General features: G+C 42.5%; 1 protein-coding gene across 10 annotated transcripts; it reads left to right on the forward strand.

Annotated features, from left to right (window-relative positions):
* The first annotated feature begins 2,937 nt into the window (after window positions 1–2,937).
* Window positions 2,938–63,237, forward strand: C17H2orf42 (chromosome 17 C2orf42 homolog). 10 transcript variants are annotated; one of them, XM_049857528.1, is made up of 12 exons: window positions 9,680–11,089; window positions 24,739–24,944; window positions 26,812–26,969; window positions 27,817–28,078; window positions 28,611–29,445; window positions 30,187–30,297; window positions 32,433–32,537; window positions 34,679–34,783; window positions 42,083–42,190; window positions 43,398–43,498; window positions 45,435–45,597; window positions 62,172–63,237. In XM_049857528.1, exons 5-12 carry the CDS (start codon window positions 28,623–28,625, stop codon window positions 62,378–62,380), a joined length of 1,725 nt encoding a protein of 574 aa, XP_049713485.1. In that variant the 5' UTR covers window positions 9,680–11,089; window positions 24,739–24,944; window positions 26,812–26,969; window positions 27,817–28,078; window positions 28,611–28,622; the 3' UTR covers window positions 62,381–63,237. The 10 variants fall into 10 exon arrangements, with proteins under 10 accessions (XP_049713487.1, XP_049713490.1, XP_049713486.1 ...); XM_049857534.1 differs by having other exon boundaries at window positions 24,739–24,936; XM_049857530.1 differs by lacking the exons at window positions 9,680–11,089; window positions 26,812–26,969 and adding an exon at window positions 2,938–3,004 and having other exon boundaries at window positions 24,739–24,936.
* The last annotated feature ends 51,399 nt before the right edge of the window (window positions 63,238–114,636 follow it).

The raw sequence follows: 114,636 nt of genomic DNA on the forward strand, positions 1-114,636 counted from the left end.
TTACAAAGCTAAACTTAAGTTCACACAAAAACCTCCACAAGAATGTTTATAGCAGCTTTATTCATAATTGCTAAAAACTGGAAGGACTAAGATGTCCTTCAGTGGATGAATGGATAAACAAAATGTGGTACATCCATACAATGGAATATTATTCACCAATAAAAAAAAAGAGCTATTAACCCATGAAAATACTTAGTGGAACCTTATGTACATACTGCTAAGAAACCAGTCTGAAAAGGCTACATACTGTATAATTCCAACTGTATGACATTCTAGAAAAAGCAAAATTATAGAGACAGTAAAAAGTGGTTCATCTCTTTTACTTTATCATTTCTTCCTTTCGCTTTAGCTACTCAACGTTCAAGAGCAAGTTTCAGAATCATTTCTGACATCATTTTGGTCTTTTCTTTCCTGTTTTTTTAATGACCTCTTCCTTTCTTCATGTATGATGTCCCTGACGTCATTCCACAACTCATCTGGTCTTCGATCATTAGCATTCAATGCGTCCAGTCTATTCTTGAGATGGTCTCTAAATTCAGGTGGGATATGCTCAAGGTTGTACTTTGGCTCTCGTGGACTTGTTCTAATTTTCTTGTTTCAACTTGAACTTGCATATGAGCAATTGATGAAGAAATGATGAAGTAAAAGAGCTGAACAGAAGATTTCAAAGGGCAGCTCAAGAAGACAAAGTAAAGTATTATAATGACATCCGCAAAGCTCTGGAGTTAGAAAACCAAAAGGGAAGAACGCGCTCAGTTATTTCCCAAGCTGAAAAAACTGAAGAAAAAATTCAAGCCTCAAGTTGCAATAGTGAAAAATTCTATGTGGAAAATATCAAACGATGCAGGAAGCATTAAAAGAAGATGGAACGAATATACAGAGCCACCACACCAAAAATAATTGGTCAACATTCAACCATTACAGGGGGTAACATATGATCAGGAACCAATGGTACTAAAGGAAGAAGTCCAAGCTGCACTGAAGGCACTGGCAAAAAACAAGACTCCAGGAATTGACAGAATACCAGTTGAGATGTTTCAACAAACAGATGCCGCACTGGAAGTGCTCACTCATCTATGCCAGGAAATTTGGAAGACAGCTACCTGGCAAACCAACTGGAAGAGATCTGTATTTTGCCTGTTCCAAAGAAAGATGATCCAACCAAATGTGACAATTATCCAACGATATCATTAATATCAGACACAAGTAAAATTTTGCTGAAGATCATTCAAAAGCAGCTGCAGCAGTATAGCAGCAGGCAACTGCCAGAAATTCAAGCCGGATTCAGAGGAGGATGCGGAACCAGGGATATCATCGCTGATGTCAGATGGATCCTGGCTGAAAGCAGAGAATACCAGAAAGATGTTTACCTGTGTTTTATTAACTATGCAATGGCATTCAACTGTGTGGATCATAAAAATTATGGATAACATTTCAAAGAATGAGAATTCCAGACACTTAATCATGGTCATGAGGAACCTGTACATAGACCAAGAGACAGTCATTTGAAGAGAACAAGGGGATGCTGTGTGGTTTAAAGTCAGGAAAGGTGTGTATCAGGGTTGTATCCTTTCACCATACCTATTCAGTTTGTATGCTGAGCAAATAATCCAAGAAGCTGGACTATATGAAGAAGAACAGGGCATCAGGATTGGAGAAAGACTCATTAACAACCTGCATTATACAGATGACACAACCTTGCTTGCTGAAAGTGAAGGGGACTTAAAATACTTATTGATGAAGATCAAAGACTACAGCCTCCAGTATGGATTCCACATCAACATAAATAAAACAAAAATCCTCACATTGGGACCAACAGGCAACATCATGATAAATGAAGATAAGATTGAAGTTGTCAAGGATTTCATTTTACTTGGATCCATAATCAACACCTATAGAAGCAGCAATCATGAAATCAAAAGACACATTGCATTGGGCAAATCTGCTGCAAAAGACCTCTTTAAAGTTTTGAAAAGCAAAGATGTCACCTTGAAGACTAAGGTATGCCTCACTCAAGCCATAGTATTTTCAGTCACTTTTTTTTTTTCATATGCATGTGAAACCTGGACAACGAATAAAGAAGGCCGAAGAAAAATTGATGCCTTTGAATTGTGGTGTCAGCAAAGAATATTGAAACCATGGACTGCCAAAAGAATGAACAAATCTGTCCTGGAGGAAGTACAACCAGAATGCTACTTAGAAGCAAGGACAGTGAGGCTACATCTCACACAGTTTGGACATGTGATCAGGAGGGGTCAGTCCCTGGAGAAGGGACATCATGCTTGGTAAGGTAGAGGGCCAGCAAAAAAGAGGAAGACCCTCAACAAGATGGATTGACACAGTGGCTGCAACAATGGGCTCAAGCATAACAACAATCATGAGGATGGCGCAGGACCAGGCATTGTTTTGTTCTGTTGAACATAGGGTAGCTATGAGTCAGAACTGACTGTACAGCACTTAACAACAACAAATAGTCGTTGCCAGGTGTGATCATTTAGGTTGTGTGTCAACTTGGCTGGGCCAAGATTCTCAGTGGTTTGGCAGTTATAATGCAGTTTGTCAGTCTTATAGTGATGTAATTGCCTTTGTGATGAGATCTACTATAATATGATCACTTCTATGATCTGCTGTGTGTAGACAATCAGGTGAAATGAAGTCTCCCTTGGGGTGTGGCTGCATTCAATATAGGTAGACTTTCTTGCAAGGCTCAGGGACTTTTGCTTGTTCTGGATTCTCCAGTTGGCTCCTGTTTACCTGAACTCCAGTTCTTAGGACTTGAGCCAGCAGCTTACCTGCTAACCTTGGGATTCATCAGCCTGTGCAGTCTGTGAGCCAGCAGCCTGCCAGGTTACCTGCCGATCTTGGGATTTGTCGGCCTCTGCAGCCTGTGAGCCAGAGGACTGTCGTTTGACCTGCCAATCTGGGTTCGCCAGCCCCTGCAGCTACATGAGTCAGAAGCCTCCAGCCTGACCGACGGATTTGGGACCTTCCAGCCTCTACAACCGTGTGAGTCATTTCCTTGATATAAATCTCTCTCTCTTTATTTTATATATATATATATATAGATAGATAGATAGATGTTTCACTAGTTTTGCTTCTCTAGAGAATCCAGCCTAAGACATCAGGGGTGAGGGAGGTGGGGCAAGGATGAATAGGTAGAGCCTAGGGGACCTTAGGGCAATGAAACTATTGTGTATGTTACTTTAATGGTGGACACATGACACTATGTATTTGTCAAAGCCCGTTAAGACTTACAACACAAATTATGAACCCTAATGTAAGCTATGGATTTTAACTATTAATAATGTATCACTAAAAAAAAAAAAAAAAAACCCAGTGCTGTCGAGTAGATTCTGCCTCATAGTGACCCCATAGGACAGAGTAGAACTGCCCCATAGAGTTTCCAAGGAGCACCTGGCGGATTCAAACTGCCCACCCTTTGCTTAGCAGCTGTAGCACTTAACCACTATGCCATCTGGGTTTCCAATGTATCACTATTGGTCATCAATTGTAATAAATGTATCACAACAATGCAAGATGTTAAAAATAGGAAAAAAATAGTGTGTAGGGGGGAAGGAGTATATGGGAATTCTCTGTACTTTCTAATTTTTCTGTAAAACTAAAACGGCTCTAAAAAATAGTCTATTACAAGAAGAATGTAGACGGAAGGACATAATAAAAGAATAAAAATGCAATTGAAAACAATACAATTGACTAGCTCAAACAAGCTAAAAAGTTTGTTCTTTTGAAGAGATTAATAAAATTCATAACATCATGGTGAAAAGGATCGAGGAAAACAGAGAAAGGAAATAAAAAGAGGGGTTTTACTGTAACTACAGCCAAGATTTAAAAAGGTAATAAAAATATCAAGGACAACTTTATGCCAATAACTTGAAAACTTAAACAGACAATTTACTAAGGTGGTAAATAACTAAAAAACTGCCTCAAGAGGAGGCAGAAGATCTGACTAGTTTAATAACCATTAAAGAATTCAAAGCAATAGTTAAAAATCTACACAGCAAAAACATCACCACTATCCCTCTGCCCCCCCCCAAAAAAAAGGTCGACACAAAGTCTTTTAGGTGAGCACTATCAAATATTCTACCAAAAAAATGTAAATATTATGAACTCTTCTTGAGATAGGAGGGAATACCCTTACACTCATTTCATGAAGACTGAAAGCCTTAAAACCAAAACCAGTCAGGAGAAGTAGGAGAAAGGAAAAATAACAAGCCAATTTCACTAATGAATAACATGATGGCACCTTTTGGGAGTCTGACTTAGAGAAATCTGAGCATCTCATACAAATTGGGACAGATTATCCATTGAGATAGACTATCCATTGTAGAAAGATTTTATTTCTCCAGCCTGATAAACTTAGGCACGGCTATTATGAACTGCTTTGGCCAATAAAATATGACCTGGGGTACTTCTGGCAAAATCACCTCCGGTTGAGAACCGCTGCTTTAGATTATCACTTGGCACCCATATGATCATGAACACAAACCAGGCATTGAAATCCCACAGTACTGTTAACAGGGGATCATACAGATGACCCAGGATATGCTGACGATCTTATTTATTTATAATTGAAACAAAAAGACAAAATTGAAAAAAATCTTCTAAAAAATTGTGACCTTCTCAGCCCCTCTCCCCTGCTGGAGAAATGGAGAAACATTTCAAATCTTAGTCCTGCAAAGGACCATTTCTCTTATTAATAATTGAGAAAACTAAGTTTTCTTTATGGTAAAGCAACCTGTCCCCAGCACTACTACTAGTAAGGAGCAGGACCAGGGCCAAAGGTGCAGGAAATTTCATACCAGGGGTTTTCAGCAGACACGCAGGCTTCACCCTAAACACCTGGCACCCAGGAGCTACTTTCAGTAAGGAACAAAGAGCATTTAGATTTATTCTGTGATTCCAAGGACCCGAACTAGGCCACCGAAGCTGATTTCAGTTCATTATAAGTGAAATATGTCAAGTAATACGTCAAATTGTAGTTATGGGAAAAAAAGATAACTTGGCATAAACACATAAATGACAGAAATAGGGAAAACTTTGGTGGACAAGAGCTCTCTTGACAAACCGCTAAATCACAGCGGACAACTGCTAATAAATGTAGAAAATCTCAGGCGATTTTTGCAGCAATTACCCATGAAACTCTACTCAGAAATAAGACTCTGAAGTAGTCATGAGCTGGAGCTGTATCCGTCCCTTCTGTACCAGCAGGGTCGGCCAGAAGCACTTCAACCTCAGTGAAGGACACGAGCCGTACAGCGGCCAGGTAAGCGCAGGTTCTACCACGCGCTTTCCCCAGCAATTCTCGGCGGTCTTTGAGAGAAGGAAACTACAACTCCCATCAGACAACGCGGGATAAAGGGGCGGACACTAGCAGCGCGTGGGCTGCTCTGACCAATAACGACTGTCGTTACAGAGGACAGTTTGGCCGCGTTTGTAAAAGGCCGCGGCAGGCGAAGAGACAGGAGGTGAGGGCGGTCACCAGCGTGGGGCACTGGGACCCGAGGGGGGGCACAGGGCAGGTAAGAGGGACATGTTGCGAGAGGACAGGGGGCGGAGGTGGAACAGGGATGTAGAGTAGGGGCTCCCGACGGAGACCGAGCCCCAGGAGCAGGGTGTTGGCAGGGTGACGCTTTTGCTTGGGCCTACCTAGGACCGGAAGTGAGCGGCCGCGCGCGGAGAATGCCGGGAAGCAAGTCCTGAGCGTGGTGTGCCCGGGGGCGGGCCAGGTCTCGCAAACGGGGTGGGGTTCTGTGGCCGGGGGACGGGACGCTGTACCTGTCGGGCTCCAGCGGCCTTTCTCCGTTTCGTCAAGGGGCGCGGGGCTAACGGAAACACTTTGTACCAGAAGTCAGGAGTCCTGGCTTCTAGTCCTTCACTGCCTCTCACTTGTGGTTAGAACATGTTGGCTCGTGTTAGATACCTGCTGGCCGTGTGACTTTGGTCAAGTCACTGCTTTCAGCCAGTTTTCTCATCTATAAAATGGGTAAAATAGTTCCTACTTCACAGGATCGTGGCGAGAAACAAATGAGTAAATCCGTGGAAAGGGACTTAGCACAGAATGTGCTCAGTAAACAGCAAATTTTCTTACCGCGATTATTTGTTTTCTTCACTTACTGTGCGTCACAAGCATTAAGCAGCGTCTACCAAACTATATAGCTGTACAGCCAAATAGTACCTAGATGAAAACCCGCCATTCCCAAGGAGCTTTCGTGGATTAACTCCTCCAGCGCCAGTCCCTTTAAACCCTCATGCTGAGGAGGCTGTTTGTAAACATGCCAAGAAGAGACAGTTCTACAGATGACGTTTTCATAAAACCCGTTGCCGTTGAGTCCATTCGTACTCAGAGCGGCCCTACAGGGCAGAGTAGAACTGCCCCATGGTTTCTAAGGAGCTCCTGGTGAATGTAAGCTGCCGACCTTAAGGTTAGCAGCTGTAGCAACCACTAGCCACCGGGGTTTGGGACCTTTTTTTTCATAGGCGGGTTTAAAATACAGGTTCCTTACAAGTCGTATTACTTTTTTGTATATGCCTTCAGTATAGAAACTGTAATAAGTGATACCAGTACATGTTCAAAATTAAAATACTACAAAATAGTGAAATGTAATTCTTCCCTCCACCTGTTTTCCAAGTTCCGAGTCACTTCTGAGGCAATAGATTCTATGAGTGTATCTCCCTCCTGCCTTTTTCCTTTTTTAAAATGAAGAGTAGAATATTAACATGCCTTTTTTCACTCCACGATATATTTTGATCTTCACTCCTTAATACATACATGTCTGATTCTTTTTTTCTTTGAATGAGAATTTTATTCAGTAATTTTAAAAAATACTGTATTTTTGGTGACTTAGTAGTTGAGTGCTACAGCTGCTAACCAACGGGTCGGCAGTTCAAATCTGCCAGGCGCTCCTTGGAAACTCTATGGGGCAGTTCTACTCTGTCCTATAGGGTCGCTATGAGTCAGAATAGACTCGACAGCACTGGGTTTGGTTTTTTTTGGTTTATTTTTGGTGAAAGTATATACAGCAACATAGGTTCTCATTCAACAGTTTCTACACATAATGTTCAGTGACTGTTACTGATTGAGTTGCTTCCCCCAAAAATGTGTGTAAACTGGGCTAGGCCACAATTCCCAGTATTGTATGATTGACCACCATTTTGTCATCTAATGTGGTTTACCCACATGTTGTAAATCCTAACTCTGTGATGTTAAATGAGGTGGGATTAGCTGCAGTTATGTTAATGAGGCAGGACTCAATCTACAAGAGTAGGTTGTGTTTTAAAGCCAATCTCTTTTGAGATATAAAAGAGAGAAGTGAGCAGAGAGACATGGGGACCTCATACCACCAAGAAGGCAGCACTGGGAGCAGAGCGTGTCCTTTGGACCTGGGGTTTCTGAGCAGAGAAGCTCCCAGACCAGGGGAAGATTGATGACAAGGACCTTCCCCCAGAACCAACAGAGAGAGAAAGCCTGGAGCTGACACCCCTCGAGCTGGCACCCTGAATTTGTACTTCTAGCCTCCTAGACTGTGAGAGAATAAATTTCTCTTTGTTAAAGCCATCCACTTGTGGTATTTCTGTTAAAGCAGCCCTAGATAACTAAGACAGTGACATTGGTTATATTCTCCAGTTTGTGCCAACAACTGTCTATGTAACCAGACTGTTCCAGGTCTGCTCGGTGTGGCCACAGAGACACGAAATGGGTGAAAGCAAAAGAAGAAGCTTTATTTGTTTGGCCAAGCAAAGGAGTACACTGGGACTTTCATTGCCAAGATGGCTCCCTGAACAATGGCCAAAACAATATTAGGGGAAGGATCCTGGGGAAAGGAGCAAGGTCATTGATTGGTCTGGTCCAAAAAAGACGTTCTGGGACCGTTCTGTAGTCTGTGCTTACTTATTCCAAAGCAGGTGGGGAGGTCTCTCAAACCAGATCTTAGGCTCAGACCCTTCACTTCTGAAAGTCTTCCCCCAATCTTAGGTGACTAAAGTTTGGTTCTGTCCGGCAGGAGAAATGTTCTGGGGTCACCCAGAGGACGGGGTTGATGGTTCTGCACGTGTCAGGCAGGCCAGATTTGGTCTTAATGGTTCTGTGGTCTGCAGACCCCATCCTCTTGTCTTTCTTATCTTGGGCAGGAAGCTAGAAACCAGTTAGAAGGGGAGGTGGTTCATGATACTCTACTGACAAGTTGAGGGTTCATAATGGTGCCCGGAGGCTGGGGTCTCATTCCCTCCTTCTCTTTTCAGGATTTGGGTGTTCAGTCCAAATCCTGACTCTCAATGAGGAGTAGGGACGAAGGCCATACTTCTGTAACTGCTTCAACTGGACAGGGGTGCTGGCATAGAACTGAAGTCTGGCTCGTACAGGTTCGGGGGGGATGGGTCTGTAACCTTGAAGAATATACAGGCCTGAGGTCCTTAACTTTTTTCTGTAAATTGCATAAGTACTTGTAAGAGGCAGGGTCCAAAAAGGCAAATGGCAAAAATAATTAATACAGGGGTTATTGGCCAAACCCATTTGAGCAAAGTGGGTGCCCAACTACTTGCTGTTTCAGGGTTGAAATGAGGAGACAAGAGGTTTTGCTTGAGCTTATGTAGCCAAGTTGCTTGTTTGAAAATTTCTTGGACCTTGGTTTCAGCTAGGCCTGAAGTGTTAACATACATGCAGCAAAAAGTATTTTGGAGGGGGCATATGCCGCCTTGTTCAGCTTCTATGACTTTTGTTAGGTTTCTTAAGATGAACTCATGTTGGACTAACCCAATCCAAGGAATAGTGATACTGAATGCTTTAGAAGTTCATTCTACTACTTGTTCAAAAACACCTCTTCTGGCGGGAGGGACTTGTCTCCAGAACAATCACATTTGCACTGGGAGTTTGGGGAGGAGGGAGTACAATTGTACCTTTGGCTGGGGGCCAGTGGTGCTAGCCGAAAATGTACAGTTCCAGTTGTTTGAAATGTATTACATTGTTGCTGGTTTTTGGCCCAATACAACACATCGATAAACAGCACTCCCTTACACTCTCCTAATAGGAAGTACTGCGGGACTGCCTTTAATTTTACAGGGAACATGGGAGTGAGCCAAGTATTGCTGAACGTGGCATTAGGCACAGAACTGAAGTTATTTATGGTGATAGCAACTGAAAGACTTGAATCTTTAGTTCGTGGGTGGTGATGACACACCCAGCAGTTTGTTAGTTGTCTTCCCTGGGCTGGAGCCTGAACTAGCTTAAAATAAGGGACAAACTAACAAGTTAAGACCCACATTTTCTTACTTAGAGCAAGGAGCTCCAGCAGCATAAGTTTAGTCCGTTGGGAAGTAGCTTAAGGTTTCAAGAGTCTATCAAGAGCAGGAAAAGTGATTAAATCCCCACAGCAGTAGGCACAGTAAGGACAAAAGGTAAAAGATTAGAACAGAGCAAGCAAGATAACACTTATGCACCACAGATCATCCATCAGTACCTGTCACTTATCTGGAGTGTCTTTCTTTTTCTTGAATAGCCACCGCAAGGCCGTTACTGGTTCAGCCTCCCCGTTGCTGTTGTTCTGTGAGGTCTGTTGTTCAAGGTCAGGTGTAGGAGCCAGTTTGATTCTGGTGTGGTGAATCTTGGTGCTCTCCCCGCTGACCTTCACAGCTGTGGGTATGGACATCAGCATTTCATAGGGACTATTCCAGTTCTCAGCCAAGGCCTTGGCGCCCCAGGCTTTGACAAATATCCAGCTTCCAGGCTTGGTAGTGGAATAGTCTGCCAGGTGAGACTGGCATACCTGTGGAGAGACACAAAAGTTTTCCCTGCGAGACACAGGTACTGTTTTACAAACAGTTTACCTTGTTTATGAATACTGTCGTCCTCTAAGTCTCTAGTCACAGTGTTATAGTCTAAATCAGAGGCATTATAGTTATGGAGCAAGGGACACCCATAAATAAGCCCAAATGGACTCACCTTTAACTTAGTTCTAGGAGCAACTCTTACCCTGAACAGAACCATAGAGAGGACTTTAGGTCAACTTGGTCATTTGACACGATTTAGCTAGATGTGTTTTAATGGTCCAGTTGATCCTTTCAACTTTTCTACTGGATTGAGGCCTCCAGGCACTATGGAACTGCTGCTCCATCCCAAGGTGTGTAACGACTAACTGAGTCACCTGGGCAGTGAAATGGGGCCCTTTGTCGATTTCAGTGACTGGGGCAAGCTGAAACGTGAGCTGGTGTATATGTTCGACCTTTTTGCCTTTGTCGGTCTCAGAGCCTGTATCATGGCGAACAGCTTAGCCTTCTGAGCTACCACTGGGGAGAGCGTTTGCCCCTAGAATCGCAGTAGGGCCAACGATTGCATAGCCCACCTTGTGTTGTGTTCTTTCCATGAAGTGGCTCCCATTGTTGAAGAGCTTGAGATCAGCAGTAGTCAAAGGCTGGTCCTATAAATCGGGGTAGCTAGCATATACAAGATCAACAGTTTGAACACAGTCATGAGGTATGGGGTCATTAAGGGGCGGAGTAGGGAGGAGGATAGCTGGGTTCAAAGTTGTGGTGGGTTGTATCTGGATGTTAGGATTGTCCACGAGGGCAGCTTGGTACTGGGTCATTCAACTCTGGGATAGCCAGTGACTGCCCCATTGTTCTAGCACGGCTAAAACCCAGTGTGCCATGTGTACTCACACCAGTGGTCCCAGAGTAAGCTTTTTGCTGTCTTTAATATGTGGACCATTGTCGCAACCGCCTTTAAGCAAGCTGGCCATCTGGTCATTGAGTCCAAGGTTTTGGAAAAATAAGCCACTGGATGCCTCCATGACATTAAATGCTGGGTGAGTACCCCTGCCACTATACCTTGGCGTTCATGAATGAATAAATCAAAGGGCTTATGCAAGTCAGGCAGACCTAGGCTAGGGCCTCCATTAAGGCCTTTTTAACTTGTTCACATGCTGCCTGTTCTCGGCCAGTCTATACAAATGGATCTGTTTTTTCTTTCAGAAGAGCATAGAGGGATTTGGTCAATAGTCCAAAATTAGGGATCCAAATCTTGCAAAACCCCACCATTTCCAGGAACCTGCGGAGTTGTTGGCGGTTCCCGAGTAGGGTAAGTCGGTAGATAGCCTGTTTTTTCTAGGGCTGCAGCACTTGCTGCCCTCCACTGATGATGAATCGGAAATAAGTAATGTTTTGTTGTATAATATGAGCCATTTCCTTGGATACTCAGTGTCCAGCCACCTGCCAAAAAGTTTAAAACGGTCAATGTGTTAATACTGCAGTGAAATTCGTTATTACTTGCAATAAGAAGGTCATCCACGTGCCTTAGGACCCTGTTAGTCAGTACTAGCCTCTGAAGTTCTCTGGCCAAGGTGCCCCCAAAGTTGGGGAGTTTTTAAACGCTTCTTATGAACGGTCTGGCAGTATTGCTGTTTTGTCTGGAATTTGGATTCTCCCACTCAGATGCAAATATCTCCTGGCTTTTTGAGTCCAGGGAAATGCAGAAAAATGCATCCTTTAGATCTAAAACCAAGAACCAAGTCCAAGTGGGTGACAGGGCTGAAAGCAAAGTATAGTGGTTATCTACCACCAGATGTACGGTGACCATTCCCTGGTCAGTGGCTCGCAGGTCCTGGGCAAAACCATATGTTCCATCCTTCTTCTTGACTGGCAAAATAGGGTGTTAAAAGCTAAATGGCAGGTTCTCAAAAGTCCAAAATCCAGGCACTTACCGATGAGCTGATGAATGGCCACCTGGGCTTCTCGGTTTAGTGGGTACTGCCTGACCCGTGGTGGTGTGATGTTGGATGGCAGCTGGACCTTGACCAGTACTGCACTGTGGGCGTGTCCTGGCTACTGAGTGGCCCAAACAATAGGATTATTTTCCTTTCTAGGCATTGGTTTGGGAAGAGCACCTCCCCCTGACAGGGAGGCTCTGTCTCTCGCCAGAACAGGAGGTGGGCCTTCCAACCATGTTCAGTGGGAACATCAACATGCTCAAAATAGATTTCAGCCTGTAGTTTACTAAATAGGTCCCTCCCCAACAGCAGGGCAGGGCATTCAGGCATGTATAAGAAGGAGTGGGTCAGGGTCTTTGCCTTTCCCAGCAGAGAGCAGGTTAAAGGCTGGAGAAAAGGTCAGGTATCTTATTTCCCTAAGACTCTCACCACAATCTTTTTCTTAGGGGCCAGACCCACTAGGTGGGTTAAAACCGAGTTGGGTGGCACTAGTATCCACCAAAAACTTAGTTTTCCCTCCACATTCGTTATAACCAGAGGTTCAGGTGGAGGGCCTGCCTGTGGTCCCCTCTAATCACAGTCTGCCTCTAAACTTAGGGCTGGCAGCTGAGTGGTCCCTGTGTTTGACCTCAAAAGCTTTGGGCACTCTTTCTTCCAGTGGCCTTCTTCCTTGCAGTAAGCCCACTGGTCTTTGCCCAAGGGAACTTTGTTACGAGCTCCCCCTACTGGAGGCCCTCCTTTTCTTTTCTTTTTAATTTTTATTGTGCTTTGAGTCAAAGTTTACAAATCAAGTTGGACTCTCATACAAAAATTTATAAACACCTTGCTATATACTCCTAGTTGCGGTCCCCTTAATGAGACAGCACACTCCTTCCCTCCACTCTCTTGGTGTCCATTCGGCCAGCTTCTGATCCTCTCTACCCTCTAATCTCCCCTTCAGACAGGAAATGCCAACATATTCTCATGTGTCTACTTGATCCAAAAAGCTCTTTCTTCACCAGTATCATTGTCTGCCCCATAGTCCAGTCCAATCCCTGTCTGAAGAGTTAGCTTTAGGAGTGGTTCCTGTCTTGGGCTAACAGAACGTCTGGGGACCATGACCTCCGGGGTCATTCTAGTCTCAGTCAGACCATTAAGTCTGGGCTTTTTATGAGAACTTGGGGTCTGCATCCCACTGCTCTCCTGCTCCTCAAGGGTGGAGGCCCTCCTTTTCTTTGTCTTTTTGGGGGTTCCCTGTAGGGCTGCCACCCCCAAGGCTGCCTGTCTTTTGGCCCTTCGATCTTCTTTGGCATCTTGTGCCTTCTCTTTCTCCTTTTCTCTATTGTTACAAGCTCGAAGGGCCAATTCGATTAGGTGCCCGGTATTCATAGTAATGCTTCCTTCTGTTTTCTGACGTTTCTTCCTAACATCTGGGGCACTTTGTCCAACAAAGACAGCATTAACCATCCTGGTATTTTCAAGCTGTTCAGGGTCTAAGTCAGTATACCATCTGAAGGTGAAGGAGATTTGTAGAAGGCAAAGAGGTCCTCATCTGATTTCTGTTTGACTTCATAAACTCTATTTAAACTCTTCTGCTTTGGGACCCCATTCGTAAGCCCCACGAGCAAACAGTCCCGATACTGAGTGAGCCTACCATACTCGTCAGCATTGTTTGACTTCCAATGAGGGTCCTGGAGAGGGACGGCCTTATCCAGCATCAGGTTATCTGGCTGGGCGTCATGTTGGTGCCGGGCGTCTTCCCTGGCTTTTTCAACAACCATTTGTCTTCCTCAGGAGTCAGTATTTAAAAGAGACTGATAGTCTGCCCAAGCAGGGTCAAAAGAAAATCGTGGTAACCAGTTCATATATTTTAAGTGGATCTTTCTATATCCCTGAGTGTAATTTTTCCAGTTACATAAGTCAGAGGTAGTGAAAGGCACACATATTCATGCCGTTTCCCTCTGGAGTCTGCTTAGAAGAGAATATTGTCCTGAGGTCCCCTAAACATGGCTCTGATCAGGCAAGGGCTCTTCTCAGGTTGAATTGGGAACTTGATAGAGCATCCCTTGTCTCGTGTGGAGTGGGGAGAGAAGATACTCCCCTTCCCCGGGAGCTCCAACAGCCACCGCATTACCTAGTTCCGGGTCTGGGCCAGGGGAAGGCTGGGGTGGGTGTGGTGGCGGTGGCTGTGGAAGTCTCGATGGATCATACAGATCCTCTCCTGTTAATACTGGGGCTGAAGGCTTTTTCTTAGTTTCCTTTTGAACAAGGATTTTACAAGATTGTTGAGTTTCTTCATCATGGGGTCACAGCCAAACTTATCCCATTGTTTTAAAATACACACTAAGGGGGAATGTTCAGGGATACTCCCAGTATTTCCCATTTTCTTCTACCTAAAACAAAATGACTAGTCAAACCAAAATACCTAGCGACTGACTGGTTAAACAACCTAGCGCTTATTGCCTCCCTTTTTCTGCTCTAATACTGGACCCCAAAGGAGCCCACAACGCAGGTCCAAATAGCACAGCTATAGGTTGAATTACAAACCAAGTCCCAAACAGATCATTTACCCAAATTCTCAAGATTCTTCTCCCGCTTTCTGAGGGGCTCCATTTGGTCTGAGACAGGGGCACCTCCGGGGCCTGGGGAAGTCCTTCTGGAGAAGCCTCTGGTGCACACTGGGTGTTCTTCTCTGGTCCTGGGCGGGCCCCTCCGGACGCGTAGCAACGCCCTCCTGGCTGGGTCGCCAAGAATGTAACCAGACTGTTCCAGGTCTGCTCCGTGGGGCCATAGAGACATGAGACGGGTGAAAGCGAAAGAAGAAGCTTTATTTGGTTGGCCGAGCAAAGGAGTATGCCAGGACTTGAGTCGACAAGATGGCTCCGTGAACAATGGCCGAAACAGTATTAGGGGAGGAGGGCTCTGGGGAAAGGAGCAAGGTAGTTGATTGGTCTGGCCAGAAAAAGATACTCCTCAGGTGGTTCTGTAGTCTGCACTTGCTCAGTCCAAAGGGGCGAGGGGAGTCTCTCAAACAGGATCGTAGGCTCAGACCCCTCACTTCTCAAAGTCTTCCCCCAATCTTGGGCTGCTAAAGTTTGGTTCCCTCCGGTGGGAGAAAGGTTCCGGGGTCACCCAGAGGATGGGGTTTGATGATTCTGTGCATGTCAGGCAGGCCAGATTCGGGCTTAATGGTTCTGTGGTCTGCAGACCCTAGCCTCATGTTTTTCTCATCTTGGGCAGGAAGTTAGCCCTAAAAAACATCTGGAGAAACCAGTTAGAAGGGGAGGTGGCTCTTGTTACTCTGCTTACAAGTTGGGGGTTGATAATGGTGCCTGGAGGCTGGGGTCTCATCTAGTTTTCCACTTTCGTTAATTTAGTCTCATTGCCCATCGAACTTTTCATCAGTACTCTAGGGTGACTGTCGTCCATTTGGTCTCAGATGGATAATATTTAAAAGAGCACAGTTATTAGGGGTGAAATTATTTACTTTTTGAGCTAGACTGCTATTTAGTTAAAAGGTGATTTTAGGGGATATTTTCTGTTTAGGGTTTAAAGAGCATCTATGGACAATAGCCTTGGGTATTCCTTTAGTCTCAAGCAGTCCACTAAGCCTGAATTCTTTTAGAATTTGAAGCTCTGTTCCACATTTTTTTCTCCATTTATCCATCTATTGTGACCCTGATCAGAAAGTTTGGTAATTGTCTGATTCTTTTTAATGGTTATGTTGCTGTTAGGTGCTCTCGAGTCAGTTCCGACTCATAGTGACCCTGTGTATAACAGAACAAAACACTGCCTGGTCCTGCACCATCCCTACAATCCTTATGCTTGAGACCTTTGTTGCAGCCACTGTGTCAGCCTGTCTCGTTGAGGGCCTTTTTCTTTTCTACTGACCATGTACTTTACCAAGCATGATGTCCCTCTCCAGGGACTGATCCCTCCTGACAACATGTCCAAAGTATGTAAGATGCAGCCTTGCCATCCTTGCTTCTAAGGAGCATCCTGGCTGTACTTCCAAGACAGATTTGTTCCTTCTTCTCACAGTCCATGGTATATTCAATATTGTTCTCCAACGCCACATCTCACAGTCCATGGTATATTCAATATTGTTCTCCAACGCCACAATACAAAGGCATCAATTCTTCTTCAGTCTTCCTTATTCATTGTCCACCTTTCACATGCATAGGAGGTGATTGAAAACACCATGGCTTGAGTCAGGTGCACCCTAGTCCTTAAAGTGGTATCTTTGCTTTTTAACCCTTTAAAGAAGTCTTTTGCAGCAGATTTGCCCAATGCAATGTGTCTTTTGATTTCTTGATTGCTGCTTCCATGGGTGTTGATTGGGAATCCAAGTAAAATGAAACCCTTGACAACTTCAATCTTTTCTCCATTTATCATGATGTTGCTTATTAGTCCAGTTGTGAGGATTTTTGTTTTCTTAATGTTGAAATGTAATCCATACTGAAGGCCGTGGTCTTTGTTCTTCATCAGTAAGTGCTTCAAGTCCTCTTCACTTGCAGCAAGCAAGGTGTGTCATCTACATAATGCAGGTCTTTAATGAATCTTTCTCCAATTCTGATGCTACATTCTTCTTCATGTAGTCCAGTTTCTCAAACTATTTTCTCAGCATACAGATTGAATAAGTATGGTGAAAGAATACAACCCTGACACACCTTTCCTGACTTTAAACCATGTGGTATCCCTTTGTTCTGTTCGAATGACAGCCTCTTGATCTATGTACAGGTTCCTCATAAGCACAATTAAGTATTCTGGAATTCCTGTTCTTCACAATGTTATCCATAATTTGTAATGATCCACACAGTCAAATGCCTTTGCATAGTCAGTAAAACAGGTAGACGTCTTTCTGGTATTCTTTACTTTCAGCCAGGATCCATCTGACATCAACAATGATATATATCCCTGTTTCCACGTCCCCTTCTGAGTCTGGCCTGAATTTCTGGCAGTTCCCTGTTGATATATTGCTGCAGCGGCTTTTGAATGTTCTTCAGCAAAATTTTAGTTGTGTGTGATATTAATGATATTGTTTAATAATTTCCACATTTGGTTAGATTACCTTTTTTTTTGGCATAGGCATAAATCCAGTCAGTTGACCAGGTAGGTGTCTTCCAAATTTTTTGGCATAGACAAGTGAGCACTTCCAGTGCTGCATCCATTTGTTCAAACATCTCAGTTTGTATTCCATCAGTTCCTGGAGCCTTGTTTTTCACCAGTGCCTTCAGTGCGGCTTAGACCTGGTTCCTGATCATATGCTACCTCCTGAAATGACTGAAAGTTGACCAGTTCTTTTTGGCATAGTGACTCTGTGTATTCCTTCCGTCTTCTTTTGATGCTTCGTACATTGTTTAATATTTTCCCCATAGAATCTTTCCGTATTGCAAGTCCAGGCTTGATTTTTTTCCTCAGATCTTTCAGCTTGAGAAATGCGGAGTATGTTCCTCCCTTTTGGTTTTCTAACTCCAGATCTTTGCACATGTCATTCTAATACTTACTTTCGCTTCTTGAGCCAACCTTTGAAATCTTCTGTTTGGCTCTTTTACTTCATCATTTCTTCCGTTTGCTTTAGCCACCTTATGTTCAAGAGCAAGTTTCAGAGTCACTTCTGACATCCCTTTTGGTTTTTTCTTTCTTTCATGTTTTTTTAATGACCTCTTGCTTTCTTCATGTATGATGTCATTCCACAACTCATCTGGTCTTTGGTCATTAGTGTTCCATGTGTCAAATCTGTTGTTGAGATGGTCTCTAAATTCAGGTGGGATATGCTCAAGGTCATACCTTGGCTCTCATGGACTTGTTCTAATTTTCTTCGGTTTCAACTTGAACCTGTATATGAGCAGTTGATGGTCTATCTCGCAGTTGGCCCCTGGCCTTATTCCTACTGATGATATTGAGCTTTTCCATCGTCTGTCTCCACAGATGTAGTTAATTTGATTCCTGTATATTCCATCCAGCAAGGTCCATGTGTACAGCCACCATTTATGTTGTTGAAAAATGGTATTTGCAATGAAAAAATCACTGATCTTTCTAAGTTTTATCATGGATCTCTGGAATTATTTATATCACCAAAGCCATATTTTCCTACTACTGATCCTTCTTGTTTCCAACTTTTACATTTCAGTCACCAGTAATTATCAGTGCATCCTGATTGCAGGTTCGATCAATTTCAGGCTGCAGAAGTTGGTAAAAAAATCTTCAGTTTCTTCATCTTTGGCATTAGCGGTTGGTGCATAAATTTGAATAATAACGTATTAACTAGGCTTCCTTGTTCTTGTTAGGTGCCGTCGAGTCTGTTCCAACTCATAGCGACCCTAGACACAGCAGAGCGAAACACCCCCCAGTCCTGTGCCATCCTTAAAATTGTTGCTATGCATCTGTCAGTTTGTTGTCCTGTGGGGCCTCGTGTGTTGCTGTGATGCTAGAAGCTGTGCCACTGGTATTCAAATATCAGCAGGGTCACCCATGGCAGATAAGTTTTACCTTAGCTTCCAGACTAAGACAGCCTAGGAAGAAGGATCTGGCGGTCTACTTCTGAAAAGATTTAGCCAGTGAAAATCTTATGAATAACAGCAGAACATTGTCTTTCTTATAGGCGTATGGGTATTATCTGACAGGATAGATTTTGAAGTGTTCCTTTTGACTGTAAATGCAATGCCATTCCTCTTCAAATTGTCATTTCTGACATCAGAGACCATATGATTGTCCGATTCAGAATAGCCAATACTAGTCCTTTTCAGCTCACTAACGCCTAGGATATCGATGTTTATGCGTTCCATTTCATTTTTTATGATTTCCAATTTTCCTAGATTCATACTTTGTACATTCCATATTCTGATTATTAATGAATGTTTGCAGCTGTTTCTTCTGTTTTGAGTTGTGCTCCATAGTTGTTTATTGTGTGGTCACGCCATAATTTACCCAGTTCTCTACCGATGAGCTCTAAACTGATTTTGTTCTTGTGCAGTTGTAGACAGCCTTGCAGTGAGTATCCCTATACATCTTTCTTTGTGTACATGTGAGACTATAACTGGTAAAATCTTAGAAATGGAATTGCTAAATCAAAGTGTAAGTTTTACATTTATTATATTTGCATCCCTTTAAAGAGGATTCTGCGTCTATACTTTCACCAACAATGCAGTGCAGAGTGCCTGTTTCTCCATATTCTCTTGAACACAGTAATTGCATTAGTCTTTTTGTCACTTTGCCGAAGTATTATCTTGTTTTAATTTGCTTCTCATTTATTGTAAGGTTGAATATCTTTTCATATCTTTAAAAAGTTTTTCCTTTTTCTTTTTCATAAACTGTCTTTTCATGTCTTTGCCCATTTTTCTGGTGGGTTCATCATTGATTTCTAAAAACTTTTATTTTAGAAAGGAGCCCCTGGGTGATGCAAATGGTTAATGCAGTCAGCTACTAACCAAAAGTTAGAGGTTCAAGTCCACCCAGAGATACCTCAGAAGGAAGGCCTGGAGATCTACTTCTGGAAAAATCAACCATTGAAAAATCCAATAGAGCACACACAGTTCTGTGATACACATGGGGTCACTGTGAGTCGGAATCAACTCAGTGGCAGCTGGTGGTAGTGGCTTATTTTAGGAAATTCATTTGCATTTCAAATATTTTTGCTCTTTTTTTAAGTAACAGCTTACTGAGATATACTCTGTATACCATAAAATTCAGCCTTTTAAAGTATACAATTCAGTGGGTTTTAGTGTACAATAGTCCCCCTTTCTCCCAGGAGCATGTGTTCCAAGACTCTGCCTGAAACCCAGGATAGTACTGAACCCTATATATACTATGTTTTGTCCTATATGTACCTAACTATGGTAAAGTTTAATTTATAAATTAGGCACAGTAAGAGATTAACAACAATAACTAGTAATAAAAAGAACAGTTATAACAATATACTGTAATAAAAGTTGCATGAATGCAGTCTTAGGGCGGGATGGAGCAGGATGATGCGAGATTTTATCACACTACTCATTTAACATCTTTGGACCACAGTTGACCTCAGGTAACTGAAACCACAGAAAACAAAACCTAGGATAAGGGGGAGACTATTGTATTTACAGAGCCTGTGGCGCAGTGGTTAAGTGTTTTCTGCTGCAAACCAAAAGGTCAGCAGTTCAAATCCACCAGCCACTCCTTGGAAACCCTGCGGCAGTTTTCCTCTGTCCTGTGTGGTCTCTGGAAACCCTGGTGGTGTAGTGGTTGAGACTACGGCTGCTAACTGAAAGGTCAGCAGTTCGAATCCACCAACCGCTCCTTGGAAACTCAATGGGATAGTTCTACTCTGTCCTATAGGATCGCTGTGAGTCGAAATCGACTCGACAGCAATGGGTTTGATTTTTTTTTTTTAATGCAATTTCTATAAGTTGGAATCAACCCAATGGCAACGGGTTTTTTTTTTTTTTTTCAGCTGATAGAGTTGTGTAAGCTTTCATCACTCCAAAAAGAAATCTTGTAGTCATTCCCCATTCTTCCTGTCCCTGGCACCTGACAACCATTAATCTGTTTCTATACATTTGCCTATTCTCAATGTTTCATACAAACGGAATTATACAATATGTGGTCTTTTTCCCTGGCTTCTGTCACTTAGCATAATATTGCAAGGTTCCCCCATATTGTAGCATGTATTTGTACTTTCTTTTTTATGGCCAAATAATATTCTGTTATATATATATGTACGTATATATATCACATTTTGTGTATCCGTTCATCAGTTGATGCACATTTGGGTGGTTTCCACTTTCTGGTTATTATATATAATGCTGCTATGAACATTTGTGTACAAGTTTTTGTGTGGACATATGTTTTTGAATCTCTTGGTTATATATTTTCTTGGGAGTCATATGATGACTCTGTGTTTAACACTTTGAGGAACTGTCTGTCCCATTTTACAGTCCCACCAATAATGTATGAGGATTCCAGTTTCCCCACATCCTCACCAACACTTGTTATTGGCACATTTTTAGTTATCTCGGTGGATATGAAGTGCCATCTCCTTGTAGTTTTGATTTGCGTTTCCCTAGTGACTAATGTTGAATATCTTTTCGTGGGCTTATTGGCCATTTGTTTATCTTCTTTGTGGAGAAATGCCTATCCCACTCCTTTGCCCATTAAAAAATATATATATATATATATTTGTTTTAAAATTTTTTTAGACTTTATTTCTTAGAGCAGTTTTAGTTTTACAGAAAAATTGTGCAGAAATTACAAAGTTCTCATATTTCTTTTCCCATGCGTACTGTTTCACCTGTTATTAACATGTTGCATTCCTGAGGCACACCAATTTTTAACAGAAGTTATTTGTCTCTTTATTGTTGAATTATGAGTTCTTTATATATTCTAGATACAAATTTCATATCGTACTATGATTTGCAAATATTTTCTCCCATTCTGTGGGTTATCTTTTCATTTTCTTGATGGTGCCCTTTGAAGCACAAAAGTTTTTAATTTTGATAGTCTAATTTATCTTTGTTTTTTCTTTTTTTGTTTGTGCTTCTTTTGGTGTCATATCTAAAAAACCATTGCCTAATTAAAGGTCATGAAGATTTACTGCTGTATTTTTTTCTAAGCATTTCATAGTTTTAGCTCTTACATTTAGGTTGAAGAATCATTTTGAATTAATTTTTGTGTATGGTGTGAGGTAGGGGTCCAACTTCATTCTTTTTCATGTGGCTACCCACCCAGTTATCCCAGCCCCATTTGTTGAAAAGACTAATCTTTCACCATTGAATGGTCTTGGCACCCTTGTCAAAAATCAATTGATCATAATAAAGGGCATTTATACAAAGCCAACAGCCAACATCACCCTAAATGGAGAGAGCCTGAAAACATTCCCATTGAGACCAGGAACCAGACAAGGATGCCCTTTATCACCACTCTTACTCAGCATTGTGCTGGAAGTCCTAGCCAGAGCAGTTAGGCTAGATAAAAAAATAAAGGGCATCCAGATTGGCAAGGAAGAAGTAAAAGTATCTCTATTTGCAGATGACATGATCTTATACACAGAAAACCCTAAGGAATCCTCCAGAAAACTACTGAAACTAATGGAAGAGTTCAGCACAGTATCGGGATACAAGATAAACATATAAAAATCAGTTGGATTCCTCTACACCAACGAAAAGAAAATCACCAAATCAATGCCATTTACAGTAGCCCCCAAGAAGATAAAATACTTAGGAATAAATCTTACCAGTGATGTAAAAGACTTATACAAAGAAAACTACAGTACACTTCTGCAAGAAACCAAAAGAGACGTACCTAAGTGAAAGAACATACCTTGCTCATGGATAGGAAGACCTAACATTATAAAAATATCTATTCTACCGAAAGTGATCTATACATTTAATGCAATTACAATCCAAATCCCAATGACATTCTTTAACGAGATGGAGAAACAAATCACCAATTTCATATGGAAGGGAAAGAGGCCCCAGATAAATAAGGCATTACTGAAAAAGAAGAACAAAGTGGGAGGCCTTACTTTACCTGATTTAAAACCTATTATACTGCCACAGTAGTCAAAACAGCCAGGTACTGGTACAAAAACAGATACATGGACCAGTGGAACAGAACTGATGATCCAGACATAAATCCATCCACATATGAGCAGTCGATATTTGACAAAGGCCCCAAAATAGTTAACTGGGGAAAAGACAGTCTTTTTAACAAATGGTGCTGGCATAACTGGATATCCATCTGCAAAAAAATGAAACAAGACCCATACCTCACTCCATGCACAAAAACTAACTCAAAATGGATCAAAGACCTAAATATAAAATCTAAAACGGTAAAGATCATGGAAGAAAAAATAGGGACAACATTAGGAGCCCTAATACATGGCATAAACAGTATAGAAAACATTATAAAGAATGTAGAAGATAAACTAGATAACTGGGAGCTCCTAAAAATCAAACACTTATGCCCATCCAAAGACTTCACCAAAAGAGTAAAAAGACTACCTACAGACTAGGAAAAAGTTTTTAGCTATGACATTTCTGATCAGCGCCTGATCTCTAAAATCTACATGATACTGCAAAAACTGAACTGCAAAAAGACAAATAACCCAATTAAAAAATGGGCAGAAGATATCAATAGACACTTCACTAAAGAAGACATTCAGGTAGCTAACAGATATATGAGGAAATGTTCACGATCATTAGCCATTAGAGAAATGCAAATCAAAACTACAATGAGATTTCATCTCACTCCAACAAGGCTGGCATTAATCCAAAAAACACAAAATAATAAATGCTGAAGAGGCTGTGGAGAGATTGGAACACGTCTACACTGCTGGTGGGAATGTCAAATGGTACAACCACTTTGGAAATCGATTTGGCGCTTCCTTAAAAAGTTAGAAATAGAACTACCATAAGATCTAGCAATCCCACTCCTTGGAATATATCCTAGAGAAATAAGAGCCTTTACACGAGCAGATATATGCACACTCATGTTTATTGCAGTACTGTTTACAATAGCAAAAAGATGGAAGCAACCAAGGTGCCCATCAATGGATGAATGGATGAATAAATTATGGTATATTCACACAATGGAGTACTACACATCGATAAAGAACAGTGAGGAATCTGTGAAACATTTCATAACATGGAGGAACCTGGAAGGCATTATGCTGAGTGAAATTAGTCAGTTGCAAAAGGACAAATATTGTATAAGACCAATATTATAAGAACTTGAGAAATAGTTTAAACTGAGAAGAAAACATTCTTTTGTGGTTACGAGGCGGGGAGGGTGGGAGAGAGGCATTCACTAATTAGTAGATAAGAACTACTTTAGGTGAAGGGAAAGACAGCACACAATACAGGGGAGGTCAGCACAATTGGACTAAACCAAAAGCAAAGAAGTTTCCTGAATAAACTGAATGCTTCGAAGGATACATAGCAGGGTCTGGGGACCATGGTTTCAGGGGACATCTAAGTCAATTGGCGTAATAAAATCTATTAACAAAACATTCTGCATCCCACTTTGAAGAGTGGCGACTAGGGTCTTAAATGCTAGCAGGCAGCCATCTAAGATGCATCAATTGGTCTCAACCCACCTGGATCAAAGGAGAATGAAGGACACCAAGGACACAAGGCAATTACGAGCCCAAGAGACAGAAAGGGCCACATCAATCAGCGACTACATCATCCTGAGACCAGAAGAACTGAATGGTGCCCGGGTACAACCGATGACTGCCCTGAAAACCCCTGAGGGAGCAAGAGAGCAGTGGGATGCAGACTCCAAATTCTCATAAAAAGACCAGACTTAATGGTCTGACTGAGACTGGAAGGACCCCGGTGATCATGGCCCCCAGACCTTCTGTTGGCCCAGGACAGGAACCATTCCTGAAGCCAACTCTTCAGACATGGATTGGACTGGACAATGGGTTGGAGAGGGACGCTGGTGAGGAGTGAGCTTCTTGGATCAGGTGGACACTTGAGACTATGTTGGCATCTCTTGCCTGGAGGGGAGATGAGAGGGTGGAGGGGATTAGAAGCTGGCGAAAAGGACACACGAAAAGAGAGAATGGAGGGAGAGAGCAGGCTGTCTCATGAGGGGGACAGTAATTGGGAGTGTGTAGCAAGGTGTATATGGGTTTTTGTGTGAGAGACTGATTTGATTTGTAAACTTTCACTTAAAGCACAATAAAAATTTAAAAAATAAAAATCAATTCATCATAAATGTGAGGGTTAATCTCTGTACTTTCTATTTTATTCTGTAGATTTATGTCTATTCTTACACCATTAGTGTATTTTCTTGATTACTGTAGCTTTGTAGTAAGTTTCAAATCAGAAGTGTGAGTTCTCCAGCTTTGTTCCCCTTTTTCAGGATTCTTTGGGTTCTTCTGGGTCCCTTGCATTTCCCTATGAATTTTAAGACCAGCTTGTCAATTTTTGCAAAAAAAGACAGCTGGGATTTTGGTAGGTATTGAGTTGAATTTGTAGACCAATTTGGGAAGTATTGCCATCCTAACAATATTAAACTTTCTGATCCATGAATATAGGATGTCTTTCCATTTATTTAGGGTCTCTGGGTGTTCAAACCATTAACACACTCAACTGCTAACCAAAAGGTTGAAGGTTCAAGTCCACCCAGAGGCACCTTGGAAGAAAGGCCTGGTGATCTACTTCCAAAAAACCAGCCATTGAAAACCCTATGGAGCACAGTTCTACTTTGACACACACGGGATCACCATGAGTCAGAATGAACTTGATGGCAACTGGTAAGGAGGTAATAATGACTAAATGCAGTGTAGTATTCTGGATTGGTTCCTGGATCAGAAAAAGGACAAAGTTTATTAATAATAATGTATCAATGTTAGTTTCTTAGTTTTGACAAATGTCTCATGGTAATGTATGATGTTATCAGAGGAAACTAGGTGAGGGGTGTCTGGGAATTCTGCTCTATCTTTGCAACTTTTCTATACATCTAAACTTATTCCAAAATAAAAACTTTATTTTTTAAAAAAGAGCATTAGTGGAAACACTGGTGAAATTCAAATAAAGTCTGTAGTGTAGTTAGTAGAATTGTGCCAATGTTAAAACCTCATTTTGGACAAATGTACCATGACTATATAAGATGTTAACATTAAGGGATGTTGGGTAAAGAGTATACAGGAACTCTCTGTACTATCTTTGCAGCTTTTCTGTAAATCTAAAATCATTCCAAAGTTAAATTTTTTTTTTAAAGGGAATATGCATTTGTAATTTTGAAAGGTACAAATTGCCTTCTACAGGGCATAATGGAAAAAGTGAAACTAAAAATAAGACGAAAGAGAGGAATTCCCTGTAGTAAAGCACAAGGACAACACTTCAAGTTTCCGCCACAAAGCATTGGCAAACCAGTTCTTCCCCTAAGGAGGGGAAGTTGTTCTTTTTCCCACTTCAATGATATGTTAAATCATCCTCATCAGCATTATCTTAAAAATTGATTTATTCCTCTGCTGTTGTTAGCGGCCATAGAATAGTCTCAATCATGGCGGCCTTACGTGTAACCATGTGTAACTGCATTATTCATGATGTTGGTACATCCTTTGCCATGCTCTCGCATATATGAAATTTGGGGAAGGCAGTGATTGTTTCCATTTTGCCCAAAAAAAAAACAAAAAAGTGATGCTCAGAAGTTAAAGGACTTGGTCATAGTGGTAACTGGTGGTACTAAGTCCTCCTCCTTTTTTTTTAATCCTAGTTTTTTGACTTTGGAACCATGAATAACCGTCTCTCCTAAGAACTCCCGTTTGGCTGAATGAGCATAGCTACTAAAGAAGTGCATTGAGCTGGAAAGGAAGTGCTATGTAAACACATTGATGTCTCTAGATCAGTGGTTCTCAACTGGGAGCAATTTTGCCCCCCAGGGGACATTTGGCAATGTTTGGAGACATTTTTGGCTGTCCCAGTTGGGAGGGCTGCTACTTGTATCATCTAATGGGTAGAGGCCAGGGATGCTGCTAACCGTTCCGTAATGCACAGAATGGCCCCCCACAGCAAAGAATTATCCAGCCTTAAATGTCAGTTATGCCAAGGTAGAGAAACCATGATATAGATTGGTATAAAGTTTTATTCACAGTGGATAATCAGCAAAAATTCCAGTTGGAAATTAGTTCACAGCACCAATGAAAAGGTGGGCATTCTTAGACAAGCTTATTTATACTTCCCAAGTTGTTAATCAGGGGATTACAGAAATGTGGTGGGAAAATGTCAAGACCATTCCTTGGGGTTAGGGGGAAAAGCAATGCTAACAGCCTATTTCTAAATCACAAGCAGATTACCTCAACAAAAAATAATCAACTTTATTAATAATATACATGCTGGACCTACAACTTATTTTGAAATGAATCAAACTATAAGATAGATTAATGAATGGGAGAGGGATGGATGGACAGATATGTGATAAAGCAAATATAGTAAAATGTTATTGGGAAATCTAGATAGTGGGTGTATATATGAGTGTTCACTGTATAATTCTTTCCATTTTTCTGTGGCTTTGAAAACATTCATAATAAAACATTTGGGGAGGGGTGTCTTAGTCATCTAGTGCTGCTATAATAGAAATACCACAAATGGATGGCTTTAACAAAGAGACATTTATTTTCTCACAGTCTAGTAGGCTAGAAGTCCAAATTCAGGGTGTCAGCTCCTGGGGAAGTCTCTCTCTCTCTCTGTCGGCTCTGGAGGAAGGTCCTTCTCATCAAGCTTCTCCACACAGGGACCCAGTGTCCAAAGGACACGCTCTGCTCCTGGCACTGCTTTCTTGATGGTATGAGATCCCCAACTTTCTGCTTGCTTCCTTTCCTTTTATCTCTTGTAAGATAAAAGGTGGTGCAGACCACATCCCAGGGAAAGTCCCTTTACATTGGATCAGGGATGTGACCTGGGTAAGGATGTTGCAATCCCAGCCTAATCTTCTTTAACATAAAATTACAGTCACAGACAGGCTGTCTTATTAGCGGGAGAGCAATTGGGAGTATGTAGCAAGGTGTATATAAATTTTTGTGTGAGAGATTGACTTGATTTGTAAACTTTCGCTTAAAGCACAATAAAAAAAAAAATTACAATCACAGAATGGAGGACTACCACAGAATACTGGGAATCATGGCTTAACCAAGTTGACACATATTTTAGGGGGACACAATTCAGTCCATGACAGGGGGTAAAGCCACGAGCAGAGATTCACACTCTTAGTAGAGAGGTGTGGGTCAGTGGAAACCGCATTGCTGACTTTGTTGGGTGACCTGAGGCAAGTTACTTTGCTGCTTTGTTTTATCTGTTCAGCAGTTGTTTGGCTCAAATGAGATACTAATATTGTGAGGTTCAAATGAAATCATTTGAAAAGCATAAAGCACTCTAAAAATACCTGTTACCATTTGGAAGGATGAGTGTCTGACTGACGAGTGTTCGGCTCTAGGTGCTCTTGACAAGCTCCTGTGTATGGACATTAGCACCGTTTCACCGTCTTGCAACTGGAAGTACAAGACACTTGACCATTTGCATACCAGTTTCTGTCACATATTTGTGAAACACTTAGATTCTGGTTCTATCTGATTTCTAAAAAGAATCATTCCATCTCTGTATAACTACAATTTTTTTTCTTATTTTACCTGTAGTCGACCAAGATCTCCCCTAAGGACTGTGGAACATTGGGCCGAAGCTTTGCCATTGGCTGTTGCAGAAGGAGGAAGCAGAATGTCTGCATTGTTACACCATAGAGTTCAAACTTCAGACGATTTTGGATTAAGCAGTCTCATTTACTCTACGACAGATTATGTCTTCACCTGTCTTCTCTGATGACCACAACTAAGGAAACACCTTTTAGATCTTATGAATTCCGGCTGCACTGTTTTCCAGATGCCCTGGTGGCTGGTTCAGGTAGGATTGGCCTGGGCTTTGTGGGGAACCCAAACCAAACCCATTGCCATCAAGTTGATTCCTACTCACAGTGACCCTATGGGACAGAGTAGAACTGCCCTATAAGGTTTGCAAGGAGTGGCTGGTGGATTCGAACTGCGACCTTTTGGTTAGCAGCTGAATGCTTAACCACTGCGCCACCAGGCCTCCATTGTGGGGAACAGTAGAAGGGAAAGAACTCATCTTGCCCATTTTCCAGTTCTCGCTGCAGTTAAGCATCTGTGCATGTAAAGTGGTAGAACAGGGTCGATCCTAGAGAAATGCTTTGATGGTTACATTAGGATTTAAAGGGAAGTAGCCCAGATATGAAGGGCAAAGTTTCCTCCACTCTTATTTTGTTTGAGAGTTTATATTGATGTTCTGTTTGAACTTTGAATTTGAAAATGGTGGGTAGCATCTTTACATTTCACTGTCTGTGCTAAATATCACAAGTGATTTTAACTTTTTTTGTGTAAACATACACTCCTGCTGATGGACTTACTGCCTTTTGTAGGGCCTGTGAAAAATGGAACCAAACTCTCTGAGGACTAAGGTCCCAGCTTTCTTATCTGATTTGGGGAAGGCCACATTGAGAGGAATCAGAAAGTGTCCTCGGTGCGGCACCTACAATGGAACCCGGGGACTGAGCTGTAAGAACAAGACGTGTGGAACCATCTTCCGGTATGGAGCACGGAAGCAGCCGAGTGTTGAAGCTGTCAAAATCATCACAGGCTCTGACCTGCAGGTCTACTCAGTGCGGCAAAGGGACCGGGGCCCGGATTACCGATGCTTTGTGGAGCTGGGTGTTTCAGAGACGACAATCCAGACGGTGGAGGGGACCATCATCACTCAGTTGAGCTCTGGACGATGTTATGTCCCCTCATGCCTGAAAGCTGCTACCCAGGGTGTTGTGGAAAACCAGTGCCAGCACATCAAGCTGGCAGTGAACTGCCAGGCAGAGGCCACCCCTCTGACCCTGAAGAGTTCTGTCCTGAATGCAATGCAGGCCTCTCCAGAAACCAAACAAACCATCTGGCAGTTGGCCACGGAACCCACAGGTCCACTGGTACAGAGAATTACTAAAAACATTTTGGTGGTGAAATGCAAGGCAAGCCAGAAGCATAGTTTGGGATATTTGCATGCATCCTTTGTGCAGAAAATCAGCGCCAAAAGCTTGCCTGAGCGCCGCTTCTTCTGCTCCTGCCAGACTCTGAAATCGCACAAGTCAAATGCCTCCAAGGATGAGGCAGCCCAGAGATGCATTCATTTCTTTGCTTGCATCTGTGCCTTTGCCAGTGACGAGACATTGGCTCAGGAATTCTCAGACTTCCTCAATTTTGATTCCAGCGGTAGGTGGTATGCTTGACACAATCACTCTGTATTTTAAAAAATGGTAATGAAAGACTCCCACTGATGGCATTTGGAGATTGTCCTAGCAATCTTCAGAAGCAGTTGCTGGATAATGAAAGTGAAAAGCATCCCTTCTTTTAATCCTAGCCAACACATTTGCATAAAGGTTGGTTGGTTGGTTGATTGGTTGAGGGTTGGTTGGTTGGTTGAAATTAATGATCAAGAGACTTTGGCATTTACATTGAGACGATCTAACAAAGTTAGCTTTGCTTTGAATTTTTACCCTTTCACAGATATTCCTATGTTAGTAAAAACAAAGAACAACCCAAAATATACCTTATTCTGTCTTGCTTGATTGTTTCTTATCTTTGAAGATGTAGAAAACTAGTACCTTGCTCAAAAGAGAATCTTTAAAAATTTCTTCAAGTTTTCTGTTGTTGATATGTTTTTATCTTGGAGGTGTTTTTTCTGTTCATTTCTTAATGATCTTTAGTTGGCAGCAGCTCCCAACTTTTTGGTGTTACATTTCTCTGTGGAGCCGCCTTCTGTCAGGTTAATTGTTTATGAACACAAATGTTTATGTTTTGGGGAGTTCTTAAAAGGAGCTTACTTTAAAGCAGGCAGTCATTCCATAATTTGTTTTGGGAATTTAGATTGTGATACATTAATTTTTTCTCTAAGTAAGAACGTATACATACTCTGCGATAGTGTTAGTAATTCAGAAATCTGTTGTTTTTTAGGTCTTAAAGAGATTATTGTGCCCCAGTTAGGTTGCCATTCAGAATCAACGGTACCAGCTTGTGAGTCTGTTGCCTCTAAGCCAAAGAAGAGGAAAAAGGATGAAACATCTGGTGAGAGGCTGTTTGTTTGTCTCTGGTGTTGTATTTAGCAGTTGTTTGACTGTGTTTTCCTAAATCCCAGCAATTACAAGAAATAGCTCTTAGGCTTTTTTCCCTGAAAGAAGTTTTTCCCTTTTGGTCAATTCAAGCTAAGAGTTGGTTCTATTGGCCAAAAATAAGATCTACCCAAAACTTCATTTTTATTATTGTATATGTTTGTTCATCCCTTAAACATTCAGACTACTCTTACCCTTTAATATGTCTTAGGGCAGTATTTTGAGGTTTTTATCTAGAGGGTTTAAAAAAGAATTTGTGATAATGGTTAATTATATTTTCCATGCAAATTTGGGAGTACAGTTTTCAGATGTGGTACCATATATATATAGATACAGTTTTTTTAGAAATTCAGGTACTTAATACCAGCATCAGTTAAGAACTCATATGAATCAATATTAAAATGCCGAGGCAGATGGGAGGATAGAGAGAGTTGGAAGCTGGTAAAATTGTCACGAAAGGAGAGACTGGAAGGGCTGACTCATTAGGGGGAAAGCAAGTGGGAGTACGGAGTAAGGTGTATATAAACTTATATGTGACAGTCTGACTTGATTTGTAAACGTTCACTTGAAGCTCAATAAAAGTTAATTTAAAAAAAATGCCGAGGCACCCTAGTAAATAAGGGTCAAAAGACCTAGACTCTAAACAAAATGAAAATTTTACTTGGTCCATACATGTGGGAAAAAAAAATTTAAACTCACTAGTGAACAGAGAAATGCAAACATTTTAGAAATGCAAAATTAAAGCAAGATACTTTTTGTCACCAAGTTAGCAAAGATTTTTAAGGTGGCGATACCACAGGCAAAGGTCAAATCAGGGTTCTGTGGCATTGCTAGCATAGTGTAAATTGCTATAACCATTTGTTAAAGTAGTTTGCAATATCTATTCCACCACCACTACCAGTCGAGTTGACTTCGACTCATGGTGACCCCATGTGTGTCACAGTAGAACTGTGCTCCACAGAGTTTTTAGTGGCTGATTTTCTGGATATAGATCACCAGGCCTTTCTTCCGAGGCACCACTAGGTGGACTTGCACCTCTAACCATTCAGTTAGTATCTGAGTGCATTTATTGTCTGCACCACCCAGGAGCTCTGCAGTACCTGTTAAGAACCTTAAAAATGTTCCTGCCAGTAGGGAGTATTGCCAGAGGTGGGTCAGGAGATCATGCACTGAAGTTTTAGTGCTGGGTAATTGGAGAAAGATTTTTGAGAAACAAAGTGTCATGTTCATTTCTGTTTTAGAAAGGTAATTCTGGCAGCAATGTAGAGCAGAGACTGTTGTTAAATGCTTCCTTGTTGGTCTTTCCCAGGAAAACTTGAAATTCTAAACCAAACCAAACAAACAAGCAAAAAAACTTATCTTCTGACTCAGTAGTTCTAATGTTAAGAAAATAAATTTTAGTAGAGAAGTGTTTTATCCAGAGCTGTTCATTTTATGGTCGTTTGTAATATTGTAAAATTAGAAACATTGAGAACTCAACCACTGGAGAGTAGTTAAAGGAACCATGGTAAAGCCACTTGATAGAATGTCAGGCAGCCATTAATAATGATTAGGACAAATTTGGGAAAATGTTTAGATCACTAGGGTGGCCAGAGAAAATACAGAATGCTGAGTTGAATTTGAATTTCAGATAAACAAAGAAAAAACTTTTCGTGTAAGTGTCACCTATGCAATTTATGAAACACATACTAAAAAAAAATTTTGTTTATCTGAACTTTTTTTTGGAAAATCTGGCAACCTTAATAAATCACAGCTATTTAAAATCACAAAACCAGCAAAATAAACTATTCATAGAAAAGAAAATGGAAGACAACGCACCAGAAAATTAATAGCAATTGTCTGAGATGTGGGAACAATAGATGAATATTTTTTCTTCCTTTTATTTCTGGTTTTTTCCCCCTAATTTCCTACAAAGATTATAAGAAACTTAAAATTTTGTGTATATAGGCTAATGCTAATTCCTTCTAGAAGCAGTGAAGCTAACCTGGAAATTAGCAAAGACTGTATGTTTTAGGCTCTTTGGAAATTAATATTCAATCAATTTCTATTACGCAGATATGTTATTAAATGCTGTGATGATTTATGGTTTAGGCGCACAGACGAACAGTTCACTGTTGCCTCAAGATGCCGTGAGCAGTAATCTAAGGAAAAGTGGCCTGAAAAAGCCTGTGGTTGCTTCTGCATTGAAAAGGCAAGGTAAGTATCCCTCTCCCAGAATAGGCTAAAGAGGTAGAAACTCACCTGGAAGAAGCCAAAAGCAGCATAGTCAAAGAAAGGTTGAACATTGTTCCCCTAAGAGTGCTTAAGAGAAACGCTGGCAGCTATCGAGACTGAGGTCTTTCCTGTTTCACTGCCTCAAATCATGCTCAGGAGCAAATTATGCAGCATTATTCCTAAGAGACAAAAGATGGAAACAAGCCAAGCATCCATCAACAGACGAAGGAGAAAGAGAACGTGACACATCCACACATTGGAATAGTATTCAGCCATAAGGAGAGGTGGAGTCCTATACAGGCCACAGCAGGGGTGAACTTTGAAAACACTAGGCTGAGTGAAATCAGACACAAAAGGATGAATGGCGTATGATCCCATTTATGTCAAGTATCTACAATAGACAATGCAGAGAGACAGATGAGTGGTTACCAGGGGCTAGAGGGATGAGGCATTAGGAGTTCTGGCCTGATGGGAACAGAGTTTCCATTTGGGGTGATGAAAAAGTTTTGGAAACAGTGAATATGATTAATGCTACTGGATTGTACACTTAAAAATTGTTAAAATGGCAAACTTTATGTGGTGTATATTTTTACCACAGTTAAAAAAAAAAAACAAATTATGTCTTTTAAGTAACAGATTGCAACAAAAATTACTGACATGTTTTGGTAGCAGGTATTTTGTAGGATTTTTCCTCCTGTTGCTTATTACCCACATGCAGTTAGTATGGAGATTCAAAGTTGAAGAAAAAATATTTTTTATAGTTATGTAGTGATAAATATTTGTTGAGAAAGACAAATGTAGTCTGTTCTCCAAAGTTAGTAAAGTTTAAAAACGTATCCAAAATTAACAACATGGCTATAATTCTGAGTTTTTGAGACAGAATGGCAATTTAAGGATAAATTCTGTATTTATTTATATCACTATCCTACTCAAAATATTAAGCCTATATATTTGGAGATCAATATAACTCTTCTTCTTGTACATTGTATAAAAATAGCCCAGTTCACTTTTGGCAGTATTTCTTGAATATTTGCTATGATACGGCTAGCCATATTATAAGGCTGGTGATTTAAAAACTGGACATCACACTCTGGTTTTGAAGATAAGACCAATACATAATTAGTGAATAATACAAGACTGAATCTTAATTACCTAATTAATAGGCACTTACACATTCCAGGAATAAATACTTTTGGAAGGTCAGGAAGTAAACAGATCAACAATATCAGGTTGGAGATTTTAAAAAAATTTTCATCACTTTCTTTAGTGCAAAGAAAAAAATAGCTTTCATGCAAATTATTACTATATGCAGTATAGTGGTCAATTTTAATTTCAAATGATAATTTTAGAAAGAGAAATAGAATAAAATGGTGGGGCTGTGGAAGGTTCTAGAATTTGGAGATTGTCCAGACTGATACCCTCATGTTAGAGAAGAGAAAGTTGAGACATTGACCCTGGTCACTCACTGTAGCAGGAGTCATTGGGTCCCACAACACCCGACTCCCAGCCCTAAACTCTGGCCATATTAAATTATACCACTTGTTACTGTGTTTTCCAGTTATCTACTACATAACTGTGCGTTTTATTCTCTCACTTTCATATAAAAGTGAATTTTCATTCATTTTGCATTTCTGAAAACAAGTCTGTAGATTTTAAGCGTAAAAGTATCATAGCAGTTAATAATGAATGCATAACTTGGTCTTATTTATTTGTGTTCAACCTTGATATGAAACAAATAGATTCATAATTGAGAGAGTTTGGGGCACATAGATAAATACTAGGACCAACTGGTAGATTTCTGAAACAGCTGTTATACAGGGCCATTCTTAAATCTGCAGTGTAGTGTTGAAAGGATGCTAACTTTCTGTGGTTAAACCCAATTTTCTGTGGTTAGTAATCTTAAACTATTCTCTCAGAGTTTATAGTTTCTTTTCTTTTTTTTATAAATGGATTCTAAAAGAAAAAAATTCCTAAAATCTTCCATCTCATTAACTGTATCTAATTTCTTTGAATGGAAGAGTTCTGTTCCTTTTTTTTCTGTCCAAGCTCATTAAATTTTTCAAACTTCAGTTGACAGATAAAAGTTACTGAAGAGGCTTTTGTTTCATTTTCTATTTCCCTAGCCTGCGGCCAGCTGTTAGATGAGGCACAAGTGACCTTATCCTTCCAAGACTGGCTGGCCAGTGTCACAGAACGCATTCATCAAACTATGCACTATCAGTTTGATGGTAAGTATTGGTTGTCTGACTGGGCTGTTGCTGAAAGTAGGAGAAACTAAAGTAATTGTGCTGTAGTTCTACTCCTTTAAGATTTTCTCTGGCTGATTTTTTTTAGAAGTAAATCGCCAGGCCCTTCTTCCTACTCTGTCTTAGTCTGGGATCTCCGCTGAAACCTGTCCACCATGGGTGACCCTGCTAGTATTTGAAATACCAGTGGCATAGCTTCCAGCATCACAGCAACATGCAAGCCACAGCAGTACAGCAAACTAACACGAGTGGTGGAATAATAAAATTAGGAAAGGTGTGCATCAGGGTTGTATCCTTTCACCATACCTATTCGATCTGTATGCTGAGCAAATAATCCGAGAAGTTGGACTATATAAAGAATGGGGCATCAGGATTGGAGGAAGACTCATTAACAACCTGCATTATGCAGATGACACAACCTTGCTTGCTGAAAGTCAAGAGAACTTGAAGCACTTACTGATAAAGATCAAAGACCACAGCCTTCAGTATGGATTATACCTTAACATAAAGAAAACAAAAATCTTCACAACTGGACCAGTAAGTAACATCATGATAATCAGAGAAAAGAATGAAGTTGTTAAGGATTTCATTTTCCTTGGATCCACAGTCCACACCTGTGGAAGCAATAGTAAAGAAATCAAATGACGGATTGCCTTGGGTAAAGCTGCCAAAAAAGACCTCTTTAAAGTGTAAAAAAAAAAAAAAAAGCAAAGATATCACTTTGAGGACTAAGATGATCCTGACCCAAGCCACAGTATTTTCAGTTACCTCATATGCATGCGAAAACTAGACAACGAATAAGGAAGACCGAAGAAGAATTGACCCCTTTGAATTATCATGCTGGCAAAGGATATTGACTATACCATGAACTACTAGACGACTGAACAGATCTGCCTTGGAAGAAGTACAGCCAGAATGCTCCTTAGAAGCAAGGATGGCAAGACTTCGTCTCACATACTTTGGACATATGATCAGGAGGGCCCAGTTCCTGGAGAAGAACATCATGCTTAGTAAAGTAGAGGGTCAGCAAAAAAGAGGAAGACCCTCAACAAGATGGATTGACACATGGCTGCAACAGTGGGCTCAAACATAGCAACAATTGTGAGGATGACGCAGGACCAGGCAGTGTTGTACATAGGGTCACTATGATTCAGAACCAACTCAATGGCACCAAGCAACAGTTCTACTCTGTTTTGAAAAGCAATTAGACTTCAGCCCAGAATGCATTGGGGTAAAAGAAAGTAGAAATCTAATATTCTCAATAACAACAACAACAAATAAATTATTTTTAAAAAGTATAAATTGAAGTGAAATCTAGTTAAAATGCAGGCTCAGCAAAATGAATTTGGAGATGCAAAAGAAAAAACACAGCAAATAAGTAAAGGTAGATAGCTCTGATGTTCGGGGTGTGTGTGTGTGTCTGTCTGGTGGAGAGATACCACAGCCTAAGAAGATCATTCTAACCCACAGATTGAAGATAGGGGGGAAAGGTTTAGAAAAAAACATAAGAGACTAAAATAGTTACATAACATAACATAACATTGACATGTTTCCAAAGATTGGAGGACACAGGCTGCATTTGGGTGTGATTTGTTATAGGATCTGGGAACTTCAGAGATTTTAGAAGTGGACCATCTAGCCAGTCCTCACCCATCACTTGAATCCTTTTTGGATGGTTTTCCAGGCTTTGTCCAATGATGAGGAGCTCACTGAGTTTTTGTTTTTCATTTATTTTTTAATTGTACTTTAAATGAGGGTTTACAAAACAAACTAGTTTCTCATCAAATAATTAGTATACACAGTGTTCTTTGGCATTGATTAACAACCCCATGACATGTCAGCATTCTCCCTTCTCAACCCTGGATTCCCCATTACCAGCTTTCCTGTTCCTTCCTGCATCTCTGTCCCTGCCCCAGGGCTGGTGCGCCCCTTTAGTCTTGTTTTGTTCCATGGGTCTGTTCAACCTTTGCCTGAAAGGTGAACCTCAGGAGTGACTTCATTACTAAGCTAAAAGGGTGTCCAGGGGCTATACTCTCAGGGTTTCCCCAGTCTGTGTCAGGCTAGCAAGTCTGGTCTTTCTTTTTGAGTTACAATTTTGTCCTACATTTTTCTCGAGCTCTGTCCGGTACCCTCTATTGTGATCCCTGTCAGAGCGGTCAGTGGTGGTCGCTGGGCACCATTTAGCTGTATTGGACTCAGTCTGGTGGAGGCCATTGTAGATGTGGTCCATTAGTCCTTTGGACTAATCTTTCCCTTGTATCTTTAGTTTTCTTCATTCTTTCTTGGTCCTGAAGGGGTGGACCAGTGGATTATCCTAGATGGCCAGGGCTCACTGAGTTTTGAGATAACCTATAACATTATTGGACAGTAGTAGTTGTAAGAAATGTCTTTCGCATGCTAAGTGAAAATGTTTCCTTACAATATTTCCTGTTGATTCTAGTTCTGCATGGTGGAACCACATGGTCTGTTCCTGTTCCAAATAACTGTCCCTGCCACTGCACACACACACCCATTGCCCCGCCTGACAGGCCTGTCCTTGTTCAGGTGACACACCCCAGGTTTTTCAGACACTCCTCATGGCATACTTACAGATCTCATATCATCTTCATGTTCTTTGCTGAATATTTTTATGAATACCATTAAAAAAAAAAAACCCTGAATTAAATAGTAGGCTGACAAAACAGGCTGACAGCAGACAGTAAATGGGATGAGATGAGTTTTGAAGGGTTAGAATAGTCCTAATGACTTTATGGAAGATCCTTGCTGGTGCAGTGGTTAAAGTGCTTGACTGCTAACTGAAAGGTTGGCAGCTAAGACCCACCAGTGACTGCAGGAGAAAAATGTGGCAGTCTGCTTCCATAAAGACTTATAGCCTTGGAAACCCTATGGGGTTGCTATGAGTTGAAATCAACTCAACAGCAGTGGGTTTTTTTTTTTAGAGGAACAAGAATGGAGGGTCTTAAAATACATGTTTAGATATTTCAATTTTCAATTCAGAATAAGAAAGACTTGAAATTGCTTTTTAGAAAAACGGTAAAATAAGCTAAGTAGGATTGTAACCCCCACGTATCTGTCAGTTTGTCATACTGTGGGAGCTTGGGTGCTGCTGAGTTTCCCAAATGGGAAGAACATGCTTGGCATTTCTCAAGCTGAAAGAACTGAAGAAAAAATTCAAGCCTCGAGTTGTAATAGTGAAGAATTCTATGGGGAAAATATTAAATGACACAGGAAGCATCAAAAGAAGATGGAAGGCATATACAGAGTCATTATACAAAAAAGAATTGGTCAATGTTCAACCATTTCAAGAGGTAGTATATGATCAGGAACCGATGGTACTAAAGGAAGAAGTCCAAGCTGCACTGAAGGCATTGGCGAAAAACAAGGCTCTAGGAACTGCCGAAATACCAACTGAGATGTTTCAACAAATGGATGCAGCACTAGAAGTGCTCAGTCATCTATGCCAAGAAATTTGGAAGACAGCTACCTGGCCAACTGACTGGAAGAGATCCATATTTATGCCTATTCCCAAGAAAGGTGATCCAACTGAATGTGGAAATTGTGGAACAATATCCTTAATATCACATGCAAGCAAATTTTGCTGAAGATCATTTGAAAGTGGCTGCAGCAGTATATCAACAGGGAACTGCTGGAAATTCAAGCTGGTTTCAGAAGAGGACGTGGAACCAGGGATATTGTTGCTGATGTCAGATGGATCCTGGCTGAAAGCAGAGAATACAAGATGGATGATTACCTGTGTTTTATTGACTATGCAGAGGCATTCGACTGTGTGGATCATAACAAACTATGGATAACATTGCGAAGAATGGGAATTCCAGAACACTTTATCGTGCTCATGAGGAACCTGTACAAAGATCAAGAGGCAGTTGTTTGGACAGACAAGGGGATACTGATTGGTTTAAAGTCAGAAAAGGTGTGTGTCAGAGTTGTATCCTTTCACCATACTTGTTTGATCTGTATGCTGAGCAGATAATCCGAGAAGCTGGACTATATGAAGAAAAATGGGGCATCAGGATTGGAGGAAGACGTATTAACAACCTGCGTTATGCAGATGACACACCTTTCTTGCTGAAAGTGAAGAGGACTTGAAGCACTTACTAATGAAGATCAAAGACCACAGCCTTCAGTATGGATTACACCTCAACATAAAGAAAACAAAAATCCTCACAACTGGACCAATGAGCAACATCATGATAAATGGAGAAAAGATTGAAGTTGTCAAGGATTTCTTTTTACTTGGATCCACAATCGACACCCATGAAAGCAGCAGTCAAGAAACCAAAAGATGCATTGCATTGGGCAAATCGGCTGCAAAATACCTCTTTAAAGTGTTAAAAAGCAAAGATGCCACCTTGAAGACTAAGGTGCGCCTGACCCAAGCCATGGTATGTTCAATTGTGTCATATGTATGGGAAAGCTGGACAATGAATAAGGAAGACTGAAGAAGAATTGATGGCTTTGAATTGTGATGTTGGAGAAGAATATACCATGGACTGCCAAAAGAATGAACAAATCTGTCTTGGAAGAAGTGCGGCCAGAATGCTCCTTAGAAGCAAGGATGGCAAGACTGTGTCTTACATACAGTGGACGTGTTGTCAGGAGGGGTCAGTCCCTGGAGAAGGACATCATGCTTGGTAGAGTACAGGGTCAGTGGAAAAGAGAAAGATCCTCAGTGAGATGGATTGACACAGCGGCTGCAACAATGGACTGAAGCATAACAACGATTGTGAGCATGACCCAGGACCGGGCAGTGTTTCATTCTGTGGTACATAGGGTCGCTGTGAGTCAAAACCAACTTGATGGCACCTAACAACAACAAGTAGGGTTATAAAAAAAAAAAAAACTTTTTTTTCTCTTAAATGTTTATTTATTTATTGTTTGAAATAATATGATAAGTGCAGAAAAGAGAACACTGACAAGAATGTACGCACACTGTGTGATCCTCCGCCATCCCATCCCTGTACTGCCCCACTCAAGTTAACCCCTCTCAGCATCTCCATTACCACCACCTTTGTCCAGGCCACCATCAGCTCTTCCTGGACTGTGAGTCTGTTTTGCGGGGGATTGTTTTTGTACTTCAGATGAAGGTTTACAGAGCAAATTAGTTTCTCGTTAAACAATCAATACACTGATCATTTTGTGACATTGGTTGTCAACTCCACGACACGTCAACAGTATCCCCTTGTCAACCTTGGGTTCCCCATTACTGCCTTCTCATCCTTGCTCCTGGGATAGTGTGCGCCTTTAGTCTCGTTTTGTTTTTTGGGCCTGTCTAAGGGAGAACTATAGGAGTGACTTCAGTACTGAGTTAAAAGGGTGTCCAGAGGCCGTACACTCAGAGTTCCTCTAGTGTTTGTCAGACCAATAAGTCTGCTCTTTTTGTGTGAGTTAGAATTTTGTTCTACATTTTTTTCTAGCTCTGTCTGAGACTCTCTATTATGATTGCTATCAGAGCAGCCAGTGGTGGTAGCCGGGCACCATCTACTTGTGCTGAACTCAGTCTGGTGGAGGCCGTGGTAGTTGTGGTCCATTAGTCCTTTGGACTAATCTTTCCCTTGTATCTTTGGTTTCCTTCATTCTTCCTTGTACCAGATGGGGTGGGACCAGTGGAGTATTTCAGATGGCCGCTCACAAGCTTTTAAGACCCCAGATGCTCCTCACCAAAGTAGGACATACAACATTTTCTTTATAAACTATGTTGTGCTAGTTGAGCTAGATGTCTCCTGAGAGCAAGTCTATGTTTTTATGAATGCTTGGAGATTAATTCTCAAACCTAAGCTCTAAGATCATATCAGCTGGGTTCTGGTTAGTTAGCACTTCTTTTAAAGCTGTATCCTCATATGTAGCCATATCTAATCTTAGGATGAAAGATTTTAAAATTCCTTTGTGTGGTGACTTCTTTAAAGTGCCCAGATATTAATACATTAGTGGCTGAAAAGCAGTGACAGTTTCATTGCTGACATTTTGCATTGAACAAAGTAGGTAAAATCAGTTGAAACAATGAATTTTTTTCAATAGAATTCTAGAAATTAGTTCATTTTTATTTTCCTTGGCTTGACCTTTGTTTTGAAAAGGCTTCTGACCATCTGTCTTTAAAAGTCCTTCTTTAAGAGATTGTCTTTACTGGGACTAGAAGGAGCCCGGAGGCCATGGTCCCCAGACCTTCTGTTAGCCCAACATAGGAACCATTCCCAAAACCAACTCTTTAGACAGAGATTGCACTGGAATATGGGATGGAAAATGATACTGGTGAAGAACAAGCTTCTTGGATCAAGTAGACACGAGACTATGTTGGCATCTTCTATCTGGAGTTGAGATGAGAGGGCAGAGCAGGCCAGAAGCTACCCGAATGGACACGAGGAGAGAGTGGAGGGAAGAACTGTGCTGTCTCATTAGAGGGAGAGCAATTAGGAGTGTATAGCAAGGTGTATGTAAATTTCTGTATGACAGACTGACCTGATTTGTAAACTTTCACTTAAAGCACAATAAAAATTAATTAAAAAAAAAAAAAGAGATGGTCTTTAAGTTGTATTCACGCTGATAAAAATTAACTGTTTACCCACTAGATTCTGGATGTTTTCCCTCTCCCGGGGCTAGCCCCTTGGGCGGAGTTGTTTAAAGAAAACTCTGAACTCATTTGACCCTTCCCCTGAATTCTTTCTGTGCCCACATGGCCTGTTGACTTATTGTTAACCTGGTATCTTACAAGTTTCTTTAAGACATTTGTTAAGTATTTCTAAACATTTGCCTGCCTTGTCATACTCAGAGAAGAGGACTGATGCTTAGCGGCGTAAACGGTGTCCCAGCTCTGCGGTCCCTTGGCATTCACAGTCCTGACCATTTGAGTGAGTGCATGTGGTTGCTTTGCTGGGGATAGTGAGCAGGAGTGGATCAGGCAGAGGCAGCTGGACACCTTCTCCTCACCTCTGCGTTGTTGCTCTCAGCTCATCTCATCTCATCTCATCTCACATATGCTGTAAGAGGAAAACTCTATGTTGTGGTGGTGTTTACAACTCTGTGGTTGGTGTTTACAAAATTGGGCATTTGAAAAATTATCCTTGATGGATGACAAGGATCTGCTGTATTTTTTGTAATTTCAAGGTAACAAGAGTAGGGCTGGTAACAGTGCTTGGCTCAGGAAGGTCAAAGCCCTCTTTTTCCTCTGTAAAGAAGCCTCTGCCCCTCCATCCCATTTCTTTCACCTCTCCCCACACGTCAGAAAACCTGAATCTCTTTCAGTGAGCTCCTTGTTATTTCCTACAGGCAAACCAGAGCCATTGGTGTTCCACATTCCTCAGTCCTTTTTTGAAGCCCTGCAACAGAGAATCTCTATAGGAAGTGCAAAAAAACGGCTCCCCAACTCCACCACAGGTATGGGATTTTTCCTCAGGAATCGCAATAGATGTCCTGGCCTTGGAATTTTCAGGGTTAGGACTTCTAGTCACAGACCTAGAGCGTGAAGCCTTAGCTAAACGGCCCTCAGAATAATGACCACACTCTTCAGATGCCCCATTTATTCCAGTAAGAGTTAATGGAAAAATTCAGAAAATGCAAACTTGGGGAATGATGAACAGTGACATGCCATTATTGAAAAGGTATCCACCGAGAAATTTGATATTTTCGAGAAACAAACCAGTTTCCACAACAGCATCCCCTTCCCCCATAGTCATTTGGACCGAGCTGGCGACTTGAAGCATGTGATACCATGTGTCAAAAAATAAAACTTTTCTGTCAGGATTTCTAATTTTTCATGAAGGAGTATTTATCTTTAGGGTAATTTAGGCTCGAAACACTTTATAATGACATTATGCTGATACTTATTTTTTGATTTTCTATAGCACCTTTCTACTAGAGATTTCAAGATACTTATTAGTAGTTGGGCATTAAGAAAAAGAGAAGGGATTGCTGCTTAGTGATAGAGAGCCCTCCATTAGAAACCAGTGTTACTTCTTCAGTAAATTATTTGGTGTTACAATAATGACTTCTCGAGGTTTAAGCCTGTTTTTGAATAGTGCAAGCTGTGAATCACTGATGTTTGAGGTTACAAAAAACTTTGTCTTCACACTTTATCAGTCTGACTTTTGAGGCAATGTTGGGTCCCTATTCCAGTTTAAACTTTAGGCCTAATGCATTGAGTTCACCCATCCCTCAACTATTTTTGCAGACCCTTCGGTGGAACCCCTTTATAAACCTGCAGGCAGGGCAGTGGATCACCAACAGCTTTAGCAAGCTTAAACTCCATGTAATTGTTTTGAAGGCTGTGATTTGACCTGCGATGTATCTAAAGTTGTAAGCGGCTGCTTCATCATGAGGTCCTGTGCATGTAACTTTACCAAACAAACAAGCTTCCAAGGTAACAAAAATAATTAGCATCTCAAAAGGAGCATCAAACAAGGACTTTCTGTAACCAAAATCCACATTATTGGATTTGTCACATTTCAGCCAAACTCTTGGAATTTTTTTTTAAAAGCACGGAGATTCTAGAAAGAAAGATGAGCCCTGCACTGAACTCTCTAGAAATTAGGGAACAAATGCAGTGAAAGAGAATGTCTAATTTTGTCCGCTTTTTACATCACAGCATTTGTTCGGAAAGATGCCTTGCCACTGGGAACCTTTTCCAAGTATACCTGGCATATCACTAACATCCTACAAGTTAAACAAATCTTAGATACCCCAGAGGTAAGAGTTTATTTCCACAGCAGTAGGAGGGTGGAGAGGGAAAGAGAAGGAAGTATGGCAAGTACGTTCGCACCAGTTCTTGGGTTACAGAAGCCAAAGAGGGTTCCTGTTTTTCACGCTAAGAAATTATTCAGAAGTACCTATGGTTTTATAGTTCTGACTCTCTGGTTTTAATGGGTATTCCTCATGGCTTCAAATTGGAGTGAGCTGTTTCCACTGTCTCTGTTTTTGGTGGGGGTGAAAATATGCACGATGAAACATGCATCCGTTCAACAAATCTTACATGTAGAGTTCATTGACAGTGGTTACATTTTTCACATTTTGTCACCATCTCAATATCTTTGCCCCTATTGTTTCGCCACCCTTAACTTATACTCTGTGTCCTTTGAAGTCCTCTGATGTCATTTCAATCTCATATAGGTAATTCTTCTGTAGGGCTCAATGCTCAAGACGGACCTTATTTATTGAGCTAAATTGTTGTTTAAAGATGACTTCATGGGATTGTTTCAGCTTAAGGTTCAAAAGTTATTTTCAGGCAGTAGAATCGGGGTCTGTCTGCTTCGTATGTCTTTGGGATCAGAAAACAGAGGGCTTTTCTTGTAAATTAAATAAAGATCCCCCTAATCACTATGATGGAAACCCTCGTGGCGTAGTGGTTAAGTACTATGGCTGCTAACCAAAGGGTCGGCAGTTCGAATCCACCAGGCGCTCCTTGGAAACTCTATGGGGCAGTTCTACTCTGTCATATAGGGTCGCTAAGAGTCAGAATCGACTTGATAGCACTGGGTTTAATCACTATGATAAGCCCGAGATTTGGTTGGCCAGCAGCTAGAAAGTGTAAATAATTTGAGATGCTCTGCTATTTGTGAAGTCAGTGTGTTCAGCACAGTCAAACCCTTCCCCCCAAACTGCCATTGTGTTCTCATTAGAGAAACAACCCTTAATTAGTTTATGTTCTCTTTCCCAAGGGCAATCTTAGACATTTTTAAAGATTTTTTTCAAGCAGATCCTGAAAATTTGAGAAGGATTTTTCAGTTATGTTGTAAAAAATTCAGCATAATGTAGTTCAACACATTATATATTAAAATTAGCTTAGTTGTGAGACATTGTCATGTTCAGAAAAAGATTATCTTGTTTGGTAGAAAGGATTGCTCCGTGACAAATAGCCCAAAAGTAACGACCGGTGAACCTTAGAAAAGCCCTGTGTTAGCACGGAAGACACTTGAGGAACTTCTTAAAATGCGAGATGCCACGGAGACAGCTTCTAGTCAGGGAAAGGCAGCATTCAGGGGAGCTACAGAAGCATCCCAGGGCAAAAGTCAAGTAAGGGAAGAGAGCTGATGATTACTGAGCTTATTCTGTCTATGTCCCACCTCATTTAATCCCACAGCCATGCTTGGCAGATATTAACTGCCTTTTACATACAAGGAAGCAGGCTCAGAGAAGTCAGGTAACATGCTCAGGGTCACCCTGCTGTTCAGTGGCAAAGCAAGAATTTCATCTGCGTCCTGTCTGGCTCAGCGCCAAGGACAGTGTGATGTACACGGGATGTGAGGTGGGCTGTAGGTGGTGTTGACAGAGTCTTTAGGAGAAGAATGCTGCTAGCAGATCAGCAAGAGAGGGAATAACGCTGATTTTAGAGCAGCTCTGTGCCTGCGGCAGTCATGTCACCGTGAAGACGCTAGAGGTTCAGCTGGCATTTGGTTTGGCTGGGGTTCTCGTTAAGGTTATAGAGACAAAAGGAAAGCCGTGAACAATGTGAGGAAGGAAAACAGTCTTGTTGACAGAATGAACTTGAAAATACAAAGGGAATTTTTAATGAATTTGAGGGTACTTAACAAAAGAGAGTAAGTAAAAGGCTTATTGTCATCCAAGAATTTGTCTACTTTGAAAGTTTTTCCCCTCTCACCTTTCTTGGTATTGTCTCGGTGCCCAGATGCCCTTGGAAATCACCCGGAGCTTTATCCAGAACCGAGATGGGACTTACGAGCTGTTTAAGTGCCCTAAAGTAGAAGTAGAGAGCATAGCAGAGACCTACGGCCGGATAGAAAAGCAACCAGTGCTGCGGCCCTTGGAACTAAAAACTTTTCTCAAAGTTGGTAAGTTTAATTGGTGTTTTCAGTAGTGCATCTTCTTGTGAAAGTCAGCTGTGTGCGTTACACGGTCCTAGGCTTTGAATCTTGACCTAAACAAAGAAGACACATTCATTGGTCTTGTAAAGGTTCTGTGAGTAACCCAGTCAGGCAATCCTGGGGTAAGATGTTTTGTTTAATTTGAGCCAGCACTTTAAAAATAGAATTATAGAAGTTAGACATGTTCATTATGTAGAAATCAAAGAGTATAAAGGAGAAAAATAAAAGATTTTGGTTTATAACCTTCCAGACTCTTCTATGCATGAAAAAAAAGTTTCTAAAACATGGGATCATACCTCAACTCCTTTTTCATGTAATAGTATATCATGAACAGCTTTCCATGTCTGTCTTCAACCTTATTTAAAAAATATATATATATTTTTTTTATTTTTTAAAAGCAGCATACAATTCATTCGTATGTATACACCACATAGTAGTCAATCCCCTGGTTTGGTTGTTTCCTTTTTTTTTGTTTGTTTTCTTGTACTTTAAATGAAGCTTTACAGAGCAAATTATTTTCTCCTTAAACAATCAATACACATATTGTTTTGTGACGTTGGTTCCCAGCCCTACAACACGTCAACACTCTCCCCTTCTTGACCTTGGGTTCCCCCTTAGCAGCTTTCCTGTCCCCTCCTTGCCCGTAGGACTGGTATGCCCATTTAGTCTCATTTTGTTTTGTGGGCCTGTCTAATTTTTGGCTGAAGGGTGAACCTCAGGAGTGACTTCAGTACTGAGTTAAAAAGGTGTCCGGGGGTGTTTAACTTTTTGCTATTATAAACAATGCTGTCATTAACTTTCTTTTGATTAACCTTTTATCCTGAATTATTTTCTAATTTATTTATGATGTTTTCCTATTTAGGATATTTTGGGGGATAAATTCCTGAAAGTAGAATTACAGAGTCAAAAGATATACACATTTCTAAGGCTTTTGATTGTTTTTACCACTCTGCTTTCTAGAAAGACTGCAGTAATTTATGTAATTTACTCTCAGCTGTGTATAAAAGAAAGCCTTACTTTTTTTTTTTTTTAATTTTCATTGGTTTGATAGGCAAAAAATATTGTTTCACTGTTTTAATTTGCATTTCCCTCAGTATTAGTGAGGGTGAACTTTTACATATATTAATTAGTATTTGATGACTTGCTTTTTCTTCATCCATTTTTAATTGAGGTGTATGTCTAATAATTTAATAAGAACAGTTACAACTATAACAAGCAGCACTTAATAGGAACAGTGCCAGGCACTGTTTTAAACACTTTATGTGTATTAGTTCATTTAATGCCCATTAACCCCATGAGAGGTGGATTCTGTGATCCCCATTTACAGATGAAGAAATCCAGGTAAAGGTGGGTACATTCTCGTACCCAGAGTCACACAGCCAGTAAGTGGTGGAGCTGGGCTTCAAGCCCAGGCAGTTGCAGACCATAGAGAGTGCATTCCTCTAATCTAATCCTCACCTGTCTTCCCGTTGCCTAGACTATGAGCTCTTCCAAGGCAGTGAACTGTGTCACTCCTGTTCACCACTGGACTCCAAGATACCATAACGCCTAGTCCGTACTAGGCACTCAGCAAAGACTTTCTGAATGAATGTATGGATGAATGAATGAATCCCAGCCATGATTTTAATTACTTTAGCTTTGTGATCCATCTAGCAGGCCCTCTTCATTTCCCTAACTTGTGGATTTCTTCCAAGAGAAATTTAGAATTTATAATTATTTTGTCCAATTCTTTTTTTTTTTTTTTTAATTTTGCTTTAAATGAAAGTTTACAAATCAGGTCATTCTCATATAAAAATTGGTAGACACCTTGCTATGTACTCCTAGTTGCTCTCCCCCTAATGAGACAGCACACTCCTTCTCTCCACCCTGTATTCCCTGGGTCCATTCAGCCAGCTCCTGTCCCCCTCTGCCTTCTCATCTTCCCTCCAGACAGAAACTGCCTACATAGTCTCATTGTGAGCTAAGAAACTCACTCCTCACCAGTATCCTTTTCTATCTTACAGTCCAGTCCAATCCCTGTCTGAAAGATTGGCTTTGGGAATGGTTCCTGTCTTGGGCTAACAGAATGTCTGGGGACCATGACCTCTGGAGTCCTTCTAGTCTCAGTCAGACCATTCACAAAAAAAAGTCTGGTCTTTTTACGAGAATTTGAGGTCTGCATCTCACTGTTCTCCTGCTCCCTCAGGGATTCTCTGTTGTGTTCCCTGTCATGGCAGTCATTGGTTGTAGCTGGGCACCATCTAGTTCTTCTGGTCTCAGGCTGATGTGGCCACTGATTTATGTGGCCCTTTCTGTCTCTTGGGCTCATAATTACCTTGTGTCTTTGGTGTTCTTCATTCTCCTTTGCTCCGGGGAGGTTGAGATCAATTGATGCATCTTAGATGGCTGCTTGCTAGTGTCTAAGGCCCCAGTATTTTGTCCAGTTCTTACGGAAAGAAAACCTAAAACCTGTTTTGATTGATTGGATGTTTGCTAAATTTACAGATTAAGGTAAGGAGACTTAGAATATTCATTTTCCTATCCAGGACTATTGACAGTATCTCTCTCCTTTTATTCAAGTCTTTCAAATACTTCACTAGAGTTTTGTAACTTCTTCATGTAGGTACTATACATTTCTTATGAATATATTCCTAGGTGTGTGTATATATATATATATATATATGTATTTTTTTTTTTGCTGCTGTTGTTTATCGTGTTTCTAACCTGTTATTGTCAGTGTATGAAAAGCCTTTGGTTTTGGTATATATTGTTATCAAATTGACCCCTGAATGAACTCTTAAGTAGTGATAATAGTAAATCAGTTGTTTCCCCCCAGTTTCTGAAATAAGTTATATCACCTACAGAATGATAACTTTGTTTCCTATCAAATATTTATATCTCATTGTTTTTGCAGGTTAAATTAGCCAGGATTTCCAGAACAGCAATGAATATTAGTAAAATCAGCAGCCATGTATATCTTTTCAGACTCTAGGAAAAACTGCTCTAGTGTGGCATTTTTCAGCTCTGTCTTGAAAAAGAGATAGTAATAAATACTCTGGGAAAAAAACATCCCATGGTCAAAGAAGTTTGAGAAATGCTTTATATCATCATGTTTCTTTGACTCCAAGACCTTTGACTTTAAGATACTCAGGTGATAATAGCTTTTTTGGTGGGAAAAGAAACTTTACCATGTGAGCGAGAACTGCTCTGGTTGTCAGATACATTGAGATCTCAGAAAATAGTAAAATGGGGATACAGAGGCAGTAGGGAGCAGTGTCTTAGAATGTAATTTACTCTCTCTTAGGAATTCATTCTATAAATTTGCATTTTTTAAATACCCCGAAGTAAAAACACCTGCTGAACTTTACTTAACTGAGGTTTCCCAAACTTATTTGACCAGTAAACATTTTTTAGGGGAATACCAGCAGTATTTTATAGAGTTTTTCCTGGGAAAATCTGCTCTCATGTTTTACTATGATTATTGTTTCATTGATGTCACATAAATTTTTGTATTATTATAAGACCATACATTCTTATTGTTGTTGTTAGGTACCATTGAGTTATTTCCGACTCATAGCGACCCTGTGTACACCAGAAGGAAACCCAGCCCAGTCTTGCACCATCCTCACAATAGCTGTTATGCTTGAGCCCATATTCTTATTATGAACTAATATTGAATTTTATGAAATGTCTTCTTACTCTCACTTGACCTAGTAGTACAAATGAATTTTATTAATAGATTTTTAATATTGAAATAATCTTGCATTTCTGGAATAAATCCTATTTGACCTGTTTTTTTTTTTTTTAATATTGTAAAAATGGTGTGGCAGAGGCATCTGACCTCTAACTTCACAAGGGAGGAAGAGAAACAAGATCAACAACTCAAGGCTGATTCTTATGAGGCGAGAGGTCAGACATACCTCCTCTCCTATCTTTTTACCAATTCTGACACCCACTGTCCCTCCCAGGGTACTCTCTATTTCTCTGCTGGGTTCGATAATTCGTTGCAATGGCTACGCAGAACTCACAGACCAGACTCACAGTTATGGAGTTTATTAGGGAAGTTACAGGTTACAATTCAGGTTCAGGAACACTCAGGATACAGTTCTTTGATCAGGACAGCCTTTTCTCAGTTGTGCCTGCAGGCATACCTCTCTCTGGCCCCTTGGCCCAGCCTCTGCCCTGCTTGGGCAAGTGTTACAAAGCTCTTTTAGCTCTGCCAATAAGTGCTCAGAGGCACCCCACTCTGCCAGCAAGCCTCAGCGCAAAGGCGATCAGCTTTAGCTTTGTGGGTTGGCAAACCTAGCTCCATCAAGTGCCTGGAGACATCCTACTCTGCCAGCAAGCCTCCTGCCCGAAGGCACTCAGCTTTCCCACTCTGGGCTAGGAAGCCCACCGCCATCTCCTGCAGGTCTCCTGCCAGTTTCCTGCCTCTGCTGCCACTGTTTTTCTACTGCCATTTCTCACTGTCTTCGGTGTTACAGCTCTCTCTCTTGGTCTCCTGGTTCTAGGAGCTTCTCAGCACAGGCATCCTGAGCCCAAAAGACACACTACACTCCTGGCCCTTCTTTCTTAGTGGTGGTGAGAGCCTCCCTTCCCACCTCTGGCATGGCTCATTTTAAGCCTAGCAGGATTGCAAAACTGATCAATCCCCTCGTTAGGGTTCCATACACCTTATTTGCATGGTTCCACCCCCACAAAAGTGCCATGCGCCTTATTTATAGTATTAGCAAGCTATCCAGTCCCCTTGGTGGGCCACGGATACCTCATTTGCATAGTCCCACCCAGTCATTTAGTAGGAGTTACTGTGACTACTAAGACTATGGCTAGAACGGCCATATTAAGTAATTTACTGTACCAGAAATATATACCAGATTCTCTTTACTAATATTTTAGTTGGGATTTTTGAATATATCGTCATCAGTGAGAACTACTTACAGTTCCTTTTTGGAGGCTCTTTTTTGGGGTTTGGGTATCAGGCATACTAGAAAATTATTTTGGAAACTTTCTATGTTTTAGAAAGCTTTGGGTTAGATTCTATAGCTTAGGAAATACCTGTTCCTTGGAAGTTTGAAGAATTTATCCTCCAGACCTAACCCTTTCTTGGAGACAGTTTTCTAAATGCTTGTTAAGTTTATTCTGATTTACACTTGTATTCATGGTTTCTATCTTTTCTTGAGTCAATTTTGATAATTCAGATTTTCTCCAAAACCGATATATTTCATTCAAAATTTAAATTGTATACATTTTAATAATTTTTGGTGTAGATGATAATCACATAGTTTTTCAAATCTGTAGTTTTATAGTCTACAACAATTTTGTCTGTTTTAGATCTTTTTCAAAGAACTAGCTCTTGTATTTATCAATTGTTCTGAATTTGTTTTCTTATCATTTCTCCTTTTAACTGTAATAATTTCTGCTAATGCTTTTTAAATTTTTCCTAACCTTTTTTTAGGATTATTTTATTTTTTATAGCTTTTAAAATGAAATGCTCAGTTAATATTATTTTAGTTCATATTTGATAATAAGGGTATTTAAGTTTATTATTATTGTTAATATCTAAATGATCTATAATCATTAGTTTCTCATTGTCCCCCAATACTTAGTATTTAAAAAGGCTGAGGTTTTTGATCTTTATGTTCTCTTTTTTTTACTATTGTAAAAATACATGTAACACAACATTTGCCAATTTGATTTTTATAATCTTAAGTTATCAACAACAACAAAAAAAACCAAACCCGTTGCTGTCAAATCAATCCCAACTCATAGCAACCTTACAGAACAGAGCAGAACTGCCGCATAGGGTTTCCAAGGAGCGCCTGGTGGATTTGAACAGCTGACCTTTGGGTTAGCAGCTGTGGCTCTTAACCACTAGCTTTATTTCTAGATTTTTTGTATTGCAGTCAGAAGATGTGCTTTTTTTCAATCTTTTTTTCTTAGAAACTTAAAAATATTTTTTCACTGACTTCATAGATGATTATGAATTTGTGCTAGAAAAGACGTTATTATTTGTCTCATGCAAAGTTTTATATAGCTTTTTAGTTTATTAGTTTTATTCATTAAATTATCTTTACCTTTATTATTCTTTGACCTTCCAAAGACTGGAAGGTCATAATACAATTTCCTACTACAATTATGTTTTTGTAAATGTCTTCTTATATTTCTAAAAGCCTTTAAGTTTTTACTGCAGTGTCGTTGGTGCCTCAGTTTTTGACAAATATGTTGTCACTATAAATTATGTACCTTATCAGTGTAAAAATGAGTATTGTCTTAAATGCATCTTCATCCAGTATTACAATGACACCAGTTTTCGTTTTTCACTTTTCTGGTATCTGTTTACCACCCTTTTACTTTTAAATTTTTATAGCATGTTGTTTTACTTATATTACTTATTAACATTACATACATGGTTCTTATTTTTCTTCAATTTTAATAGCTTGTTGTTGTTGTTAGGTGCCATTGAGTCAGGTCCGACTCATAGTGACCTCATGTACAACAGAATGAAACACTGCCTGGTCCTGCACCATCCTCACAATCATTGCTATTTAACAGTTTATCTCCTTTATATTTGTTATAATTGATACAGTTGGTCTTTTATCTGCTTGTTCTGAGCTTTTTCCCCCCTTTAGTGCGTTTTATTTTTGTTCTGTTTTTTGCTATATAGGCTATATATTTTCTGTGCTTAATTTCACCATAGCTTTTTTTTTGAAGGTATACCGTATCTTATTTTAAATTCTGCTAGTGTTTGATTTTATGTTTTTCCAAAGCATTCTTTAACCTAAGTGTTTCATGTTTAAATCTGGGCTCCTCTGGAATTTATGTCGATGTAAGGTGTGAGGTAAGGTTTCACTTTTTATTTTCTTCCAGATGGTCATCTGGTTGATGCACTTTGTTTATGTTAATTTGGCAGGGGAGTTGTGTTTCTTCACTAAGTGCCTACTTTACTGTATGCCAAATTTTTGTTCTATTTGTGTCTGTTTCTGGTCTTTCTGTTTTGCTTCGTTAATCTGTCTAGATATGTGCCAGTACCATATTCTTTTGATTATTATGAATTTGTAATGTTTTAGAGCCATGTAGATTTTAATTCTACTGTTTATTTTTGGTTTCCTGGAAACTTGACCTCTTCTTCCCAGTCTCCCTTATTTTTAATCTCATCCAGCTGTGTTTTCCTCTCAGCTCGGGGTATCCTTACAATCCCTTTAGCGCTGTGTTCACAAAGGGCGCATCATATTCTTTTGAGGATGCCACACAGTTCCGTGAAATGTTCTTTTGGACACAGCAGGAAACACTTCTGCTTTCCTTCCTTGATTCGTCTAATTGTCATATAGGTTTTTTTTACTTCTTTTTTTTTTTTTGGTCATATAGTGTTTTTTTTTTTTGTTTGTTGTTGTTGTTTTGGTTCTTTTTCTTTTCCTTATTCCTGAACAGAGAAAGATCTTTCCAGACTCATTTTGGCAGCAGACAGGTGGCCTTGGACCTGCTCCCGATCGCCTCCTCAGATCTGCAGTTGAGGGGCTGATGCACAGTTCCCAGGCCTGCTCCTGCTGTTGCTCTCGTCCATCACAGTGGTATCTCTCTGTCTGCTCTCTTCTTTGCTCATTTGGACCAATGTAACATATGGGGGAAAAAAAAACCACCGCAAAACTAAAAGTCCAAGCATGTAGCTTTCCAGATTTTTCCTATGTCTTTCCTGCCTATAATGCTTTACTTGTCCAGCCTGCACCTTCTAGAATATATTCTGCCACTGCTTTAAACGTGCACCTACCCTCCCCTAAATCTCTTTTTTTTTTTTTAATAACTTTTATTAAGCTTCAAGTGAACGTTTACAAATCCAATCAGTCTGTCACATATAAGTTTACATACATCTCACTCCCTACTCCCACTTGCTCTCCCCCTCTTGAGTCAGCCCTTCCAGTCTCTCCTTTCTTGACAATTTTGCCGGCTTCCCTCTCTCTCTATCCTCCCATTCCCCCTCCAGACATAAGTTGCCAACACAATCTCAAGTGTCAAGATATAATTAGCTCACTCTTCATCAGCGTCTCTCTCCCACCCGCTGACCAGTCCCTTTCATGTCTGATGAGTTGTCTTCGGGGATGGTTCCTGTCCTGTGTCAACTGAAGGTCTGGGGAGCATGGCCGCCGGGATTCCTCCAGTCTCAGTCAGACCATTAAGTTTGGTCTTTTTATGAGAATTTGGGGTCTGTATCCCACTGATCTCCTGCTCCCTCAGGGTTCCTCTGCTGTGCTCCCTGTCAGGGCAGTCATCGATTGTGGCCGGGCACCAACTAGTTCTTCTGATCTCAGGATGATGTAGGTCTCTGGTTCATGTGGCCCTTTCTGTCTCTTGGGCTCTTAGTTGTCGTGTGGCCTTGGTGTTCTTCATTTTCCTTTGCTCCAGGTAGGTTGAGACCAATTGATGCATCTTAGATGGCCGCTTGTTAGCATTTAAGACCCCAGACGCCACATTTCAAAGTGGGATGCAGAATGATTTCATAATAGAATTATTTTGCCAATTGACTTAGAAGTCCCCGCAAACCATGTTCCCCAGACCCCCGCACTTGCTCTGCTGACCTTTGAAGCATTCATTTTATCCCAGAAACTTCTTTGCTTTTGGTCCAGTCCAATTGAGCTGACCTTCCATGTATTGAGTGTTGTCTTTCCCTTCACCTAAAGCAGTTCTTATCTACTGATTAATCAATAAAAAACCCTCTCCCACCCTCCCTCCCTCCCCCTCTCGTAACCACAAAAGTATGTGTTCTTCTCAGGTTTACTGTTTCTCAAGATCTTATAATAGTGGTCTTATACAATATTTGTCCTTTTGCCTCTGACTAATTTCGCTCAGCATAATGCCTTCCAGGTTCCTCCATGTTATGAAATGTTTCAGAGATTCGTCACTGTTCTTTATCGATGCGTAGTATTCCATTGTGTGAATATACCACAATTTATTTACCCATTCATCCGTTGATGGACACCTTGGTTGCTTCCAACTTTTTGCTATTGTAAACAGAGCTGCAATAAACATGGGTGTGCATATATATCTGTTTGTATGAAGGCTCTTGTATCTCTAGGGTATATTCCTAGGAGTGGGATTTCTGGGTTGTATGGTAGTTCTATTTCTAACTGTTTAAGATAACGCCAGATGGATTTCCAAAGTGGTTGTACCATTTTACATTCCCACCAGCAGTGTATGAGAGTTCCAATCTCTCCGCAGCCTCTCCAACATTTATTATTTTGTGTTTTTTGGATTAATGCCAGCCTTGCTGGTGTGAGATGGAATCTCATCGTAGTTTTAATTTGCATTTCTCTAATGGCTAATGATCGAGAGCATTTTCTCATGTATCTGTTGGCTGCCTGAATATCTTCTTTAGTGAAATGTGTGTTCATATCCTTTGCCCACTTCTTGATTGGGTTGTTTGTCTTTTTGTGGTCGAGTTTTGACAGAATCATGTAGATTTTAGAGATCAGGCGCTGATCTGAGATGTCATAGCTGAAAATTCTTTCCCAGTCTGTAGGTGGTCTTTTTACTCTTTTGGAGAAGTCTTTAGATGAGCATAGGTGTTTGATTTTTAGGAGCTCCCAGTTATCAGGTTTCTCTTCATCATTTTTGGTAATGTTTTGTATTCTGTTTATGCCTTGTATTAGGGCTCCTAGGGTTGTCCCTATTTTTTCTTCCATGATCTTTATCGTTTTAGTCTTTATGTTTAGGTCTTTGATCCACTTGGAGTTAGTTTTTGTGCATGGTGTGAGGTATGGGTCCTGTTTCATTTTTTTGCAAATGGATATCCAGTTATGCCAGCACCATTTGTTAAAAAGGCTATCTTTTCCCCAGTTAATTGACACTGGTCCTTTGTCAAATATCAGCTGCTCATACATGGATGGATCTATGTCTGGGTTCTCAATTCTGTTCCATTGGTCTATGTGTCTGTTGTTGTACCAATACCAGGCTGTTTTGACTACTGTGGCTGTATAATAGGTTCTGAAGTCAGGTAAGGCGAGGCCTCCCACTTTTTTCTTCTTTTTCTGTAGTGCTTTGCTTATCCGGGGCTTCTTTCCCTTCCATATGAAATTGGTGATTTGTTTCTCTATCCCCTTAAAATATGACATTGGAATTTGGATCAGAAGTGCGTTAAATGTATAGATGGCTTTTGGTAGAATAGACATTTTTACTATGTTAAGTCTTCCTATCCATGAGCAGGGTATGTTTTTCCACTTAAGTATGTCCTTTTGAATTTCTTGTAGTAGAGCTTTGTAGTTTTCTTTGTATAGGTCTTTTACATCCTTGGTAAGATTTATTCCTAAGTATCTTATCTTCTTGGGGGCTACTGTGAATGGTATTGATTTGGTTATTTCCCTAAATCTCTTTTGCAGTCATCAGTAATGCAGGTACATTGGGGAAAGGAGTGCGTGTCAGGTTTTCTAATGGGTAGGAAATGACTGCATATTTTCTAGTTTCTACAAGTTCTGGTCAGGGTACAAATGGTGGGAGGGACCAAGCATCTTCCTGCCTTTTCCATGCAGCTTCCCTTAATGAAGGAAAGCTGGGATGTGGGCGTAAGCCTGGGTAGGTTCTTGCCATCCATCTCCATCTGTTTTATATTTATTCCCAGGTGCTGGCAGTAGTTGTCTTTTTCATTGTTGTGGGTTTTCCTGTGTCTTCATTTAAGTGAAAAGTTGGAAGCAGCTGCATGAGAGGGCTCTCAGAGATCGTTTGAACTGGAAGCTGTAATAAGATGGTTGTGACAAGCATGAGAGCCAGATGATACCTCATGTTTACACCCTCTAGCTGGAGGAAAGCACCCAGACCAAAAAGTACCAGCCCACAAGGCCGTTAGTCTAGGGTGGATGGAGGCTTTGTTTCTCCTCATATAAGTGATATTTTGGTCATTGACTTGTTCACCACTTGGTCACAAAAGAGTAAAGGGAAGGGATTTAGAAAAGGTGGCTGTTTGGGGTAAAGTAGAAGGAGCATAAGATAGTAAAGTAAAAAAATATTAGCTGATGAAGTAAGAAAGTAGTGCTAAGAGAAAAAGCTTTAGGCATTATGAGAGTCTTGCACCTATATCCTTCCTTCTTGTCTTTTATTTACATATTTTTGTTGTTGTTTTACTTTTATCTCCTGAGAGCTTTCACTTTTTAACTGGCATTTTAAAAATATCATTGAATCTGAGATTTTCATTTTGAATTTGCCACCTGACTGTCACCCTAGCCTGTAGTATCAGTAAGCTCTAAGATTATTAAATATATGTTTTAACTTTGTAATGATCAGGAAATTTGATACCTCAATCACCAATGAATTTATAAACCTTTCCTAGCCTTCTAAGGAACCTGGTGACACAGTGGTTAAGTGCTTGTCTAACGGAAAGGTCAGCAGTTCAAACCTACCAGCCACTCCACAGGAGAAAGATGTGGCAGTCTGCTTCTATAAAGGTTCACCAAAAAAACCAAACCCATTGCCTTTCAGTCAACTCCGACTCATAACAACCCTATAGAACAGAGTAGAACTTCCCCATAGGGTTTCCAAGGAGTGACTGGTGGATTCCGATGGCTGACATATTGGTTAGCAGCCAGATGCTTAACTGTTGCACTACTAGGGTTCCCCATAAAGATTACAGTCTTGGAAATGCTATGGGGCAGTACTACTCTGTCCTATGGGGTTGCTATGAGTCTGAATCAAATTGACTGCAATAGGGTTACCCAGCCTTTTGATTATCAAGACAGGAGAGACTCAGCTCCAATTCAGGAAACTTCTTGCTTTGGGAACACTGTCTTAGTTATCTAGTGCTGCTATAACAGAAATACCACAAATAGGTGGCTTTACAAACAGGAATTTATTTTCTCATAGTTTAGGGGGCTAGAAGTCCAAATTCAGGGTGCCACCTCTAGGGGAAGACTTTCTCTTGGCTCTAGGGGAAGTTCCTTGTCTCTTTGATCTTCTGCTTCTAGGTGATCTTCATATGGCTTGGCATGTGTCTTCATCCTTCTCTGCTTGTTTAATCTCTTTTATATCTCAGAAGAAATTGACTCAAGACACACCCTACATTAATCCTATCTCATTAACATAACAAAGACAACCCATTCCCAAATGGGATTATAACCACAGGCATAGAGGTTAGGATTTACAATACATATTTTGGGGGGGAGCACATTTTAATCTATAACATTCCACCCTTTGGCCCCCCAAAATTCATTTCCTTGCCACATGCGAGCCACATGCACCATATCACATCATCCCAAAATTCTTAAATCAACTCCAAGTCCAAAATCTCATTTTCTGAACCATCTAAATCAAATATGGGCAAAACTTTAGGCATATTCCATCCTGGGACAAATTCCTCTTCATCTGTGTACCTGTGAAATCGAGACTACAAATTATCTGTTTCCAAAGTACAGTGGTGGAACAGGCATGTCTTAGTTATCTAGCACTGCTATAACATACCACAAGTAGATGACTTTAACAAAGAGAAATTTATTCTCTTATAGTCTAGGAAGCTAGAAGTCCAAACTCAGGGTTCCAGCTCACAATCTTCCCTGGTCAAGGAGTTTCTCAGCACGGGGACTCTGGGTCCAAAGGACATGCTCTTCTCCTGGCTCTTGTTTTTGGTGGTTTGAGGTCCCCATGTCTCTCTGCTCACTTCTCTTATATCTCAAAAGAGATTGGTTTAAGGCACAACCTAACCTCGTAGATTGAGTCCTGCCTCATTAACATAACTGCTGCTAATCCTACCTCATTAACATCATAGTGGTAGGATTTACAACACATAGGAAAATACCATCAGATGACAAAATGGTGGACAGTCACACAATACTGGGAATCATAGCCTAGCCAAGTTGACACACATTTTTGGGGGGCACAATTCAATCCATGACAAGGCATAAAGTAGACATTTCCATTACAAATGAGAGAAATTAGAAGGAAAGAAAGGAAAATGGGCACTGTTATGGATTGAATTGTGTCCCCCAAAAATATGCATGTCAACTGGCTAGGCCATGATTCCCAGTATTGTGTGATTGTCCACCATTTTGTCACCTGATGTGATTTTTCTGTGTGTTGTAGCCCTGGTGGCGCAGTGGCTAAGAGCTATGGCTGGTAACCAAAAGGTCAGCAGCTTCAAATCTACCAGCCACTACTGGGAAACCCTTGGGGCAGCTCTGCTCTGTCCTATAGGGTTGCTATGAATTGGAACTGACCCGAAAGCAATGGTGTTTTTTTTTTTTTTTTAATGATGTTAATGAGGTGGGATTAGTGGTATTTACGTTAATGAGGCAGGACTCAATCTACAAGATTAGGTTGTGTCTTAAGTCAGTCTCTTTTGAGATATAAAAGAAGCAAGCAGAGAGATATGGAGACCTCATACCACCAAGAAAAAAGAGCCAGAATAGGTCATCCTTTGGACCCTGGGTCCCTGCACTGAGAAGCTTCTTGACCCGGGAAGATTGATGAGAAGGACCTTCCTCCAGAGCTGACAGAAAGAGAAGCCTTCCCCTGGAGCTGGTGCCTTGAATTTGGACTTCTAGCTTCCTAGACTGTGAGAGAATAAATCTTTGTTTGATAAAACCATCCTCTTGTGGTATTTCTGTTATAGTAGTACTAGATAGGAAACCCTGGTGGCGTAACGGTTAAGTGCTACAGCTGCTAACCAAAAGGTCGGGAGTTCAAATCTACCAGATACTCCTTGGAAACTCTATAGGGCAGTTCTACCCTGTCCTATAGGGTTGCTATGAGTTGGAATCGACTCGATGGCAACAGGTTTAGTTTGGAATACTGGATAACTAAGACAGGCATCAAGCAAATCCAAAACCCAGCAGAACAATTTACATTAGCTCTCAAGGCTTGAAGATAATCCTCTGTTCTCTGAAACCGTCTGGGCAAGGGCCCCGCCCTCCAGACCCTGTTGGCCACACTGTCTGGATTCTTTGTGGAGGTCCCTGGTCCTGGGCTTCAGCTCCACCTTCCAGGCCCACTAGGATGTCAGCTCTGCTCCTTCCGCTTTGGGTGGCCCTATTCTCCTAGTCCATCTGAGTGGCAACCTTATCCCCTCAGCCCTGCAGGTCCAGTTCTTCTGCCCCTTGGGCATGGCAGCCCCAGGCCTTCAGCTTTGGACTGCGTCCCCATCCCCCTGGTTCTGGTGAACAGCAGCCCGACACTCCGGAACCAAGTTGGTGAAGATCTGACTCTTTGAAACCTAGGAGGCCATGTCTTCACTCTTTGAAACCCATTTGGCTGTGGCTCCACACTTTGAGACCTAGTAGAGTGTGACTTCACCCTTTGAAACTGAGGCAGTCCTGCTTCCCCTGCCCTACCAACAGTTCTGCTGATTTCCGAGCTGCTCCGTGGAGAGTTCTTTTCTTTTCTTGGGAGACAACAGATGTAGCTCCTTTGGCCTGTTTCCTGCCTGTAGAATTCCAAGAGGCAGAAAACATTCTTTCCTTTCATTCTTTCTCTGTTCCCTTCAGTCTAAACTGATGGGTTTTCTGCTGTGGAGTTGGTTAGATCTGTCAGTCACAGGCTTAATCTCTTTAACAAAAAATTGTGTAGTCACGTCCTTGATAAATTTTCTGACAGGTGTCCTTAGTTTGTACAAAAGAACTTTCCAAATCTTTAAGTGCTGTTTTCATTTTACACAGTTCATTTTTAAGTCCATCTCTTTCCTCTCACATTTTACTGTAAGCAGCAAGGAGAAACCACATGTCCCCTTTAAGGTCTTGCTTAGAAATATCCTCAGTTAAATATCCAAGTTCACCACTTGCAAGTTCTGCGTTCCACCAGACATTTGAATATAATTCAGACAGGCTCTTTGCCACTGCGTAAAAAGCATCACCCTTCTTCCATTGTCCAATCACATGGTCATCATTTTCTTTTAAAGCCTCACCAGAAACACATTTAACATCTACATTTCTAGTAACATTCTGTTGCTGGTACCATATATATTCTCTAAGATGATAGAGACTTTCTCTGTAGCTCTCCTCACTTCCTTCTGAGTCCTTGCCAGAACTGCCTTTGATGTCCACAATTCTACCAATAGTCTCTTTAAGGCAATCTGGGCTTTATACTATAGTTGTTATGTTGTTAGATGCCATTGAGTCGGTTCCGACTCACAGGGACCCTGTGTACAACAAAATGAAACATCGCCCCGTCCTGCACCATCCTCACAGTTGTTGCTGTGTTTGAGCCCATTGTTGCAGTCACTGTATCAATCCATCTTGCTGAGGGTCTTTTTCTTGCTGACCCTCTACTTTACCAAGCATAATATCCTTCTCCAGGAACTGCTTCCTCCTGGTAACATGTCCAAAGTACTGTTAAACCCCAAAAAACACACCTGTTGTCATCAAGTTGATTCTGACTCATAGTGACCCTATGACAGATTAGAACAGCCCTATAGGGTTTCCAAGGTTGTATATCTTTATGGAACTCGACTGCAACATCTTTCTCCCATGGAGTGACTTGTGGATTTGAACCGCTGACCTTTCAGTTAGCAGCCAGGTGCTTAATCACTGCACTGCCAGGGCTCCTTAAAGTACTATTCAACAAAACCCATTGCTGTCGAGGCAATTCCGACTCATAGTGACCTTACAGGACAGAGTAGAGCTGCCCCACAGGGTTTCTAAGGAGTGGCTGGTGGATTCCAACTGCCAACCTTTTGATTACTAGCTGAACGCTTAACCATTGCAACACCAGGGCTCCAAAGCACTATTGGAAACCCTGGTGGCATAGTGGTTAAGAGTTTGGCTGCTAACCAAAAGGTCTGCAGTTTGAATCTACCAGGCGCTCCTTAGAAACCCTATGGGGCAGTTCTACTCTGTCCTACAAGTACTGTTACACACCTTAAAACTCTTCCAGCCTCTACCCATTACCCAATTCCAAAACTACTTCCACATTTTAGGTATCTGTTAGAGCAGCACCCCACTCTTCCAGTACCAAATTCTGTCTTACTTACCTAGTGCAGCTATAACAGAAATACCCAAATGGGTGGCTTTAACAAACAGAAATGTATATTCTCACAGTTTAGCAGGCTTGAAGTCTGATTCAGGGTGTTGGCTCTAGGGGAAGGCTTTCTCTGTCTGTGGGCTCTGGAAGAAGAAGGGCCTTGTCTCTTTGAGCCTCTGCTCCTGGGCAATCTTTATATGGCTTGGCATGTGTCTTCCCCCTTCTCTGCTTGTTTAATCTCTTATATCTCAAAAGAGTTTGACTCAAGAGACACCCTACACTAATCCTGTCTCATTAACATAACAAAGGCAACCCATTCCCAAATGGGATTATAACCACAGGCATAAAAACCCAAAACCAAACCCAATGCTGTCAAGTGGATTCTGACTCATAGCGACCCCACAGGACAGAGTAGAACTGCCCCATAGGGTTTCCAAGGAGCAACTGGTGGATTTAACTGTCGACGTTTTGGTTAGCAGCTGAGCTCTTCACCACTGTACCACCAGGGTTCCAGCCACAAGCATAGAGGTTAGGATTTACAACACATATTTTTGGAGGACACAATTCAGTCCATAACACAATACGCATTAGAGTCACGTGGCATTGTACTGATCAATGTTCCTTTTTTTTTTTTTTAGGCAATACTTCCCCAGATCAGAAGGAGCCAACACCTTTCATCATCGAGTGGATCCCAGATATTCTTCCCCAATCCAAGATTGGTGAGCTGCGGATCAAGTTTGAGTATGGTCACCACCGTAATGGGCATGTGGCGGAATACCAAGACCAGCGGACCCCCCTGGACCAGCCCTTGGAACTGGCCCCCCTGACCACCATCACTTTCCCGTGAGGCAAAACAAAAGCGTCTTATGCTGCTAAATTTGCACATCCCCACCCCATGACAACTTTAAATACTCATTAAGCACTTAGATGGCCCTGTTCCTTAGTAAACTGCTCTTCATTAAGATGCAACTTCTGAAAACATTCAGGTGGGTTCTGCTGAAGAAAATACTTTGTAAATAGCCTTTGTGGTGCTGCTGTGTACAGTCTTCATTATAAGTTAGGCAGTATTCCTGCAAGAGTTATAAAAGGAAGAAGAAAACCAGCTCACTTTCCCTCTTACGGACTCTTTCAACCTTTTTCTAATTCTCTTTCTAAGAAGTTAGCGGTACTCAACCTTACACCAACAGTGTAGGAAAGTTACTTATACCCTAGTTAGGGCAGAATGTTACGGACCATCCTGGCACAGTTACAGCGTGCCCTTTATTTTGTTCTCAAATAAAGCACAGTGTCACTACTTTTTCCAAATCGCATGTTGACCTGTTTATAAAACTGTAGACCTTCATGGGGTTTTAGTTAATAATGAAACGGAGAAAGAGATTCAGGCGTCAAGGGGATATTGACATTTCAAACTAATGTTTATATAATTGTTTATTCACTTGACATTTAATTTGTTCCTCCTCTTGTCCCGAAAAAGTTTAACAGCTAGTAAAATTCAGTTCCTGTTTCTGAGTTCATTATTACACACGGAATAGAGATACTGAAAGACAGAGAATTGGAAACCTATCTTCAAGGAGAAAAGAAGGAAAAGAATATTTCCTACACATCTACTATGTGCCAGGCACTTTCATTTACATTCTTGCTTCATCATTTTCCTTATTTAATCCTCATTATTCTTTTGAATTTTTAGGCACTACCCCGCCTTTATGAAATTAAATAGCCTCTCTGAGGTTAGGTATGTTGCTGGAGACAGCATTAAAAATAATGTTTAGTGTTACTCCACTTTATCATGCTGCTTTGATATAAACTGCTTATAATTCATTGTATTTAAGAAGACAAGAAAAATCCACATGAAGCAAGCTCTTAGTCTTCTTTCAGTTGCAAATGATAGAAACCCAACTCACACCAGTTTGAGCAAAAATGGGAAGGAATGGCTGATTCATGGAATCCAAAGCAGGGTTGGACAGCCACTGTGGGGCAGAGCTGGGGGTAGCTAGGCCTCTGGATGCCTCAAGCCAGGGCCCATCTGACCCATCTCTGCCTTTCTCTGGGGCTTCAGTTACTTTTTGCACAGAGCAGCTCCTTTTTGTGGTAGGAATTCTGGCTCCTGAAGCTCCTGAATGTATGGCTTCCACACTGGAGAAGGACTGACTACTCTCTCTCTGATCCAAATAGCAAAGTCCCCGAGAAGGGCTCTGATTGGCCTAATTTGTAATGATGGCATATTCAGTAGAAGTGGGAGCCAGGCCCCTAAAAGAGAGGGATGGGTAGGCAAATTAACTGTTGTCCACCCTGTATGATTGAGTGGTTAGCTTGTGTGGAAGGCTCATAAAAGCTTTAGACAGTGGAGATCATGGAGGAGAATCCAGGAAGATCCATGGAGAAGGCAGAACTTGCACTGGGCTTTAAAGGAGAAAAAGGGTTTGGATAAGCATGGAAAAGAGGAGAAATTAAAACTAGGTGAGGCAGAGGACCTGCCTAAGAAGCAAGAATACCCAAGGAAGGACAATGGTTGGCCCACTACGTGAAATTCTTCAGCCTGAGAACTTTGAGGCCCTCAATCACAGCTTTTTGACCAAGACAAACTACTATGGATGGCAGGCAAATGTCTGGTGTAGCAGTACCTGTGACCCAGAGGAACCATAGAGGCCATGAAACACATGGCTAGGGCAACAAATCCACCCAAAGAGGCCCCCACTGAAGCACTAAGGTCTTCACCGGGGCTATCCCACCACGCCATCACAGCCCATCACAATCTGGAATAGAGTTCAGAGTTAAACTGACCCTTTTTTCTAACTTGACACCCTCTCTACCCGGGTCACGCATAAGTCTAGGAGGACCAGAAGGTCCACTGCACCCACTCCCAGCTTCCAGACACCTCTGGGGCACCATCAGCATTGACCTCACTTCAGACCCACCCCACACCCAGAGGGTCCTAGATACTCCCACCAGAAAGACTCTTCAAGTCCTGCACTGACTGCCTCCTCCAGTACACACTTCCATCTGTACTATCCATTGCACCCCTTCCCCATTAATCAAAGGACTCTCCCATCTCCATGGACTGCCTGGTGGCTCTCTCTCCATGCTGCAGCTACCATTTGTATCCTGGAAGACACACAGCTCAAAATCGTGTCCACACAGCCTCCTGTCTACTGCACACAGAGTGATCATCCTCAGACTGAGTGGATTAATGAATCTGAGAGGGATGTCTTCTTAACTCCTCCTCCTGCAAGCCACAAAGCTGGGGCCCCTAACGTCATGAGCTCCATGAGAACAACCACTTGCTACTCCACCCAGAACACTTTCGTTCTACCATGCCCCTGCCTCTGCCAGTACTGCTGTCATCTGAACAGCTTGCTAGTTCAGATAGAGGAGTGATAGGCTACTTGAGGACCTCCAGGAAATCTGACTCCAAGAAACACCCACCTAAGTGAAGGTCTATAGGCCTGCCACCTGGCTGTCTCAAGGTACCAGATGCCACCAGTCCTGTGGCCTTCTGGGCCCAGCAACTCCCAGTCACATAAGTTCTCCCCACCTTTCACTGATACTTGTGGTGTCTGTGTACCCAGTGCCTTATCCTTCTCTCCAGCCCACAGGTGCATACACATACGCACCCCACACATTCTCAGTACCCAGCTCTGACTACCTATTACAGGCAACCTCTGCATGCCACCCAAGAGGCACTGTCTCAGTACCTCAGCCAGCTCCTATCCCTGGTTTTCGCATGTTAGAAAAAGCCCAGAACATACCTGTCACCAGAAAAATCCAGGGAAGTCCCATTCCACTCTACTTGCTGTTAGAGGATGGGGGCAGGGGCTGCCCCACCCCCTTGCTCTTTTATTGAACTGCAATTCTCAAAGATAAGTTACAGCACAGAAACGCCAGCCACAGACAACAAAATCTGTGTCTATTATTTGTGAAAGTTGGACAATGAATAAGGAAGACCGAAGAAGAATTGACACCTTTGAATTGTGGTGTTGGCAAAGAATATTGAATATACCATGGACTACCAAAAGAACGAACAAATCTATCCTGGAAGAAGTACAACCAGAATACTCCTTAGAAGCAATGATGGCAAGACTGCATCTTACATACTTTGGACATGTTGTCAGGAAGGATCAGTCCCTGGAGAAGGACATCATGCTTGGCAGAGTATAGGGTCAGCGGAAAAGAGGAAGACCCTCAACAAGATGGATTGACACAGTGGCTGTGGCAATGAGCTCAAGCATAACAACGATTATAAGGATGGCGCAGGACCGGGCAGTGTTTGGTTCTGTTGTGCATAGGTTCGCTCTGAGTCGGAACCGAGTCGATGGCACCTAACAACAACATTATCTGTGAATTTTCCTAGGATGGATCTGCTCCCTCAATATATTTTTCCTTCCTTTTATTTCTCAGATTCTGGTTTCCTGATTTTCCTCTTCTGCATCTCATGATATTTTCCGACACTCCTTATTTGACTTTTTAACCCCTTCGTGGCCCGTAGTACATATAACAACCAGCTACATTTTTCACCTGCAGGGTTTACTGGGGAGCTGTACCCCACTTACAGCGCGTGTTGCTGCAAGGCACGGACCTGTATGGCAGTTTGAACTGGGAGAAATGGGCCTGTGCTCCGAATTACTTTTTTTCCCGGGTATTGTATGAGGCAGTGCTGAATCAATGTTTTTGGTATGAAAAATACAGATTTTGATAAAAAGTTATTTGGAACATATATGACCCACTGAACTCTGGGGGGTAGAATTAGTGGTACACCTGTGTACCTCTGGACTCTGCGTGTAGGGCTGGTGGAATGAGGCAAGAAAAAAATTCACAGTACAAACCAAAAATTCAAACACACTCAGTGATTCCTTATGCATTCCATTAATGAAAACACATGGTATCAACAAAAAATTCCAAGGAGAAAATAGTTGGGTCTTGAAAGAACAAGTCAGCATCCTCACCAACCTTGCTGCCCTGATTCAGCACCATCTCATACAATACACTGTAAAAAAGGCACTTTGTGGCACACACCCATTTCTTCCAGCTCTGCAAGCTCCCTTCATGTTGTTGCACCATCCCACCTGCCTCACCAAAGGAGCAGGCTGACTTGTTCTACAGCAGTGCTTCTCAAACTTTAATGTGGATAGGAATCGCCCAGGGATCTAGTTAGAATACATATCCTGAATCAGAAGTTCTAGGGTGGAGCTCAAGACTCTGAATTTCTATTAAGCTCCCCGTGACGCAGAACGTGCTGGACTGCAGGGATGCTACTGAACTGCAGACTGCTTTGAGTACCAAGGTCTTAGGTCTGACCTGCTACAAAACTGGCACTTCCTACCTGTGACCTCCCACCCCACTTTCACTACCACCTATGGGAGAGGACAGTGCTGGAGGTTGGTGATGACCAACGCCCAGCCAGGGCACCCCAGATATAAAGGCGGTTTGTTAGCATGAGCTGCCCTGCTACCCAGTACTCTCTCACAAAGTTGCTCCACCTGATGAAGGCACTAGCCTTGTTCCTTGGAACTAGTTTCAACTCAAGGGTACAGAAGTGGAAAGTAGGTTCTGTAACCCTGTAAATTTCCTGCGGTTTTTCTTCCTCCTCCCCTAGTACCTCTTTTTCACTGTCCTCCCCACTCTATCTCAAGACCTTAAGCTCTGGGTTGGAAATACCAACTCTGTCATAACCTTGGGCAAGTTTTTCTCATCTGAGCCTATTTTCTCACTGGGATAATGTGACTATTAAATAACATATTCTGTTTTGAGTCTATGTTGTTGTTAGGTGCTGTCAAATCAGTTCCCACTCACAGCAACCCTATCTATGTACAACAGAATGAAACACTACCGGTCCTGCCCCATCCTCACTGTAGTTATCCTTTAGCCCATTGTTGTAGCCACTGTGTCAATTCATCTCCTTGAAGGTCTTCCTCTTCTTCGCTGACCCTCGAGTTCATGGCAATGGAAACATGGCACTGATTAAGGGTAAGAGTTGTACAGCCAATTAATGTAATTGATGTAAGTTGTACACTGTAAAAAGTAGAATTGGCAAAAAAAAAAAGATACTGTGTATGAGACGTTCATAAAATACTAGCTATTATCCTTTCACCTATTGTTTGAACTTCTCCCTCTTCTACCTTGTTCCTTAGTGTTCAGGCTTAAAGAGTGCTTTCTGTCTGTCCATTCTTAGGAATCTTTGTACTTGAGAATATTAAGAATAGTAAGATCACACTTCTGCATAAGGCAAAAGCAGCAAGGTTGGAAATAAATATGATGAAAGGTTAAAGATGTTTGGGGGTGTTGGTATTAATTTCCTTCCTATCTTTGTCTTTTTTCAAAATTTCTAGAATGAACAATATTACTTTGATAAATTATAAAAGTCCAAGGGTATAACTTTAAAAGAAGGGGGATGAAAATTAAGCTTCTGCAATCTCTGCAGACAGTAGGAGGAAGAGAAAGAAAAAAGTGCTGAGGCGCCAAGAGGTGGAGGCTGGTCACGCGGCAGCCACCGTCTTTTCCGAGATGACTCTAGTCACGTTCTCCTCTCGCCGGCGCCGCAGCTCCCAGTCGGCTTGCCGGCTCTTCTTCCACCAGGCGGCGCCGCAGGACGTTCAGTTGCCGACGCCTCCTGCGCAGCCGCGCTAGGCCTGGACACGTCACCACCTTCGCGTCTTTTCTGGAGAGCGCGGGAATGTTAAGGCCTGGAGGGTGGTGACGTCACCGGGGTTCCCCGCGTGGCTCGCGGGGGCGGGGCTGGAGACGTGGCGCAGGCTCCGGCCGGCGCGGCGGGAGGGGCGGTGGCGCGGAGCGCTGGCCTGGCCGGAGCTTACCGGCCCCCCGCGCCCGCCTCGTGAACCGTGGAGCCGAGCCCGGGCCAGCCCGCCGGGGCCGCGCTGAGGGAAAGGTGCTGACGAGGCGGAAGCGCGGGCTCGGCGGGGCGGGCGCCCGCGGCCTGATGCGAAGCTTTCTCTCGGGGTCGTTGGCCGGCCGGCCCCCCCCCCCCCCCCCGCCCCGAGTGCCTCGGGTGCCTCCAGCCCCCGGGCGGCCGCCTCCAGCCCGCGGGCGGCCGCTGAGCCGGCAGACTTCCTGCCACCCCCAGCGGCCGGGACTCCGGCTCGGGAAGATCTGGGTTTGAATCCTGCCCCCTCCACTTGGTGTATTCCTTGAGCAAGTAATTCAGTATCTGAGTTTCGGTTTTCTCCTTTGTAAAATTCGGATAGTAGCACCCACTCCAAAGGCTTGTTAGAATAAACTAAGTGCCTAGCACGTGGTAGGTTTCCAGTCAAAACATAAAAGTTCTGTGTTCACTTTTATCCACAAGGCCCTCAGAGCCAATTTAGGTGGACCTTTTTTTTGTTGTTAATTCAAAGTTTTTGTGTGGTTCAGTGTACTTGTTTTTTTTTTTTTTTTAATAAATGCTTCCTTTTTCTTAGTAGAAAAAGCACTTGTCACAAAGGGCTCATCCATAAATTGCTGAGTTGAACCTGGGAACTTCAGGGGAGGGGTGACGTTACCTCCGTTGCCATCCAGTGATTCTAACTCACAGCCACCCTGTAGAACAGAGTAGAACTGCCCCAGTAGGGTTTCCAAGGCTGTAATCTTTACGAAGGTAGACGGCCACGTTTTTCTCCTACAGAGCGGCTAGTGGCTGGAACTTAATACCTTCACTGCACCAAGGGGAGGGGTAGTTCTCAGAAATTTTTGTGGGTTCCAAGCACCTGTAGAGCTATAACTGAGAGACCACAGGATTTCCTGCTGGAAGCCCTGTCTCCAGGCCACATTGTCTTGGAGCACCCTTCAGTTCTCTTTCCCCTCTTGGTGTTCTTTCCCAGAATCCTTCCCCTCATGTGACTTTGTTATGACCAAGTCATCTTTCTTGGGATGACCTGAGCTGGAGAGATAAGCCAGTCTCCAGGTGCTTCTGTGAGGCTGGCCTAGACATTGCAAGACTGCAGTGCAGTGAATTACTTAATATGGCCCTTCTAACCTAGCCTCTGTGACTCACACAATGATTGGGTGGGACTATGCAAATAAGGTGCTTGTGGCCCACCAAGGGGATTGGACAACTTGCTAATGGTGCAGGTAAGGCATATAGAACCCCTATGGTGGTGGGACGATGCATAAAAGGTGTATGGGACCCTAATGAGGGGATTGGTCATGTTTGCCGTCCTCCTAGGCTTAAAGGAGAACCAATGTCAGAGCAGAGGTTGATCCTCACTACCACTAAGAAAGAAGAGCCAGGAGTGGAACATGTCCTTTGGGCCTGGGGTCTTTGTGCTGAGAACCTCCTAGACCCCACGAGACAGACATCAAGGAGCTGTGGCAAAGAAATGGAGGCAGCAGATCGAGGAGACTGGCGTAAGACAGCGCAGTGGGCTTCCAGGCCCACAGGGCAAGGCGGTTACAGTGGCAGTGTCAACCCACTTGGCAATCAGGGCAGAGGCCGGGCCCAGGGGCTGAGGGAGAAGCCTGTTTGCGGGCAAGGCCAAGAAGCTGTCCTGACCAAAGAACTATATCCTGAATCATTCCTGATCCTGAATTGTAACCTGTTACTTCTCTAGTAAACATCATAACTGTGAGTAATGTCCGTGAGTTCTGTGTGGCCACTGCAAAGAATTATCGAACCCGGCGGAGAAGTAGAGAGTGGCATGGGAGGACGGCTACTCTCAGAATTGTTGAGTAGGTTGAAGGGTGGAAGTGTGTTTGACCTCTACATCAAAGGCATCAGTCTTGGGCTGATGTTGATGGTGATTCTCTCTCCTCTCCCTTATGAAGTTAGACCAGGAGGCCGGATGATGCTGTCACCATGCTATTTTTACAAAGACTGACCCCTAGGAGGAAAGAAAGCAGTGTATACTGAAATGCTTATTTAGTATGTGCCAGGGACTGTATCAGACTGTTCACAATGGCCTTGTGAGCTAGGTAGAATTAGCCTTTTATAAATGAGGAAACAGGCTCAGCAGCAGCTTAAATACCTCACGTCTCGCAGCAAGGATGTGGTGGGAGTCAGTGCTCTTGGAAGCCATACTAAGGTTCTGTCTGGGGGCTCTGGCAAGAAAGAGGCAGTACCTAGTCAGGGCTTCTCTAAGGTACGAGATGTTCAGGACCATCCTAGAGGGTATGAGTGAAGGCATTTTACCGCATGGGCTTCCCCTCCATATTTCCTCTCCCTTGGCCACCCCTGCCATTTGTATCAAGGCAAAACCAGTTTAAGTGACAGACCAAGGGCAGCTTTTGTGGCACTAGAACCTACAAAAGTCAGAGGAGGGACGACCCCCCCCACACACACACTTTGACTTGGTCATAGACGGGTTGATGGATGGGTCTCCTGTGCATCAGATTTGGGCCTTTTTTTAGGACCATCTGGCAGAAGCCACCTTTCCTGGCACCTGCTCCTTCTACAAACCATTTCTTATTTTCCAGCCAGTAGTGCAAAAGGCAGAAACATGGTATATGTGTAATTTAGATTCAGTGAATCCCAGGGCTGGCTGTGTTCTCTGTTTCACATGAGGAGAATGGCAGTCCATACCCACTGCTGAGTTGTATATGCACCTGCAAGAGACAAGAGAAAGGCACCAAAGACAAAAGTCATCTCTCCAGTTTCATTGTTTAATTTTGTATTTGGCTACAGCTCAGGTTAGAGAAATTCCCAGGATAAGGCAAACTAATAAAGGCCCAGGTTTTTTAGAGTAGTTCTTTAGAACCCAGGGTTTTGTAGATAGCCCTTGGTCCTGAAAAAGGCAGATAGTTTCTGTGTTTCACATTTAGAGAGAGAGTTTTCTCTCCCTTTCTTTGCAGCCAAAGCATAACTTCCTGCCCTGAGTTTACAGACATACTTATTGAAGCCTACAAATCATGTGCCCTCAAACACTAATGGTCTAATTGGAGCCATGTCTTCTGTTTTGTCAGTACAGCCTGTGTACCTAAGTGATGGGAAATAAGTTTGCCTTCAGACCAGTAAAACCCACATATAATGTATGATTAGCTTTCTGTGAAAGTAAACCTAGAGATCACCTGTAAATGTATTGTCTAAGAATTTGGGGACACCCCAAACTCTGATCAAGGGAGTGTGGGAACAATCTCAGGAAGGAGAGGCCAGAATGTGGTTCAATTTAGGTAAATCTAATGAAATGCGTCATAAACCAGGATGGAGAACTGAACAGGGGGTTAGCCATCCTTAGAAGTATTGAAGCAAGCCCTGGCAAGGCCCGTCCTGGACTGCCTAAGGGACAGTGGGCCTTGACTAAGGTGATTTGAGCTCCATGATTTCCTTGGTCAGACTGCTCCTGCCATAGGGAAGAGAGACTCAGGCTGCCTTAAAAGAGAGACATGACTTTAGCTTGGTTACTTTTGTTCTGAGTCCCATTCACCAAGCAACTCATAGGGAGAAGACAGGCCAGTCAGGCCAATTTAAGCATTCCAGTCCACTTGGAATGTCCACTAGTCCTTGGAGTAAATTAGTACACTGACATTTAGTTTATATGCCCCTTGGCCTCTGTGTGAACTTGGCTGAGAGGTGTTTGAGAAATGGGCCCCCTCTCAGTGGGCCAGTCTGAAAGCCTAAGGCCCAGATGTAGGTCCTTGGTAAATTTAGCAAGGTAAGCAGTCTTGTGGGGAGCTATGAGATGGAGGTGGAGGGAGGGGCAGCGGACAGCAAGCCAGCTTTGCCCAGGAAATGGTGCCCTTGTCTTACTGTTGACTCTCCTATTCCAATCACATTCAGGAACATCCTGTTATCGACACAAGGCAGGAACTAAACTCTAGATGGGTGATACAGGCATTGAGTGCTGTGGATTCAGTGGAGAGTGAGATTCCTGTGGACTTGGGGAGGTTACGGAATGATGTCAGAGAGGAGATTGGTAGGACTTGCAAAATGGATGAGATTTCAGTAGGTGGAGATGTAGGAGGTAGCGAGGACATACCCACTGCCACTAGTAAAGTTCACCACTAAGGCTGATGTAGTCCTCTGGTTTCTTAGCTGTTAAACCAAAGGGAAAAAATGGTTGTGTCCCGAGAGTGAAGTGGTAGGCCCCAGAGAAAAGGAAAGCAAAACCTATTTAACAGTTTATTCAACATTTATTGAGTACCTGCTATGTGCCAGGCACTAGATGGGTCCTGGGGATACAGCAATGAGAAAAACAAAAAAAAAATTTCTGCTCTCAAAGAGCTTACATTCTAGCAAGGGAAGAGAGAGAGAGAGAATGAACGAGTGAATGAATGAAAAAACTCTATAGAATCTCAGATGATGACATGGGGGAAACTAAAACAGGATCTGTAGCAGGAAGAAAGAAATGCTGCGATGCCCCCCCACCCCCATCAATTTTAAATAAATTATGTACAAGTTAATAGGAAGGTAAAATGGACAACAGTCTTTGATCATTTTCTGTGATGTGGGAGAGCTGGCCAGGTTGTGTCCCAGAAGATATAACTTGTTTGTGAATATGACACACTGCTTGGAGAAAAATAAGCAAAGTTTTCAACAGAGCATTTTCTGTGAAAACCAGAAAAAGCCAAGTACAATGATAGGAAAATGGAATTTTTCCCTAGTCTCTTAAATATAAACACTGCTGTTGTCGTTAGGGCCGTCGAGTAGGTTCCGACACATAGCGACCCTATGTACAACAAAATGAAACACTGCTTGGTCCTGCGCCATCCTCACAATTGTTGCTATGTTTGAGCCTACTGTTGCAGCCACTATGTCAATCCATCTCATTGAGGGTCTTCCTCCTTTTTGCTGACCCCGTACTTTACCAAGCATGACTGGTCCCTCTTGATCACATGTCCAAAGTACGTGAGACTAGTCTCGCCATCCTCACTTCTAAGGAGCATTCTGGCTGTACTTCTTCCAAGACAGATTTATTTGTTCTTTTCGCAGTCCATGGTATATTCAATATTCTTCTTCAGCATCATAATTTAAAGGCATCAATTCTTCTTCAGTCTTCTTTATTCATTGTCCAGCTTTCACATGCATATGAGGCGATTGAAAATACCATGGCCTGGGTTAGGCACACCTTAGTCCTCAAAGTGACATCTTTGCTTTTTAACACGTGAAAGGGGTCTTTTGCAGCAGATTTGCCCAATGCAATGCATCTTTTGATTTCTTGACTGCTGCTTCCTTGGGCATTGATTGTGGATCCAAGTAAAATGAAATCCATGACTACTTCCATCTTTATCATGATGTTGCTTATTGGTCCAGTTATGAGGATTTTTGTTTCCTTTATGTTGAGGTGTAATCCATACTGAAAGTTGTAGTCTTTTTTTTTTTTTTTTAATTGTACTTTAGGTGAAAATTTACAGTGCAAATTAGTTTCTCATTCAAAAATTCATACACAAATTGTTTTGTGACATTGGTTGCATTCCCTGCATTATGCCAGCACTCTCCCCCATTCCACCCTGGGTTCCCCGTTTCCATTCATCCAGTTTTCCTGTCACTTCCTGCCTTCTCGTCTTTGCTTTTGGGCAGGTGTTGCCCATTTGAACTAAGAAGCACATTCCTCACGTGTGTTATTGTTTGTTTTATATGCCTGTCTAATCTTTGCCTGAAAGATGAACTTTGAGAGTGGCTTCAGTGCTGAGTTAGCAGGGTGTCTGGGGGCCAGAGTCTCAGGGTGTCCTCAAGTCTCTGTCAGACTAGTAAGTCTGGTCTATTTTTGTGAAGGCTGTAGTCTTTTGATCTTCATTAGTAAGTGCTTCAAGTCTTCCTCACTTTCAGCAAGCAAGGCTGTGTCATCTGCATATCATAGATTGTTAATGAGCCTTCTTCAAATCCTGATGTCTCATTTTTCTTCATATAGTCCAGCTTCTTGGATTATTTGCTCAGCATATAGCTTGAGTAAGTATGGTGAAAGAATACATGAATACGATAATTCTAAGAAAACAACAGTGTTCACCTGGTGAAATGTGACAAAGCCAAGCAGAGAGGAGGAAAGGACTAAAGAAGCACCTTCTCAACTACTTTTCCTGCCCTGGGGATGGGGGATGTGAGGTGGGGTGGGAAGGAAGTCAGGCCTTAGGCAGATGTGGCCATGGAGTCTGTGGAGACCACACCTGTTTCCTCAGGAGGCTCCTTGTCCATAGATGCAGGCATGAAGCTGGAGATCCTATAAGTTAAAGGAGGACATCTCACTCTGCCCTACAGTGCTATTCTTTGGACCAAGAGTTTCAGAACTATAAAGCTTATCATTCTTTTTCTTGGTGCCAGACATGAAATTGGAACACAACAATATTGGCATTCTGAAGCCATTTTGATGATTAAATGAATAATTCATTTTATAAGGATCAGCACAAAGCTGGTTCCTATGAGGCAGAGGTTAAAGATGTCCCAAATACCCACCTTTTCCAAACTGCTGTCCCATTCCATCATCTCTAACATCAACTCCTCCTCTTACCCTCAGTACTCTCCCTCCCGTCTTTGGGTTCCGTAATTCACTGCAACATCTCACAGCACTCACAAACCCTATCAAGGAAATGGCTCAGCTGTGGAGGCTGGCAAGTCCCAAATCCGTGGATCAAGCATGGCCTTCTCCTGACTCATGTGGCCTCAGGGGTTGATGAACCCAAATCAGCAGGCCAGATGACAGGCTGCTGGCTCACCAGCCTGAAGAAGCTGATGAATCCCGGAGTCAGCAGGTCAGGTGTCAGACTGCTGGCTCCAGCGCCAAGAACTGGAGGTCCAAATGATAAGGAAACAGATGAGGGGTCCAGAGTGAGAGAGAGAGAATTTTTCAGAGACACTCTCCTTACTTGAGCAAGGTGGTATAAGGGTGTGACAAGTAAGGCAGTGACTGGAGTCACGTCCTTTAGAAAAGGTGTAACTCAAGATACATCCCACTCTAATCCTGAGGTTTAGGATTTACAACATATATAATACCACAAAATGGAAGACAATTATGTCAGATCATAAAATAAAAGACAATTACATAATACTGGAAATCATGACCTAGTCAAGTTGTAACCATCATAGGTTCCATGCACCTTATTTGCATGGTCCCACCCAATCATGTGTGAGAGTCACAAAGACTGTGGCTAGAAGGGCCATATTAAGTAATTCATTGCACTGCAACGATTTATCAGCGTAATGGGATAGACTAGTAGAAGGAAGAAAAAGTTTGTTGTTGAGGAGGAAAAGATCAAATGTGGGTCAGTACAAATACTAGTGTTAACAGATAGTACCCATTGTAACAAGGCTAAGAGATTCACAACAGGTCCTTGAAACTCTTCACTGACCTGCAAGATCTCCGGGTCAGTGACCACCTTTGATTCTGGGGGAGGTGGGGAAGTGAGTGTCCAGTGGGAAAAGGCATAGGGCTGGTAGCTGACCTTGGCTCAGAAACTTAACATTCCTGGAATCACCTGCTCCCTTGCCTTCTTGTAGAAAGGTAGCCAGGGACTTGTGTTCTAGGATGGCTCTACTGCTCTCCAGCTCTGTCCTTGTGTAGGTCCCTCCACCTCTTGGAGCTCTGACTTCCTCTTCTGCACAGGAAGGACTTTAATTGATCTCTATTTGTCTTTCAGGCTCAGACATTCTGTAGAGAGATGGGGGTTCCTTCCCATATGACCTAGACTGTAGGTCTGGAAGGAGGTTGGCCACTTAAAGGCAGTTAAGTGTTTTCCCTTTTTGCTTCCTCTGCACAGAAGAGACAATGGGGAAAAGCATTCACAAGAGAAGTTCTGTGGGGACCTGAGAAGTGGCATCACCCCTAGACGCACAGTATATGATCAGTAGACACCACCAGCTGTATAGTCTGAGTCTATGGAAGGAAGAACACGCCTGTAGTCTTGAAGGATCTGCAGGTTGTCCAATACTTTCTGAATGCAATCATAAAAGTATGCATAATTTTTTACTTAAAAATGGCAGCTTCCTCTTTCCTACACAACATGCTAATCCTGTGTCCACATACTTCTCTCCACTCCCACTGGCACTACTTTAGTTCAGCCCATCTTCATCTCTCACCTGGATCCCTGCAAGGTGCCTACCCCAACTTTCACCCTCCTCACGTCTTCCCACAGCATGCTCTGTCTACTGTACAGATCTAGCCATGTTACTCCCCTGCTTAAAACCCATCAGTGGCTCCTCATTGTTTTCAAATGTTTATGGGCAACTAATACGTATCCATCACTGTCTGAACCTTGAGGGGGACAAAACAAACTTAAGACCTGTCCCCATCATAGCATGAAAACAATGGCCTTGGTCATCTGGTTCTGCTTATTTCTCTAGCCATCCTCATCTCTTCCATGCCACCCTCTCTCACCTGTTATTCTCCATCCACAACCAACCATGTGTTCTCAGACTAAGCCATGCCTTCTCTCCTCTCTCTCTGCACATGTTGGTCTCCCTGCCCGAACATCTTTTCCTTTCCCCACTTCCCCTGGCTAACTCCTCCCTACCCTTCAGGTGTTCAACTCAGGCATCACACTCTTTGGTTATTTTTCCCTAATGCTCCATGTGCCACCATACTTGAAACCAGGCAGGATATGCAACAGTAATAGAGGTAGCATGCTGTACATGCGTCCACGATAGTGCCTTACATGTTATTTTGTAATTGTTGGTTTACTTGGCTCTCCTCCCATTAGACTGTGAACTTCTTAAAGACAGAGATCTGGGTCTTATTCATCTTTGCATTCCCAGCACCTAGCACAGTGCTTGACACGTCAGAGGTGCTCTATAATGTTTTTTGAACGAATGAGTGAATCAATGAATGAATGAAAGGATGAGTGCTCTGTCGATCCTGAGCCATTCTTTCTGATTCTGCCATGACAAGTCCGGAAAGCCAAAGTCCTGGTATCCACTACTTTTAATGGATTCTCCTTTATGCTCTGGTTCCCTCAGGGAGTCCTCTTGTAGTTCTCAGTGTCCTCAGGCTAGGTGGTGAAGCAGGCTGGGCACATGGGTATTGGGGAACTCACAAGGGATCTTCCAGAGTCACAAGCAAAATGGGGCCTGCCACTTACACAGTATGGATTATACCCTGAGTTTGTCACATCCTTATGACAAATTTGGTTCAAGCTTACTTGTCTAAGATGGGGCCACTGTCTGCTCAGAATCTGTGTATGGAGCCTTCTCCAGGCCAGATTCCTTAAATCAGTTCATGCCCCCCATATTCCTCTTCACCTGGAGGAAAAACTCCCAGTCATTAGTGGCAATGGGTGATTTTCATACCTGCTTTCGGGCTCTATTTTATAAGCTGACAAGTGTCTGGGATTCTCCAGGACATGATCTGGCAGTTTCCCATCTGTCGGTTATGTTAATTTTTTAGCGACAGACTGTGTTTCAAGCCAGGATATCCTGACAGGAAACCCAAGTAACATATTGCTCCTTCTTCCTGCTGGTGTATTTTGTGTGGACGTGTAGAAGCCTCAACTGTGAGGCGGCTTTTTGCTGCTTCTTACAGCTTGTGGTGTTCATTATCTTCTGCCTCGTTGAGATTTTCCTTTGAGGATAAACCAGTAAAGAAAGAATCTCGCGGTACCATCCCTGGTGACGCTGTACACGTGTAACAGGGAGCGCGCAGGCTGTCTCCGCGGGGCCTTCTGCTCAGCATTTCCGGCCAATGCAATAACGCCGGATGGACATGTTATGGCAGCGCATCCTCTGGGGAGGAACATGGTATGGTTCTAGACACCTGAATCCCTGCCAAGCTCAGCGTCTCTGAGATAGACTTGCTTTTAGACTCACATTTGATTTGAGCAAAACCTTTCATTGAACACACCTGGCATATATTTCAAGTTTCCTGCACGTTAGCCAAAGAATTTTAGCTAATGAAAGGGACCACACTGTTACGACTAAATTAACACCCCGAGAGGTTAGTGAATCTTATGTGGATTACCTTACCTAGAGTTTGAGCTTTGGCTATGATCTTTGCAATATAAATGCTATTTGCTCAGGACCTTAAGAGAGGGAGAGGGGGGAAATTTCAAACCATTTTCCTAAGTCATATTTCTGACACACAGCTAACCATGAAAATGGCCACAACTCAGGGATATAATTGATACCTTGCAAATGGATTTAAAAAATGACACGGATTAGTCCAGACGCATTTATGAGCTCAAGATATCCTAAAACGAGGTTGTTCCACACTCGCAGGCAGAGGCTGGGCTTGTTTCTGTCCCCTGTGCAAGCAAGGCTCAGACGGTGATAGACGGGTATTAGGTATCGATAAACAGCCACCACATTACTGAATGGAAATTTACTGGGGTTTTCAGGACTGCTAGACTACACATACAAACAGAACTGCCCTATGGGATTCTTAGCAAGAGCAGATTTTTTTATGTGAGCTGTCCCTCTGAGTTGATTGGATAGACAAAGTGAAACCAGGGGATTGTGTTTTAAAACCAAATAGATGTACTCTGAAAATGTTTTACAACTGGAATGTTCTGCTTTGGGTGAAGAATTGGATAAAGTAACTTCTAACTTGAGGTTTCTAGTATCTGTGAAAATAAGATTTTTTTTAGAGGCTGAGATAACTCAGCAGGGAGCTGGCAGGAAGTTGACTCTGGTCCTTGCCTGAGAGGGTGACACAGGCTAAAGGAGAGAAGAAAAACAACGAGGCAGCCAGAGCTAGCAAAGCATTTTACAAAGGAGTTGCAGAGCTTTCCAGGTTTTTCTGGAAAAAAGGAAGAAAAAAAAGGAGAGTAAAGGGCAGGAAGAGGATTGGTTAACAACTGGCTTCAGAACTGCTGACGAGCAGATCTGCCTATTGGTTTGGGTTTTCTGTTTTTCTAAGTTGAGGCTAAGGAAAGAGGGTGTGCTTGGCCTGGGCTGCTTGCTGGCGGGCAGCCCTCCACGGTGTGTGGGCAGACGCCAACCCGAGGAGCCCGGCTTGGGACCGCATGCGTCTCATTATGTGGGGGGAAAGGGAGCCCCAGACTGCCCTCCAAAGTTGTCTAAAGCATGCGCTAGAGTAGAAAGGACAGCAATTTTATTTTTGCCTTTGAAATGTTTATATCTCTACAATAACAAAAAGCTGGAAGCAACCAAGGTGTCCTTCAACAGATGAATGGATAAATAAATTATGGTATATTCACACAATGGAATACTACCCATTAATAAAGAACAGTGATGAATCTGTGAAACATTTCATAACACACAGGAACCTGGAAGGCATTATGCTGAGTGAAATTAGTCAGATACAAAAGGACAAATATTGTATAAGACCACTATTATAAAATCTTGAGAAATAGCTTAAACTGAGAAGAACACATTCTTTTGTGGTTACGAGAGGGGAGAGGGAGGGAGGGTGGGAGCGGGTTATTTACTGATTAGATAGTAGATAAGAACTACTTTAGGTGAAGGGAAGGACAACACTCAATACAGGGAAGGTCAGCTCAACTGGACTGGACCAAAAGCAAAGAAGTTTCCTGAATAAACTGAATGCTTCGAAGGTCAGCGGAGCAAGGGCGGGGGTTTGAGGACTATGGCTTCAGGGGACATCTAAGTCAAATGGCAAAGTAAATTCTATTAAGAAAACATTCTGCATCCCACTTTGAAGTGTGGCATCTGGGGTCTTAAATGTTAACAAGCGGCCATCTAAGATGCATCAATTGGTCTCAACCCACCTGGATCAAAGGAGAATGAAGAACACCAAGGTCACAAGATAATTATGAGCCCAAGAGACAGAAAGGGCCACATAAACTAGAGGCTTATATCATCCTGAGACCAGAAGAACTAGATGGTGCCTGGCCACAACTGATGACTACCCTGACAGGGAGCACGACAGAGAACCCCTGAGGGAGCAGGAGATCAGTGGGCTGCAGACCCCAAATTCTCATAAAAAGACCAGACTTAATGGTCTGACTGAGACTAGAGGAATCCCGACAGGAACCATTCCCAAAGACAACTCGTCAGACATGGATTGGACTGGACAATGGGTTGGAAAGAGATGCTGATGAGGAGTGAGCTACTTGGATCAGGTGGACACTTGGGACTATGTTGGCATCTCCTGTCTGGAGGGGAGGTGGGAGGGTAGAGAGGGTTAGAAACTAGCAAAACGGTCACCAAAGGAGAGACTGGAAGGAGGGAGCAGGTGGACTCATTAGGGGGAGAGTAAATGGGAGTATGTAGTAAGGTGTATATAAGTTTATATATGAGAGACTGACTTGATTTGTAAACTTTCACTTAAAGCACAATAAAAATTATTTAAAAAATGTTTATATCTCTGTACTTTTTTTTGACATGGGTAAAAACTAAAAATACACACACACACACACACAGATTATATATATATATATATATAAATAAAGGTCCCTGGGTGGTGCAAACGGTTTGCACTGGCAACCAAAAGCTTGGTGGTTCAAACCCTTCTAGAGGCACCCTGGAAGAAACAGGTCCGGTGATCTGCTTCCATGAAGATTACAGCCAAGAAAACCCTATGGAGCAGTTCTACTTTGTAACACATGGGATCTCCTAAGTCACAAATTAACAACAACAACAAAAAGGTTTATAGTAAAAAGTCTCTTTCTTGTTCCTGCCCTTATTTGGCCAGTTTCCTCATCCCAAATAGAAAAAAAAAAAAAGTTGCCTCAAGTCAATTCCGACTCATAGGGACCCTATAGGACAGAGTAGAACTGCCTCGTTGGGTTTCCAAGGAATGCCTGGTGGATTTGAACTGCCAACCTTTTGATTAGCAGCTGAACTCTTAACCACTGTGCCACCAGGGTTTCCCCCAAATAGATAACCACTGTTATTTGGTTTTTGTTTATCCTTCTAAAGTTGTTTTTATGCATATAAAGCAAAAACAAATACATACTCTTTTTTAATCCATTTGAACATAAATGCCATGCTATACGGTCACTCTACACCTTGTTTTCTGTTTTGTTTTCACTTAACACTACATCTTGGAGACACTTCTATACCAGTATATAGAGAGCATTCTCATTTTATTTTTATGGCTGCAGAGTATCACATTGTATGGATGTCCTTTAATTAACTGATCCCCACTGATGGACATTTAGGTTACTTCCAGTCTTTCGGTATCACAAATTAGATTGATGCTTTAAAAAAAAAAAAAACAGCTAATGCACTTTTCTGTTGTTTTGCCCTGCCTATGCAATTTCAATTGCTACTTTAGGACTTAGAGCCAAGTAAGGAGGCCACTACTCTTGATCCTGTAGTTTAGAGGGTCCCAAATATTACAAATATGCAAAACAATAAGTTATTATAAAAACACATGGACATCTTTGTCACTCAGGACCTAGTGCTCAGAGTCAACCAGCCCCACTCATAGCTCTAAACATCTGCTCTTGTGATTAAACCATATTCAGGCCCCAGGGAACACCCTTAGCCTGTGTCCTAAAACAAAAGGGAACTGGATCCGAATGTCGTGAAGGTGTGGGTTGTGTGCTTCTGTCTGTGTTGGAAGACTGCACTGGGGTACAGGGAGGATATGAGGAGCATAACCATTAGTTAAGAGGAAAAAAAATTAACTTGTTGAATCCTTTCTCAACTAGCAGGTACATCAGTTTGTTACTGCTGCTATAACGAATTACCACAAATTTAACCAAAAAAAAACAAACGTGAGCCATGGAGTCGATTCCAATTCAGTGACCCTATAGGACAGAGTAGAACTGCCCCATAGGGTTTCCAAGGAGTGGATTTGAACTGCTGACCTTTTGGTTAGCAGCAAAGCTCTTAACCACTGTGCTACCAGGGCTCTACCACAAATTTAATAGCTTAAAACAACACAATTTTTATTATCTTACAGTTCTAGAAGCAAGGATGGCGAGACTACATCTTACATACTTTGGGCATATTATCAGGAGGAATCAGTCCCTGGAGAAGGACATCATGCTTGGTAAAAGTACAGGGTTAGTGGAAAAGAGGAAGACCCTTAACGAGATGGATTGACACAGTGGCTGCAACAGTGGGCTCAAGCATAACAACGATGGTAAGGATGGTGCAGGACTGGACAGTGTTTCGTTCTGTTGTGCATAGGGTCGCTGTGAGTCAGAACCGACTGGCTGGTACCTAACAACAACAGTTCTAGAGGTCCAAAAAACCCATTGCCATCGAGTGGATTCTTACTCATAGTGACCCTATTAGACAGAGTAGAACTGCCTCATAGAGTTTCTAAGGAGCACCTTTTGGTTAACAGCTGTAGCACTTAACCACTACACCACCAGGGTTTCCAGTTCTAGAGGTCAGAAGTCCTAAAATCAAAGCAGGACTGTGTTTCTTCTGGAGGCTCTAGGGGAGAATCTGTTTCCCTGCCTTTTCTAATTTCTTTAGGTCACCTGCATTCCTTGGCTCGTGGGCCCATCCTCCTTCCTCAGAGCCAGAAGCATAACATGTTCCAATTTCTCTCTCTGTCTCTGACCCTTCTGGCCCCCTCTTATAAGGTTCCTTGTGATGACCTTGGGCCCATCCTAATAATCCAGGATAATCTCCCCATCTCAAAATCCCCAATTTAATCTCATCTTCAATGTCCCTTTTGCCACATAAGGTAAAATATTCACAGGCTCCAGAGATTAGAATTTGGACATCTTCCGGGGAAAGGAGGATTATTCATCCTACCACAGCAGGGATGCAACATATTTGTGCAAAATAAGGTATGGTTTCCAGTAGTACAAAACATGGATTTTTTTTGCTTCTCTTTATAGTCTAATTTATGGTTCCAGAGATACTCATGAATTAGCAAATATCCACAACAGTGCACATGGCAGCTGAAGAAATGGCCTTTTTCAGTATTAAAAAGTTGATATTGTTTGTAAATTTACATATGTATATCTGTAACATGCATGATTGTATATAAATTAGATGGATACTGAAGGCTAGAATTACAAAGAGTTATGCTTTTATAAAAACATGTCACTATATTTGATTACATTTTTAAAAAATTGGGAAAAATTCCAGATTTATTTAAATATTTGTATATAAATTTTTTTTAATATAAATATTCCTGAACACAGATTGTGAGCTTCAGCCAAACTGAACCACTACCTGTTTCCTGCCTTTTTGCTCATGCTGTTCACGCCACCTAAAATATTTCCCCTAAGCCCCATTTCTCTTGGTCAAAATCACACCCATACCGTTAGATGTTTAATTATAATTTCTCTCTTGCCTTTAATTTTAATAGATACTTTAGAATATTTCAGAAGAAAAAATGTGTGAAAACATGGAAAATAGTTTTAATTTTTGATATTTCACATTTTCATGCAAGCGATTCAAGTTTTATATGTCTCAAAGACAATTACATTTTATTTTTTAATCCTTAAATCAGTGTTGTCCAACAGAAATATAATGCAAGCCACAAATACCATCTAAAATTTTCTATAGCAGCCACATTGAAAAAAGTAAAATGAAACAGGTGAGATTAATTTTAATAATATATTTGACTTAATCAAATATATCCAATATCATTTCAATGTCATCAATGCAAAAAATTACTGATATATTTTCTGGTTTTTTTGTACTGAGTCATCAGAATTCTTGTGTATTTTATGTTTACAGCATATCATTAGTAGTTTTGCCAAAATGAAGGCAAGAAAAAGAAATTTTATGGGACGCGTAATAATTTATGAACTATGTTTGCCTTCATTTTCTTACTCATCACAACATCACCAGCCTATCCACAGAACATCCAGATATGTGCAACAGAAATTAAATTCAGACAGCTTTGGTATTTTGCAGATTTGCAATCATAAAAACCATAGTTTTACAAAATTTTTTTTCTTTTTTATTGTGCTTTACGTGAAAGTTTACAATTCAAGTCAGTTTCTCAGACAAAAACTTGTACACAAATTGTTATGTGACCCTAGTTGCTCTCCCTCATCCTCTACACCCTATGTTTCCCGTGTCCATTCAACCAGCTTCTGTCCCCCTCTGTCTTCTCATCTTGCCTGCAGACAGGCACTGCCCACACTGGCTCATGTGTCTACTTGAGCCAAGAAGCTCGCTCCTCACCATTATCATTTTCTGTCTTATACTCCCTGTCTGAAGAGTTGGCTTTGGGAATGGTCCCAGTCGTGGGCTAACAGAAGGTCTGGGGACAATGACCTCCAAGGTCTCTGTAGTCTCAGTCAGACCATTAAGTCTGGTCTTTTTACAAGAATTGGAAGTCTTCATCCCAGTGTTCTTCTGCTCCATCAGGGATTCTCTGTTGTTTTCCCTGTCAGGGCAGTCATCAGTTGTAGCCAGGCACCATCTAGTTCTTCTCGTCTCAGGCAGATGGAGTCTCTGGTTTATGTGGCGTAGTCTGTCTCTAGAGATCATATTTTCCTTGTGTCTTTGGTGTTCCTCATTCTCATTTGCTCCAGGTGGGTTGAGACCAATTGATGCATCTTAGATGGCCATTTGCTAGCTTTTAAGACCCCAGATGCTACTCACCAAAGTGGGATGCAGAATGTTTTCTTAATACGCTTTGTTATGCCAGTTGACCTAGATGTCCCCTGAAACCATGGTCCTCAGACCCCTGCTACTGATACTCTGTCCCTTGAAGTGTTTGGTTGTATTTGGGAAACTTCTTAGCTTTTGGTTTAGTCCAGTTGTGCTGACTTCCCCTGTACTGTGTGTTGTCCTTCCCTTCACCTAAGATAATTCATCTCTACTATCTAGTTTAGTGAATACCTCTCTCCCTCCCTCCCCACCCTCGTAACCATCAAAGAATGTTTTCTTCCATGTTTAAACCTTTTCTTGAGTTCTTATAATAGTGGTCTTTTATAGTATATGTCCTTTTGCTACTAATTTCACTCAGCATAATGCCTTCCAGATTCATCCATGTTATGAGACGTTTCATGGATTCATCATTGTTCCTTATTGTTGCATAGTACTCCATTGTGTGAATATACTGTAATTTATTTATCCATTCATCTGTTGATGGGCACCTTGGTTATTTCTATATTTTTGCTATTGTAAACAGTGCTGCAGTAAACATGGGTATGGATATATCTATTGGTGTGAGGACTCTTATTTCTCTAGGATATATCCCAAGGAGTGAGATTGCTGAATCGTATTTCTAGCTTTTTAAGGCAGTGCCAAATCGATTTCCAAAGTGGTTGTACCATTTTATATTCCCACCAAGAGTGTATAAGTGTTCCAGTCTCTCCACAACCTCTCCAACATTTATTATTTTGTGTTTTTTGGATTGATGCTAGCCTTGTTGGTGTGAGATGGTATCTCATTGTAGTTTTGATTTGCATTTCTCCAATGGCTAATGGAAACCCTGGTGGCATAGTGGTTAAGAGCTACATCTGCTAACAAAGAGGTTGGTAGTTCCAGTCCACCAGGCGCTCCTTGGAAACTGTGGGGCAGTTCTACTCTATCCTATAGGGTCACTATGAGTCAGAATTGACTCGATGGCAATGGTTTTTTTTTTTTTTTTTTAATGGCTAATGATCGCAACCCTCTCCTCATGTATCTGGTAGCCGCCTGAATGTCGTCTTTGGTGAAGTGCCTGTTCATATCCTTTGCCCATTTTTTAATTGGGTTATTTGTCTTTTTGTTGCTGGGTTGTTTTTTTGCACTGTCTTGTAGATTTTAGAGCTTAGATGTTGATCGGATTTGTCGTAGCCAAAAAATTTTTCCCAGTCTGAAGGTTGTCTTTTTACTCTTTTGGCGACGTCTTTGGATGAGCATAAGTGTTTGATTTTTAGGAGCTCCCAGTTATCTAGTTTCTCTGTTACTGTTTGTGCATTGTTAGTAATGTTTTGTATACTGTTTATGCCATATTTCAGGGCTCCTAGCATTATCCCTATTTTTCCTTCCATGATCTTTATTGTTTTAGATTTTATATTTAGGTCTTTGATCCTTTTCAAGTTAGTTTTTGTGCATGGTGTGAGGCATGGGTCTTGTTTCATTCTTATTTTACAAATATTTTGCAGGGTTTTTTTGTTATGAAGATACATGATATGGTATATGGGCTTCCATTTGTTCTTTGCCCCAAGTCCCACATATGTTGGGATGGACCTGATTGCTTTCTCTTCACCATATGATCAGGTGCAATGGAAAGGGAAATCCTTAGACTCCGTCACAACAGCATTTACCGCTATGCTTTCTTATTCCTGAATATCACATTCCTGCTATGATTCTCTACAAAATAAATATTTATCAAATAAGTGAGTTCGTATGTTTTTTTTTTTTTTTCCGCCTATCTATAGAAACTTTCACATATATCACCTACTTGATCCACACCAATCCTTATAAAGTAGGCAATGGCAGATATGGAAACAGGCTGAGAAAGTTTAAGTTATGTGACCAAAGTCACAGTTGATAATCCAGGGCTTCTAGTTTTAAGTTCTTACTCTTTCTACTTCATTTTGTTGCTGATTCTATGTAAGGCCCTGTGCTGGGCTCTGGAGGATGCAGCCATGGGAAATAAACTCTCCTTGCTATCAAGCTTACAATTTACTAGGAGGGGTAAGACAAAAGAAGACATGTGGGTCTCAGTGAGGTATACATCAGGGCTTATAGTTCTTTAAAGAAGAAAAAAAAATCCATCTCTTAGGGAGAAGAGAAAAGCTTTATGGAATAAGAAAGATTTAGGTTGGGCTTTGAGGTATGGATAGATTTTTGACCAGGAGAAATGGGACTTGGGGGAAGCATTTTAGGTGGAATGAATACTTTGAGCAAAGAGGCAGAAATAGCTGTTCAGTTTGGCTGAAGCTCATAGTCTGGGTTCAGGAAAAAAAAAAAAAATACGGGAAACAGGGCTGTGTTGATGAGACTTTGGCTGTCAGGTTTAGAAATTTACATTTTATACTGGTGACAGTGGTGAACCTGTGACAATTTCTCAGGCAAAAAAAAAAAAAAAAGGCATGCTAGAAGCTCTATGTTAGAAAGGTAAAGAGTCAGAAGCATGGAGACCAATAGGAAAATATTTTTATCAGCCCAAGAGAAACCCAGCCAGGGGGGTGGTAGGAAGGGAAATGAGGGGACTTCTGTGGGACACGGCATGGGTAAGGAGTCAGAGACTGTCTTAATTACCTAGTGCTTCTATAGCAGAAATGCCACAAGTAGATGGCTTTAACAAACGGAATTTTATTTTCTCACAGTTTAGAAGGCTAGAAGTCTGAATTCAGGGTGCTGGCTCTAGGGGAAGGCTTTCTCTGTTGGCTTTGGAGGAAGGTCCTTATCTCTTTTTAGCTACTGTCCTCGTCCCTTGTGGCATGGCATCTATCTTCCCCCATCTCTTCTTTCTGCTTGCTTGTTCTTAATCTACTCTTTTATATCTCAAAAGGGATTGATTTAAGACACACTCTATGTTAATATTGCCTCGTTAACATAAGAAAACCCATACCAAAATGGGATTATAACCATAGGTATAAACCCAAAACTAAACCAAACTAAACCCATTGCCATCAGGTCGATCCGACTCATAGTGACCCTATAGGACAGAGAAGAACTGCCCCCATAGGGTTTCCAGGGCTGGAATCTTTACAGGAGCAGACTGCCACATCTCCTGCAGAGTGCCTGGTGGATTCTAATTGCCGACATTTTGGTTAGCAGCTGAGTGCTTTAACCACTGTATCACCAGGACTCCTTAACATCAGGTATAGGGGTTAGGATTTACCACACGAATTTTGGGGGGAACACAATTCAATCCATAACAGAGACCAAACTTTTTATCCTGGATAGCCGGGAAAAGGGCATTTCTGTGGACAAAAGTGGAATCCTTGGGTGGGACAAAACTATTAATGCACTTGGCTGCCAAGCAAAAGACCGAGGTTCTAGTCTGCCTAGAGGTGTCTTGGAAGAAAGGATGACAATCTGCTTCTGACAAATCAGCCACTGAAAACTCTACGGAGCACAACACTACCCTGACACACATGGGGTCGCTATGAGTCAGAATCGACTCTGCGGCATTTGGTTTTTTGTTTTTTTCAGTTGACATAAGCGTTGAAGTCAAGTGGATAAGGTGGTTGAGAGGAGTGAGGTAGGATGGATGGGGGTTGTGTGAAGGTGAAGAACTCACCTGGACATTATTAATTGACTCATTAGTGGGACATTCAGAGGGAGCTATCTGGTCAGCCTTTGGAAAACCAGCTCTGGAGGTCTGGAGAGAGTTTCAGACCAAGCAATAGGATTTAAGGGACATTTTTACCATGGTGGTATTGAAGTTACGAGAGTGAAAGAGATCCCATGGAAAGATGTGGATGGAGAAGATGAGAGGACCAGAGGACAAAAAACACCAGGAGATGCCACCTTTAGGAGCTAAGAGGAAGACGAGGTGGCAGTGAAGATGGCAAAGAAGTAGCCAGGCAAAGGAGATCCTCTGTGAACAAAGAACCAGAAGCCAGAGTCCAGGCCTGTCCTTAGCATCCTTGCCATGCCTGGTATACAACAAGTGCTCAATGAATGTTTGCTGACTGACTGACTGAATGACCCAAAAGAGAGATGTAAAAAAAAAAAAAAGGTAAAGAGATTTTTCAGGAGATAGTCAATAATATAAAATGCTGCTGAACTGCAAAGAACACAAAGCCTAAGTGGTCACGTGAACATGGTCCAGGTGGGGCAGTGGGTGACTAAACCACCACACAGCAGGGAACGCTCCCAGGGAAAGGGTCAGAGCTGAAGATACAGGGGAGATTGCTCTTGCAGAGGACACCAGGTGAGGCCGGCTTGGTGCTTCCCCAGGGCCAGCCCTACCCTTTTCGCTTAAGTAATTTCCAGTGTTTGGGAGCTGGGCCCTTTTCCTCTGAGTCAGGAAAGAATCATTTCTCATCCTTTGTCTTAACAAAACGAGGGGCCCTTGTTGGTTTCTTTTAATGCAGAACTGCCAGGGAGTGACAAAAGCAGGGAACACCCCTATGTAGAATCTGGCTTCACGTAGAGCATGGAGGTTGACCACTGAGGTTTAACTGAGGGCATCTTCAGCCCGGGCTTCACACATGAGTATACTTTTCAGAATGTACAGAAGGCTGTGGGTGATTCCTCCAACTCTGGGGCCTAGGAGTGCCGAGAGAAGAGTTTTGTGATGCAATGAAACAGGGTTTGAAGGAAAGGAAGAGCAAAGAGTGAGACCTCTGGTCCCACTACAAACTAGCCACATCCTCTCACCCATTTGGGCCCCCAAACAGTCTAGGAACTTTCTAGAAGTATGTGCAGGGAGACAGAATGGGGTCACTGTGGTAAGCTGGCTGGCTACCTAGAAAGATCCCCATGGGTGTCAACACATCTTAGAGCTTAGCTTGCTGGGCCCTCAGCCTTGCCTGGCTCAAAACCTGATTTATTAACACATCAAGGGTGGATCAGCTCTCTGGGGGCTGACTCATTAACTGAGTTCTCAGACAGTGATGTATGTGTAGGGATAATACTTTGATAACTGATGTGTTTTTTCTCTCAGTGTTTCCTGTTACCCCATGACCCTCCCTCCTCTTGGGATGGCTAGCCATGAGGCACTGTTTGCCTGAATGCACCACTATGGAGCAGAAAGCAGACAACAGAGGACTAAAGACTGAGGTGGGTCAGAGCCAGTCACTTCCCCAACCACTAGACTGAGTGTTCCCAAACCACTATCCTAAGAGAGTGAGATAGAGAGGGAGGAGGAGGGCTTAGATCCCCAAGAAAGCCCCTCTGCCGAGTGCTGGGGCTTCGGAAGGAGTGATACGGAAAGACAGATACCCGATATGGGTTTGGGGAGATCTGAGAGCAAACAAGTCCCATGCCCCTTTCCTGTGTATACTCTGGAGAGGTGGCAGGACTAGCTATATAATTTACAGGACCCAGCAGAAAATGAAAATGGGGATATTTTGTTTAAAAATTATCAAGAATTTCAAGATGGTGACAGCACTGCATTAAACCAAATGCAGGGCCCTCCTAAGCATGGGACCTTGTATGACTGCACAGGTCTCATGTCCATGAAGCCGTACCTGGGAGGCAGAGTTACTCCAAAGTTCCCTGACCCCGGGGTGGTGAGGGAGCCATAGAGTATCACTTGGAGAAGCATCCAGCTAGGCCACCTTATTGCCCTATTGGCCTCTCTGTGATCATTGCTTCTATGGATGCTGCTGTGGGCAGGTGACCACGTGGACAGATATCCTCTTAGGACCAGGTAGTTCTCCCCCCGCCCCCACACATACATATATGTGTTTTGCACTGTGTCAGACCCCTGGGAATGCAGATCTCACCCCAGGGGAGGGAGAAACCCTGAACTGATCACGATTGTATTTCCAGGACCCAGTGCAATGGGAGATGGCTATGGATACTAAAGTTAGTTCTAGAAAAATCAAGTTATGTTTCTTGAGCACAAACATTTATAGACTGAGATTTGCATTTACTATATATAGAAACCCTGGTAGTGTAATGGTTAAGAGCTACGGCTGCTAACCAACAGGCTGGCAGTCCAAATCTACCAGGTGCTCCTTGGAAACTCTATGGGGCAGTTCTACTCTGTCCTCTAGAGTGACTATGAGTTGGAATTGACTTGACAGCAATGGGTTTTTTTTTTAATACATAGAAAACCAACTTCCCAACCAATGAATGTACAAGGCCCCTCGCATCTCCTAGCACACTCATTTCCTCCTAATGATCAATCTACATTGGGAGCCTCATTACAGTCAGAAAATTGCCGGCAAGATTGGAATCAGGGAGTTAGTTATATGACTGGAATATTTTATCAACCCTCATTCAAATCAGACCCACACAGTCCAAAGCTTCTGCATCCACAATAGGGAAAGACCTGTCATTTTGGCCAGAAAGGCAGTTGACTGCAAAATTGTCCCTGGATAAGTTTTCAGCTCCAAATTTCTTCTTCTTCTTTTTTTTTTTTTTTTTTGTGAAAGTACCTATGATTAAAGTGTAGGCTAACATGTGTCTTTTCTGCCATGTTTTTATGTTAATACGGAAACAAATTCTTGCTAAAGTGAGGGACTGTTGGTGTCTTTTAATTCTGGTTAATGAGCCACCCAGGCACACACAAGTTCAAGGTAATACCAGAAACGGAATGTGTGATCATTATGTGGGCAGGCCTTGGCTGGGGCTGGCCCAGGGGAGATCCTTCCCCAGGCCTGCCCAGCTCCCCACCGAGTTGAGTATGGAAATCACTCTGAAACTACTGAGCACTTAGGAACCTCCAAACTGGCCTAATTCCATTCCTTAAGGAGGGAGCAGACCCAGAAAAAGTGATTCTTTTTCTACTCCAAAAAGCTAACCGTGGGATAACCAAATGGCTAACTCAAAATCAAAGGCTACAGAGACCTCTTGGCTGGCCTGGGACTTCTGGGATCTGGCAGACAGTACAGTCACACAAGGATCCACACCCATGCTTGGGATTAAATGTTCTGTGATCACCATCTTAAAAATTCTTAATTCTATTTTTGAATCTGTGTTTTCTGAGTGAAGTTTGGTGGGACAACGGAGCGTGCACAGGGGTGTGGAGCTTTGACTCAATGTTTGATTCCATCTCTCACTGCCTCCCCACCTGCCCAAATGGGTCCTCGGCCACGCACTCCCCTGCCCAGCGTGGCATGGGAAGGATGGGGCCCAGGTGTGTGTACCCTGCATGCCAGTTGCAGAGGAGGGCCCAGAACACCTGTGGGGGTCTGCGCTTACTCCCCAAGTATCCCCATGCCTGAAGGGAGCAAAATGTTGAAGAGTAAATAAAAAACACCAAGACAAGTTGAGAGAGAGACTGTGAGAGAAAGGAAAAAGCTCTTTTCTTTTATGAGAAAGGGGCCCCTGCATTTTTATTTCACACTGGGTCCTGCAAATTGTGTATCTGACCCTGCTGGCAGATAAAGCATCCCCCAAAATCTAAGAATATTCTGGGGATATTGTGGCTTAAGTAAGAAAGTCAGTTAGCCTTGCCCAAATTTGGAACAATGTTTGGGGCTATTTCAAGTCACATGAAATGTCAACACCTGTGGTAAAGGACTATTAGCAAAGCAAATATGAAGTGACTACACATGTGATAAGGAAAAATCAAACTTGCTGGGTGTCTGCTGGCTGTTCAGCTTCATTTGGAAGAGGAAACATTGGGTAGAAAAGGCTGTCTGAATAGTTCCCTCTTGAACCAAAGCTTGTTTATCCATATAATTTTCCCTGATAATCTGGGGTCAGATCTGACTATTAAAACTTCAGAAAATACTGATGTGAAAAGTGAGCTGATCTCCTCATACCTTCCCCAATATTAAAACCAGCTGCCATTGAGTCAACTCCAACTCATGGTGACCTTATGTGTGTCAGAGTAGAACTGCACTGGTTGGTTTTTTTTTTTTTTCCTCCATAGAGTTTTCAATGGCTGATTTTTCAGTAGATTGACAGGCCTTTCTTTCAAGACTCCATTGGGTGGACTCGAACCTCCAACCTTTCTGTTAGCAACTGGACACTTAATCATTTTGGACACCCAGAAACTCCCTCCCCAGTATTACCTGTTGCCATTGAGTAGAATCCTACTCATTGCGACCCTATAGGACAGAGCAGAACTGCCCCATAGTGTTTCCAAGGAGCGGCTGGTGGATTCGAGCTGTTGACCTTTTGGTTAGCAACCTGAGCTCTTAACCACTTCATCAGGGCTTCTCCCCAACATTACCAAAACCATACCAAACCCAGTGCCGTCAAGTCGATTCCGACTCATAGCGACCCTATAGGACAGAGTAGAACTGCCCCACAGTTTCGAACTGCTGACTCTTTGGTTAGCAGCCATAGCACTTAACCACTATGCCACCAGGGTTTCCCTCCCCAACATTAAAAAAAAAAAAAAAAATAGGTTCCACAAATTCTGATGGATGCCAATTTGTTATACAACAATAGTATCCTGTGTTTATTTTTTTGTCTTTGATTTCCAGGAGTTAAACTCCAAATGGGTCTTCTTTTTGAAAAAAATCACTTCAGATGTTTGTCTCCTTTTTTAAATTTCCCATTCATACTCCTCTTTTTCTTACTTAGTTGTAAGCACTTCCTGTATACCCAGGAAAACAATATTTTGTTTATCATATGTGTCGTAAATAGGTTTCAGAGTCTATCAGTTGTCTTTTAACTTTGTCTATCTGGAATGTCGCCCAGCCACACCATTTGATGGGAATGGATGAGGTCATGCTGACAGTAATACTAAAATCTCATTATATCAACTGCTATAATCACCAACAATAACTGAGCATATACTAAGTGCTTTATTTACCATTAAGCCTCACAGTAGCCCAGTGAAGTGGGTACTGCTATTATTTCCATATTTTAGATGAAGAAACAGAGATAAGAGACGTTAAGTAATTTGTCCAGTCACACAGCCTAGTAAGGAATGGAATCTCAGTCTTGAACCCAGATCTGTCTGACTCCCAAGAAGTTCCAGCTTCCAACTCTGCACTGTCCAATAAGGGGTAGCCACATGTGGCTACTGAGCACTTGAAACGTGGCTAACCTTTCAAGACTTCCTAAGAAAAAAAGAATGTAAAACGTTTCATTGTTAATTTTGCTCATTACACGTTGAAGTAATGTTTTGGACAGACTGGGTTAAGCAAAATATATTTACCTGTTTCTTTTATATTTTTTAATGTAGCTACTGGAAAATTTTAAATATGACTTGAACAATATTTCTGTTGACAATACTATTCTAACCACTTTTCTGCAGTGCCATCCTTCACTTGGGTGAAGACAGTTCTCCTGGGCCTTGGTGTCCTTTTTTCTCCTGTTACATTACACTGTGGGCTCCATTCAAATTTGTTGTCAAACTAAAACCTCCAGTTGTTTTGTTTTTAGAGCATTCTCAGCTCTCTTACGACATGGTTTCGGACGTTTTGACATTCTTGTCGCCCACATCTGGATATTCTCCTGTGTATGGCTATCTCTGTCGCCCTTTCCTCCTCAAAGTGGGAAACAGGTCCTTCAGAGTGACTACTGCTGATGCCCCAGAAAGGTGATGCCCGCGATGGGTTCCAGCCGTCACATTACCCTGCAGCCTACCATTGGAATCATAGGCAATCAAGACCCTCAGGTCTCTTCCATTGTCAAGACTAGTATTCTTCATCCTGAATGCGCAGAAATCGATTCTTAAAAACTATTACAATATAACAAAACTCCGATTAATGTCTCACCCTTCTTCCCTAGAGAAGAGTGGCGCACCCAGAATTTGAGAGAAATAATTTTTTTTTTAAGGGGCAGAGTTAGGGGGGATCTGCAGCGGCTGGCGCTTGCTTTTGTCAATTCCTTGAGCTCCTGAAAAGGGCTGAGCAGAGCAAACGGGTGCTGAGAGGAGAAGCAGGGGGAGTGGGCGGCCGCGTGGGTGCGTCGACAGCAGGGAGAGACGGGGACAGGCGACCCGCAAGGCGCTGTGTGCCGGGGCCCTGCGCTCCCCGAGGCCGGGGCACAGGCGTCTTTGTCTCAGGGAAGGCACGCCAGAGCGGCAAGGCGGGGTGCGCGCAGGCAGGAGGGGCGCCCGCCGCGCGGCCAAACGCCACCCGAGGCAGCTGAGGCGGGGGCGGGGCGGCGGCCGCCGAGGAACAGGTCGCAACCGGTTTCTTCCCCCCCCCCCTCCAGCCCGTCCCCTTGCACCCTTTCCTGCCGGGTCCCTCCGTAGCCCGCGTCCTCCAGCTTTGCCTTCTCCGCTCGGCGCCTGCCTTTTCGCAAGCCCTCGCGGCGCAGCGCGCCCTCCCCTTTCTCACCACCCTCAGTTAACAAAGCTCAGAGAAATCCCACAGCGTTCATTACACAAGCCAGTACTGACGTACGCGTGCCAGGATGGCCACGATTCCTCCGCCCAAACATTTGGAAATCACCCGTAGTAGCGTGGCTACGGGAGGGGCGCTCCCTGTGCGCGCCCCACTGGTCCTTTCCTACCCAGTCTGTGCCCAGGAGCGTCTTAGCGGCAGGGCCTTCATCGCGGAGGCCGCGTACCAGCGTGTTTTCTTGTTTTGTTTTGCGCTTGCTCAGTTTACTCTGTAAGTATTAAGGTATACATATTTATAATTATCTTCCCTTCCTCATCATCCACCATTTCCAGCTTTAACAACCAGAAGTATATAGTTCGTAATTTTTTTTCATGCCCACGAAAAATCACGAGCGCGCACGTCGTGATAATTCCTTTTGTTTTCCAAAATGGCATCATGTAATTAACATACGCCTTCCTGCATTTTGCTCTTCTAGTACATCGTGGAAATCTCAAGTCTCAGCTGGGACTCATTCTTCTAGTAGCTGAATATTAATCCGTGGTATGAAGGCACCTCCGTTCATTTAATAATTCTGCCGTTTATGCCTTTTCCTGTTTCTTGTGTTTTGCCACCATAAGCCGTGCTGCAGTGAACATACGACCCCCAAAGCCGGGACAGTTTACGTTGTTCACCAGTAAGATCGGAGTACTCTCTGTCATCAGCCCTCTGAGCATTTTGTCAGTCTGACGGCTGCAAATCCCGCTGCATCAATGCCTTCTTTCCGAGATGGAATCCAGCAGCAATGTTCCCCCCATTTTTCTCTATTCGTCCTCGTCGTTTTCCCGCTCCTACTACAGAAGGCCTTTTCTCCTCACCAAGACTAACCTGTTGGGCCCCTGGGCTCGTCCTTCCTCCCCGTCCTGGGCGTTGTTTCATGCAAACCTTCCCCATCACATTTTTCCTTCTCTTCCAAAGATGCCCAAACCTCCCCATCCTGAGGAGAAAAAAAACCCTACTACTCCTTCGTGTTACCATCCTCTTTCTTTCATTTACTACACACCTTTTTCTAATGTTTCGTCATTAGGTATTAACGCCCCTACGGCTCATAATTTAAAAGGTGTAAAAGGGAAAGACAGCAGACCTGTCTGCTAACCCCACATTGCCCTCCCCAAGGCCACTACTGATACCAACTTCTTCCAGAAAAATCATAGGTAATATATATTTCATAAAGGGTAGCATAATGTACAGCCGTTAATTGTGTGCAGAGCAGAACTGCTCCATCGGATTTTCAAGGCTGTGACCTTTCCGAAGCAGATCAACCAGGCGTGCCTTCTGAGGCACCACCGGGTGCGTTCGAACCACCAACCTTTCTTAGTAGTGGAGCGCTTAGCCGTTTTCACCACCCCAAAAAAACCAAAACCAAACCCGTTGCCCTCGAGTTGATTTTGACTCATAGCGACCCTATAGGACCCTACAGAACAGAGTGGAACTGCCCCATAGTGTTTCCAAGGAGCGGCTGGTGGATTTGAACTGCCAACCTTTCACTAGGAGCAAAACTCTTAACCACTGCACCACCAGGGCTCCCTGCTTTCTCTAGGGGGTCAAAAACTCATCCTTAGTCCCTTCCTCTTGGCTGCCCCCATATCTGACCAGTTGCTGGGTCCTGGTAGGGTGACCTTTGCAATATTTCTTTCTAATCCCTCTTTGTTCCCCTGCCTCTACCTACTTCGGGCCTCATTCCACCACTTTGCCAGGCCACTGCAGTAGGCTCCTGGCTGCCCCCTCACAAGATCTGGCCCCTTCAGTCCACTTTCCATCTTACCAGTAGTAGTTTATCCGGTACCTAATAGCAAATCCTACTCCAAGGAAATGATGCCTTTGCTCCATGAGGCTTATTGCCTGCAAAGAGCACTTGCCTGGGTGACCAAAGGGCAGGGTTAGAATCCAGAGCCTGCCCTTTACTTGTCTGGTACCACCGCCTGCAGATTGCTCAGCATCTCTGGGATTTTACCAGGTGATCCCCCAGGCCTTGGGATCTTACCAGGTGATCCCCCAGGCCTTCGTGGCTCTGACGGCCCTGGGGCTATAATTACCATTCCTTCTCATCTTCTCATCACTTCCTGCTCCCTGTAGGAGTCCTCTCCCCAATCAGCCACTGCTCCATTTCTCAGAGTGCCTCAGGAATGCCCTTCTTATTCTGAATATCCAGATTTTACTCTTCCAGGAAGACCTAACTTGGGTCTTAATTCTTTCACAGAGCCCTCTGCAATATCCCCTAGGGGAGGAACTGCTCTGCCCTTGAAAGATTGTGGTCCAGTAGCACTTTATCTCATTAATGGCACTTATCACTCTGCCTTGCAGAGCTGATTGCATACCTCTCCTTCTGTCATTGTACATTGTCCCCCAGGACCCCTAGTGTAGTACTTTGCATGTGGTAGAGAATATGGCTTGGGGAGTCCCAAGATCTGGGCTCAAGACCTTGTTGTGATGCTAAACAATTGTGTTACCTTGAATATGTCACTTAGCCTTTCTGAGCCTTGATTTCCAGAAAAGTAAAATGGGGATAATAACCAATTTCATAGTGTTGTTGTGTTGATTAAATGAGAAAATACAGTGTTGATTAAATACATGAGAAAGTGCTTTGTAAACTATAAAGCACCCTACAGATGCAAATGATAATAATAAAAATAAATATTGCTCAGATGCTGTCAAGAGTGATTATCTTTCTGAAGCAGAATAATAAAAAGATGGTGGGGAAGTCCGTGTGGAAAAGGCAGGTTTTTTCTCTAGGTTGCCGTCTCAAAATTTCACAGGTGGATTTCTTTTATTATTCCTTTTAGGTAGGTTAGCAGGTACCATTAAAAAAAACAGTGAAAGCTGGAAATAATCTAAATTTTTAACAAGGAGAAAATGAAAATAATCTGTGGCTATCAAAATTATGTTTTTGAGGAATATTTGATGACACAGGAGACCAGTCATCATAGAATATAAAAGCTGACAAAGCAGGAGACTAAACAGCGTTTGGGGAGAGGAGGTGAAAGAGGTGAGAAGGCTTCCTGCCACTCATAGCTTTTTATTAGGCCTCTAAATGGGGCACCTGGTGTCAGAGAACTTGGGACACATTCCAGGGCCTGAGCCTTACACAAATAGCTCACTCCCTGCCTCCCAGGGGTCATGGATTCAGGACAGATGAACCAGGTCCTTCCTCCACCACTCTCTCAGCCGGACTTTGGGCCTCAGACAAATAGAACCTCTCAGGGCCTGCTCTGGCACCATTTCCAGGGTGAGTTTGCAGGAAGGGCCCCTTCCAACCAGAAAGCAGGCTCCAGGTATGAATGCGAGGCTCCAAAAAGAGGTACCATGGGCCATAGAAGTGGGCAACAATGAGCTATCAAAGGGTGTTGGAGAAGTTGAGGGGCTCCAGGGAGAAGGTGGCATTTGCGCTGACCTGGGGAGGATGGTAGGGATTTGGCAAGTGGCAATATGATCACTAAAATAAAATACTATGACTGTCTTAGTTACCCAGTGCTGCTATAACAGAAATACCACAAGTGGATAGGTTTAACAAAGAGAAATTTATTCTCTCACAATTTAGGATCCTAGAAGTCCAATTTCAGGGTGCCAGCCCTGGGGGAAGAGAAGAGAAAGGTGAAGGCTTTCTCTTTCTGTCGGCTCTGGGGATGGTGCTTGTTATCAGTCTTCCCTTGGTCTAGGAGTTTCTCAGCACAGGGACCCTGGGTCAAAAGGACATGCTCATTCCCTGCCCTTCTTTCTTGGCAGTGTGAGTCCCTTTCCTCTCTGCTCGATTCTACTTTTTATATCTCAAAAGAGATTGACTCAAGACATAACCTAATCCTATAGATTGCGTCCTGCCTCATTAACATAACTGCCTCTAATTCTGTCTCACCAACATCACAGAGGTTAGGATTTACAACACAGAAGGTAAATACATCGGATCACAAAATGAAGGACAACCACACAATACTGGGAATCATGGCCTAGCTGCGTTGACACATATTTTAAGGGGACACAATTTAATCCATGACAATCATTATTATCTTACCCTCAATTCATACCCCAGACAGGGGTGGGGGAATGGAGAGGAAAGGTTTTGTTCAAAATATCCTTTCCCCCTTTATTACAACTTTCATTGTAGGAAAATGTGGAGAATAGATATGAAAAAGAATTAAAGTCTCCTATAACCAGGAAACCCTGGTGGTGTAGTGGATAAGAGCTATGGCTGCTAACCAAAAGGTCAGCAGTTTGAATCCACCAGGCGCTCCTGGAAACACTATGGGGCAGTTCTGTTCTGTCCTACAGGGCCACTATGTAGTCGGAATTGACTCGACAGCAACAGGTTTTTATAACCCCACCTAGGAGCCCTGGTGGTGCAGTGGTAAAGTGGTCATTTGCTAACTGAAAGTTAGGCAGGTGGTTTGAATCCACCAGCCCCCTTCCTTAAGGGTTTGCAGCCTTGGAAACCACTTGGGGCAGTTCTACTCTGTCCTATAGAGTCGCTGTGTGTCGGAACCCACTCAACAGCAGTAAGATAACCCCATCACCAGAGTAGTGGTTCTCAGCCCTGGATGCACATTATAATCCCCTGGGGAGCTTTTCAGAAATACCATGAACCACCTGCAGAGAGTCTGGTTCACTTAGGGCAAGGGTGGGTCCACACACACGTGCACGCACGCACACAAGCACACACACACACAAACCACATACATACGCATATATAAGTCCATGTGTCTCACTCCATCCATTTGTAAATACTACCAGTCTACCTTCGAAATGTTTCTAGGATCTGAACACCACCTCCCTCTGCTCTCACCCTAGTCCAAGCCACTGTCTCCTGGATTATTGCAATAGCCTCCTAACTGCTCTCCAACTTCTATCTTTACCCCGTCCCCATTATGTTCTCTATATAGTACTTGCCAGAGTGATCCTTTTAAAGCATAAGTCAAGTCATGTTCCTTCTCTGCTCAAAATCCTCCTATGACTCACCATCTCACTCAGAGTAAAAGCAAAATCCTTAGAATGGTGACAGTGCCCTCCACGACCTGACTTGATACTTTGCTGACCTCATTTTCTCCTACTCTGCTCTTTGCTTGCTGTACTCCAGTCACACCGGCCTCCTTGCTCCTCCTCAAACACAGCTAGCACATTGCTGTCTCAGGGCGTTTGCACTTGCTCTTCCCTCTGGCCTAAACTCCTTTGGTAGTTCTCTCCTTTCCTTCAGGTCTCACAGGGGTGGGTTAACCAGTGCACTAACCGTATCTTTGATATGGTGAAAAACAGGTGAAATTGTGCACTACAGATTAGTAAGAAAGCACAAGGAAGTCCGTGTGTACCTTGTTTATTGGGTAATCCATCCTTAGGTCTCAAACAAATGTTAACTCATCAGACGGGTCTTTTCTGACCACTCTAAATAAACCTGCAAAATCTACCCACCTCCCACACTCCCTATACCTCTTCTCTGTTTTACTTTTCTTTAGAGCACTTTTTTCTTATCACCACACCTATCATATATTTTTTATTAATCCCAGGCCCTAGGGTTGGAGTCTCGCAAAGACTCTCATGAAAAAGCTCCTGTGCTTCTGTCTCACACCTCTCTGTCCACTGAGGTTCAACAGTCTCGTTGTCTTCATCTCCCCCCAACTCCAAACCCATGGTCCCCAAATCCTCCCTCCTCCTGCCTTCACCTGTCAGCTCAGGTAAATGAACTCCCCAGGCCTCCAGCCCCACAAATGGCCCAAACTTGGTTCTCTGGTTTGGCTTTGCTAAGATACCTGGCTATGTGCGTGTGCATTTATTTATCTTCTTATTTATTATAATTTTTACACAAAGGAAATCATAGCATGCCTATTGTTGGTCAGTTAGGGTGTTCTCCAAGTTTTTACTGTTGTAAACATCCTTGAACACACCCAGAATTGTTCCCTTGAGATAAATTGTTCAAAAGGAATTACAGTCAAAGGATACACAATTTTTAAGGCTTCTGGTGTCTATTGCCAATTTTGTCTCCAGTGTATCTGATTATACTCCCATCAGCTGCACATGATGTCTCATACATAGCCTTACATCCTTGACAAAAGTGGGTATTTAAAAAAAAAAGGACATAAAAAGGTTATATCTTGTTTTAATTGATATTTTTGGTGAGGTTAAATACCTTTACATCTGTTTCCGTTTTTTTAAAATGAGTTGTCTCTGCCCTTTTTCTCCTTTTAGGATATTAGACTTTTTCTCCTACTGATCTGTAATCATTATTTTTATATTGAGAATATTAACCCTTTGAAATATGTGTTACAAGCATTTTTATCTGTTCTTCACCTTTCAATTCTGTTTAATACTTTTTTAACAGAGAAAATTTAGAAATATTTACCAATCAAGTTTCTAAATCTTTCTCTTTATAGTTCTTGGTTTTGGTTTCATGCTTCTAGGTAGCAAGTTTTAAATAGCCCCCGTGATGTTCCCTGACAGCTGAGATCTAATATTAAGTGGACAGGGTTATAAACCTACACTTTCCAGTTCTAAGTTCACCTAGCCTGTGACTTATAGTAAGGAATTCTACATTGCAAACCGCTACAACAAAAATAGTTTTGTAAAAAATTATTTAAAAATTTCATGAAACAATACCCTGACTACGTGTGGTACTGATGTCCCTGTTGACTAATTCTATTGTAGTCTCATTAAAAAAAAAAAAAAGTGTTGGTCTTGACCCAGTAAATTGACTTAACAATGGCATCTTGACTCGCAGTTTGAAAAACCCAGATTGGGACCATGAAGAGAGTGATTTCCTTCTCCCCAAATTTTATCCGCTTCCATCCCACTTTTACTCATCTCCCGGTCCAAAGGGGTTATGGAGAGGTCAGACAACCATAAATCCATAGAGCGACACGCCGAGGACCTGTTTATAAGACTGAGGCTGAACTAAGCTTTGATGGGCACCTAATAGATAGAAGCAAAAACCAGTTTCAAATTTCAATCCTGAGGTTTAGAATAAGGTTCCTTCTAGTTCCATGGTCCCAAAATCCTCGACCTAACTATAATCGTTTTAATGTACTCCTCGAAAACTCCTGTCTACTGTGTAATCTGGAACTTGGCTATGAAGATCAACAGGGTCTGCTCCAGTTCAGCTGTTCGTGCAATGAGAGCTGAAGAAAAGGGGGTGCAAAGGGGTACCACTTTCTTGGACAGAGCAACCGATCTGATGCATTCTTTGCGTGTACATTTAGACTGGCATGCAGAAGCCAGCCCCACCATGCAGAGGTGGAGAATCACAGGCAACGTATTCAGAAAGAAGGGTGATGACAGAAAGGGAATAAAGAAGCACCCGTTAGAAAATCCTCGTAAGAGAAATCAGCCTAGAATTTGGGGTCAGAAGATCAGAGATCAAGGCCCCATTCTATCTGCTATTTTCCTACATTCTCTTCTAGGCCAAGTCAAGACTGCTCTGTGCCTCATTTTTCTCCTCCTTACGAATATAAACAGTTATAGCAGCTTTCTCAGGATTGTAGAGAACTGCAACTGAAAGGGTAGTAAGATGCTATGCAAATAATGGCTGCTGTTGCTGACTCACATACAAGCCTTGGCAACTTTGAAATTATTCTAAACTGCTGGCCATTTAATTTGGTTAGTGATTTGTGCCTATAGCTTAATTCCAGTTAGAGCTAATGGTTCTAACAGCCATGAATGCATCTTAGAACTTAGGCCAGGCAGCTCTGCTTGTTGCCTGCTAGGACTGACCGTGCATGGGTAGGTTTCTAGGCATGACCCCAAACACACAGTTAAATCGAGTCAAATGGATGGCATCGATTTTTATTTTCTTTTCAAAAGAGCCATCCGGAGCTGCTGGTGAGTGAGGACAGCCTGCCTCTCAGGTACCTCTGAGATTTCTAGATTCTGTGCCTTTAGCCACCTTGGTTCAGTTAAGATGAGTTTCAACGTCTTGGGAGTTCCAGTGAGGTCGAAATTGCAGATATGCTGCAAGAATGACAACCCCTGGTGGTGATGAAGGAGCCCTGGTGGTACAGTGGTTAAACACTCAGCTGCTAACCAAAAGATCAGCAGTTCGAACCCACCAGCTGCTCCACGGGAAAAGATGTGGCATTCTGCTTCTGTAAAGATTACAGACTTGGAAACCCTCTGGGGCAGTTCTCCTCTGTTTTATGGGGTTGCGATGAGTCGGAATCAACTTGATGGCAGCGGGGAATAGGAGTAGGAGTAGGAGTGGGTAGCGATGAAACTATAAATAGAACAACGTGCAAAACTTAGACTGAATTTATAACTCAGAACATTCCCATGGGAGCTTCTAGAGGTGACAGGGCACTTCTGTTTCCTTCTTCTCTCCCCCAGAAAATTATCTGCTAGGGACACACCTGGGGGAACTGCCTGGTCCATAGAAGTTCCCTTTCTCTGAGAAGAGCCAGCACCCAGGAGGAGCCTAAGTAGACCTGGACCCTGTTTCACTGGGCAGAGGTGACTGATAGGGTTGTAGACACCTAACCCAGGCAGACAAATTGATTCTCTCTACTGGGAATTTGAAACCTGAATGGAGAGTCTCTGAGTCTGGCAACCTTGGAGCTTGGTCATGTGAACCACTGTCCTAGAGAGAAGCTCCCTGACTGCCTACTTTCCTGCTGGTCTGGGCCTGCCTGTTTTGTCACCTCTTCCCTCAGGTCTCTGAGCCACCCCAATCTCCTTCTCATAAAGTCCAATTTTGGATCAGGTCGCCATAGGCAAAGCTGGTTTGGGGAGGGGAGGGCTCAAAAAACCAAACCAAACTAAAACAAAACAAGAAAGCCATCATAAATATCACAGCATCCAAGGAGTAGAGACATGGCGTAGTGGAAAGAGGATGGCCTTTGGGTCTGTCTGTCTTTCTTTTTTTAACTCTTTCCATATCCAAGGTAGGCTTGAATCTTGGCTCTTCAACTTGCAAGCTGCGTAAATTTAGGCAAGTTACCTACCCTTTCTGAGCTTTAATATCCTCAACTATAAAATGGGGTTCACCTACCTCATACAGTTGGCTCTCCAATTAGTCAAGTGACATTTATCATGGTCACTCAGAGGCCATTTTTGCTTATTTCCTAGTCCCCAGCTGTGCCGTGGAAACCCTGGTGGTATAGTGGGTAAGTGCTATGGCTGCTAACCGAAGGGTTGGCAGTTCAAATCCACCAGGCGCTCCTTGGAAACTCTATGGGGCAGTTCTACTCTGTCCTATAGGGTCGCTATGAGTCGGAATCGACTCGATGGCACTGGGTTTGGTTTTGGTTTAGCTGTGCCGCAGGTGGGTAAGGCCTTGAACACTAGTGATATTAGAGTACTTTAATACAATCACATTTGAAAAAGCTTTTTATTAAGACTAGGAGTCCTTTTCCATCCTCTCTAAGAATAAAAGGTTTTAATACTCTTCCTACTTGAAGGGTTTTTTTTTTTGTTTGTTTGTTTGTCCACCTTGAAATCCCAATGCACAGAAGGGTAGCAACCACATTTAGGATAGTCTTGTTTTAATGGGATTTTAAATATTTAATTGCAGTGTAATTTCACTTCATGCTTTAATGAAAACTATCATGTGAATAAGAAACTTTTAAACCCTTTCTTAGACCACCTGTCTCTATTTCTCTGGTTTAGAAACGGCAGTAACTGTTAGTATGAACTGGGTCAAGTTCTAAGCACTGTTGAGCTCTGCCCTGCGAAAACTTCCGCAGATGTTAGTGCTGGAAGGAAGCTTGGGAAAATTGTCCAGTCCCATACTCTTAACTTACATGGTTGCCCATTTAGTTGGTTATTCAGGCATCGAAAATTTACAGAGCCTGTATACCAGGTATCTTAGTTATCTGGTGCTGCTGTGACAGAAATGCCACAAGTGGATGGCTTTAACAAACAAATTTATTTTCTCACAGTTTAGGAGGCTGTTGTTGTTGTTGGGTGCCATCCAGTCACTTCCGACACATAGTGACCCTATGTACAACAGAACAAAACACTGCCCAGTCCTGCGCCATCCTCATAATCCTTGTTACGCTTGAGCGCATTGTTGCAGCCACTGTGTCAATCCATCTCATTGAGGGTCTTCTTCTTTTTCTACTTTACAAAGCATGATGTCCTTCTCCAGGGACTGATCCCTCCTGATAACATGTCCAAAGTATGTGAGACGAAGTCTTGCCAACCTTGCTTCTAAGGAGCATTCTGCCTGTACTTCTTCCGAGACAGATTTGTTTGTTCTTTGGTACATTCAATATTCTTTGCCAGCATCATAACTCAAAGGTGTCAATTCTTTTTCAGACTTCCTTATTCATTATCCAGCTTTCTCATGCGTATGAGATGATTGAAAACATCTTGGCTTGGGACAGGCACACCTTAGTCTTCAAGGTGATATCTTTGCTTTTTAACACTTTAAAAAGGTCTTTTGCAGCAGATTTGCCCAATGTAATGGTTGTTTAATTTCTTGACTGCTGCTTTCATGGGTGTTGATTGTGGATCCAAGGAGGGTAGAAGTCTGAATTCAAGGTGCCAGCTCTAGGGGAAGCCTTTTTTTCCCTGTTGGCTCTGGAAGAAGGTCCTTGTCTCTTCAGCTTGTTTCTTGGTTCCTTGAAAATCTCCACGTGGCTTGGCATCAGTCTTCTCCCATCACTGCTATCCTCGCTTGCTTGTTAAGCATGTGTTTATATCTCAAAAGGGATTGATTTAAAACACACCTTATACTAATCCTATCTTATTAACATAACAAAGACAACCCATTCTCAAATGAGATTATAACCATAGGCATAGAAGTTAGGATTTACAACACGTTTTGGGGGTACACAATTCAATCTATAACACCAGAAAAAGGAGCCCTGGTAGCACAAAGGTTAAGTGCTCAGCTGTTAACTGAAAGGTTAGAGATTTGAACCCACCCAGTTGCTCCTTGGGAGAAAGACCTGGCAATCTGCTCCCATAAAGACAACAGCCAAGAAAACCCTAAGGGGCAGTTCTACTCTGTCACATGGGGTAGCTATGAGTTGGAATCAACTCAAGGGCACCCAACAACAACAACAACATATACCAGGACTGGGATGAGAGCTGACGGGAGGACACAGCCAGGGATGGCCAAGCTCTCGTCCTTCTCTATGGAGCTCATGGTTGTTGCGAGGTAGACGTGGGCACACTGGACAATACGGTGAGGGGTCAGTGGGCTGGAGAGAAGGAGTAAGGTGCTTATCTGCAGGAGTTGAGATAAATGGAGCCTGGGACAGATTTTGAAAGGCTTCAAATGCCTTGGAGAATAGTTTAGATTTTATTTTACTCACTACAGGTAATGGAGGCAGTGGGGTGGGAGTGGGGGCGGAGTCAGATTTTAAACTTGGGAGTAACAGGACTGATGTACATTCCAAAGAGAGCACTGGCAGCCAGGTAGAGCAATTGCGGGCTGGAGGATTGTGTAATAGGACCCAGGAACTTGGGCTCAAGGAGAGGTCTGTTGCATTCAGTAGCTTGGAAACATGAAATATCTTTGCTAAATCACACAGTGACAGATCCAGGTTCCAAGCCCAGTCCCGCGTTCTTTCCAAGTGACTGTGATATAATGAATTTTTCGAAACTCTGCAGTGTCAGGATTTGTTGATATTTTATTTCAAAGAAGATTCCCTCCCATGCTGTCCATGTTCTTCCCTGTATTCCATTGTTTGTCTCCCCACAGCTAGGTCGCTGGGGGACGGTCCCTCCTCATGGACATGATAAGAATGAAAGTGGCTAGAAAATGGGAAACATTTCTAGGCTTTGCAATGCTATCTTTGTACCTTTCAGATAAAGAGATCAAAGTTTCTGCAAGATCTGATTCCCCAGGCTGATTTACAGAGGGAGGGGTTGGGGAGAGGAGGAGGGGCACAGGCTGATCTGCTGAGAAGATGCAGATGGAAATTTCTGTTCCAAAGGTGAAGTCTCCATCATGGCTGGCGACAGTGGATCCGCACTAGAGAATCAGCTCTGGTCTCTGACTGTGGGATCAGATACAAAATCTACGCCAGGGTCCATCTTGAATCCTGGAATGTCTAAGCTGAAAGGGGCCTTACTCCTATGTAGACCAACACACCCATTATACAGATGAAAAAATTGAGACCCAGGAAACGGCAGAGCCAGACCTGAAGACAAGTGCTCTTGACTTTATACCCATTATACTTTCCACAACCTCCTGCTGCTTTCCTCCAGGCAGTGTGTATGTATGTATGTGTGTGTGATGTCTAGGTTTATAAGTAAATCAAACTCGAGGGATAAATAGATAAATAAAATGCAACAGAATGTTCCCTAAAGTAGCTGTATTGTCAAAAATATACCAATTCAGAAAAAGCTTGAGTCAAAAATGCTTGTATTTGAGAAGCTCTGTGGCCCTGTTGGAAACCCTGGTGGTGTATAGTGGTTAAGTGCTATGGCTGCTAACCCAAAGGTCAGCAGTTTGAATCCACCAGGTGCTCCTTGGAAACTCTATGTGGCAGCTCTACTCTGTCCTGTAGGGGCGCTATGAGTTGGAATTGACTCGACGGCAACAGGTTTGGTTTTTTTTTGGTTTATGGCCCTGTTTCCCTTCCTTCTTTGCAGTGAACAACATTCATCCAACAAACCCTTGCCATTTGTTTGGTTTATTGGGGACAGCTTTAGTAGCTATGGGTAGGTGGGCAGAAGGCACTGGGAGAGAACAAATGAAGGAGCCCAGACTTGAGGATCCATTCTCCATATGGGTCCATTAACTTCTTATTCCAGTGATTCTCAGCCATGGCCACACATTAGAATCACTTAGGCAGCTTTTAAAAACCCAAACACCCAGGCCAAAAACAGACTAATTAAATCAGAATCTCTGAGAGTGGAGCCCAGCCACCAGGATTTTTCAAAGCTCCCCAGGAGGTTACATTGGACAGCCAAGGTTCAGAACCACTGCCCTTTCTCAAGGATATCTCTTGTATCTGTTACTCTGACCGTACCCATTGCCGTCAAGTCAATAGCGAAACTTTGACTAGCACATTGTCAATCTTTGTAAAGGAGATCGAGAAAGAGAGTGCAGACAAATGACTGTGTCTTTGACTAATTTTTAAAAATTGTAAGCTTATGTGTTCTTGAGGATGGATTTTTAACTTCGATGTTTTCTGCCATGTGACAGCTCCTTGTTTTGGGAGCTTGTATTGTATCAGAGTATCTGTCTGTGATGCATCCCAACTAGACCCTAAGTTCTTTGCTTTCAGGGAGGCAGTATTGCCTAGTGGTTAATAATGGGGGCTCTGGAAGCAGACTCACAAGCTTTCTCACGTAGGGCAAGCTACCAAAATCAGTGCAAAGTACCTGGCAAGTGTCAACCTTGTAAAAATTGTATCTATTGCTATTATTATATGTGGCTTTATACCTTCATGCTTCCTTGGACAAAATAAAAAAAAATAGGTTCCCACAAAAGTTCATTGGTTGATAGGCATAGTGCAGCACTGTTCAGGAGAAACATAATGGTAGCCACATGCGTAAGTTAGAATTTTCTACTAGCCATATCAAAAAAGCAAAACAAAAGAGGTGAAATTATTATTTTTTTATTTTTATTGTGCTTTAAGTGGAAGTTTACAAATCAAGTCAGTCTCTCATATAAAAATTTATATACATTTTGCTATATATTCCTAATTGCTCTCCCCCTAATGAGACAGCCCCCTCTGCTCTTTCATCTCCCCTCCAGCTGGAGATGCCAACATAGTCTCAAGTGTCTACTTCATCCAAGAAGCTCATTCTTCACCAGCATCTTTTTCTATCCCATTGTCCAGTCTAATCCCTGTCTGAAGAGTTGGCATTGGGATGGGAATGGTTCCTGTCCTGGGCTAACAGAAGGACCACCGGGGTCCTTCTAGTCTCAGTCAGACCATTAAGTCTGGCCTTTTTACAAGAATTTGGGGTCTGTATCCCACTGCTCTCCTGCTCCCTCAGGGGTTCTCTGTTGTGTTTCCTGTCAGGGCAGTCATCGGTTGTAGCTGGGCACCATCTAGTTCTTCTGGTCTCAGGCTGATGTAGTCTCTGGTTTATGTGGCCCTTTCTGTCCCTTGGGCTGCTAATTACCTTGTGTCCTTGGTATTCTTCATTCTCCTTTGGTCCAGGAGGGTTGAGACCAATTGATGCATCTTAGATGGCCACTTGCTAGCATTTAAGACCCCAGACACTGCTCTCTCAAGTGGGATGCAGAATGTCTTCTTAATAGATTTTATCATGCCAATTGACTTAGATGTCCCCTGAAACCATGGTCCTCAAACCCCCGCCCCTGCTACGCTGGCCTTGGAAGCATACAGTTTATTCAGGAAACTTCTTTGCTTTTGGTTTAGTCCAGCTGTGCTGACCTTGCCTGTGTTGTGTGTTGTCTTTCCCTTCACCTAAAGTAGTTCTTATCTACTATTTAGTTAGCGAATACCCCTTTCCTCCCTCCTTCCCTCTCTCCGCCCTCTCGTAACCACCAAAGAATATTTTCTTCTCTGTTTAAACTAGTGAAATTAATTTTAGTAACACATTTCATCTAACTCAATATGACCAAAAGATTATCATTCCCACATGTAGTCAGTATCAAAAATTACTAATAAATTATTAATGAGATATTTTACACTCTTTTTTTCCCCATATAAGTCTTTGAAAGAGTCCTGGTAGCGCAGTGGTTAAGAGCTTGGCCACAAACCCAAAGGTCGGCAGTTTGAATCCACCAGCTGCTCCTTGGAAACCCTATGGGACAGTTCTACTTTGTCCTACAGGGTTGCTATGAGTTGGAGTCGGCTCAATGGCAATGGGTTTTTTAATTTATTTTTTTAAGTCTTTGAAAGCCAGTGTGTATTTAACATCTTAATTCAGACTAGTCATATTCCAGGCGCTCCATAGCCACATGTGGCTAGTGGCTACCTTGTTGGACAGTGCAGGTTTAGTGTTTCCTGCACGTTGTGTGTCTCCATTAATGTGCTCGTCTGGGTTAGTCCTCTCTGTCCATGAGGCTCCCTCTTCACAGGGGCGGTCACGCTCTGCCCAGACCGTCTCTCGTTCCAGCCCTGAAGCCCATTTTGTATAATGCCTCTTTTTTTAGCATAACACTCTGTACCCCAATCCTTGTGCAAACATCCCCATACTTTTGCAAGGTCTCCCTGCACCCTTTGGGCTCATCCTTGCTTCAGCCTGTCTGCTTACACTGGGAAATTTGTGATTGTAAGAGGAAAGTTACACTTTCTGTCTTAATTTTTATAAAAATATTTGTTTGGCCTAAAAGGCAGCCTGCCCAGGGGCAGGGTGGGAAGTTCATAGAACCCTCTGTACCTGGGACTCATCCCACCCAGGCCCCACCCCACAGTGGGTGGCAGCCCTGTGGCCTTCACAGCCAAGCAGCGTGAGTCATCATGGTCACTTGTTAAACCTTCTGTTCCAAGTCTCAGAGCGGCTTTTGTTTTTCCGTTGAATACCAAAAATCAAAAACCAAATCCACTGCCATCGAGTCGATTCCAACTCACAGAAAACGGTATAGGACAGAAGAACCACCCCATAGGGTTTCCAAGGCCATAAGTCTTTACCGAAGGAAACTGCCACATCTTTCTCACATGGAGGGGCTGATGGGTTCAAACCACCGACCTTTTGGTTAGCAGCCGAGCGCTTTAACCACTGTGCCACCGGGGCTCGGTTGAGTAAACAGCCCTAAACACACACACACACACACACACACACACACACGTGCAGTGAAACCAGGCTCAGGGTTTGGTTCTCCAGCGGGAAATCATTATCCTAATCTTGAACCTGACATGACACTGTCACATCAGGGGTTGCTGGGCCTGCTGGGGAAGCTCTCTTGATTTAATTTAGGGCAGGAGGTTGGGGAGGAATTCAGATCCTGACAGAAAGGTCAAACAATGCAGGAATTCATCCTCCTATGACTGGGGGGACATCCACGGCTCCCACAAGAACCCACTGCTTCAGGCAGGACTGCAGAGCCTTTCCTGTCCTTCCTCCCAGGACTGGGGAGTCAGTCTCCGTATGCACCAACCCGCTTTTAACCCCTGAGTTCTCATCCATGAGCACACATTAGAATCACCTGGGCAGCCCTTAAAATTCCTGATGTCCAGCCCTGGCAGGGAACACAACAGAGAACCCCTGAGGGAGCAGGAGAACAGTGGGATCCAGACCTCAAATTCTCGTAAAAAGACCAGACTTGATGGTCTGACTGAGACTAGAAGGACCCGGAGGTCATGGTCCCCAGACCTTCCGTTAGTCCAAGACTGGAACCATTACCAAAGCCAACTCTTCAGACAGGGATTGAACTGGACTATGAGATAGAACATGATACTGGTGAGGAGTGAGCTTCTTGGCTCAAGTAGACACATGAGACTATGTGGGCAGCGTCTGTCTGAAGCGGAGATGAGAAGGCAGAGGGGGACAGGAGCTGGCTGAATGGACACGGGAATACAGGGTGGACAGGAGGAGTGTGCTCTCTCATTAGGGGGAGAGCAACTAGGAGTATGTAGCAAGGTGTATACAAATTTTTGTATGAGAGACTGACTTGATTTGTAAACTTTCACTTAAAGAACAATAAAAATTAAAAATTCCTGATGTCCAGACCAAAATCCAGAATAATTAAATCAGAATCTCTGGAGGCCTTTACTCTTTGACCAGGTGGACGTATGATTTCCATTCTCAGTGACAGCCCTAAGCTCTCTTCAGCAGTTCTTCAATCCTCCCTAGTCAGCAAGTTTTCTGGGCTTAGCAACAGTGATTCCACACCTCACTGCCCTCTGGGTACCTCCCAGCTCTCCCTTCTTTGTCTGGTTGAGAAAGGAGAGGTGGGAACTTCTTTTCTCCTGAGGTGCCAATCCTCACCTAATAACTTTCCCTCCACCTTAGAGAAAGAGGAGAACTTCTCTTTACCAGGAGTCCCTGGGTGGTGCAAAACGTTAACATGCTGGCTGCTCACCGAAAGTTTGGTGGTTCAAGTCCACCCAGAGGTGCCTCAGAAGAAAGGCCTGGGGATCTACTTCTGAAAAGTTAGCCAGTGAAAATCCCGTGGAGCACAGTTCTACTCTGACACATATGGGGTTGCCATGAGTCAGACTTCACAGACAAGGCTAACAGGGTCCGCACCTCAGGAGTCCATTCCTTCCACTTGCCCTCCCTGTGCTTTGTATGATTTTTCCCTGTCTTTTTCTCAGACTTAGCCTCTTTCACCGTCTTTTCCTTTCAGCTTATAAATAGCCTCATGTTAACTAAAAACCAGTTGCTATCGAGTTGATTCTGACTCCCACTGATCCAACGTGTGTTAGGATTTTCAGTGGCTGATTTTTCGGAAGTAGGTTGCCAGGCCTTTCTTCTGAGGCACCTCTGTGTAGACTTGAACCTCCAAACTTTCAGTTAGCAGCCAAGGGTATTAACCATTTGCACTATCCAGGGACTCCTCATCCTCATGTTACCGCAACCTAAAAATCCAAGCCTTTTCCTTAATTCTTTCTCCCCTTCAATTTAGTTTCCCTTGGTTTTTTTTCCCTGCTAAGCTTCTTGATGGAGCAGTCCTTAGGGTGGACTGAACTTTCTCACCTCCCTCCCTCTTCAACCCATGGCAGGTGACTTCTGCTCCATCACAGCACTAACATTAAGGTCACCAATGGCCTCCTTACTTACTAAATCTGTGGCCTGTTTTCAGTCTACCTTCCTCTTTGCTCTTTAACTATGTCAATCACTTCCTATCCCTTTAACTCACCTTTGGTCTCCTGTGACTCCTCTCTTTATTAATTACCACTCACCTTTTTAATGGTTTCCTCCTAGTTCTCTTTCTGTTTCCTCGCTTAACCTTCATATTGGTGTTCCCAAGTTCTGCTTTTGGCCTTCTCTCCAGCGTGAATTTATCTATCCCAATGCTTCAGCTACCACCTATATGATGTTAACTTCCAAATCTTTGTCTCTAGCCCAGATTTTTAGCCCAGATTTCTTTCTTTCAGGTCTCAAGACCTTGTATGTCTGACTACCTACTAAACGTCTCCACACAAATGTCCCTCTAAACATACTCAAAATGGAATCTATTATTTTCTTCCCAGCAAATTTGTTCTTCATCTAGTTATCATACTTAACAGGGAAACACCAGAAATATTACCGTAAAAGTCAGGAACAAGTAAAAGTGCATGCTGCCGTCACTATTATTTAGAATTGTTCTGGAAGATCTATTCAATATAATAAGTCTTATAAGAAAAAGGAATAAGAGCAACATATATGGATAAGAAGGCAATCACTGATGCTAGCAGATGCAGAAAACTCCAGAGAATCACTTGAAAAACAGGACTAATCAAATAATTCAGCAAGGTTGCCTATTATACCTTAATGACATACTAATAATGGTATATTGCTGTATACCTGTAATCCTCTTTTCACTTAAACATTTTTTTGAGGGGCTACAATGTAGAGACACTGTTTCTTAAGTGGTAGGGCTTCCGATATGAACAAAAGACAGACGGCTTCTGTTTTCACGAAGCTTACATTCTAGTAAGAAGCTAGAGATATTGAAAAAAGATCTCTTTTATAACACCTACAAAACCCAAACCCACTGCCGTCAAGCCAATTCTGACTCACAGTGACCCTATAGGACAGAGACAGAACTGTCCCATAGTGTTTCCAAGGCCTTAAATCTTTACAGAAGCCGACTACCACATCTTTCTCTTGAGGAGCAGCTGGTGGGTTCAAACCACTGACCTTTGGGTTAGCAACCAAGCCTTAACAACTACACCACCAGGGCTCCAAGTTCGTTTATAAGAAACCAAAAACCAAACCTGTTGCCGTCAAGCTGATTCTGACTCATAGTGACCCTACAGGACAGAGCACAGCTGCTCCAGACAGTTTCCAAGAAGCGGCTGGTGGATTCGAACTGCCGACATTTTGGTTAGCAGCTGAAAGCTTAACCACTGCGCCATCAGGACGCCAAACATGAGGTTTAAAGAACAGCAACCACAAATTTAAAATACCCAGAAAGAAACTTAACCAGTAAAGTGTGCGATTATCAGAATAAAACCATCCAAAGACATAAAAGGAATCTCTAAAATGGAAAGAAATACCATGTACCTAGATTGGAAAATCTAATACAAATTTTAACTTGCATATTTTGGAGGTAATTTGATGCAATAAATTTAGTCAGAAATTAAATGAAAGAAAATGTTGAAAAAGGTGTCAGGTTTGTCCTATTAGCTATTACCATTTATACATAGAAGCAATAACTAAAGTGGGGATCTGGCCCAGGAAAAGACAGACATATCAATAAAACAGAAAGGAAAGTCTAGAATAAAAAAAGAATGTATTATCTATTAAAGGCATCTCACATCAACGGGGAAGAGAATGGATTAGTCTGGGGAATGACAAAAGGTTTCATCTTGATGCAGAATCCCACAGGTAGGACGTGGCTTCCTGGCTTGCTAGGAGGGCTGTGAGGCCTAGTCTAGATTTAGCTGGAAGGAGTTCTGCGTTTGATTAGAAATGTCTTCCAGGGGCCCAGGCGACGGGGAGACTGACTGCGCACAGACACGTATTTGCCATTCCTGGATTATTCAATAAATGTCACTGGGACAAGAAGCCAGCAATTTTGAGGAAAAATTATTAGCTCTTTCCATCCTATATACCAAAATAAATTTC

This window comes from Elephas maximus, chromosome 17, assembly GCF_024166365.1.
Source record: "Elephas maximus indicus isolate mEleMax1 chromosome 17, mEleMax1 primary haplotype, whole genome shotgun sequence".
Taxonomy (NCBI): domain Eukaryota; kingdom Metazoa; phylum Chordata; class Mammalia; order Proboscidea; family Elephantidae; genus Elephas; species Elephas maximus.

Excerpts from the sequence above, each read along its gene's own strand:
- C17H2orf42 (XM_049857530.1), top strand. The coding sequence starts at position 28,623 with ATGGAACCAAACTCTCTGAGGACTAAGGTCCCAGCTTTCTTATCTGAT. Across the intron at positions 29,446-30,186 it reads CCTCAATTTTGATTCCAGCG|GTCTTAAAGAGATTATTGTG; the intron begins GTAGGTGGTATG and ends GTTGTTTTTTAG. Across the intron at positions 43,499-45,434 it reads AAATCTTAGATACCCCAGAG|ATGCCCTTGGAAATCACCCG; the intron begins GTAAGAGTTTAT and ends CTCGGTGCCCAG.